General features: G+C 41.9%; 4 protein-coding genes across 9 annotated transcripts; all 4 read left to right on the top strand.

The window, feature by feature from the left end:
- The first annotated feature begins 15672 nt into the window (after positions 1-15672).
- On the top strand, positions 15673-22972 carry LOC121625035 (CD276 antigen-like). Of its 2 annotated transcripts, XM_041963054.1 has the most exons (6): positions 15678-15837; positions 18696-19019; positions 19332-19370; positions 20645-20941; positions 21604-21717; positions 21898-22972. In XM_041963054.1, the coding sequence occupies exons 1-5, from the start codon at positions 15768-15770 to the stop codon at positions 21702-21704; spliced, it is 831 nt and encodes a 276-aa protein (XP_041818988.1). In that variant the 5' UTR covers positions 15678-15767; the 3' UTR covers positions 21705-21717; positions 21898-22972. The 2 variants fall into 2 exon arrangements, with proteins under 2 accessions (XP_041818999.1, XP_041818988.1); XM_041963065.1 differs by lacking the exon at positions 19332-19370 and having other exon boundaries at positions 15673-15837.
- Positions 22973-24538: 1566 nt separating this feature from the next.
- On the top strand, positions 24539-46239 carry LOC121625008 (V-set domain-containing T-cell activation inhibitor 1-like). 4 transcript variants are annotated; one of them, XM_041963017.1, is made up of 10 exons: positions 24539-25322; positions 30547-30597; positions 31100-31411; positions 32098-32105; positions 33460-33487; positions 35123-35401; positions 40785-41063; positions 42307-42315; positions 42661-42774; positions 44175-46239. In XM_041963017.1, the coding sequence occupies exons 1-10, from the start codon at positions 25223-25225 to the stop codon at positions 44246-44248; spliced, it is 1254 nt and encodes a 417-aa protein (XP_041818951.1). In that variant the 5' UTR covers positions 24539-25222; the 3' UTR covers positions 44249-46239. The 4 variants fall into 4 exon arrangements, with proteins under 4 accessions (XP_041818951.1, XP_041818976.1, XP_041818959.1 ...); XM_041963042.1 differs by lacking the exon at positions 30547-30597; XM_041963025.1 differs by lacking the exon at positions 42307-42315.
- A 503-nt stretch (positions 46240-46742) lies between these two features.
- On the top strand, positions 46743-58551 carry LOC121612027 (V-set domain-containing T-cell activation inhibitor 1-like). The gene is made up of 3 exons (XM_041944776.1): positions 46743-46978; positions 56227-56533; positions 58533-58551. Exons 1-3 carry the CDS (start codon positions 46888-46890, stop codon positions 58549-58551), a joined length of 417 nt encoding a protein of 138 aa, XP_041800710.1. The 5' UTR covers positions 46743-46887.
- A 15569-nt stretch (positions 58552-74120) lies between these two features.
- LOC121618182 (programmed cell death 1 ligand 1-like) lies at positions 74121-100180 on the top strand. 2 transcript variants are annotated; one of them, XM_041953526.1, is made up of 8 exons: positions 74121-75781; positions 75965-76105; positions 84317-84646; positions 85955-85990; positions 94791-95069; positions 95253-95387; positions 96503-96838; positions 99334-100180. In XM_041953526.1, the coding sequence occupies exons 1-8, from the start codon at positions 75442-75444 to the stop codon at positions 99381-99383; spliced, it is 1647 nt and encodes a 548-aa protein (XP_041809460.1). In that variant the 5' UTR covers positions 74121-75441; the 3' UTR covers positions 99384-100180. The 2 variants fall into 2 exon arrangements, with proteins under 2 accessions (XP_041809460.1, XP_041809469.1); XM_041953535.1 differs by lacking the exons at positions 74121-75781; positions 75965-76105 and adding an exon at positions 82039-82408.
- Positions 100181-126454: the final 26274 nt, after the last annotated feature.

Raw genomic sequence — 126454 nt, 5'->3', positions numbered from 1 at the left:
GTTCATTTCACTCGAAGATATTTCACTTTTTCTTCCACATAAAGTGTAGCATGATTTCATTATACAGAAAATATTAAGTTCTCGTGATCTCACTGAAAGACCATAATGTACCGAAATAATAACGTACTCAATCATGAATTTATCGTGATCATGTGGCTTTAAAGATGTTTCTACTTTTGCTTAAACTGATCTGACTCAGCATTAATGGAACAATGCTAACATCAGCTAAAAGCTAACTGATGTAACAGTAGAAGTGGAGAAGAATCCCTGAGACTGTAACTCAGTAATGTGAGTTATAAAGCTTTGCTAATATTAGCCACCATAAGCTACCATAAGGCTGTAGCAGCAACACCTCTGAGTGTATCTAAGCAACAGTCCGTTTTATTGCTTATAAACTCAACTTTTCATGTAAAAGTAGGACATTGTGTTATTTCTTCTCCTAAAAGCGACATGGTGTGGTGCTCTCCTGCTCTGGTCTGGAGGAGGGGGAGGAGGCTGAATGGTGCTGGACAGCCGGGGAGGAGTTACAGGCAGGGTGGGCTCGGGTGAGGTGGGAGGGTGGAGGCCAGCGGAGGCGTGAGAGAGGCCTGCCAGGAGGTGCCTGTGTGGAGGGTAGGACCTCGTACCAGTTAGACTGTGGATCCAGCTGAGCCGGACTCGCCGCTCACTCTCTCTGTATTTAATACTGCAGGAAACTACTTTTCCTTCTACGTCATCATTAAGTGATTTCTCTGTGATGTAAAACTAAGGCAAGATTGATGTATTGATTTTCTAATATTGGTGATCTTTTATCATGGGAGTTTCATGAAAACAACAAACATCCAATGAGGTTTAACTCTCTTCTCCTCTAACCTCCAGCAGATAGAGGATTAGATTATTTCTGGCCAGTTGTGAGCAGCAGATAGAAGCTGTGAACACAACATCGATGTGTCATCACATCACAGCAGCGTGATTATTCATGCTTATGTCACCTGATGACCTCTTCTCGCTCTGGTTTTGGTCTCTACCGGCTCCTCTTGAGCTGTTAAATGCCCCCTCATGTTCACCAGCTGGTCTCTAACTCCGTCTTCTGCAAATCTGTCCCCTAAATTACATTTCATACAACAATTTCTGTTCATAATTACTTTGTGCTGACAAACGTTATCGCTGCCTGGATTGTGATCAGAGTGAGCGTTTCTCTGTGTGAACGAACCACCAGATTTGTGTTCCAGGCTGGAGTTGCAGCGAGGTGGTCGGGGTGGATGGAGGACGTACAAAGAGCAGGACTGTGACTCCAGAATCCAGACTGTGGTTTAAGGCAACAAAAGCACTTTGGTTAAGATGAGGGAAAAAATCTTGATTTCACTTAAATGTTAAATGTATTAAAACAGATGCAGATCTTTCTCTGACATTAGTTCTGTCAGGGCCTGAAGAGATAAAAAAAAAGCTGAATGATATCACAAGGATGACAAAATAAAATATGTTGTCGTTCATTACCAACAATTCCAGCAACATTTCCTTATTATTAATACAAAATGTCATTCGATCGGCTTTGTGTTTCCTCTGCATGAGCTTCCTGTTCTGTAAAAACGTGAGAGACTGGTGTGCTGTCTGCGGCTGAGCAGGCGGTGAACAGCAGCTTTTAACAGCTTTTCCTCTGAAAACAGCTGAAAATGAAACTATTAGAGCCGTGAGAGTGAACCGAAACTGTGAAGATGTGGAGAAACAATGAGCTGAAACTCACGTTGAGAGCTCTGTGAGGAGGAGCTGCAGATTCAGTGATCGTTATCAGGAGGTTCATCACCATCAGAGACGCCTTTCACAACATTATTATTTCAAAAATATCAATTACAGCCTCTTTACAGCTGCTCAGATCATTCTCTTTATTTTAACGGTAATCTGAGTGTCACTCTGCAGTTCATATCAGATGTTTTCACTTCTCTCAGCTCATTGTTTTGGTTTTCCAGCCAATAAAAATGCTTTTTTTCTCTATATTCATGTCATTTAATCATAGTGATTAGCTTCAGGGGTTTCCAGGTTGTTTGAGAGGATGTCTGTGATTTACTGTTAATTCCTGACAAGGAAAAAGTAAAAATCAACACACACGATACTGAAATGAACTCAGCGTGTGAATAACATTTGACGTTATGGGCTAGTTGTCGTAAAGCAGCCTTGTAAGTGATGAGTTTTGCATCACGTGAAGGCCTCTCCGGCGCAGATTACACCGAGGATTAGATGTCCGAGCTCGCTGAAGTACTGGGTAAACACGACTGAGTGTGAGTCGTTAAATCGACCCGTTGAAAGGGTTCTTTTACGTCTGGTCCTGGCTCTGGTGGAGAGTTCGAGGTGGTCTGTGGTGAGGTCTGGTCCAGGCAAAACCAGCCCTGTATTTGTGTTTGGCTTCAAATATTTAAACTAGCTGAGGTGGGTTTGGTTTATTAAACAGCATTAAAACATAAAACTACTGTAGTTAAACGAGAGATGAGAAACACTGACCACATCTTAATGCTGATTGATTTTAAGAGATTTAATGATTGTGACTGTAAATATGAAAGAGTCTTAATTGATATATGTGACTAGCTGAACTTGGCTGAACTCAGACTTTGGAAAAACAGTTGAAACAAGGTTAAAAACTAAACTCAAGCTTGTATTTTCATTAAACAGTACTTTGAATTTTACCCACAATACTCCATATGGACCATGGCTCCATATATTATATGTGCATATACATCAAATGAGCATTCTTCAGCTGTAAAACACATTAAAAAAGAGTTTCAAAATGATTATTCTCCGATATAAAGAAGGGATTTCTGTTTGTGCTTCAAACATCACTAAACTGAACTGACTTCTGTCTCTGTGTTCACTCAACAAATCGTTACCACCGTGGCTCCTCCTCCACGCTGCCGGGGGAGGTGTGAACTGTTGTGATTTGACTTGATTTCGTGATGCGGATCACCTGCTTCATCGGCCTCCGCTGCTCACATGAGTCTTCCTCAAAAGAACAGAAAGAACCCGAGTGTGATGTGATGTGTCTGAGATCAGAAGTGATGCAGTGTGGTGAACCCTGATCCCGAATCCACCTCTGAATCCGTCCTTTCCCACGACACACACACACACACACACACACACACACACACACACACACACACACACACATATGCTGGCTGTCTGTAGGGGATTTAGCTCACATGACCGCCCTGATGCGGCTCTATCTGACCAGACTAAAGGGCCAAGTAAATTTATGTGACCGAGCTAAAGGGCCAACAGATTGGCCGTCTCATCGGGTGTGTGTGTGTGTGTGTGTGTGTGTGTGTGTGTGTGTGTGTGCACGTGCACCTGGGTGTGAAAGTGTGTGAGATGATCAGCTGCTGCTCTTCGCTGATGTTTTGTTCTGTAACTCGCTGAGACGCTTGTTGGATTTCTGCGTTTCTGCAGGATCAAACGGACGAATGAGACCCTCGTGTTTGTTTCTTGGAGCTGAGCGTTTCAGCGCTGATACGTTTGACGGACTTTAAGTCAAATGATTTAAAATTTTCAGATATTTTTGTGCTTTTGCAACAAGATGTAAGTCTGGCTGAGTTGTAGTTAGTAAATCATGCGCTTTTTCCACCTCAAATATGTTTTAAAACACTATGTTTGGAGATGTTGGACAGTAAAGTTCCAGTAATGTGGTGAAAACTGTCGACAGTGAGTGCAGTTTGTGCACAGCAGCCAGAACATTGTCTCTTTATTGAGTCATTGCTGTTTTTCAAGGAGACTTCAGTTGGGGTGGAAGCAGAAATCTCAGTGACTGATATCTGAAAACCTCAGCAGATAAAACGAGGGTCATGTGGGACGATCTGTCTTTGGATTTTGAGTGAACTAAACCTTTAACTGACTGTTGGTTTGTGCAAAACCAGATCAAATCCGAAAACAAGACCAATTTCAGACAAAAATGACCGTTCAGGCAAGCAAATCTGGAGCCTGCTGTGATATTACTTCTATATCACATCATCTCATTACACAATAATGTATGGTCCAGTTGTGCTTGTTGATCTAAGCGCCTCCACCACAGCCCCCCGCCCCCCCGCTGTGATCGGACCAGCGTGGCCTTTCCACAGCAGCAGTCGAAGGGTCGAGGAAATATTTCTGATCACGCAACAGCAAACCCTCCAACAGCGAATGTCTCAATTAAAAAACGAGTTCAAAGACAGTATGAGAGGGTAGTTTAGGACAGAGTATAGGCCGGAGTGGAAGCATATATAATCCCACATGATTCACAGCTTACAGGTTCACTTCCCGGAGCTCTGAATGTCTTTGTCGTGTTTTTCTAACTGAGACGGTGAAACACAGAGAAAAAATTTTATGTCACAGTGAGTCCAGTTTCAAACATGAAGACAGATGTTAAAAACCTACTTATGCACAGAAACGAGTACGAGTGTCTGACGTGTGTTTTGATTTGCATACTGTTTGCATATGATTTGTAAATGAAGTATAGAGATCACAGATGCAGCCCAACAACAAAATGAAATGAACACCTGCAGTACTTGATGTAGAGCAGTTTAAACACAACTACCAGACTGATGACGGTGGATATTAAACAGGTTGCACTGAGGAAGCCTGCAGGGAGACGTTCTGTAGATGCATTAGTGTTTGCAGTGTTTCCCCTTCAGGCTCAGAGAATTAACGTATGATGATCTGCCAACACAGGTCCTGTCGATACATACACACCTACAGATACACATGTCTTTCAGTCTAGCTGGATATACTGCTGTAGTGTCCTGTAAGGGCGTCAGGAGTGACACCTTTATCTGTGCTGACTCTGGGAACACGAAGGAAATGAAAAGCAAGCGCTCGCGGCTGCAGACAGATGGCATTTCAGCTAATGAGAGCACAGTGACTGAAGTCCTGTGACGGACTGCCAGAGAGACTTTATCTGCACGGTGCTGCGTTCAACCTCTGAACTCTGCTGAAAGGTTACAGTCACAAAGAAGCCAAGTTATTTGCTTGAATGTTCTTATGTGTTTTTGAGAAATGTTTAAGTTAACAGGACTAAAACAGTTTTGAGGGATTTTTCACAGGGCTGTTGTATCAGACTGAAAACTTTTTTCTGTTTCTTTTTTTTAAATAACAGTCGTCACTGCAGAGACCTTTGACAAATCAACCAGTGCTGAAGTAGTGAACCCCATCAGCAGCAGTGCCAGGTGAGTGAAAAGGTCAAATTCATCCAGTGAGAGATTGAAAAGTCTCTCGTACGAATGAGTGAAAGAACAGAGAAGGGGGGGTCAAACTGGACCTTCTCATTTTTAGATGGAATTCTGTAAAGCTGCACCAGTCACTCTGCTTGGATGTGAAAAGGTTGGCTCCTACAGCCTACAGCCTATCAGCTGCCTCCACCCTTCTCTTCATGGAGCTCTTTGCCATCTTTCAGCTCTTTGTTTTGGTTTTACAGTCCACAGACGGCCTGTTGTGGTTCAGTTTCATCAGCAGCAGCAGCCAGAAAAAGATCCATCTGATGAATCCAGTGCTGATGAAACATAGTGGAACATTCAGTCAGTGTCGTTCAGTTTGTTGCTCCCTTAAAGTCGGTTTGAAATTAAGCCCTTTTTGATCACACCCCCGGTCATACTGTGCACCCATTTACTAACCAACCAGTTTCAACCGATAATACTGTGACATCCACCCGTCAATCATTCTTGAACTTTTAGCGGCACACAGCTAAGATTCAGCAACAGCTCAGTCTGTCGGTGCACGTTCAGGTGTTCACCACCATAAACGTGGTTCAAATCAAATTCCTCCCACTGTTATGTCCCGCCTCGTGTTTCACTCTGAAATATGTCACGAAACTGAAGCTAGAAATGCAGTTTCATCTGGAGCTCAAAGTTTCTGTGTGTAGACTTTTCTGCGATTATAAAACATTTTATATGATCATGATTGTTTTGTTAGTAGGAAAATCACAGTCACAGTGAAAGCTGGTGCAATGTGTGTTGTTTTGAAGCCTCCATTCTCTCCTCTTGGTTTTTAATCTGCAGGCCTGAGGTGCACTAACCGTGTTATTCTCGATGCTACCACCAGGGGGCACTAAAGTCCCATTTTCAAATTCTGCAGAAATGACTCTTGTAAAGGTTGTTTTGGTGTTGATTTAGACGACGTAAGTGCTCCATCACTCTCCATTCAAAAGTTTCATCAGAATAAGAGATAATGAACAATTTTGATAAACTGGTTAGTCGGGACTTTTTTATTATCCGTGTGTGGATCATTCACTGTGGTGCTCAATGCTTCTTTAACACATGTTGATGGCTGGCAAAGAGAAAAAGTAAAAGACTTTAGAAATGAAAAGCATGTTGACGTGTATGCCTGTAGATTAGGATCAGCTTTATTGACATGTTATCTGTTCATTAACGAGGAATCTTACTCCAGTTCCAAGAATCAGCTGATTTGGTAAGCAGTTTGCTGCCAGTGACCTGTAGCTGCACATCACACCTTTCGCACACTTTGCATATACGTAATGCAGGTCCCTGGTAGTAAAAAAAAAAAAAATACATATGTTAGAATCATGTGTAAATCACCTACGTGAGGATGGCAGGCTTGGTTAGTAATAAATCACACAGTTATTAGCTGTGGGGCTGCTACAAATCATTTTCTCTCCTTAATAACAGAGCATGAATTACACTCCACACTTAGGACAAGTGAATGTTTCTGGAGTCAGTTTCCTCAGTATTTGGTTGGTAAAATGGACCAAGAAGTCAGTATCCTAAAGATTTAGTGAATTCCTTTAAGCTTGGCAGGAAGAGTGAAGCAGGAGACTGAGGGTCAGCAGTTCCTCTGTCTTGCATATACATCTCTGGAGCTCCAGTTTGTTTTCTTTGGCTCTGCTGCCGCTCTCCCTGCAGATATGAGTAGAAACTGTGGGAGACCGAGCCGCCGACAATGCAGCAAGTGTCCCGACTGACAAACAGGACCAGAGGATGTTATATAACGCTCAGACTTGCATACCAAAGTGAATCACACGTGAGCAGAACTCATAGTGGCGACAGCCTTTGATTCCTTTGCTGGCAAAGCCGAAATGAACAGTTCATCTTTAAGACATTTACACAAATATAACTGAACTCAAATGAAAGACACACAAATTAATTATGTGAGCATAAATGAAAACTTTGTGTTATAGATGGATAGATAGATAAATAGCTTGTTGTAGCCTTTGTCCAACCTTTTCTATGACTTTCAGAAACCAAGAATCTGACATTTCATTCAGGCAGAGTGAAGCGGTAAATGAGACAGATGTGACAGTCTGTGTTTATTCTGAGGGGAACCTCTGGGTCACTCTTTCAGGACCCTTTGGTGTCCCTGTCCTCTGATCTCGTGTCAGTTCCAGGAGTGAGCAGTTTGTTTCAGCCTGTATTCTCAGTAATGTGGCGCCCTCTGCTGTCTTTACTGTGTAAAACCTTCAAAACCTGAAACACTGTGTGGACGCCCAGTTCACACACACGTCTGACACAGATCTCAGCTTTCCACTGCTGTTCACTCACTCACACATTTTTGTGTATCAGAAATGAAAGTGCCTCATAGTACACTTATTGGCCACTTTATTAGGTACACCTACACAATTAAATGAAGGATTTTTTTTTTGCAGATGGAGGTTATAGTTAAAGCCCATAACTGCTCCTGTCAGCTGACACCACAGCAGATGCTGATGCAGACTTCAGTCTCTGGAAGGTGGTCTGCCGTGCAGGTCTGGACAGCCAGTCCACCTCCACCTTCAGCAGCTGGTAGGGTGGCTGTCCTGCTGTAGAGAGCTTTGAGATCATTGAACATGTATTTGACCTTACCGAGGAAGAAGCCTTCAACAAATTCAAGTTTCTCTTTTCATCAAGGAACTTTTCAGAGAAGAGCTTCAGCAAAGTAACTGACCACATTTCCGGCCGCGACTGAAAAGGTGTGGTTTCTGTCGATGACGTACAGCTCAGGTGAGGTGGACGCCTGTGTTTTAACAGTAAAGGTGAAACTGCGCAGTGAACGTGGCTGAATTTTAGGTCCTATAATTATTTTTTTTCATTCACAGCTTTACTGTTCGTGTGGAGATAAAGAGTTCAGATGAAGCATTTTTCAATTCTGCACAAAAGTGCTCAAATTGCGAGTCATCGTAAATGTGCGTGCAGATGACGCTTTTATTCTGAAGGATTTGCGCCGGAAGTGCTGCAGTAGCTGCAGCTCGTGGAAGCTGGGAAATCGAAACTGTTGGAGTGACTGAAGCTTCACTGTCAGTGTGGTGATGAACTCAGGGGTCAACAACGATGGAGCATCTTGTCCTCGCGTTTCTCCTCACCTGGTCTGGAATGACGTCAGCTGGTGAAAACTGTAAGAACTCTGAAGACTGATGTCATTCTGTGTGTGAATGTGTTTAATGTGCAGGGCTGGAGAATCATGCAGGGCTCTGGAGGCAGGATGTTCATGGAGCTGCATCATAGTTAAGAGGGTTCATAACACCTGCAGCTGCCACATAAAGATCACAGTGTGGTATTATAGCATGTACAAATCAATAGTATTGACTGGACTGATGATAGAATCCTCCTTACCGTATGATAGATCTACCTGTCCTGTGCGGGACTTGTTGTTATATTGTTTATTTTATTCATTTTCGACTTGGACACTTTTTGGTTTGTTATTTTCAACTTTCAAACGCTCCCAGAAACTTTTCTCATCATTGAAGCTTCCTGACAGTCTGCCGGTTGTCTAACTGTGGACCTTTCAATCATTAATATAATATAATATTTGTGAATATTACTTCTTGTAACTTGTTGAATAAGCTAAAATAACACATTCTGTTTTCTGTTTTTTAAAATTAATTGAGCTATTTCACAAACTTTCCCTGTTGCCCTTCAAACTGCAGCAGTTCTGCAGGGGAGGCTTTTATTCTAATCAGACTGTTAAGTTTCATTTTTTTGTCAGCCCCGCCTCTCACTGTTTCAGCCAACATCTGTTTGTGTGGTTAAATTTGATCTGATTTAAACATCCCAACCAATAATCAGATGGTTAAACACCTGTAACAATACAGAACCCAACAGAAAAACATCCCGGTGTTACATCTGTGGAGCTGACGTGGTCCTTATGGAGCTCTTGTTAATAATATGTTCGCAGGTGCGGCTCCAAAACCACGTGTCACAAAATTTGATCAAACAGAGGACGGGGTGCTGCTGCAGTGTGACGTTCAAGGTGCTTCTCCGAGACTGGAAGTCGAGTGGTGGGACATCGCTGGAAACGTCCTTCCTGCTGAGGAGAAACATGTCAGAGAAACAGGAGGCAGCTACCACGTGACTCTCCAAATGTCAGTGACCCGGAGCGGATTCTACCGCTGTGTGGCCAAACAGAAAGACGGCGGCTGGCAGACTCATGCTCAGGAGTTTGTGATCATCAGAGGTGAGATTCCTGTTCATGTGTTGTTTTATTATTGACTGTTGTCTGTGTTTGTCTGTGACCAATCTGCTGTACATGATGTGCCGTCACACTCTGAGTCTCACATTCGCTTTTTTCAACGTTTTTCAGGCAACCACGTGCAGAAATGACACGATAAATACAGCACTGTGGGTAATTTCATAATAATTGGAATGACGGTTCTAGTAGTTGTGACTGCGGCCATCGCAGTTGCAGTTTTAGTTCGTAAGTGGATCAAAAGAACAAACAGAGGTAAGTTTAAATAATCAATAATTGTATTGGACACATTCAAAAGTGCAGACATCAACATAACAGACACTTTTTACATGTCTCAGACTTGTTGGTATTTAGATTTATACCAAATCCACTGAGACTACTTTTATATAAATGGCCTCTGGTTCTATAATAAATGAATAAATAAAATATAACTTTAGTTAAGTTGTGAACATTTTACTATAGTTGTTAATTATGTTCCTCCTCATGTGAGGCTGTTTCATCCGGCCCACGGGGCGATTCATAAACACAAAAAAACAAGATATAAACAATAATAATGATATTAGTAGATTAATACATTCTTCTGAGAGGTCCCTGAACGCAGCACTCGTGTGTCTCACTTTCCAAGGGAAGTGGACTAACATTTCTTCTTTTTTCCTGAGTAAAAGACCAGCCAGTGGGCTGAAGTTAGTTTGATGGGACAAGCTCATAGTAAAGGATGAAGCGATGAAGGCTGAGAGTCATCACAGCTTGAAATGAATTGAACTGGAAGAACAAATCACAAGTTAACGCTCTTCAGTGGAGTTCGGATGCTCAACAAGCAGCTTTCACCACCCCCGCCCCCAGGCATCACTGCACCATCCAGGCCAATCAGTCTGGACATAAATATATTTCCAACAGACCCAACACACAAATAATAATATATGAATATATGATTTTTTTCAATATTATTTGTTGTTTTTATCTGCTGGTCCAACTCCAGAGCCAAGGGAACATTTGGAGCTTTGCTAAGCGTTTGTTCACGCTTATGCCATGTGATCATGCAACAGCCAACCAGGAAACTTCTCCAAAACTTCTCCGACAAAGCAAAACTGAACAGTTTTTCAAAGGTCGTGTTTTTATTTTTTTTATGGAATTACAGGATATTGTATGTAAAACAAAAAGCGTCACATGGGTGATTATAGCCGCATCCGTCACTGCAGAGATGCAACACAGCACCAGCACTGTGGGGGGTGAGACTGTGGGACTAGTATAAACCTGCCATGAGTTCAGGATTTTGTTCGTGTTTGTGCCTTTTCTTGTATTTTCTGCAGCAGAGGGTGAATAAAAGAAAGATTTCACATATGAATTTGTTCTTAAATCCTAAATATTAAATGAATGTAATTTATTTTCTGTTTAAAAACACCTGAAGGCAACAAGATTGCAGCATCGTAGTCAGTTTAATTTTTTGATGGAAACAATCAATATTCAGGTTGTTAAAAGCCAGGCATGGAGATTTACAAAAATACAAGACTTCCCTGAACTCAACATTCGAGCTCTAATTCTTCCCTCTGACAGATAAGCTTCGACTTTTCATTTAAGATATCAGGCTGTAACCTTCTGAGACGAGCGTGCGTCTGATGGCTCGTCATGATGCTTTTAAAAGTTTTATATTCACATTTTATATTGGGTGCTATTAGAATTGTTTGCTCATCAGAATCATTCAATGAATAAATGGAGGTCAGTGTTATATGTATATAGTATCTGTACAGATTTTGCAGAGCACATGTGTGTTTGGCGCATCATGAACATGCAGACGGACAGTGGAGACGTTGATTATGTTGAGTTTTTAAAAGTCTGTGGATGTTTTGATGCTTTTTTCCCATGAAATGGGGTCAGCTGGACTCCTCTGTGATTGTTGTGCTGCTGTCTTGTGCAGAGGGGGAATCTTTTCTGTCCTCCAGGAGGAGGAGCAGGAGCATTTGATCCTGAACACATGTTTGTGGTTTTTATATAAAAGGCTTGAGACGAGTCGTCCTCAGGCCAGAAGACGAGCCTTCAGGGGTCTGCGCGGTCTTTTTGAGAATCACAGCGATATGTGACGTGAAGGATATTAAGTTCTACTGTAGGGTTGCTGAAAAAGGGAAAAAAAACATGTTTTGAACATAACCAGTTTGGGAGTTAGAAGGGCAGATAGCTTATCAGACATAGCAGACACGGATGTGGTATTAACAGATTTCCTGATTTGAAGGAAAACAGGAGTACAGATAGGAGTGAAACTGGCAACATGTGTAAAACGGGATGTGTGTGATAGAACAAAAATGTATTCTTAGAGCATTAGAAAGATGATCAATATATCAAAACAAGTCCTTATAAGGTGATGAGCAGCCAGAGCAGGGAAGGCACACCAAGGACGGTATAAAATGATTGTTTTTGCTTATTAGATTCAGATCTCTCTGAGCTTAGGCTGCACAGACATTTTCTGTAAGGAGTGATCTCCGCTTTTTGCAAACTGCGTATTAAAGGCTTCAACCAACTCGGGGAAGCAACAAAACTCTGCTTCAACAGACGGATATGGAAAAACATAGTCTGTGATTTTTGTGCCTGCTTTTCCACATGCTGCTCTGATTTTTTCTTTAAATATTCTGCTCCTCAGTCTTTTGGCATCCTACAGTCAACCCACAGAATTTGAAAAGTGAAAGTTATTCTGTCTAAATCCGTTGTTTCACTTATTTACAAGCCACAACAGTTTTAGAATAACCACTTCCTGTTGCTGCCTGTGGTTGTAGCATTATAAATGAGGCAGCAGTGTGTTTCAGGTTTATTTGTCCTTTGATTAGGATTAGCTTTCTGGAACATGTCTTTAAGACCCCAGTTTGAGGACTTGAGCTGCTGCTAATGCTGCTTCTTGTCCACCGGGGGGCGTTAGAAGTTAAAGAACGAGTTAGAAGCACAAACAAACGTTTTTCCTCTTAATCTGACCTCTGATCGTCGACCTTTCCTCTTAACTCAGGTGTTTGTTGTAGCTTTCATTTTCAAAACTTTTGTATGAACACCACAGATACAAGAAAAGAGTTTCTCGGTAACAGCAGAGAGTCTGCAGCACATCAGAGCGCCACCGTCTCAGGAGGAAGATGGAGACGACGCCCACGCACACGCACATACATATGCACACACACACACACGCACACACACACACACTTTGCCATTTAGCTTTGTTTTCCTGGCGGTTCCTGCGACATGGAGCTCACCTGACCTCAACCCCCCCCCCCCCCCCCCCCCCCCTTTTTTTTTTTTTAGATGAATGAGATAATTATATAAATGAGACTAAATCAGAAAACATAAAGACACAAATCACAGAGCTGAGATATTTTGGGAGTCTGAAAGCAGACAACATCAGTTTGCTACAAAAACTCTTGACAGATGATGTTCAGTGCAAATATTCTCAAAAGTAAAAAAGGATTTAATTGTGTTTTGTCCTCTGAAATATCATCATACAACATTAAACGACCAATGGAATTCTTCTGGTTCTTCATGCATTCATTCTCACTCATTTTTAAGGTTTAGTTTTTGGGCAAAGAAGAAAACACATGATACACAGAAAGAAATAGAAGCGATCTTTCCTCATAGTTTGGGAGGTGTCATAGCCGGAGGTGGTTGCTAACTTTGGGTTTCGTTTCATTATTACTGCGCATGAGGGTGTGGATGCGCCCCTACATCCTGTTGTGACAAGACTCACCAAACCTGCACCCGCGGTAACGCTTTTCCTCCAACGCAAACATAACTGTTGCAACACAGCATCGACTGCACGGGGACGTGGGAGTGCCCGCTACCTGAGTGTTCGTCGTTATTGTAGTCTGGTCTGTTGGACGTACAGCACCAGGTGCGTCCATCCTCTGTTGTCCTTCTCCCTGAATTTTAAAGTCCAGTTTAAAATAAGTGATTCATTTTAAAGATACATGGTTTGTGCTGCACAGATATAAAGATTTAACCGCGATAAATAAACTTGAGGTGAGGAAAGGTTGAGGTGTGTGGCTCATCAGCATTAAAAAGCACAGGTGCAGAAGGACGCACCTAATTGTGGGTTCAAGCCTGTGACCAGTCAGCCTCTCCAGCCACTAACAGTCTACTTCCTGTTTACTGAGCAGACAGTTTATAACTTCAGATGTGTGTGTGTGTGTGTGTGCGCGCGCGTGCGCGTGTGTGCATACGTATGTGCGTGTGCGTGGGCGTCGTCTCCATCTTCCTCCTGAGAGGGTGGCGCTCTGATGTGCTGCAGACTCTCTGCTGTTACCGAGAAACTCTTTTCTTATGAAACCTCACCGACGGCCGCGTCAAACTCTGAACTCGTATCTGTGGTGTGGCTCGTAGTGCTTGTGTGTATTTAGTAGTAATAAACCTTTTGTTCCAAAAGAAGCTGGTTATGTGAAATGTGTGCATGTCAAATATCATGGTCACCATCAACCTTCAGATTGAGACTAAATTAATGAATCGGCTTCATATTTTGCTGCAGTAGAAGTAAATCAGAGTTTAAAAAACTATTCCATCCTCTCTGTTAGTTTTCAGGTGTTATAGCCGACTCAGGCAGGTGGAGGTGCATCATGTGCAGTTTATTGATCACTGTGCAAAAAATGTGAAGATCAAATGTGTGTGTTTATTTTCCTCCTTCACACAAATATGTGTAGAGTTTTGTACTTGAGGTATATGATCAGATCAACCAAATATCAAATATATGCCAGATTAAGGGGTAAACTGATGTTTGGAGTGTATGTGAGGCCATGCAGGGCCACGTAGGGTCAGAGCAGGAAAAGATAAACCAGAGTTAGATCTACTTCACAGTGTTTGCATGAAGCCCCCTGCAGCAGAAGCCCCTGAGGAATCACTGGATCAGGTGTTGGTCGGGTTTTTTTCTTTCATTTATTGAGCTAAGTGGCCACATTTACTCTCTCTCTCTCTCCCACGCACGCTCATTTTTTCAAACAAGCAGTAATACCTGTTTGTGTGGCACTCACCTGGGTGAGGAGACATTGTTTGATATATGATAACAGTAATCATACCAACAAACCGTTTCCTGTGTTTGTTCTCATTACTGCTGGAGAGCAGCTGCATTAACACAATGTTTTTGGAGGGGGTTCTGACCACTTGGGGGAACGAGCTGAAAACACATCACTGACATGTCACCTGTTAAATTATGGCCAACATTTTAGCACACAGTCACAAACATTATCGTTCATCTGGAGATGTGTTTCAGGCAAGGAAGTGCAAATCATGATTGGAATCCGACCAGGTGGGTGAGACTTCCAGCAGCAGCCACATTATGTAGAGAGAGAAAAGCCTGTTCAGAATCAGCTTTATTGGCCAAGTATCAGTTCACATACAAGGAATCTGAGACTGGTTTTAAGTTACTCTCCATGTGCTCACACACCTCACTGATGGTTGCGTCAGACTGAACTCTTATCACTGATGAAGTGAAACCACCATTTGTGTTTTCGCCTCCTGAAGCCTGAAACCTGAAGCCCTCATGTCTGCTGTTAGTCAATAGAGTTAAACCACATATGAACAAACATGTTATTTATCATCAGGCCTGACGACATCAGTGCATGTTTAGAAGTAATCTGGGCGTTAAACACAGGAAACTGTTCTTATAATGACTTTATTATGTAGGAAACAGAAACATTTCTCAGAAGTAAATGTATTAATAACTAACTTCTTACAAACTCTCAGCTACAATAAAGGTAAAATATTATGGTTACCATAGCAACCTTCAGATTGAGACTCAGTTAATGAACAGGTTACATATTTTTGCCTTTCAAAGGCTGGTGCCCCGAGGTGAATTTAACTTAAATTCAGTTATTTAATATAAACTCTCTCTAACAGGCAGAAGTGAGAGTAAACCTGCTGCTTCCTCTGAGCAAAGAGCTGCTGCAGTTTGCTGCTGAATAACATCACCTGCTCTCTGTGGAAAGTTGAGCTCATTTGTCTGGTTCCTGGAGAAACTGCAGCTTTTGCTTGTGTTGCTAAAGCACAGGAGAAGCAGACATTTGTGCATTTACAGTGAAGGTAAAACTGTGCAGCGAACATATGGCTGAATTTCAGGGTCTGGAGATTTTTTTTTATCACACACAGCTTTATTGTTCGTGTAAAGATAAAGTGCTGTTCAGATGGAACATTTTAACACACAGTTTGAGCGGTTTTGTGTAAAATTCATGAGTCATTGTAAATATACGTGGCGGTGACGCTTTTATCCTGAAAGATTTGTACCGGAAGTGCTGCGCTGTCTGCAGCTCGTGGAGGCTGAGAAAACGAAAGTGTTTGTGATGAGCCAATCAGGCTGTGAGCGGTGAAGGAAGCGTCGTTTCTCGGGGATAAAAGTGAGGTGATGATCTGAGGTGACATCCGCAGCCATGGAGCTCCTGTCCGTCGCGTGCCTCTGTCTCCTCACCTGGTCTGGAGTGACGTCTGCTGATGAAAGAGGTAAGAACACTGCAGGCTGATGTCGCTGTAAATGGGTTTAGTTTGCGGGGGCTCTGGAAACAGGATGTGAATGGAGTGTAGTTTATTGGGTTGAAAACACCTGCAGCTGCCACGTAAAGATCAGCGCAGATCAATACATTGATTGAATTGATTGCAGCATCCCTCTGATCAGTTACAGCTGTATGATGGATGTGTTCAGTATGTTTAGCTCGAGGTGGTTTATAACTTCAGATGTGGCGTCATTGCACCTGCAGATGTGTGTGTGTGTGTGTGTGTGCGTGCGTGCGTGCGTGCGCGCGCGCGCGCGTGCGGGCGTCGTCTCCATCTTCCTCCTGGGAGGGTGGCGCTCTGATGTGCTGCAGACTCTCTGCTGTTTCCGAGAAACTCTTTTCTTATGAAACCTCACTGATGGTGCGTCAATCTGAACTCTCACCACTGATGAAGGGAAACATTTGCGTTTCCGCCTCCTGAAGCTGAAGCTGAAGCTGAAGTAGTGACCGCCATAAAACAGACATTTGAGACAGTTTTTCAGGATGTTTAGTCTCCACCCTGAGCTGTTTTCTTATGAAGTCAAGCACTGTGTGAACACTGACATGAACTCACAGCATGTTCAGATGATGAAGCGGTCTTCCTCTCTGTCTGCCTGCCTTCATGTCTGCTGTTAGTCAGTAGAGTTAAACCACATATGAACAAACATGTTATTTATCATCAGGTCTGACAACATCAGTACATATTTAGAAGTAATCAGGGTGTTAAACACAGGAAACTAATGTTCAGAAGTTAATGCATTAATAATGAACTTCTTATAAACTCTCAGCTACAATAAACTTTTAGTATCAGGACAACGTGTCCCGCCTGTATTTGATAATGTTTCTGCAGGTTGTTTGGGGTTGGGTGGATGAGGTGGGTGGAGCCGGGCTTTATGTTTGTGGACAGGTGTTGCAGTAGAAGTACATCAAAGTGTATCTCTGTGTGTGAAATCTTTTATCTGTTAGTTCTCCAGCTGGTTTTCACAGTGTGGTAATGGCAGTATGTGGCGTTCAGGTGTTACAGCTGACTCAGGCAGGTGGAGGATAGATAGATAGATAGATAGATTGATACTTTATTAATCTCCAAAGAGATTAATAGAGTTTTATATTAATTAATAATAAAAGTAAAATTAATACAAGAGTTTTATATTAATTTTGTATAATTTTTTCATATAAATATATTCTCTCTACTCTCTACTCATCTTATTTGCATCTCCCTTTATTTATCATTTTTTCAGCTCATTTTTTCAACCAAGCAGTAATACCTGTTTGTGTGGCACTCACCTGGGTGAGGAGACATTGTTTGATATATGATAACAGCTGTCATAACAGCTGCCCTCATTACTTCTGGCGAGATAAGATAAGACTTTATTAATCTCACAATGGAGAAATTCACTTATACAGAAGCTCTACAGTTCACACGAACAAACGGAACAATAAATTACAACTGTGCAAACCACAAAAAGAATTTCAAAAATGTAAAAAAAAAATAAAGAAAATAAGGTATCCTATGTACAGCAAGTTCAAGATGGCCAACATTTTTGCACACAGTCACAAACATTATCGTTCATCTGGAGATGTGTTTCAGGCCAGGAAGTGCAAATCACGACTGGAATCCGACCAGGTGGGTAAGACTTCCAGCTGCAGCCACATTATGTAGAGAGAGAAAAGCCTGTTCAGAATCAGCTTTATTGGCCAAGTATCAGTTCACATACAAGGAATCTGAGACTGGTTTTAAGTTGCTCTCAATGTGTTCACACACACACAGACTTTCATATTTACATTTTTACAGTTTTCACTGAGAAACCTTCAGTCCAGCTGTTCTGCCAGCACCACAGCTGCACTGGAGAGCTGAACAGAGAGCGATGCTGCTCTCAGTGTCCTCATCAGGCTGAACCATGTCACAAACACCATCACCACCACTGATCTGATCTGATCACTGTTAAATTTGACAAGAATTTTAAATTTAGTTTGAGTCTTAGTTTGTCCTGAAAATTGTGATAGAACTGAACGGTGTTTCCTCTGGCTTTAATAATTCAAATGTGAAGGAAGCACTCCTTCAGCTTCATATGTGTTTAGTCATCGAGGCTGAGACTGTTACTTCTTTCATGTCATATGCGAATGGACGCCTGAAGTGTGTTAGAAAAAGTGAAATACAATCATATTAGGTCATAACTATGGTAAACATATTACCTACTGCATGTCACCATTATCACTGTGTGTGTGTTGGCATGTTGACATTAGCACACTAAGCCTCACAGAGCTGTTAGCATTTTAGACTGAACAAGTCCTGATTTCTGCAATAATCTGAAAAACATCAGTTTCTACATATTTCTGTTGAAAAGACATGATTACTCTGCCATGTGTGGCCTTAATTGGATTTATTTGAAAGGTGTGCAGTGTACATATCAGCATAATGTCTAAATATCTGTCACAGCAGTGAAGCAGGACAGTTTAGAAATTATGTCTTTGTGTTCAGTCTATTAAATCCAGATCTAAGATGAATAAAACTAAAACTTCTCCTGGTGTTGAGCTGAACAGTTTCCACAGCTATGTAAATTTTGTAAAATTCAAACACAAGGCACAATAACTAACTGTTTAAACTAATCAACAACAAGCTTGAATAGACTTAAAATACGCCTGTACAAGCATGAGACCATATAACCTATAACCAGAAATAATATAACAGAGGAGAAATCTGACTGAACTGCTCAGACGCTGGTGTTTTTGAGTTGTCGTGGTGGCGTGTAGGTGTGTTATCTGACTTTCTTTCTAACCTGATGACTCTGTATGTGAACACACTGATCAGTAAATGTTTTTGTCTTTCAGGGCCAGTGGTCGTGACAGAAGGGAGTGATGCTGTTTTACAGTGTTCCCTCAGCACCAAGCAGAACATTGAGAAAGAGCTCTTTGACTGGAAGAAGGATTTTCAGAAGGAGGTCTTCCTGTATGATGCAGGAAAGCATTACAATAATGGACGTGAAGGTCAGGATGAGCAGTTCAAAGGTCGCGTCTCACATTTTCAAGATGAACTGAAGCACGGCAACGCCTCCATCATCATCAGAAATACGAAGGTGGCTGACAGTGGAAACTACACCTGTGATTTTCCACGTCTTCAGCCAAGGCAAACATTCCACATTGAGCTTGTTGTTGGTGAGTGTTTCCATTAAACACTTAAAGATGTCCTCTCATTTACTAATGCTACTGGTTTCAGAGTCCCAGATGGACTTTTGTCGTGTAGTCAGAGTACACATCTGGCCTCTCTGGCCTCGACCCCATAGAGCTTCAAACACATCTGCAGAGATCACCTCTGTATCAGACATGCTTCATATTTCCAACATATTGCCCATCAGTTTTTTTATTTTATTCAGTCAACAGGAAAATAGTTTTCATTTTTTTTCCACAGTGTTACATGTCTGCCAAGTTGATGTTTCACTCTAACATATGTCTTGTTTTGCCTTTTAGGTGGCATCTTAAAAGACAGAAGAAATGAAAGCATCCCAGGTGAGTCCTGAGTTTGATGACGTCACTCTCTACACTTCACGTGTATGTGTTTTGAGTTTGGCTCCACAGGTCTGATATCATTGAAACACACGTTAAATCTTTGTTTTTCAGTGTGTGGAACAGAGTCAGGCTGAAACTACACATCACTTCTTAAAACTGACATTTATCAGCATTTTCTAGGTCTGGCTGGTTTGTTATTCGTGGAGTATGATTAACACCGTGATTTTCCGCCTCTGAAACATGTATTTCACATTCACACAGAGGCTATTAACACAAAACATCACATTTTTAGGGTACATACTTGTAATTTCAGGAAAAAAGCATTACTAATCCGCCAATATTTTTTGTAGGTGTGGCTGTGGCAATATTAGGAATAGGGACAATAAAGTGTGAAGCTATATAGGAAACCAAAGGGAAGGTTAAGGTACTGTATATTACCCTAAATATGCTTATTGCACATTGTTGTGCTTAAGGGCTCCAAGATTACAAACATGTTTGTGAGCATCTGATTTCCTGACACTTGCTTCATTTACTGCTTCTGAAACAGTTGAGGATTTGGTCATTACAAGCAAAAGTTACTCAAAATCCAGCTTTACATTTTTACTGTTACAGTGAAAATGGATATGATGTTTGTCCACCTTGAAACTGTGCTGATTGCATAGATCTTCCGTGCTGTCGGGTTGAACCTTTTTGTAAATTCCTTCATCAGTGCATATATTATAATGTGATGAAACATGACTAACTGGTGGAGGCAAACAACCAGGAGGCGATAATTCTAGTTGATATTTATGGTGCCTCCTGTGGATCAGGCTCAAAATGCTTTGGAAAACCGTTTCCCAAACACAGCCTGAACATATGTACTCAGATTAATGATGATGGGACAAATCATTAACAGTTATGGCCATGTTTTCTGACCAATCCCGCTCATTTAGAAAACAAACGTGTATCTCAGTCCCACAATGCTGTATACCGTTTTGGTGTTGCTTTGGTCAAAATCCCAAAAATAGATGTCACTTAATGTTTTTCAGCTGATGCTATGTAGCGAAACATCCATCATAAATCTTTATGGTCCAAGCAGCTTGAACCCAAATGAAGGTTTAGATTAGATTAGACTTTATTGATTATTGATATTGAGAAATTCACTCTAACAGAATCTCTTCAGAACACACGGGGGGGGGGGGGGGGGGGGGGGGGGGGGGGGGGGGGGTATGTTTAAGGGTCCAAACATCTTCACTACTTTTGGTAAAATAACCTCTTCTTTCTGTTTTGTTCAGGTGCAGCTCAAAAACCGTATGTCACAACACTCAAAACAAAGGATGGAATGCTGCTGCAGTGTGAAGTTTATGGTGCTTTTCCAAAACCTACAGTAGAGTGGAAGGACAGTGCTGGAAACATCATTCCTGCTAATGAACTGCAGGTCTCAGAGAGAGAGAGGGGAGGCGGCTACGACATCATCCTCCAAGCTACTGTGACCAAGACAGACACCTTCCGCTGTGTTGTCACACAGCAGGACATAGACCACCAGATTTATGCTGAGACCTATGTGGCTCTCTCTCCTCTCTCCCGCGAAGGTGAGATTCTTCTTAGTGGTGCTTTAATGTTTTAATAATTTAAATTGACCGTGCTTTTCAAAAATGTTTACGTGTCTTCAGACTGAACACGATGCCAGTGGGGATGACGACATCTGCACAAGGTGAAAATTCAGGTTAAATTTCAAGATCAGTCACACAAGATCAGTTTAGTAACAGCACAAACTCAGTAATAGATTTATAAATGGCTGCTGCAGCCTGATCCTGAGGATCAGCAAGGGTGGTGTTTTTATATGTGTTTCATTCACTGCAGCAGAGTGATACCAAAGCAGAACTAAGAGAAAATCCAGCATCAGGTTTTGAGTCCCAGTGAAAATGGAGATGAAAACAGTGAAAGTGTCCATGATGTGATTTGTGAATGTGAGCAGGAATCATCTCCTCTGTCTGAGCCTGAAGCCAGGTGTCCACAAATGTCCACCACTTCTACATTTACTAACATTTAGCTTCTTTGTGTTGAATGAGGCTCTGTGCAGTTTACTAAAGCATGAAGGCTGATTCAACCAATCACAGGTGATGTTTGATAGAAGCATAAAGCACACAGGACACAAAGTGACAGCATGGTGTGATTATACACCTGTGATTTACAGTCAGGTGTGTGATTCTTTCTGCAAAGAGTTACATTAACTTCCTGTATTCTCTTTCAGGGTTCTCCACTGGATCGATTGTTGCTGCTGTTCTTGTTACATTTTTCCTCACTGTTATTGGTTGTCTAGTTCTGGTTCGTGTCAGGCATCGTATCAGATAAAATTCTGAGAAAGGTGAGTTTAAGTTATGTATCAGTGTAATCATTATTAGCAGACGACACAACATATACTTTATATATTTCCCATGTTCACAGTCTTGATAACTTTGTGTTCTCAGGCATTATGTTGGTATTTACAGTGCGGGGTCAAGAAGTTTGGATTTCCTTGAATATAACTTTTTTTTCCTTTCTGCAGGCTCACCGACTGAGAGCTCAGTCACTGAGGGCAGCTGCCTGATCCAGTCAGTGCTGTTGTCTGCATGTGAACAGTTACAGCAGCTCCCCTCTCTATAGCTGTGTTTCCACTGGCTTGATTTTAGAAGCATTTTCAGTTTGCACATTTAAAAACGGTTGTAGAAACACCAGAAATATGAAGAGAAACATGTCAGAATATCCCAAAACAGTTTTTGTCTTTGCTGAGGTGGAAAACATGATTTATTGATGAAAAGAAACTGCAACAAAGTGCAGAAACAGACTTTGATTGGACCTCTTTTAATTATGTTGTGTCATTGTTTCCTCTTCTTCTGCAGTGGTTTAATGGCATCTGACCAGAGAATCAGTGCCATCATCTCTTTATGAACAAACTTTGCATTTTCTTTTCCCATTTGATGGCTTTTACTTTCAAAACAAGGTCAACACGTCATTATGAATTAGTTTGTTTCAAACGTCAACGGAACAGAAGAGAGCAGGTGACCTTTATTACTGACAGATCTGATCATTAATTGATTGTTCTGTTAAATGAGATTTAACTGAATATGTGGGGTGTGATTGAGTTCCACTCTTGTGCAGCTTTAAGAGAAAAAAAACACACTTTTACTTTGTTACTAATGTTGTTGAGGACAATGACAACTTCTTGCACTCTTTTCTATTGTTTTTATTGTTTTTATTTTTATTTCTCATTATCTGCATATTATGATTCTTTTATGGTATGGATCTAACTTTTACTCTGTCCTCTGTGTAGATTCCTTTAAATTCAATTCAATTGAATTTTATTTATATAGCGCCAAATTACAACCGAAGTTGTCTCAGGAGACTTTACATATAGAGCAGGTACAGACCAAACTCTTTATCTACAGAAACCCAACAATTCCCTCATGAGCAAGCACTTGGCGACAGTGGCGAGGAAAAACTTCCTTTTAGGAGGCAGAAACCTCGAACAGAACCAGGATCTGGGTTGGTGGCCATCTGCTTTGACCGGTTGGGTGGGTGAGAGAGAGAGAGAGAGAGAGAGAGAGAGAGAGAGAGAGAGAGAGGGAGAGAGAGAGAGGAGACATTTAACTGCCCGCAGGACTGATGATGAGGACTGATGAGGTTATACTGTCCTATCTGGACAAATGAGATGGATCTTCACAGAAACACAAAAAAAAAAAAAATAGAAAAAAAGATGAATAATGAGATCTCAACATTGTATAATAGAACAAGTGGTTAAAATAGAAATAACACACAGAAGAATTGAAATGGACCAAGTGAAAAATTGACCTGATTAAATGAAACTTCTGATTAAATGAAGTTTATATAAGTGGTTAAAGCTGGTTGGACCAAAAAAGCTCAGTGACAAATCAAATAACTTGAAAGGATCAGGAGACCCTGACTGAGGATTTCAGTTTGTTCTGCAGCTCAACTCAGATTAAAACATTCATAATGTGTTTAGAAGCTTCACTTTTGAGTGACAAAACATTAACTAGATTTTAAATGGCAGCACTGACAGGCAGCTCGTGACGAATTAAAGAAACCGTTTGTTTCTCCTGTAATTAGCAAAAATCTGAGCACGAGCAGGTGGTCAGTTAATCACCGGGCTGGTGTTTGATCCCTCGCTCCTTCTGTCCTCATGAAGCCCACATTGTTCCCGACGGTCAGACCAGGACCTGCAGGGCAGCTGAAGGCCGTCAGTGTGTGAGAGTGAGTGTGTGAATGGATGAATGAGGAGCTGAAGTGCTGTAATAAAACTGTCCATTTACCAAAAATTATCACACTGCTGAGTTCTTAAAGGTCCAGTCTGAGCTGAAGCTGGACATTAAAACAACATGAGACTCCACTGAAGTGATCAGGATGTTCTGCTGTAAATCAATGTGAATGTTTTGAAGCTAAACTGAAATATAATGTGACTTCATTTTTTATTTTATATTTGCGTTATTGACATTATTTGAGACAAGCCTGTGTTGCTTCTTCTGATTTCTTAAGGTGCTCAGCCAGAGTCTGTCAGGTACAGTTACACACTGAACTAAACACTCACTGTCCAGTTTATTAGGTACAGTTAAAACTAATATAGCTGTCCTGCAGGAAGTCCTCCCTTCATGGAGGTAATCATGTTCAGTTTTGTACTGAGTTCAACTGTATTACATCATACATAGAAGTGTTTCTGTTATTTATCTTACCCATCATCCACAATGATCATTAAGTCAAATCAACACCTCTTAAACAGTTTAAACACAAGCTGAACTTCATAACCATGAAGGGAGGATTTACTGCAGGACTGTTGTATTAGATTGCTTTAGTTTGAGCTCAGTGTAGCTAATAAACTGGACACTGAGTGCATATTGTTGTTGACTGTGATATTTGGTTTGTGTGCTATCTTTAAGTTCATGTATGTTTATGTTGGTAACTGATGATGCATTTGAGGGGCATCGTGTTATTTCAGGCAGCGCTTCATTTTTTCTATCCAGATGTTTGAATAAAACACGAGCAATGTCAACGTGTGTTGACGTTGACTGTTTTTGATGTTAAGAAGAAACCTGTTGGGCAACAGTTAGTCTTTTAAAAAAAGACTTTTAGAGGACAAGAAATACTTTGAATGAAACAACGTATCAGATGGAAGAACAAATTAATTAAAATAAGGCCTCTAACACACAGAGTTTACCATCCAAACAGGTTCATGAATGGTAATTATAGCTGCATATTAATCACACCAATAGATTTTGTAATTCCTGACAGAATAAAGCTTTTACACTCTTCTTTTAATTAGAGAGAGAGATTTAACAGACATCCCTGGCTTGAGCAGGGGCGTTGTGGTCCATGGTTGACCTTTGACCTTTGAGTCTCTGGGCAGCCTCAGCTTTTATTTTCTTATTTGATCTCCACTACCCAGGATAATAAGGAGCCTTTTTAATCTGAATTAAATATATAAATGAATGAATGAATAAAAAGTGCATCATACCCACTGTTCCCTCTTATCACAGAAAAATGTCCACACACGAAATAGACTGTAATATTTCAGCCAGATAAACTTTATCAGACGTTCATTTTTGTTCTTCGGGCTTTTTCTTCCTCATAACTGTAGTCAAATGTTAAACACCAGTGTGAAGATACAGCTGAAGAGCAGTGGTATTTAGACTTGTGCTTTGTACACTTTTGTCCGATTTAAGCGAAAATATTAGTATAGCGTATACTTTTATTATGAAGGGTTGTGGCGGACGTGCTGCAACAGTTGCATCTTGCGGAAGCTGAGAAATCGAAAGTGTTCGCTTTGAGCGGCTCTCGGAGGCAGAAGTGGATGAGTGTTATGTTACAGTGATGCTGAAGTGATGTTCAGTGTTCAGGCGACAGAAACAACCATGAAGCTTCTTCCTGTCGTGTGTCTCTGTGTCCTCACGTGGTCTGAAACAGCGTCTGCTGATGAAAACGGTAAGAAAACTGCTGACTGATGTTTATACTGAACTGTTTTATATGTCTGAATAATATATGAACGTGCAGTCCGGAAACAGAATAACACGAAGTCAGTCAGAGGTAGATACCAGCTGCGCCTGTTAGCGTCAGCATTTAGCCACATTTTAAAATAAAGATCATTAAAACAGTAATATTGAGCATGTAGCCTGATATCAGATGGATATTAAAACACAGGTACTTTGCGTCTGAACATCATCCTGCTGAGTCATTCCTGTGTAACAGAACTGCGCAGTTCTCAGGCGTTAGCGGCTCTCTGGCGGCGGATGTTCGGGCGTCGCCTTCGCGCTGCGGACAGAAACGCGTCGCTGTTTCCGAGCAAAGCTTCGTCAAACCCGAAAGATGGTCGCGACACGTCACTGAACTTTGGACGCTGATAATTCTCCGGAAATCTGTTTTATATTACTGCCATGACTTATACTGCACTTACTGGTGCTGTACATATTCTACTGCACAGGTTCAAACACCTGCTTATGTACCTGGTTACTCACTTGTTTACACCTGTTAACATCTCACAATATGTATTTATTACAACCAGTCTATGAGCTGTATTTTCGTCACACTGTATATATTTATGTGCATACCTGATTACAGCCTTTTTTCATTACACATAGGGAAAAGGTCGAATACAAATAAAGTTTGTGATGATTATTGCTGCACAATAACATAACAGTTTATACATTTTACTATAACTACACAACTGTCTTCCAAAATATTAGACTTTATTCGACATTATATTTCTACACTTTAGCTGCTGAGCTATGTTATGTCTTAGATTATAATCATATTTTACTCACGTGACTTTTTCATGCTTATTTATATGAACATTGTTGGAGATGAGATCTTAGAATTTCAGCAGCAATGACTGCTTCACTGTAATTGTTGAGCATATGATAATAAAGAAGTTTAACTACTGAGAGTTCAGTTGATAGTTTTTATTGAGGAGGAATTATTTATTAATCCTGTCAGTATTAACAGCTGTAACTATTTAACCAATTAGAGGCACATGGAGGCTAACTCTCTACCATGTAGGGTACAATAGAGGGCACTTTTTTTCTTTTTTCTTTTTTGCAATGCAGGTGGACAGCAATATCCCTGCTATATAGTCCATGATGAAATCTGTGTGTTCACTATCTGAGTGTGGTGATCAGTTCCTCTTCCTTCTTCTTTGTGTGTTGAGTCGACAGACAGAGTCTGATTGACAACTGAGTCGGGGCTAAATGTTTTGTTATCACTTTGGAAAGGGTTAAATGTTATTATATTTAGGGTGATGTGCTGTTAAGTTTACGTTAAAAAAACAATAAAGATTAGATATGTAACAAAGTCAGATGTAAACAAGTGCAAATATGCAGTCTGGAGAGCAGAGTAAAGACTCAGCTGAGGACTGTGTTTGCTGTCATAAACATTAGTTGATATAACAAACTTCCATATGTCTGTCTTAACTTCATGACTGTGCATGTAAAGATACTGATTCATGCATGTTTTTATCTTCCAGTGGTCGTGAAAGAAGGGAGGGATGTTATTTTGCCCTGTTCCCCCAGCACCAACATTGTACGGGAGCTCTTTGACTGGAAGTTAATTTAAACACAAGATACTTGTGCTCAAAAAGAGGATTCATTCTCAGTGAAGAACCTTGGAGCTCTAATCTGCCTCTATACCTGCCAAAGAGCAGTGATTCCTAACACGTCTCTGGGGGTCATCAGGTGGAAACCTCCCTTCAACAGTGTTTCGCCTACTTAGTCCCACTACACCTCCAGGAGGTTAGGCAGTGAACTCCGGCGTCCCAGAGTCACCCCCCCTAGTGCCAGTTCACACTGCTCCTACACAATCCAAACAGCACCGCCACGTTCAACTGACCCAGAGATGCTCCAGGTAGTGGCCAGTACCGATGCTACCATTTAACTATAGCTAATGCTAATGCTAACCGCTAGGAAGAACAGAAGAAGACAATACAGTTCCGATGCTACCATTTAGCTAATGTTACGTGCTAACCGCTACCTGCTAAGAGGAACAGAAGAAGACAATAAAGCTAGATTCACCTATACTGTTAAAGTTAATTGCTAGCTACCAATACTAACTGCTAAGATACTATCATACTCTCACCGCTTTAGCTATTGTTAGCTGCTACAATGCTACCACAGGCCTAGATGCCACATGTAACTGCCGATTGCCACACTACCATCATCTACCCCTGCCTCTCACCAACTGCACCAAGAAAAAGCGGGGTGGGAATACAAACCCTGGTTCGGGTAGGGGATAGAAAATAAAGAGGTAGAGTCAAAAGATGAAAGTAGGGATTGGATACAGACCCTTGTTCGGGTAGGGGGTGGAAAATTTAGAGGGTGCTGAAGGTGGAGGCCTAAACCACCGACTAGATTTAACAGCCTCTTCTAACATTTCCTTCAAGAAGCAGCAAACCCTACCATTTCCTTCAAAAAGCAAACAAAGCAGGAAAACAAACCCTAACATTTCCTTCAAGAAGCAAACAAAACAGGAAAACAACCAAAAAGATCAAAAAACAAGCCAGCTCTGTATCTTACCACGCACACTCACCTGAACAGGCCGCATGGTCCCAAAGAGAGACTCTAGCTGGCCACACCCCCACCTTATCTAACCTTCCTCTTCCTGGTTCTCTTCCTATTGGCAGAGCGAGAAGATGGGGCGGGGAAAGCAGAGCAGAGGAGAGGTGTCTTGTTCAGACTATAACCTCTTCTCCTGCCGGGTTAGGCATGCATGTCCTCTGCCCCCCCCCCCCCTCCCTCACTGTCCCTATTTCACCCCCCAACTACTATTATTTCTCCTGATCCATATCCACTGACTAGACCTAGCAGCCTCATCTGACATCTCCCTCACTGTCTTTCTTAACTTTTGCCCATGCACTCCCAGCTCCCTCAACAGTGAAACAGCTGACCCTGCAACAAAACCTCTACACCCCACTTCAACCGGGCAGACCCTGGTCTTCCATCCCCTCTGCTCAGATTCTGTCTTTAAATCTGCATACTTAGTCTTCTTCCTTTCATAAGCTGCCTCCACTGAATTTTCCCAAGGGACTGTTAACTTAATAAAATACACAGTCTTTTTACTCATGGACCATAAGACAATGTCCGGCCTCAGATTACTATAAACTATTTCCTGGGGCACAACTAGCTTTCTTCCCAAGTCGACCTGCATTTGCCAATCATCAGCCCCTACCAGGCAGCCACCTACCTGCTTTCTCCCTGACTTAGCAGCTCTATTTTTCTCCCCCTCTCGAACAAACTGCACATCTAACCTCTCCTTTCTAGAACTTCCAGAATTCACCCGCTTCCTTCTCTCTTCAATGCCTGCGGCTAAGCTTCTCAGCACCTGATTATGCCGCCATGTATACCGGCCTTGTGATAAGCTAATTCTACAACCTGACAAAATGTGCTTTAAACTTGCTGTACCTGAGCAGAGTGGGCACGATTGATCGCCCTGTACCCAGAGACTTAGGTTCTGCGGGGTTGGCAACACATCGTATGTCGCCCCTATCAGAAATTTAATACGGCCTTCCTCCATATTCCACAGGTCCCTCCAACTAAGTTTCCTCTTCTCAACACCTTCCCAATTCAACCATTGTCCCTGTTTGGCTTGACCAAATGCTTTTGCCCCTCTTAACAACTCCTCCTGCCTACGCACCTGTTCCACTACAAGCTTTCTTTTCTCCTTTAGACCTGCTTTATTCCACACTGGTTTGCCTGGGCCAAGCCCCAAGCCTCCCCGGCCAAATTGAACATTTCCTACTATTTCTGCATGCCTAAGAGCTGCCTCTGCCTCCTGCACTGCTGCCCTTGGGTTCCATTTCCTCCCCCCAGAAGGATTCGGAACCACATTGCTAACTAAAATGTCCTTACTCCCAGATAATAAAAGTTCTGTCCTAACCTTAGTGCATTTAAACTCCTCTGTTAGACTGGATACTGGCAGCTGAAGCATTCCTTTCCCATACAAAGCTACATCGCTTAAGCACCTGGGAGCACCCAACCATTTTCTAATATAAGAGCTAACTAGCCTTTCCATTCTCTCTGCTACAGATAATGGGACTTCATATACTGACATTGGCCACATTAACCTAGGATACAAGCCAAACTGCAAGCACCACAACCTCAGTTTTCCTGGGAGCCCTGATTTATCTATTCTCTCCAGCCCTTCTGCAACATCCTTTCTAAATTGCATAACCTGTTCAGCATCATTCAGGTCCACATTGTACCACCGTCCTAGACTCTTAACTGATTTCTCCCTAATTGTTGGGATTTCCTCACCATCTATAGCAAACTTTCTATCACTTACTTTCCCTCTGTATATTGAAATACTCCTTGACTTACTAGGCTTAATCTTCATACTAGCCCACTTGAGATTCTGATTGACTTTATCTAACAACCTCCTTGTACATGGCACTGTTGAAGTTAGCAGTGTATATCATCCATATAAGCCCTAATTGGTGGAAGACGCATTCCATTCTGCCGTCTCTCTCCACCTACGACCCACTTGGAAGCCCTAATAATTACCTCCATAGCCATTGTGAAAGCTAGCGGGGACACTGTACATCCTGCCATAATACCAACCTCCAATCTTTGCCAGCCTGTTGTGAGCTCTGCGATACTTGCACACAGTCTGATGTCTTGGAAATATGCTTTCACCAAGTTAACAACTATCTCCGGCACTTTAAAGTAGTCAAAGGAACTCCAAATAAGGTTATGTGGCACTGACCCAAACGCATTAGCCAGATCTAAAAATACAACATTCAAGTCTCTTTTCTCCCTCTTAGCTGTCTGAATCTGATGCCAAATCATGCTAGTATGCTCTAAGCATCCCGCAAATCCTGGTATCCCTGCTTTTTGCACTGTCGTATCTATCATACCATTCCTTTCTAAGTATTTAGCCAGCCTCTGTGCTACGATACTGAAGAAAAACATTTCTTCATTTAGGAGAGAAATCATCCGAAACTGGCTAAGGTCCGATGACTCCTTCTCCTTAGGGATGAAGACACCTCCTGCCCTGCGCCATGCTCTTGGAATACTTTGTTTCTCCCAAACTATTCTCAGGTATCTCCATAGTGTCCTCAAGATGCCAGGTGCACTCTTATAGACACGGTAGGGGACTCCATTAGGCCCTGGGGCCGAAGAAGCCTTTGCACGCCTAACCACCTCCACCACTTCTCTCCACCTAGGTGGGCTCACATCCATCTCCTGCTCCACTTCCCCTAACGGTGGCATGTCAGGTGGAAGACCTATGTTCCTATTCTCCTTTGAATCTGAATACGTCGACTTCAAATACTGTTCAATCTCTGATTTCGTTGCCTTAAGTTGCCCTCCTTTTTCTTGATTAAACAAGCCTTTCACAAAATTAAACTGGTTCCTAAAAAATGCTGACCTTGCACGTTCCTTCTTCTTTCTCTTCTCCCTAAGGTGTTCTGCCCTTCTGAGTACTGCTAACCTGCTTCTCAGTTCCTCCTGCAACACCTTAATTCCCTCCCTTTCTTCTTCTGTCGCCTTCCTCCACTGCTTTCTTAACTGCCTCCTTTCCTTTACTAACTTCTCTAGTTAGTAAAGGAAAATGTAAACAAGTGCAAATATGCAGTCTGGAGAGCAGAGTAAAGACTCAGCTGAGGACTGTGTTTGCTGTCATAAACATTAGTTGATATAACAAACTTCCATATGTCTGTCTTAACTTCATGACTGTGCATGTAAAGATACTGATTCATGCATGTTTTTATCTTCCAGTGGTCGTGAAAGAAGGGAGGGATGTTATTTTGCCCTGTTCCCCCAGCACCAACATTGTACGAGAGCTCTTTGACTGGAAGAAGGATGGTCAGAAGGAGGTCTTCATGTATGATGCAGGACTTCATTACAATAACGGACGTGCAGGTCAGGATGAGCAGTTCAAAGGTCGCGTCTCACATTTTCAAGGTGAACTGAAGCACGGCAACGCCTCCATCATCATCAGAAATACGAAGGTGACTGACAGTGGAAACTACACCTGTGATTTTCCACGTCTTCAGCCAAGGCAAACATTCCACATTAGGCTTGTTGTTGGTGAGTGTTTCCATTAAACAGTTAAAGATGTCCTCTCATTTACTGATGCTACTGGTTTCAGAGTCTCAGATGGACTTTTGTCATGTAGTCAGAATACAGATCTGGCCACTGGCCCATGGAGCTACAAACATATCTGCAGAGATCACCTCTGTATCACACATGCAGTGTATTGTCCATTATATCACTGTCCACACTGAAATTTCAGCAGTTTCACTTCTCCAACATTGGAATTGTTACCAAATGCCCACCTCATGCAGAGTTTGACCAGATGAGGATTTGAATCTCTCTCTCAAACCTCCTGAGTACAACAGTGTGAATTCCTTCAAGAAGAAACTGCATGAAAGTGTTTGCCGTTGTCCCCATCTGAACAATTATTGAGTCTCAGTCCTCTGAATGACTTCAGGCTTTCAACTCAGCCTGAATACATGTTGCATCAGCAACACTTTTGCATTCAGACAGAAACATTGTATGACTAATAGTTTTTTCCGCATGGGTGAACCCATCGACACAAACCAGGCGTGTCTGTGAATGTGTGGGTAGCTGCTGAAAGAACATTTCTGAAATTAGTTTTAGATGGGAAAAAAATAATTAAATAAACAGGGAAACACATTTCTTTTTTTTCCACAGTTTTACATATCTTCCAGGTTGATGTGTCACTCTAACATATGTTTTGTTTTACCTTTTAGGTGGCATCTTAATCTCTTGGGGCTCATTTTCACAATGTCCATTTCTGTCTCTTAACATCTGCCTATTTTAAACTGTATAATACCACCAACATGAAACACAGATGCATGTCCATTGCATCACTGTAAAGCAAACACTCTGAGGTTTCATTAGGTGTGTTGATGTCACTTAAATCTCTGAAAGAGTTGAATTGGAAAATTATTTAACAGGAAAAAACAGAAGCTTTCTTGTTTATTTCATTCCACTTCATTTCTTAAACACAGTATGTCAGTCATAATAATAGCTATCAGGCTGAAATTCACAGGATCTTTCCCTCAACTTGTCTGTAATGTCTGTACCTAATTTCAAGTTATCAGGCTGAAGTGGTTCTGTGATATTTCAGAAAGTGCAGTACAGATTATCTCCAGCAGGTGTCTACAGAGAACTCTAAAACTTCTCCAAAGTTACCAAATTATGATAATAAATACCTTTGTGACACTGAAAAGAAAGTCCTTCAGTTTAAACATTTACCATAGACATGTGTTTTTATATGGGAATAAAGATGTACATATTTACTGTCATTAAATCATGCTTCTAAAATTATTTAACCCTAACCCCATTAAATCATGTGTCTGTCCCAGTCCGACAGAGTCCGACAGCATGAACTTCCATATATGGTTAGGCAGGTAATTGGCTACGAACTCAGAGTGTTTTTCGGTGCTGACTTATCATTGGTTGAAAGGAGCTGTCAATCAGACACACATGGCACTCGCACATAGATGCCCTCCTATTATTATCTGATGGAGTTAAAAGTCTGGCAGGTTCGTCACGTTAGATCGTAGAAAGATGCCGATTGGTTTATTTGGTTCCTGGGCGTTTACTGATTTCAGAGATACTGAATATCATTGGTCAAAAGTTTTGTCAATACTTTAACATTAACCGAAATAACGTTGTTTTCTAAGTTTGACGAGCGACGTTAAAAATAAACGACAGACTCAGTCGAGTTTTATTTAGGTGATTTTTACTTCCGCTTGAATTTATACGAGCTGGATTTAATCTGTGGACTCTTCTCAGTAAAATGAGCCTCTGTTGGTTTGTAAATGTCTGTTTTTCGACCTATAAATACATTTTAACTGCGGTCAGACAGGGTAGCTAGTTAAGCTGCTAACTGTCTACTGCCGTAAAGTCAGACGCTACTGTTGTCATGTCGTAAATCCTTAATTTAGATTCTTAAATCCGTTGGAATAATGAACGTCTAAGCTGTCAGACGAGCTACAATATGTGTTTATTTACGTCTACAATCAACATTAAAATGCGCTGTTTATGTTTTTGTTAAGTTTTTCATGTAATTCTCGGGTCGCGTGCAACCTCCGCGCTTTAAAACATTAAAAGACAGAAGAAATGAAATCCAAGGTGAGTCCTGAATTTGATGACGTCACTCTCTACACCTCACATGTATGTGTTTTGAGTTTAGCTTCACAGGTCTGATATCAGTCAGAAACAAGTTAAATCTTTGTTCTTCTCTGTGAGGAGCAGATTGAACTCATTCTACCATGTGCAAAGTGCCAAAATGCTGAAATCACCTCTTAAATCTGGAGACTTTGACCTGTATTTTTCAAGTCTGTCTGGTGTGCAACCTATACACTATATTTATATGTATGATTATTCTGATTTTCTGTATTTGAAGGAAACTGCATTGCATTTGCACAATTATAGGAGCAATAAACATAAAACATGACTATTGCAGAACACCTGCAACTAACAATTATTTTCATTATTGTTTAATCTACAACATTTTCCACAACAGTAATGCAGATTATTTTGATGCTTTCGACATGGTAATGTGTTTTCCAGGATACTTTATGTGACACAAAGTTTGTTTCATACACTGTCATTTATTCATATTTTAACATGTGTCATTAAACCTAGATTTACTACATTTTCTGCAGAAAGTATATCTTAGTTTTACTTCTTTTCAATCACAATCCATTTATTTACTTTTTTAATTTCTCTTTCAACTAAAATGGCACATACAATATCTAATCTACAAATGTGTGTGTGTGTGTGTGTGTGTGTATGTAAGATAAAAAAAGAACTAGCAACCAGACTACTGAAAGGTGCAGCTAAAGAGGATTGATTTTAGCTTGGTGTAGGAGTGTAGGTCAAATTCAAATTATGAAGCACGAATAAACCTGTAGTTGGACAGAAAACCGAAATGATTATGTTCTTTCTTCTTTCTTAGAAAATAAAAACACACTCCAGTGAAATCTTTTATCAATTTCTGGCTACAAAAGAAGAATTACGACAAATCTGATGATTCGGGCAGCGTGATTGAATATTTCTCACTGACATAATTAAGTCCTTCAAATACAATGGTTGAAGATACATAAGACCCTATGTGTCATATTATCGGTTGAATTTGCTTGAAATGTAATAGGAAGTATTGTCTACACCTCAACAGCAGGTTTCACATGATTTCATTTCATTTTTAACATTGTTTCTGTTATTGATCAGAAATAGTGTATGCAGAAGTGATAAGTTACCAAATGATCACTACAGCAAGAATAAAAAGGAGATGTAGAAAAGGAACAAATATACAATAAAAAAGGACACAAAGTAAAAACTATATAAATGTACATTATATACAAAAAAAATTAATAGATTATATTGCCTTGAGAAGAATGGCTCAGTTTCATAATGGAAAATTCTGAACAGCACATGAGTTAGATATGAATAATGAAATAGTGTTTTTGTACTGTTGCATGGTATAAAATATAAAATATATAACAGTAAAACATATAGAAGTAGTAAAGAGGATGTGTAATATTGCACAAGATAATTGCACACACATATTAGCAAATGTTAACATAGATAACGAAATGCAGCTGTGATCAAGTTTTTAGTTTAACATTGTTTTTATCAAACATGGCTGAATTTAAGGAAGTAAGTAAGTAAGACTTATTTTTTCTATTTCTCTCTGTTTCCATCACACAGTTGTATAATGCTGTAATTGTCTTCTATAACCTCTTGTTTCTGTTTTGTTCACAGTTGCAGCTCCAAAACCATCTGTCACAACTCTTCATGAAACAAAGGACTGGTCACTGCTGCAGTGTGAAGTTCATGGTGCTTCTCCAAAACCTAAAGTAGAGTGGCAGGACAGTGCTGGAAACGTCCTTCATGCTGAGGAGCCGCAGGTCTCAGAGAGAGGAGGTCACTTCTACATAACCCTCAACACCACCGTGACCAAGACCGACCGCTTCCGCTGTGTAGTCACTCAGCAGGAAATCAACCACAAGACTTATACTGAGACCTATGTGCACATCAATGGTGAGATCCTTCCCAGTCATATTTTCATATTCAGATAATTTCTGTTGTTTATGTGTTTTTCAGTTTAGGATTTTAATGTGTGTTCAGACTGAACACAAAGCCAATAGGAATGAAAGCATCTGCACAAGTTGAAAATGTTTCAGACTGAGTGAAAAATTCACACTTATACGGAGACTCTGAGACTTAACATTAACATTAATCTACACAGATAAGAGGAAGAATGAGAGAGTCTGCAGGGAAATAACAAAAAGAAAGAAATGAACTTTATAGTGAATTGAATGAAATAAAGCTTATTTAATTGAGAGATGATAGATTTATAAATGGCTGCTGCAGCCTGATCCTGAGGATCAGCATGAAAACACCACATGAGGGTGGTGTTTCTACACTTCATTCACTGCAGCAGAGTGATACCAAAGCAGAACGAAGTGAAAATCCAGTATCAGGTGTTGAGGTCCAGTGAAAATGGAGATGAAATCAGTGAAAGTGTCCATGATGTGATTTCTAAATCTGAGCAGGAAACATCTCCTCTGTCTGAGCCTGAAAGCAGGAGTTCACAAATGTTCACCACTTCTACATTTACTAACAATAGTTTGTGGTTGTGGTTAAGGCAGATGGCCGTCCACCCAGATCCTGGTTCTGTTCAAGGTTTCTGCCTCCTAAAAGGAAGTCTTTCCTCGCCACTGTCGCCAAGTGCTTGCTCATGAGGGAATTGTTGGGTCTCTCTCTGTGGATAAAGAGTTTAGTCTGTACCTGCTCTCTATGGGAAGCGTCCTTAGACAACTTCAGTTGTGATTTGGCGCTATATAAATAAAATTGTATTGAACTGAATTATTAAATGAGACTCTGTGCAGCATGTAGACTGGTTCAACCAATTCAAGATTCAAGAGTCTTTATTGTCATTGAACATGTCAATGAAATTTTCATTGCAACCCCCATGTTTCGAACAGATAGTAAGAAAGATAAGAAGACTAGAAAGAATAAAATTAAGATAACTGCAATAAAATAAAATAAACCAACATGCAATAAAAATATTCGTAAAGCAATTAAAAATATAACAGAGTGAAAATATACTAAGGCAATAAAATATACTAAACAATAAACAATAAAATATGGAAGTGAAATGTGCAAACAGAATAAAATATACAAGCAGAATAAAATATACACAGTGAAATGTACCGACAGAATAAAATATACCAGTGGACAATAAAATATACCAATGAAAATGGAATGTGCCAATATAGTAAAAAAGAATATAACTTAGTTAAGTGTATGTGTGTACCTAAAAGTTGAGTACACAGAAGGTGCAGGTGGAGGTGGAGGTGGAGGTGTAAAGTGCGGTGTGCAGTGGTTTACAGTTCTCACAGTCTCTCACTGCAGTGAGGGGCTGCTGGGGGTGATAGCTCTAACAGCTCTGGGGAAGAAGCTGTCACTCAGTCTACCTGATGGTAGCGGTACAAACAGTCTGTGGCCCGGATGGCTGGGGTCCGTGGCGATGGATCTCGCCCTCTTCCTGACCCGGCCTTCATATATAGAGTCTAGGTCAGGAAGGGGGCAGCCCACGATGCCCTGTGCAGTTTTAACCACCCGTGCCAGTTGTTTCCTCTCCTGTGCCGTGCAGCTGCCATACCACACTGTCACACTGAGGCAGAGGATGCTTTCAATTGTGGCCCTGTAGAAGTTGACGAGCAGCCGAGAGGAGAGTCCAGCCCGTTTCAGTTTCCTGAGGAAGAAGAGCCTTTGTTGTGCCTTCTTCACCAGGCGGGAGGTGTTCATGGACCAGGAGAGGTCAGATGTGATGTGGAGGCCCAGGAACCTGATGTTGTCCACACGCTCCACCACTTCTTCGTCCATGAGGAGGGGGGCGTGATCCGTCTTCCTGGACCTCCTGAAGTCTACAATGACCTCCTTGGTCTTCCCTGTGTTCAGCACCAGGTTGTTGGCTGAACACCACTGGGTGAGCTGGTGTATCTCCTCTCTGTAGTGGGTCTCGTTGTTATCTGAGATGAGACCCACTACTGTAGTGTCGTCCGCTAACTTCACGACTGTGTTGGTGGGGTGGATGGCAGCACAGTCGTGAGTAAACATGGTGAAGAGGGCCGGGCTGAGCACACAACCCTGTGGCGTGCCCGTGCTGAGGACCAGAGGGGATGATGTGATGTTCCCTATTCTCACCACCTGAGGCCTGTTGGTGAGAAAGTCTCTGATCCAGTGGCACAGAGACGCAGGCAGACCCACTGCGTGTAGCTTCAGCGCCAGCTTGTCTGGGATGACGGTGTTAAAAGCTGAGCTAAAGTCTACAAATAGCATCCTGACGTAGGTGTTGGGCTGCTGCAGGTGGGTCAGGGCTGTGTGCAGGGTGATGGAGACAGCATCCTCTGTGGACCGATTCCCTCTGTAAGCAAACTGAAGGCTGTCTAGGTCCGAGGGGATGAAGTCTCTGATGTACCTGAGAATAATCCGCTCAAAGCACTTCATGATTACCGGGGTCAGTGCAACAGGCCGGTAGTCATTCATTTACTCTCTCTCTCTCCCACGCACGCTCATTTTTTCAAACAAGCTCATTACTGCTGGAGAGCAGCTGCATTAACACAATGTTTTTGGAGGGGGTTCTGACCACTTGGGGGAACGAGCTGAAAACACATCACTGACATGTCACCTGTTAAATTATGGCCAACATTTTAGCACACAGTCACAAACATTATCGTTCATCTGGAGATGTGTTTCAGGCAAGGAAGTGCAAATCATGATCGGAATCCGACCAGGTGGGTAAGACTTCCAGCAGCAGCCACATTATGTAGAGAGAGAAAAGCCTGTTCAGAATCAGCTTTATTGGCCAAGTATCAGTTCACTTACAAGGAATCTGAGACTGGTTTTAAGTTGCTCTCCATGTGCTCACACACCTCACTGATGGTTGCGTCAGACTGAACTCTTATCACTGATGAAGTGAAACCACCATTTGTGTTTTCGCCTCCTGAAGCCTGAAACCTGAAGCCCTCATGTCTGCTGTTAGTCAATAGAGTTAAACCACATATGAACAAACATGTTATTTATCATCAGGCCTGACGACATCAGTGCATGTTTAGAAGTAATCTGGGCGTTAAACACAGGAAACTGTTCTTATAATGACTTTATTATGTAGGAAACAGAAACATTTCTCAGAAGTGAATGTATTAACTAGAAAATTCCCTCTGGGAAATTTTGAAAGGGACACGGGGTGTGTTCGAGCCGACAAAATTATCTACGTTTTAAAGTTTGAATGAAGTCTCTAGGAGAAACTATGGCGAAGCAGCGGACAATTGAAAAAGGCTGCAATTTGAGGAAATTTCCCCATTCATTTCTTATGGGAAATTTATCGCAGTTGTTTGCGTCTTACGTTGGCCTTCGATGGTCATAGCTCGAAAACCGTAAGAGATATCAAAATGTGCCGAGGGTCATTTTGAGCCGACAAAATTATCTACGTTTTAAAGTTTGAATGAAGTCTCTAGGAGAAACTATGGCGAAGCAGCGGACAATTGAAAAAGGCTGCAATGTGAGAAAACGGCAGATATCAGAGGTAGTCAGTCCCTGATTAATGAATTGCTCTCAGCTGTGTTTCTGTGGCTTTCTCCTTGTCTGTCTCTGTTGATCACCTCAGCTGTCTGTGTCTGCTTCTCTCCTCTGCTTCATGTCTCTGTTAACATGAATTAATGAACTGAATCAATAAACATGAATGGAGCTAATGCTAACGGAGCTAACAGAGCTAACACTAACGGAGCTAACAGCTAACCGCGCTAATAGAGCTAACGGCGCTAACGCTAACAGAGCTAACTGTGCTAACAGAGCTAACAGAGCTAACGGCGTTAACAAGGGGGCGGGGGGATGGGGTTTTCATTATGCATTTGTCTGTGTGTGTGTGTTTATGTATCTGTCATTGTGTGTGACTGCGTATGTGTGTGTCTTCGTCTGTTTGTGTGTGTGTGTCTGCTTGAACTACACAAGCAGCCCAACCAGCTCCAACATGGAGATGTGTATAGTATATATGTGTCTGAATGTGTGTGTGTGTGTGTGTGTGTGCGTGTGTGCCTGTGTAACTTCTGCCCCACCTGCTGATAATTACCTCTCTACCTCTCCCACTTTTTACCTGTTCCTGTTCAGTTTTGACGTGCTGTTTTTAATCACTTTTAGCTGTTGGGTAGCCCTTTTTGTGTGTGTGTTTGTGTGACTACTGTCTCAACCTTTTTGCGAAACTTCAATCTTCAATCAACATTAAAATACGCTGTTTATGTTTTTATTAAGTTTTACATGTAAATCTCGGGTCGCGTGCAACCTCCGCGCTTTAAAACGTTAAAAGACAGAAGTGATGAAAACATCCCAGGTGAGAACTGAGTTTGATGACGCCACTCTCTACACCTCACGTGTATGTTTTGACTTGGCTCCATAGGTCTGATATCAGTCAGAAACACTTGAAATCTTTGTCCTTCACTATGATGAACAGATTGAGAACATTCTTCTATGTGCAAAGTGCCAAAATGCTGAAATCACCTCTTCAATCTGATGACTTTTACCTGTATTTTTTGGGTGTGTCTTGTGTGTAACCATCACACTATACTTTTATGTGTGTCTGATTATTGTGATTTTCTGTCTCTGAAGCAAACTGCATTGCATCTGCACAAATACAGGTACAATGATCACAAAAAATGACAATGTTGCGGTAGAGCTGCAACTAACAATTATTTTTTTTATTGTTTAATCTGTAGATCATTTTCACAGTTAATCCTGTAATCTATAAAATGTCAGAAACATCGTAAAAAACATACAGTTTTACAGGCCCCAAAGTGAAGTTTTCAAATTGCTTCTTTTGTACAACAAACAGTCCAAAACTCAAAGACTTTTCTTTGACTGACATAAATGACAAAGAAAAGCAGCAAGTATGAGAGCTTTACCAAACATCATTACATCAGCCCCCAGACTTAATCTTCTGGTTCTGATGTTATAAAGTGTTTTATAGGGTTTAATACTTGTAATTTTGGGAAAAAAAGACATTCATGATCCAGTCCAATCTGGCAAAAATTTTGTGGGTCTCTCAGCAGAATTTACTTGTAACGTAAGAAAATATTGTCTGCACCTGAAACAGCAGGTTTCACATTCACATTTTTAACACTATGTGTTTGTGTTATGGATCAGAAATAGTATATGCAGTATTGATAAGTTACCAGATTGTTATTATCACACAAGCCTGAGATGTGTAATTAAGACTTTGTGCTTTCCTCTGTTTTGTCCATTTGTTCTTCCACTTGAATATACTGATTTACAAGCAGAAATGTGATTAAGTAAAACATCCTAATATTACATTTCTAATGCTGTAGTTGTCTTCTATAACCTCTTGTTTCTGTTTTGTTCACAGGTGCAGCTCCAAAACCATCTGTCACAATACTTGATGAAACAAAAGACTGGTCACTGCTGCAGTGTGAAGTTCATGGTGCTTCTCCAAAACCTAAAGTAGAGTGGCAGGACAGTGCTGGGAACGTCCTTCATGCTGAGGAGCCGCAGGTCTCAGAGAGAGGAGGTCACTTCTACATAACCCTCAACACCACCGTGACCAAGACCGGCCGCTTCCGCTGTGTAGCCACACAGCAGGAAATCAACCACAAGATTTATACTGAGATTTATGTGCACATCAATGGTGAGATTTTTCCCAGTCATATTTTCATATTCAGATGATTTAAATAGTTTATGTGTCATTCATTTTCTTTTTTTAAGGATATTGTTATGGGCGTTTGCACTTTTATTGGACAGTATGACATTGAAGAGACAAACAGGAAATGTGGGGAGAGGGATGGGGAGACCCACTTCCCAGGTCACTGAACAAATACACTCTGGCACATTTTGACATTCTAATGACAGGACAGTGTAAATTCAAAGTGGTAACCTATATTATTTATACAAAACTAACATAACTCATCCTCCATAATGCAAGATCACATAGATCATATAGGCTTGATATTCAGTCTATTTTCCTCACTAGCTGGCATGATATTAAGGCCTGATCACACGTGTCTCACAGCACATTTCTTTAATCCAGCTTCTTTATCTCATTTCTTCAAAGAACAATAATTTCATCACTTCCGCAAAATGCAACTTTCTTTTCATTTAACTTTTTTGTGACCTGTAACTTATTGTTAGGATACATATTATTATATTATTATTATCCTTTGTATGAGCCCGTGTGAGATGTTTGTATGTGACATCGAGACATTTACAGTTCTTGTGCATCCACTAAGTCAAACAGTATTGCTGTTTTCCTGCAAGATTTCCCTCCTAGAAATAATTCCCAACCAGATGTTCTTATTGCTTTGTGTCGTTTAAAGGTGACGTCTGCAGTTTTCTTGCTAACAAACAAAAAATATATTTACATTCAGTGTTACTCACTAAAACAGTCTGTCCTTGAGGACTAACGAACACGTCAAATGCATTTCTCATGATATATTTTCCAAGTACTTTCAATCCTGCGTTGTTTCCATCCATGTTCACCAGGTAGCATCTTCATCTTTACTGCCTTTCCTGTAGCGTTGCTGTGTATCTTTGTGTGTTACTGCCACCTGCAGATCAGTGACTTCAAGTCAGGAGCACACATTTCTTTTTACCAAAAACTATGCTGTTAATACAGTTAATTATTTATTTTCTTACGTTCGTATCACAGTCAGTCATTGTTGGTGAACCTGACAGTGAATGTTCATAACACTAATTCATTAAAATGCTGTAGAATTGCCCTTAAAATCGTACTTAATTTTTGATTTCAGACTGTTTCGAATGTTTTCTCTTTGACTGTGCTTTTCATGGCTGTACCTGTGCATATCACAGAAGCTCAGTATGAAACATAATAACACTTATTTTTTGGTTTTCTTTATTTGATGACTCACCTCAAGATGAAAACAGTAAGTTTCCTTTTTTGATGCTCACAAAAAACTAAATTGATTTTTCATGTTGCTGATTGACTGAAATAATTAAATGACTGGATGATAAACAAATTAATTTGATCCTCCCACATTCTCGTTCTCATAAAGAAAATTGAAAGTCTTGATCAAACCCCTTTTTTGCTGCATTAAGTTTGGCAGCTTGTGTTCAGTAGTGTGATTTATTTAGACAACCAGCTGTGTTTTGCCTTCTGATGGGGTTTTAATCTTTAAACAGTCTGATGTTCTCATTGTGTAGGTTAAGACCAATGTTGTGGACGATTGCAGTCAAATTCTGACAGTAACATAACTTCTAATGTGTTTCAGATCAAACTTCCACAAAAGTGATTATTGGAGTTTCTGTTGGAGTTCTTTGTGGAATTGTTGTTGGAGTTGTTGTAGGTTTCCATCTAGCTCGGTCTAGAAATTGCTGTAATAAAGGTAAGTTTAAATAAAGCTTTGTGTTAACATATCACACTGTGAGGACAGTAACATAACAGATATTGGAACTATCTTGTGTCCAGATGCTTGACAGCTCTCTGTAGCTTGTTTATGTCCACATTAGATTGTAAAAAACTTAAAATATCTGAAAACAGTTTCTTCACTTAACATTGGTATCAGTAGAAGCAAATTGCAAACATCACTCTAAGTTTCACTGAAGAACATTATCATGACACAGTTTGATGAAATGGCTCTTTATAAATTTTAGAATACATTTCAGTAGTGTGATTAGTAAAGCACCTCTCTGGAAGGAGTTGCATTCTGGACTGCTTGTAAACTATTCAAGGATGTCCTGCTGAGGAAAGCAAAGAGGGACTTATTGTAGTCTGGACATGATGAAAAGAAAGAATTAATGATCGTCTTCATCTTAGTTTGAGAAACAATGAGCCAAAGTTTTGTTCCTCAGCTAGAAAAAACAGGAATGGGTCAAATGCCTCACATGCTGGTCTGAGGTCAGATCCTGGCTGTTACTGACACCTAATGCAGTTTTTGACCAAACGTATGTACAGTAGTTCAGCCAGTCGCTCTCCCAGGCTCGAGTCCAGATGTGTGAACGGCCCATAACAGTCCGAGCTGGAGGTCGTGTTTTATCAGTCCTGTCAGCAACTGTTGTCGTACTAAAACTCTTTCAACGTCTGTATCTCTGCAACAACAACTTCCTCGTGTAAAACAGCCGTGATGTCAGAACACACCTGTCCAGTCAGAGCAGAGGATGTAAATAACATGTTCAATGCAGCATACACACACACACACACACACACACACACACACACACTATATATATATCTCTATGTGTGAACACAGACAAACACATCTTTGACATTTCTGTACTACAGTGTTTTATTAATTATCAGTCATTGTTCATTAAATGTCACACGGAAACAGTTTAGCTTATTTGATGAAGTTGATGTTCTGACATGATTCATGGAATTTTTGGGTTGTAATTCATGGTCAGATGCACTAATTATAAGTCATTTAGAATAAAAGCATGATCTTAAAGAAATGTAATCTAATATTATCAGCTGACATATCTGCACAAATACAGATCTGTCTGTCTGTGGTTAATTGATATTCATTGATAATATCAACCTACTGGATCATTGGGATCTATCATTGAGGATTATGAGTCTGACACAAACCAGCAGTGGATTCACCAGCTAACTGAAACTGATTTCAGTGACTCTGCAGTCTGAGCTGTATTTCCAAACCCATTTGAAACAAAGAACGATAAATATCAACACACAAAAAGTCTTTGAGAGTCACACACAGATAAAATCTGTAAAAGAGAAACTTTGAATGAACTGAACAGGATCAAGACAATTTTCATTTGTGTCCTGCAGGTTCAACACAAGACAAACGTGACCAAACTGCAGGAAAGGAGTCAGAGCCACTGGACAGTTCACCTGCACCGTGAGGGTATCTGCAGAGTGTGTGTGTGTGTGTGTGTGTGTGTGTGTGGGTGTGTGTGTGTGTGTGTGTGTGTGTGTGTGTGTGCGCACACCATTGTTTTTTTAGTGAGGACCAATTTGAGTTTTAGACCAAGAATATTTGTGAACCGTGAGGACATGTTGGCCTCAGCATCTTAAACGTCTGAGAGTTAAGACCTGGTTGTAGGTTTAATGTTCGAACTGAACTAGTTTTATGAGGCAGGTAGACGTGATCAGAGAAAGATAAGTTTACATTTCAGGGGTCAGGGTGTCAGATGGGTGTGTAGTGGATTAATAACAATGCTTAAATGTATCCAAACAGAGCACCGAAAGTTGAGTCTGAAGTCTGACATTAAGCATTTCTACACGTCTGACTTCACCAAACTGCAGCTGTCATGTGGAATAATTTAAAAAAAGTTGCCATGAAATGTTGAAAAATGTCCTGAACATAGTCCTGACTGTGACTGTGTGTGACAGGAGTTGTTGAGGACTTTTATTTTTTGATTTATTGATAATCTTCACAGGGACAATGCACCTTAATGAACGATACTGTAAATGTGCCAGAACTGAACAAAAGCCTGTTTTGGAGTCTATAGACAGATGTTGCCTAGCAACCGTGAGATTATACATGAAATATCTCATCAAATGAAATGAGAAATGTAAAACCATAAATTTATTTAAAAAAATAAAATCACAGTCTCTACTTTTCATGGTGGTAAGATGATAATATCACAGCAGCTTTGTGGGATCACACTGGTCTTAATTGAACCAGCTGACACACCATCACACTGATCCTGGTGTGTGTGTGCACGTGTGCGTGTGCATGTGTGCGTGTGTGCGTGTGTCTGGGTTGTATACACACAGACTGAAAGTCCTATAAGTAAGTTAGATGTTTAAGACTGATAAATAATGAGAGAGCAGAGCAGGACAACGAAACGAGTAATAACAAAAGAAAGTTACGACAGAAATAAAAGGGCCAAGTTAAAGTGAGCTTTAAGAAGTGCTTTAAAAGAGCATCAGGATTTATATTTTTAGGGATTTGGACTAAAAAGACCAGACGCTCTGGAAAACCAGGTGCTGTAATCAACCAGGAGACCCCGGACTGATGAGTCCACGTCTGGAGTTTGACCATGACTAAAACATGATAAACCAAATCCTAAATTCTTAAACTGACAGGCAGCTAGTGATGAATGGAAGTTTGTGTTCTCCTAGAATTAGTTAAATCCAAGCAGCCGCATTTTGATAATCTGGAAGCTGACTGACTGTCTTCTGTCTGAAGGATGAGACAAAATGAGATAAAATCAGTTCAGTCTTCTTCAGAATCTGTTTTTTTTAAACAGCTAAGTTTAATTTATGATCCTCAGCTGAAGGAAGCAGGTTTGCACCAACGGAGTTACTTAACAGAAAATGTATTTAAATACATGAGAGCAGGTTGTCAGTTCAGCACAGGGTTGCTGGTTTGATCCCCGGCTCCTCTGGCCACGTGTTGAAGTGTCCTTGAGCAAGAAGCTGAACCACAGACTGTTCCTGATGGTCAGAGCAGCTCATCAGTGTGTGTGAGTGAGTGTGTGAATGGATGAATGATGGACAACAGTGCTGTATAAATTCTGTCAATTTAGCAAATATTATCATTCTGCTAACTGAGCTATCTGGGCATTAAAAACAAGATGTGACCGAGCTGATTCTGCTGTTATCCTGTAAGTGAATGAATATTTTGAAGCTGCAGTAAATCTAATGTGACTTGATTTTTTCATTTCGATATTGATATTTGGGAAAAGCATGTTGCTTCATTTCAGTTCTTGCGGTGCTGATCCAGAGTCTGTCAGGTAGTCATATACTGAACTGTGTACTGTTGCTGACTGTGAAATGTATGTGAATGTTGTTTACTGATGATGCTCTTGTCGGGTGTCGTGTAACTTCAGGCAGCGCTTAATTATTTTTATCCAAACGTTTGAATTAAAGATGAGAAGTTCCAAACTGTTTGACTCTCTCTGTTTATTTCCCTCTTGTTTTACAGAATATATATTTTGTTTCAATAAACTGATTATAGGACATTTTTTACCTCCAGACGATGCAGGTCATGAAAGGATCCCTGGCTTTTGTTCTCATTGGCTTTTGAATGTTTCAATTAGGACTGTTGTTTATCGGTTTTTGTGAAATGATACTGAATCTGTTGACCGTGTGTTTTTTTAAAACTGCAAATACTGTTTATTCACGATTTGGGAAAGACTCCTAAAAAATGTCTTTATATGTTACAAACTGTAGATTTTACCAAAAAAAAAAACACAGTTGAAATTCAAATGTTCACCCTCTTTTCTAACATTCAAATGAATTTACGTTTGATTCTTTGATTTTCACTGCAAGTTGTTACAGGGTGCAGTTTTAGTTAGTTTCGCTTTCTTCAGAAAGGAAGTTCCCTCTCCGAAGTTACAGTTATTAGTGTTAAATACTCACTTCTTTAAGCATACGATTATATGCGGGTGTTTAACAGATATCCGCTACCACGTTATTTGGGACGTTTAAATATCTGAGTTAGCGTTAATCACCGTGAGGTTGTCGTCTCGTCGTCAGCTAACAGCAGCTTAGCATCGGGAGCTAACAGAGTCCGTCATCGTTACTTCAGGACATGTCGAGGAAAAAGTTCACACATCAGGAGCTTCTGGTTCTTCATCTCTGTGTCCTGATTCTGTCCGGAACAATAACTGCATATGAAGACGGTAAGAAAGTTAATGTCCACTTCGTAAGCTAACGTTAGCTCACTAATGACGCATTCACACTCATAACAGGAAGTTGAGTTATCCTTAGCTAATTAGCTTCTAAAGTTTGGATAAAGACGATCAGCACAGAATAAGCTTATAAAATTAATTCACCTGACCACCTCAGGTGGTGTTTATGGACACCGTAATGCGGCTGTTGTTTCCGGGCTGTGGAGACAGGTAGCTCACCTTGTTTTCAGGTTCTTTACCAGCTTCCCTGGTTGTGTTATCTACAGGCGGTCTGTAAAATGTCCATCAATCATCGTTTTTATTAGCCGAATTTCATATTATTTATGAGTGACGAGTTTCCGTCTTCACGATCGTTTATCCTGAATTGATTAACATTTTGTAAACATGACAAAATCAATCTTTATTGATCCCATGCAAATTGAGTTGTTACATACAGCAAGAATAAAAGGGATAAAAGAATAACAACAACTTAAAATGATACAAAATAAAATTGAACTATATTTGTACATTTATATACAAAAAGAGTAGAAGAATTTTACTGCCTGGAGAGGGATGGAAACGATACGGACGCTGCAAACAGCCGCAGCCGTGCGTCATGTCAGCTTCCCGGTCACTGCTGGTGCGACACAGTCTGTGTTTCTTTGCTCTATTTCTGATTGAATAATGACTAAAAACTGACGACTTCATGTCCGTTTACGAGTATCGATATGCAAACGTGTATTACACATACACACATACTTTACTACTGCAAAGACTGATGCTCTGTACTCTGTCTTATAGTTTTACTACATTGATTTAATGCTTTTGTGCAAAGTGTTTACCAAGACTTCAGATGCAGTGATTAGTTTCATTATCGATGAATCTGCCAATTGTTATTTTTTATTCATAGTTTAGTGTATGACATGATATAAAACAGTTAAAAAAGGCATTCACAATATGTCAGAGCCCAACGTGATGACATTAGTGTGCTTGTTTTATCTAACCAACAATACAAAACCTTAAGATATTCAGTTTACTCTCATGTATGACAAAGAAAAGCAGCAAATTCTCACATTTGAAAAGCTGAATTTTTGCGTGAAAAATTACTGAAAGGATTAATTGTTGCTATTTGTCAAAGTAGTTACAGATTAATTTTCTTTGGGTCAGTTAATTGACTGATTGTTGCAGGTCTACAGATCAAAACCTCAAACGCCTTTTCTTAACTCTTAGTAAACTGCTGGTTCTCTCCACACAACCATCACAAAGAGAACCTGGTTTGCGCCTCTTGCTGGCTTGCTGAGAGGCTTCTGTTCTCAGTGTTCTCAGTGTTCTCAGTGTTGTCTGTGTTGTCTGTGTTGTCTGTGTTCTCAGTGTTCTCAGTGTTGTCTGTTTTCACTGTGAGCATAAAGTTTTGAATCTGTGCATATTCTTAGTCAGTGTAGTGACTTTACCTGTAGTCACTGAGGTATGCAATTAGGTGGCTTGAGTCTGACGCGTGCGGCTTTAAATTAAACACAGTGTCTCTGTTCGTTGTCATGATGATCCATTTATTGTCATACTTTGCTATAAACCATACTTATATAACCGGAACAAAAGGAAAACCCTCGTCTGCTTGACACGGCGTTTTAGCACGGTCGAAAACTGTTCTGCTTCCTTCTCCCCCCTACACACCTGCCTTCATTCATTAATTAACAGGTGTATATGCGGTCCCTCCCTATGGAGGACAACCCACACAATCATACCGACTCTCACAATAATCAAAACAAAGAAAATCATATTTTGGCTCCAACACACCGGCCCCTAATTGAGAATGCAGGAGGCATGAACAATTCAACATAAATTACATTCATAATGGAGCCAATAATTTCATGTATACAGTCATATGGATTAAACTGTTTTGGTTGCAGCTTCCTGAAGCAAGCAAAGTTTGGTTACTGGCCTATCCAGTATGCTAGTTTTAGTTTTTACTCGCGCAGAACGCACCAATCCTTTCCTATCTGGATAGGTTTCCAGGACTCTTCCAAGCAGCCAAGAACCACGTGGCGCTGTAGAGTCTGCAATAAGCACAATGTCTCCTGGGACAAGACTCCGTCTCTTCTTGCTCCATCTTTGCCGCTCCTGTAGCAAAGGTAAGTATTCTCTTAACCAGCGTTTCCAAAAAAGGTCAGAGATGTACTGAACTTGTCTCCACCTCCTTTTGAGGTAAAGGTCAGACTTCTCGAACAAGCCAGGTGGTAGGATTGGTTTTCCTTTCATGGTGAGAATATGATTGGGAGTGAGAGCTTCCAGATCGTTGGGATCTTCTGACAGTTTTGTTATGGGGCGGTCATTCAGGATGGCTTCAACTTCACACAGTACGGTATGAAACCCCTCATCATTCAAGGTTTGTTGGTGTAAGACTGAGGTAAGTATACGTCTAACCATCCTTATGATTCGCTCCCATACACCTCCGTGGTGAGAGGCTGCTGGTGGGTTGAAGCTCCACTTTATTCCTTCCTCCAGGAATGCTGACTGTATTTTGCTTATCTAAAGCAGCAAGAGCTACCCTCAACTCTCTTTCGGCACCAACAAAATTGGTTCCATTATCGGACCGTAGATGAGAGATTGGTCCCCGTCGACAAACAAACCTGCGCAGAGCATTTATACAGGAGTCAGTATCCAATGAGTAGGCAACCTCCAGATGGACTGCTCTACATGCCATTCAGGTAAAAATGACTCCATACCGTTTTTCAATGGATCGGCCTCTTTTGATCTCAATTGGACCGAAATAATCCACTCCAACGTTAGTAAATGGAGGAAGATCTGGGACAATGCGCTCTACAGGCAAGTCTGAAATCTTCTGCTCACCTAACTTCCCTCTATGGCGTCTGCAGAAGACACAGTCAGACAGGATTTTACGTGTTGCTGCATTGGCACTAGTGATCCAATACTTTCTCCGCAACCTTGAGAGAACATGGTTTCTCCCACCATGGCCCACCTGTTCATGGATGTGCTTGAGTAGCAAATTGGATACATGGAGGTCTTTTGCCAGGATAACAGGATGTTTGGATTCCGCAGACATTGCTGCTCTATTCAACCTCCCTCCTACTCAAATTAAGCCATCCTCTAGGATGGGGTCCAGCTTGTAGATGGAACTCTCCTTCTTCACTTCACCCTTTCTAGAGGACAGCACAGAAAGTTCTTCGTGGAACCTTTCTTGCTGTGTGAAGCGAATGATTGCCATTTCTGCTCTTGACAGGTCGTCTGGAGTCAAACTCTGCTTTTTAAATTTCACATTAATGCGTTGCATGTCCCGTTCCACTTTACCTGTATCTTTATGACCCAACTGTTTTCGTTGTTGACTCATTTCCAATAGAGTCTTCCTTATTTTCAGGATCCAAGCAACTGACCTCTTCAACCGCTTCCAGTCGGAGAAGTATATGATAAGTTGATGTGTGGGATTTGGTGTATTTACAATTACTGCATTGGTGGTGAGCTCCCTTTTGACCTCAGGGTCATTAGCAGTAATGCTGTACTCCAAGCTACAAGATGGCCATTGCTCCTCTGGGTTCAACAGAAACTCAGGGCCCTCAATCCATGTTCTGTTGGTTAGCAAGTCATCCACTTTGACCCCTCTTGAGGCTTTGTCCGCATGATTCTGGGTGGTATGAACATACCACCCTTTAAGATATGTCACCGTGCCATAGCCTTTTTCACTAGCATCAGAGAAGTGGTGTAACTGCCCACACATGGATATCCCAAAGTCTGCCGGCTTAAGACATCTTTCCACCTTGAATGCCACCACTCTTTCCAGGTCTCTTAGCCACTTTGTCCACTGCTGTTGTAGGGTTGGGTGGATCGGATCATCCCATCCGTAGCTCCTCCTACACAGATCTTGCAGTATGAGCTTGGTGGGAAGTGTGAGTGGTGCAAGAAATCCCAAAGGATCATAGATTGAGCTGACCACAGATAAAATGCCACGTCGAGTAAGAGGCCGTTCTTTGAGTGACAACTGAAAATGAAATGTGTCTGTCTCAACACACCAGTGAAGTCCAAGGGCTCTCTCTACTGGCAATTGGTCTCTGTCCAGATTTAGTTCCTGAAGATTCTTTGCCTTGTCTTCTTCTGGAATAGATAACAGCACTTTACGGTTCAGAAGTTCCTCTTGACTGTGTCAACTACATCAGTAGGGAAGCTGTTTTGGTTGTCTTCTGCTGTCTTTCGGAGGGCATAACAAGCACAGCTAGGAGAAGACACTGCTCCGAACAGATGCACAGTCATCCTATATTCTACCAGTTCTTGGGATGCATCGCCCTCAGGCCACCACAAGAACCGAAGGAAGTCACGATCTTTCTGTGCCACATTGACTTGATGGAACATTGCTTGAACATCAGTCATCAGGGCCACAGGTTCTTGTCTGAAACGAGTAAGGACTCCTAACAAAGAGCTGGTGAGGTAAGGGCCTTGTAGAAGCTCCTTATTGAGAGACTTCCCTTTATACTCTGCTCCACAATCAAAAACAACACGCAGAGTTCCTTTTTTTGGGATGGTACACTCCATGGTGTGGAATGTACCACACCTTCCCATCAAACTTTTCCAGCTCTTGTTCAGGTACACGTTCAGCATAACCCTTACTGATTACATCATTGAGAAAGTTGGTGTATTCTTGGTGGAACTTCTCATCTCTTGCAAACCTCCTTTTCAATCCAAGAATACGTTGCCTAGCAACACATTGATTGTTTGGCAGAGAGATGTCTTTATGTTTAAAGGGAAGTTCCAAGGTGTAATGACCATTTTGGATCTTGCATGAGTTCTTCATGATTTCTAGGAACTTCATGTCATCCCTCGACATTTCCTCTTTGTCTTCTGATGACCGTTCATTAAAGTCATGTTGGTACTGATTGATCAGCAACTGCTCCACGTTTGTAATGGAGATTCTATTCACAAGAGCAACAGGGTGGCTACTTTTACACTGTTCCTCTCCGTGTCCTGAAAGGGGACCATTAATAACCCATCCCAATAGGGTCTTAATGGCATGTGGCCCATTGCCACGACTGTTAATTACCTCCCATGGGTCGAGCAATTTAGAAGCGTTGGTTCCAATCAACAACTCTACTTCAGCTTGAATGTGAGGAATTACAACCCCTTTCAAATATGGCCACTTGGCCAACTCCTCTTTTTTTAGAATGTTATTAGTGCTCACTGGCATCCTCTTCTGGGTGTAAACTATTGGCAGGTCATAAAACTACTTTCCAGTGAGGCTTGAGATTTCCAGGTCCATAAGCATGTAACTAGATACCGATGTTTTTGCTCCCATGGTTAACAGGCTGATTTGAGCTTTCCTTCCAATAAGGTTCAGTTTTCGCATGAGATTTTCTGAACAAAAGGTGTCGGTACTGCCTTGATCCAGCAAAGCATAAGTTTGGATGATTTTGCTTCCTTTGCTTGATTTCACCTGCACAGGCAAGATGGACAAAATCCCATCACTATTACCGGCCCCTGTTTGTCCACATGTTCTTGAAGAGACTAGTGCATTGCTTACTGATGGTTTATTTTGTTGGTTGGTATCTGTGCTGCTGACTTTCTCCTTTTGATGAATGTGCAGAACACTGGGATGGTTTTGGTTGCACTTATTGCAAGTCAAGTGCTTCTTGCAATCTTTGCTAAGGTGTCCAAAGTGCAGGCAGCCAAAACAGATTCCTTTTGTCCTTATAAAAGCAATCTTGTCCCGGTGTGCTTTGTTTTCAAACTGTGGACATTGGTCCAATGTGTGATTTTTTTAAACAGCATTCACAAGAGTCAGGAGTGTGAGCAGATGCCTTGTTTTGCTTAGACCTTCCCAGATCTTCCACTATTGGTGTTTCAATGGTGGTAACAGTTGCAAAACTGTCTCCTTTGAATTTGGGTTTGCTTTGTGGGTAGGACCTTAATTTGTTCACAGATTTACTTCCTGTATTTGCTGGTGTGGTTTGAATGTCTCCAAAGACAGGATCAGAAATTATTTTAACCTGACGCTCAATGAATGTGACAATGTCTGTAAATTGTGGTCTACGGTTGTAACTTTCAATTTCACAAACAGAGGCTCTCCATTTTTCTCTTAGCTTATATGGAAGCTTTGAGATCAATACTTTCATGTTTGCAGGCATATTTAGCTCTCCCTATGTATTGTACATGTTCCATGGCGTTGCAACATTCACGTAAAAACAGAGCATAAGCTTGAAGAGATTTTAAATCCTCCGTCTTCACTAGTGGCCAGCTGAGCACCTTTTCCATGTAGGCTGCAGTGATTTTGTATTCATCGCCAAAATGTTGTTCCAACAGATTCTTTGCCATCTCATAACCTCTGTCCGGTGGCATGTGTTGACAGCTACGTACCAAGTCTCTGGGCTGACCTCTAGTGTATTTATCGAGGTAGTACAAATAATCACCTCTGTTGCTTGTGTTACGCTCTACACAGTGTGCAAAGGCTCGGACAAAAGTTCTATACTGGAGAGGATCCCCATCAAAATATGGAATCTCTCTCGGTGGCAGCAGATGAGAAGTTTGTTGCTCCACTAGCAATGCTGTTATTTCATTTTGTCTTTGCAATAAGTTAATTACAGCTGATGTTTCTTCATTGGTTTGAGGAAAAATGTTGGTTGGATTGGTTGACTGTTCAGGGCGGTCCACTGGAAGTTTGCTCAAGGGTTTTCTGTATTCTTGTTTCAATTTATTGTCCTGTTCTGTATCCCAATATACATGCTGTTGGTATTGTTGTTCTTGCCGAAGTGGTTGCTGAATCTGGGGTTGTTGAATGGGGGGTTGTTGTGTATACGGTTGCCATGGTGATGATTGCTGATGAAAAAATGGTTGTTGTGCTACAGGTGGTTGCGATAGTGATGGCTGGTGATCCTTGGTATGAGGATTGAGTGTGCCGGAAGGTTCCTTTGGTCTTGTTCCTGTTCTATAGTATGACTCCATTCCATCTGAGTGTGTGGTTGATGGAGCTTGGTAACTGGGGGGTTTTAGTACTGCTACCTTAGCCTCAGCAGCAGCCAGCTGTGTGTCAAGTTCCAGTATTTCCTTTTTCTTTCTCAGCATTTCTTCCTGCTCCTCCAGCACATGCCTCTCCTTTAAGGCTGCAGCACGTACAGCAAGTGCAGCTCTCTCTGCCTCCGCCTGTAGGTGAGCTGATGAGGTTGAGGATCTGCCAGATGTGCTGGATGACGATTTTGAATTACTTTTCCCAGTCCCTTTTTTACTGCCCACATTAGAAACACTGTCATGGGGACTGATTTCATATTCCATGTCCTCCTCATTCACAGTTTCCACAGGTTCAGAGTCCATTGCACATTTCATCCATTTTTCCATGTCATCAATAAATTTATCAATAGTGAGCATTTTTGCTTGAAACCATATTCTGTGTTTCTCCTTTTCCTCTGGAGGTAACAATGGTAGCAGAGATTCATGTGCCTCTTTAGCTTCCTTGCACACATGTAAGTTACCTGCTTTGTTTAGTTTGGATGCTCTAACCTTTTGTAGTGTGGCCAACTTTTCCATTAAGGCTTTTGGGGTTAGTTTGACTGTGCGTTTTTTGACAACTTGTGATTCCTTTTCACCGTAATTTGTTGTTTGCGTGGACTGTGTTTCAGCTGTGGCTTCAACCAACAACACTTGATCATTTGTTTCACTCTGTACATTTTCAGACTCCATGATCACACAATACCCTTAAATGAAATATAATAGACACCATTCATTGAATCAGTTACACCAGCCTTTTTTTTGTTTGTTTCAAATTTGAACCACAAATACCTTCACCACAATATAACACACACCTCAGTTCACAAAATAGAACACATCACAATTATTTCAGTTCGAGTTCAGTTCGTTACCAATGAATTGGATTTGTCTCTTTTCCTTTTATTTCAGGCAAATGGCCCTGTGTACACACAATTGTTTGTAGTTGATTATGGCCATGTATTGTGTTGGCAGCGCAACATACCTGTTGTCCATACGCTGTATGTGCCGACTGTCCGTGTCCAAAAAAACGCTTACCGATGCGTGCGGGCGCTTATCTGAAGCACACAAGCAGCGTAGTCCTCACATACCGCTGCACAACGAAGCTCCGAATAGCTCCGGTCCAGCGCCGTCCTCAGCGATCAGCCGCCTCTCCGTAGCGTGACAAATCCCACGTTGTCCTCAGCGATAGCAGTTGATCAATCGGACAATAAATCCAGCGTTCGTTTTCTCAACAATAAGCGAGTTTTCGACTTTTTGTATTGACTTTACCTGTAGTCACTGAGGTATGCAGTTAGGTGGCTTGAGTCTGATGCGTGCGGCTTTAAATTAAACACAGTGTCTCTGTTCGTTGTCATGATGATCCATTTATTGTCATACTTTGCTATAAACCATACTTATATAACCAGAACAAAAGAAAAACCCTCGTCTGCTTGACACGGCGTTTTAGCACGGTCGAAAACTGTTCTGCTTCCTTCTCCCCCCTACACACCTGCCTTCATTCATTAATTAACAGGTATATATGCGGTCCCTCCCTATGGAGGACAACCCACACAATCATACCGACTCTCACAATAATCAAAACAAAGAAAATCATATTTTGGCTCCAACAGTCAGTATGAAGCCAGATGGAAAGGAACTCTCCAGGTTGTTCAGCTGGTGTTTGAAGGGACAACAGTTGTCCAGCGTATAATATATTATATATTATATATAACTGGAATATGTCATTTAAACTTTTCACCAACAGTGGTTGTTGTTACCAGCAGGTGCACCAGGTGGCGCCATGTATTCAGTCCACACTTCACAAACAAAGCAGAATTGAACCTGTCTACTGCACCAGCCTGTAGAACATTTGCATTTCCCTGCACTGTGATCAGTCTTTTTATATAATGACTGATGGTTGGTGCCTTGATGTTTTCAGTGCAGCGTCCCACAGATATGTCGGCTCATTATGTCGTTTTTTCATCACCCGCTGTGGTCGGGCGTTGTTTTAGATTTGCCCATCCACACACACAACATATTGAGCCTTCAGTCTAAATGTGAGTTGTCAAAAAGTAAACCAAACAAAGTGGGCTGTGTCATGTGACTCATCAGGTATTTAATAAACATGTAAGATAAAATATAATTAAATTATGGCAGCATGAAAATATCCATAACCTGTCAACTAACTGAATCTGAAAGTTGTGTTTCAGAGGAATTTCGGTGTAAATGTGTTCCCTGATATTCTGCTTTAACCTGATTTTCTTTTATTAAAATTAAGGATTCTGATGTGCTTCATCTTTCAGGGTCAGGTGTCAAAGAAGTGTTTGTGACAGAAGGGAGCGATGTCCTTTTACCCTGTTCCCCCAGCACCAAGCAGAACATTGAACAAGAGCTCTTTGACTGGAGGAAAGATGGTCAGAAGAACATCTTCGTGTATGATGCAGGACTTCATTACAATAACGGGCGAGCAGGTCAGGATGAGCAGTTCAAAGGTCGCGTCTCACATTTTAGCGATGAACTGAAGCACGGCAACGCCTCCATCATCATCAGAAATACGATGATGGCTGACAGTGGAGACTACACCTGTGATTTTCCACTTCTTCAGCCAAGGCAAACATTCCACATTAGGCTTGTTGTTGGTGAGTGCTTTCATTAAATGTTTAATCTTCATATTTTGTGTTTCAGCTGTGGTTATGGGTCAAGTTTAACTACAGCTGTTCTTCTTTGTCCATTTAGTCTGTCTGTCTGTTTAAACCACTGACAACAAGTAAAACTGTGACAGCAGGACTCAAATTACATATCAGCAGTTTAATGTGTAAACTGAGAATCACACGTCTCCATCATACTGGATATAATGAATTATTTCATTTTACGTTAAACATCAACAATATCTGAACGTAGGCCAGCAGCAATAGCAACAATCTGACTTCTTTATGTGTATTCTACTGGTGATAAGTACACAAGGGGTTATTGGATGTTTATTGTCATTTTATTTCACAGACCTGAACTGTATTTAAAGTAAGAATGGAGCAAGACTTTACAGGATATGAGGCTGTTAATATTCAGTATTTTTCAGACTGTGATCAAAGTCTGATCGAGCTTCTTCCTCTGAGTCATAGAGCTCCATTAAAACACATCAGTGAGCCTCACTGTTGCTCTGGCTGACATGTTGACATGACAAAGCCTCCAAACATTGAACCAAAACAACCAGTCAACAAGGAGCACCAGCACTGATGTTGAGACAGTGATGGGTTAGAATTAGATTAATGCTTCAGTGGACTAAGACACATTTTTTTTGGAGGGCCGTCCTTCTTGTTGTTTGGCCAGCTGTTCCTCTCTCTGCCTCCGCGTCCTCCTTTCAACGAGCTCCTCGTCCGTGTACTCTGCCTCGAAACGGTGAGGACGTCCATCGTAAACAAAGTCATCGTCCACCACCTCAGAGTCGGAAAAATATTCATCCATTTTGTGAAAAATAACAGTCGCGAACTACAGCTAAACTAGCTGACCGCCGCGGAGTTAGCCGTGTTGTGGCCGGCTGCTCGCAGCGCGCGGCGCTCGAAAATGACGTCATCCACGTCAGAAGTAGTTGTCTAGAGACACTGGATGTTGATAACATGCCACCACGGGCTCAGAGGGGAATAGCACCAGCATATCTTAACAAAACATTGGAATATGAACGAGTTTCTGCAGATTATGCGTTTATAGAGGCTACGCACGGGTGCCCTGATAACTCGCATTATACGGATATACGTGCCGCTCCTCTCGGGCTAATTTCTTCAAAATGACTCCAAATGCCACCAAAGTTGTCTGGGTGTCTAAATGGTCGTATTTAATGCTACAAATAAAGTCCAGGTTGTAAAAAACGAAAATTATCCTTTAACATGATGTATTAGGACTGTTGCTGAAGCCATTCAGGAGAAGAGTAAAACTTGTTTTCCATGGAGAAAAGCCTTCAGAGACGTTCTTTGCTCTTCTTTCACTGAAGAAATGTTCTGATATAACTGCTGCTATATATATATTAGACATACATTCCTGTGGTACCCAGACATTAACTGTTTATACCTGTAGCAGAAGTTTTCAGAGTGTGACAGCTTGAACCCCCTCAGACCAAACCCCCCACCCCCCTTAGCTGCTGTTGTTTCTACCCGACTCGTCTGCTGGCTTCATGTTTACTGAACATGATCTTCTCATCTAATTCTCTGCAAGGACGCAAACTAGCAAACAGGAAATTAGTAAGTGGTTTGCTGCCTAATAAGTTTTGCCTGCTGAGCTCAGGCAGACACATAATTCAATTGATTTAGTGAATCGATGATGGTCTAAACATTTATTTTAGCTGAAACCTTCAACATATTTCCCAAATTGTCAAACTATTTTTAATGTTGATGTTGCTTTGTTGTGCCCACTTCACTGTAAGTGGAGGAAGAACTCATTACCAGGCTAACAGCAAATGACAAATTCATACTATCACCCATTCACTGCGCACAAATTCATGTTCTTATTTGTTTTCCCTTAACTTGCCTTGAAGGACCGAACAGGTGAAATCCCAGGTGAGTGATGATGTCACTGATCTCTGTATCTGTGACGTGTGCTGCTACTTTTTATGCCTCAGTATTATTCAGAAGGTTTGATAGAGTAACTTCATGTTGACCTTTATGGTTCAAACAGTGCAGCAGACAGAGCAGGAGGTGTAGGAAACAAAAGAGCTGCATAACTAAAGATGAAGCAAAAACCCAAACGATCCAGAACACAAAGAAATTCACTGAACCATGATGAAACACAGAAAAGAAGAAAAGCCTCACATTGCTGGAGCAGCTGGAGCCAGTGAATGTTTGGCCTTTTTATGATAAACGGCAAAATATTAATCATGCAAATAGTTTTCAGTTCATTTTCAATCGATCAATTTCTCAATTATTCAGTGCATCATTTCTGCTTTACTTTAGTGCAGAAGAGAATGATGCATTTAGTACATTTAAAACAAAAACCATGTCGAGATATGTTTTATTGCATCATGAGTCCAGACTCTGCAGGTGTCAGGTGTATGTGTGCCGCTGTCATGATCGTGGTCTGAATATCAGAAATACTGTTTCCAGTGAGGAAGAGTTACTAAATACCTGGAAGAAGGTGAAAATGTATGAAATGTCATGTCCTGTCACACTCCCTGAAGTTTTTCTCCCTCTTATGCACATTGTACTGAATATTTACAAAGAGGAGAGGGATGAAAGTGACATTTCTCCTGCAGAGACTTGTTTTGAAGCTGTTCTTAACTCTGTTCGCAGGTGCAGCTGCAGAGCCTTTGATCACCATAGATGATGACGCTTTCCTCAGCCGAAGCTGCAGTGGAAACACAGTGATGGAAGCGTCCTTCCTGCTGACGAACCACAGGTCTCAGAAAGAAAAAACCGCTATGACGTCACCCTCTGGACTACTGTGACCCAGACCACAACCAACCGCTTCCACTGTGTAGCCTCACAGGAGGAGATCGGACACGTGATACATGCTGAGGTGGCTGTGTCAGGTGAGCTTCTCTCTCGTGGTGTTTTAATCTGCAAATAATTCAGATGTTCATATGGTGTCACTTCAGTTTTCATAGATTTTCGGAGCATTGCTGCCTTTTTTTGTGAAGGTAATAACCAGTGTTCTGTACATGATGTTCAGTCACACTCAGAATGTCACACCAGTGTTTTGTGATGTGTTTCAGAGAAACTGTCTCAGGACAAACACAGCAGACTGCTTGTCATAGGATTGGTCGCTGGTTTCTTTCTTGGAATTTTAGCTGTTGTTGGAGTTCAACTTTGGCTTCTAGCTGCAAAACGCAGAAAAACACTGTGTTATAAAGGTAAGTTTGTACAGTGGACTGTATCCACATATCCATGATGTGCATCTACAGAACAGGCACTTTGTAACCATCTCATGTCAAGAATGTCTCATCTTCTCAGATATAAGATGTATTATGTTATATTCATAAAAAAAATCCACTGTGAGTTAATTGATTAATAAATCCTCTGGTTCTCATTCTGATTGTTTAAACATAAACATAGCAAGTTGTAAAAACATTACAGCTGACCATTAAATCAATAGTTCAACGTTTTTCTTCCCCAAAATGTCAAATTATTGCCTTTAAACAGAGCTGTGAGTATCAGTCACTTCCTGTTTCCCCTTTTCTCAGTGGACACATTCTGTCTGTCTGCTGATACACGTCATTAGCAACAAACAGCAAATAGAAAATGTGACCACATACCTCTGAAGCCAGTTTATCAGTGAAGTAATGTTTGCTGATCTCTGAAACTGGTTTTGTAGAGCCAGACTGGCAGCTGTGTTTTGGCATCGTTCTTTAAATGAGAAAACACTTGAAGACGTCGCTGTAGTGTTCTGACTTTAAACATCACCTCGGAGACTAAACTCAGCCCCTTACGAAATCTTCACAAAGAGCAGAACATGATTTATGTTTGTCTGATTCTAGTTCTGTTCAGGGTCAGTCGTGGTGGAAGCTGAAGCTGTCACATGTTGTTAAATGTGTAACAGTGATGTCACAGGTTCAAGACGTGTTTCGACCTCAGTGTAACGTTGACCATCGAGACTCATCTGTAAAACAAGATGAATTCATGAGTCGCCTAAAACCATTCAGACCGACTTTTCACTCTTACTGTGGAAAGATGATACAAACATGAAAATCTTTTTCGTTGGACCACCAAATTAATTTCTGTATCATATAAAAGCTGACTTTATGTATTGTAAACTTTTGTCTTGTTTTCTGCAGGGTCTCGTCTCTTGAGGTTTGAAAAAGGAAAAACTTCTCTTCCAGAGATAAAGATATACACTCAAGATGAAGAATTGACCGCCAAGTTAACACCACTTTCACAGAGTATCCACAAAGATTTAGCACAGAGATCATTTTGATTGCAGGGCTTCTGTATGGTTGAAGTGCCACTGTTTTTTGTATTTTAACTTGCTCTGTCATCCTGTTTCATCGTCTCTTTATGTTTCTCATTTGTTTTCAATCTCTCACTGTTGTCCATGAAAACTCAAACCTGAACTGTCCTCTGGTCTGTTGTTAAGAACGTTTTAGCCTTTTAATGAATCAGATGAAGCTACAACTGAACAAAACAGGTAAACTATGTGATAAAGAATGAGATAACAAAACTTAAAAAGGGAGGTGATTAAGAGATCATGTTGATTGGATCAAATCCAAATGTTTACTTCCAAAAGCTCAGAGACTCAAAAAGCAGAGATGCCCTGAATAATCAGGTGACCTCTCAGACCAGCAGAAACCTGGTTCTCAGGCTTCCATTAAAATCTCTTTTGTATATACATCCAGTCTCCAATCCTAAAACATTGGGACACAAATGTAAAAAACAGAATGCAGTAGTATGCAAATCACTTTGGACCTACTTTCTACTGAAAACAGCACAAAGACAATATCTTTAATGTTCAACCTCATCAGCTTCATTGATTTTTATAAATATCTGCTTATTCTGAATCTGATGCAGCAACATGTTTCAAACAAGTTTTTGTAACACAGTGAAGTAATGCCAAACAGTGCTGATTCTTCATCTTTTCAATGCTGGTAAAGACAACCAGTGGATACTATATTTTAGACAGAGCTTAAACACAGCTACAGGTTCAGGTGTTAATGAATGTTGGCTTGCTTTGTTATAGCAATCGTTGCCTTTTGATGTGTTTATATTAAATGAGCTGTTTGTATCTGTGGATGTCATTTTGTGTTTTTATGCATTTTACACATCATCATGTCTGCATTAAGGCTTTTGAGTCACCGGGGGACCCTGGTGGCTGCAGGGTTAAAGGCGCACGGACACAAACTGAAGCGTTCTCACGCTAATTATGACAAAATTTCACACAAATGTCTTGCTTGGATAAAATGATGAGGTGATGACATTTTATATCCATCAGGTCAAAGGTCAGCTTCACTGTGACATCATAATGTGCAGAAACTCTGTCTGTTATTCAGCAGATTAACTCAGGAACAGAAGGCAGATTGTGACCATGTTTCACATGTCCTCAGATACTGAATCAGTGACTCTAATCTCCACCTTGAAACTGTGCTGATTGTAAAAATCTGTGTTGCAGGTTCAATGTGTGTGAAGTTTTACAGTTTGTAGCTTCTTTGCAGCAGCATCCATATTCAAAGCATTGTCTGCTGTCCACTGTCTTGTCACGTTCATTAGAATTGTAAGTAGATGGCAAGTAGATTATCCCAACATGAGGGGAAGCCTGCAAAATTATTTTGGTTCTAAAATAAAATTAGTAAGGTCTCCAGGTTATAAAGTTGAAGCTGGAGAGACAGTGTAAATTATTGAGATTGCATTTTAAACAGGTTTTTATGGTGTGAAAACCAAGATTACAAAGAATTAAGTTTGCAGCCAGAGACGCTTCCTGTCTCCACAGCACAACTCCTCTCACACCTGCTGGAGCTCCAGCAAAAGTCATTTTGATTATGCCGCCATCTCCTGGTGCAGCTGACTATCACAACACCTTAGAAACAAACTCGAAAAGGCTCCAAATCAATGGATAAGGCTTTTATTAGAAGTCCCTCCATGTACACATCTGGATTCTGCACATTTTAAGCACAGTGGAACAATCTGCCCACTGATCTGTAACTGGGTTACACTGAAAATCAAAGAGCTGGAGGCAGCAGTAGATTGCTGTTACACACTGTTGGACAGCAGGTGGCGGTAAAGTGATTCACGAGCCGCCAGTAAACGGAGAGAAGAAGAATTTACAGATGACGTCAGAGCGGGAGTCGAGTTCCGAATTTGAAAATGAGGACACGAGAGGATTTGAAAATATGAAGAGAAGGACGAGGGAGAGAAGTTCAGACGATTCCAGTCAATCAGTGAGCAAAGTTTATCTGCTGAGGATGATACAGCGACACAAACGGACGGAAGATCGCAGATGTTCGTAAAATGTAAGACTGGCAAGATTCCGAAGGACGGAGACGGAGGAGAGTAAGTTACTGTGTGTTTGACTTTTGAAGTACAATTACCAGAGAGAGCGTATTTTTACTATGTGTGCTACAGAAAGAGGCCCTATGAGAGACAGACAGACAGACAGATAGATACTTTATTCATCTCCAAGGAGAAATTTGCAGTTCCAGCAGCTCAAAAGGTGGACACACAAGGGCATGCAAAAAAGAACAAGAACTACTTTCAAGTAATGAACAACTTACAGTAGAGATCAACTCACTTGTAAGAACAACTTTCAAGTAGGAGGTAAAAATACAATACAAAATAACAATATAAGAGAAAATAGTGAAGTACAAATAAAGAACTAGGCTATCCAGGATAAACGTCTTAACATCTGGCTATACAGGATAAACATCTGTAATACGGGATAGACATTTGAGCAGTTAAATATGTGCATAGTTGTGCTGTTGTGCAAAATAACAGTGTGCAATAGTCGGTTTTATCCACACTTGGGTCCAGCATGTAGATGTGTGTGTTTTTAAGTCCAGCATTTTGATGTGTGTGTGATAAAGTGCGTGTGTCCATGGTGTGTGGTGTAAGTGTGTATTGGGTTCGGAGTTGTTATGTTGATTATTGTTTTTGTCGCCCTCCCCGTGAGGTGTTGAATAGCTGTACAGCGTGGGGGAGGAATGATTTTTTCATTCTGTCAGTAGAGCAGGACAATGACAGCAGTCTGTCACTGAAGCTGCTCCTCTGCCTGGAGATGGCGCTGTGCAGTGGATGATCAGGATTGTCTATTATGGACAGGAGCTTGTTCAGTGACCGTCGCTCTGCCACAGATGTTAGACTGTCCAGCTCTGTGCCAACGACGGAGCCTGCCTTCCTCACTAGTTTGTCCAGGTGTGCTGCGTCCTTTTTCTTTTTTCTTTAAGCTGCTCCCCCAGCACACTACTGCTGCTCGATACCACTGCTCGACTGGTAGAAAATCTGCAGCAGCTTTTTGCAGATGTTGAAGGACACCAGCCTTCTGAGGAAGGCTGGCGTTCTGAGCAAGTTCATTTAGTCTTTTTTTCTGCCCCTTGAGAGCTGGGAGTTAAGTTTCAGAGAGGTAGGTTTTTTAATTGTTTTTAGTTTCATCGGCCTCTCCTCGCTTGTTCTGCGTGTTATCTGAGTGAAATAATGTGTTTCATGGTTTGTAGGTTCCTCTTCACTGACAGCTCTGAAGTCTGTCTCGTTGAACAGGACAGAAGACACAGCGAGGCTGATAAAGTTCAGGTCAGACAATGACCACCTGTTCACCTGGAAGAGGCGTCCAGCCAAGAATGAAGCCATTAATTCTCATGTGCATTAATAAAAGTGCTTCATCAGTGCTTCTCTGAAAACTTACCTCCCAGCTCTCAAGGGGCAAAAAAAGAACTAAATGAACTTCCTCAGAACGTGACTTTGGAATAAGCACCAAACAACAGACGGACTCCTCCTCCAGGTGTGCCACAAACATTTCAGCGTCGGGCTGAGTTACCTGAGTGACTTAAGACATTGTGATGGATGTGGACAAAAACTTCCTAAACACGATGCCTGCTTATGCCTGTAACTGCATGGACGACCAAATCAAGGTAACAGACAGCCTCATTGATGAGGAAGATGAACTGATCTGGAGGGATGCCAGAACAGCAGAGTTCCTCAAAGAAAGAAGAATAAAGATCATGGAGGACCTGACACAAGAAACCAGGGAATCCAGGAATCAGCTGTGGCCGCAGGTAGAGAAGGCGAGGAAAGAGGGGAAGAAAGCCGGCTTCAGAGGAGCGCACGCCTCCATCGATGGTATCAGAGTCACAGCCAAGGACATGTAACATGTCTTCTTCTTTAGTATTCGTCTCTTTTTTCTCTCCTCAATAATACTACAGCCGTTGGCAGGTAGTGCATCCTGATCTTTGAGACTATTTTATTGAGACTACCCACAACTTTGTTTTTTTTGCAACGTTTATTGTCTAGTTTCTTCTCTCTGAGAGATATGAGATAGTGAGGTATATGATCAGATCAATCAAATATATGTCAGATTAAGCATGATCAGGGGTAAACTGATGTTTAAAGTGTTGAGCACTCTTAGAGAGAGAGAAGAAAGATATGGGTGGAGTAAGACAAACCGTCATGCTACACATTGTGTTGTCTGCTTGTTCAGGGCAGAGTCTTCTGATCTGACCCTGAAGCTCTCTCGGATGGCCGCCATCTGATCTGATGCTGCTTGTTAATAAAGGTCTCTTCAACTCAAGCTTGTATCAGCGGAGTCCTTCCTACATCATCATCACACCACTGCTCGTCAAGAGCAACAGTTCTCCTCAAATCCTGAGAGAGGATTTAAAGTGGTTTTGCTTTTTCATTCTTAGTTATTTTGTCATCAGTGTCCTCTCTGTTAATGCCAGGGGTATTAGACATCATTTAAAGAGAAAGTGTTTATTTTTATATTTTCAGAATAAATGTGCAGATTTTTACTTTATCCAAGAAACTCATTCTTCAGAAACAGATGTGGCATTTTGGAGGAGTCAGTGGGGGGGTGATATGTGGTTTTCTTTTGGTAGCAACAGGTCAGCAGGGGTCGCTATATTACAGGGGAAATTTAAAGGGAACATTATCCATCACTTCTCTGATACTAATGGTAGATGGATAATCCTTCTTGTAGGTGTCGACCGTTCTCAGTTTATTCTTATGAACATATAAGCCTCCAACAGTAAACTAAATAATGCAGTTATTTTTTCAACAATAGAAAACAAAATTAACCAGTTGTAGCCAGAGTATTATGGGGAGGAGACTGTGATACAGTGATGGATGAAAGTCTGGACAGATGGCCTCCTAAGGACAGAGTAACGAATGAACTGGGGAATATATGCAGCAGGATGGGTCTTATTGATTTCTGGAGGCTCAGAAATCCAAACCAAAAAATATTAACTTGGAGTAATGAGGACAGATCTCAACAATCTCGTCTAGATTTCTGGCTGATCTCCTCAGACATAGAGGATCCGGTTGAGTCCGTGCTAATAGAACCTACAGTTCTGACAGATCATCGGGCCGTCACAATTAAGGTCAACATGGCAGCAATGAGATACAACTCTAATCAAATTAATAACCAGGTATGTGAAGATGAAAAATATATTTCCCAGTATGTAGCTGATTTCTACCAGGAATTATATGCAGCTGATATTGAAAATGAACGTGACGTTGATTTATTTCTTCAAGACATTAAAAATATTGATGACGGCTTCAGGACTATGTGCGACCTGAGGGTGAACTTAACAGAGGTACAAACATGCATCGGCTCCCTAAAAGATAACTAATCTCCTGGTAATGACGGGCTAATGTGTGAGCTTTATAAAGACTTTAGTGAGTTATTGGCCCCGTTTTAAGTTGCTGTTTTTGAAGAAGCCATATAAAAACAGAACAGAACCAACGCTTCGTCAAGGACTGATTAAACTGATCACTAAACCAAAAAAAGATAAACTGAGTATTGAGAATTGGAGACCAATTAACCTATTGAATAATGATGCAAAGATATTTGCCATGGTATTAAAAAGAAAAAGGTTAAAGTCTGGACTGGATGAGATTATCGACGAAGAAATATATGTAATAATGTAAGATTAGTATTAGATATGATTGATTACAATGAATATATGTTTGATGATAGTTTTATTTGTTGATTTTTGCAAAGCATTTGACACAATAAGTCACTAATTTATGTTCATGTTTTGTTTTTGGAAGTTATTTTATGAAGGCCGTTGAAACGCTGTATCGTGGTTGTAACAGCTCTGTTCAGTCGGCCCACAGGACGACTCCTAGATTTGATATCTGCAGGGGAATAAGCCAAGGATGCCCCTTGAGTCCTTTTTTGTTCCTCCTTGTTACTCAAATTGTGCAGATCAAAAAGGGTTCATTTCAAGCTATAACAGCCTCAGAGAGAATTTAAATTAGTCCAACTGGCCGATGATACCACAGTTTTTTTTTCTAATAGGTCAGAGGTGATCAAAGCTGTTAACTGCACTGAGGAGTTCTCTGTTGTGTCAGGTTTAAATATGAATCTGAACAAATCCATGTTATTACCACTAAAGGAATGTGATCAGTCTGAAGTGAAGGGTATCCCTGTGAAGAATACAGTTACATACTTAGATGTTGTCATTGATAAAAATGAAAAACTTGGCAGTAACTTAAACTTTGACCCTGTAGTGGAGCAAATAACGAAGAAGTTCAATATGTGGCTGATGAGAGATCTCTCACTGAATGGTAGAGTTTACTCTCTAAAGCAGAGGGGATATCTCGAGCTGTATATGTGTCCTTATCACTGCAATGCCTGCTGCAATATACAAAAAATCAGAAAAACCTTTATTCAGTTTTCTCTGGAAGAACGTATCTCATTATTTGAGGAAAGATATTCTATGTAACATAAGAAGGGATGGCGGTGTTGAGGTGAGGTGCACACTTTCATACTTTCAAAGTAAAACTAATTTCATCCAAGAAAAAGACAATATATGGAACACTTTCCCTGAACATATCTTTAACTCAGTTGGGGGTCTAAAACTCCTGTTAAAATATGATTATAAAATTGATAAATTGCCTGTTAAACTGGCAAATTGTCACAAACAAGCACTGCTGGCCTGGGAAAAGGTATACAAGCATAACTTCTCGCCAACTACGTCCTACATCTGGAATAACAAGAATATTCAATATGAAGATAAATCATTGTACTGTAAATATTGGGTTGAGAATGGTATTGTATTAGTCAAACAGCTTGTGAATTCTGAGGGACAGTTACTGAGGTACGGTGAATTTCCAATAAATTCAAGTTTCCGATTACCCCAAAGGAATATGCGGTGGTCTTTGATGCCATACCGAGGAGTGTGCTGCAGCTGATCAGAGGACCAACCACTGAGGCCTCCATGGCAGATCCACTGAGCGGGGGTCTGTTTCTCACTGTTAATGACATTACTGAGAATAAATGTTGGAACAAATTTATCAGGAGCCTCATGCTGACTGTAACTGAGCCCTCAGCAACATTCTTCTGGACCTCACTGTATGGGGATACTGACTGGAGGAAAATTTGTCAAGTTGGGGATAAATTCTGCTTGAACAATAAAGTTAAGGAGGTCTCCTATAAGATAATGCATAAAATATATCCAGTGAAGAAAAGCTCACAGAGATTTAAGATTGATATTTTGTATTCTTGTGTTTTCTGTGGAGCTGAGGAAGAAACAGTTTGCCATGTGTTTTATCGCTGTGTGTACACTAGAATATTTTGGAGAGATGTTCAAAATTACATCAACAGGAAAACTGAACAAGCAATCCACATAAAAGAAAAAGACATTTTTATCTGTTTCGAATAATAAATGAGAGGGAAAGAGACTTCATCTTTTCTGTACAACTACTTCTCCTTCTAGGAAAATTTCTCATTCACAAGAAGAAATGGACTGACTCCAAACTCAGCTTTGATCATTTTCTACAGGAGCTGAAGCTTTATTGCACGACTATCAATGGCCTGCAGAGCAAGAAAGCTCGGAAAACTGACTCTGTTTTGGACAAGAACTACAAAGACTGATGATTATTATCATTATCCAGCACCCTGGGTATCTTCTACTTTCTCTTTATATAGCTGCTACAAAAGGCCGCTGAGAGGCTGAGGGGCTCTGACCTGTGACACGGAGCATACGAAAAATACACATTGAGATCCAGATACACTTTCCAACTTTGTATTTATTTCAACCAATGATGATAAACAAAATGAGTCTTGACGGTCAACAATGACCATGTCAGTGAACAGGTGAATATATGAATGAAAGCCACACCCCTCACCATCACCGGAAACGACCAGAATCACAAGAATGTGCGCAACCAAAACAAAAAATAAATCTAATACAATCTAATACTCACTTTGGCTCCTACACTTTGGTTTGTGAAACTTTGTTTTGACTCTGTGCTCTGTTTTCAGATCCCCTGGCGGAAACAGTGCTGTGCTGGACTGTAAATGTTAATTATTAAAAAAAAAATGGACAAGAAAAGTATGGACAGAAGCCAGGACATTAGTCACACCTAAACGAGAGAAAGAAATGGGACGTACCCTCTGTCTGCCTCACCCATCCAGCACCTGGGTGATTGACAGGTCCTGACTGAAAGTTAACCAATGGGATGTGTCGATGGGCTGTGCCGAATGGCCAGTCAGCCACACAACTGGTCGGCCAAAATAAAATACCTGTTGACAGTTCCCCACGAGACACCGGTCCACCGGGATTGACTTTAGACGTTTTTGATCTCACAATTGAGAATAGTGCTCGGTTTGTCAGATGGACAGTCCACTCCTGGTTATTAGCGTTAAATACTCACTTCTTTAAGCTCACGATTATATCGCCTTGTGCGGGTGTTTAACAGATATCCGCTACCAGGTTATTTGGGACGTTTAAATATCTGAGTTAGCGTTAATCACCGTGAGATGTCGTCTCGTCGTCAGCTAACAGCAGCTTAGCATCGGGAGCTAACAGAGTCCGTCATCGTTACTTCAGGACATGTCGAGGAAAAAGTTCACACATCAGGAGCTTCTGGTTCTTCATCTCTGTGTCCTGATTCTGTCCGGAACAATAACTGCATATGAAGACGGTAAGAAAGTTAATGTCCACTTCGTAAGCTAACGTTAGCTCACTAATGACGAATTCACACTCATAACAGGAAGTTGAGTTATCTTTAGCTAATTAGCTTCTAAAGTTTGGATAAAGACGACCAGCACAGAATAATCTTATAAAATTAGTCCACCTGCAGTCCTCCTGGCTCAGGTCATGTGTATGATCATGATCATCAATGATTCACTGATCATTTGGACTAACTTCATTCAGCCCGCAGGCCGCTGACTTTTGACCGATGACAGGTGAGTTAACGCAGAGCTGCTGTCTGAGCCAGAGATGGGAGGGAGGGAGAAAAAGTTGAGCTCTGGCGGGTGTTGGCATGAATGAGGTGGATTATTTGTTCTTATCAGTCGGTGAACTGTTCAGTAACGCGGAGTTTGCGGGGTTAAAGTCGGCTTTGTCACTTTTGAGGATGCTGACGGAGAAAAACCTTCAGAGCACCTTTTCTGAGACTCTGACATGAACACAAATAGCCATCACAACTCAGAGTCAGAGAGGTGTTTCAGTCCGCTCCAGAGGATTAAAGCGTTTCTCTGAAGTACGATGGGGCAGGACAGATTGAATGCACTTGCCATGCACCCACCACATTTCACCACCAGCTGCCACTGATGAGTGATGAGTGTCCGTCTTTCCGATCGTTTATCCTGAATTGATGAACATTTTGTAAAAAATAAGATAAAATAAAACTTGGATGGAAACGATACGGACACTGCAAACAGCCGCAGCCGTGCGTCATGTCAGCTTCCCGGTCACTGCTGGTGCGACACAGTCTGTGTTTCTTTGCTCTATTTCTGATTGAATAATGACTAAAAACTGACGACTTCATGTCCGTTTACAAGTATCGATATGCAAACGTGTATTACACATACACACATACTTTACTCCTGCACAGACTGATGCTCAGTACTCTGTCTTATAGTTTTACTACATTGATTTAATGCTTTTGTGCAAAGTGTTCAGACTTCAGATGCAGTGATTAGTTTCATTATCGATGAATCTGCCAATTGTTATTTTTATTCATCGTTTAGTATATGAAATAGTATTTTTTTTTTTAAAAAGGCATCCACAATACTTCAGAGCCCAACGTGATGACATTAGTGTGCTTGTTTTATCAAACCAACAATACAAAACCTTAAGATATTCAGTTTACTCTCATGTATGACAAAGAATAGAGTCTACAGATCAAATCCTCAAAAACCTTTTCTTAACTCTTAGTAAACTGCTGGTTCTCTCCACACAACCATCACAAAGAGAACCTGGTTTGTGCCTCTTGCTGGCTTGTACAGACTGAGATGTCAGCTGAGAGGCTTCTGTTCTCAGTGTTCTCAGTGTTGTCTGTGTTCTCAGTGTTCTCAGTGATCTCAGTGTTGTCTGTTGTTCACTGTGAGCATAAAGTTTTGAATCTGTGAATATTCTTAGCCAGTATGAAGTCAGATGTAAAGGAACTCTCCAGGTTGGTCAGCTGGTGTTTGAAGGGACGACAGTTGTCCAGAGTAGAATATATAATATATTATATATAACTGGAATATGTCATTTTAACTTTTCACCAACACTGGTTGTTGTTACCAGCAGGTGCACCAGGTGGCGCCATGTATTCAGTCCACGCTTCACAAACAAAGCAGAATTGAACTTGTCTTCTGCACCAGCCTGGAGAACATTTGCATTTCCCTGCACTGTGATCAGTCTTTTTATATAATGACTGATGGTTGGTGCCTTGATGTTTTCAGTGCAGCGTCCCACAGATATGTCGGCTCATTATGTCGTTTTTTCATCACCCGCTGTGGTGGGGCGTTGTTTTAGATTTGCCCATCCAGCTCACATTAACATGCTACCGTCTGTCTGCTCGTACAATCCGTGTTCAGCTTTGGTGGATAGACTGACAGGATTTAATGATGGGAAGGGGCTCTGTGAGGTTTTCGGTGAGGCTGGTGTTTGGTGCACCTGTTCAGCCATGAAACTGAAGGATTACTGCACAGTGAAGCCCGACCTACTGTCTGTGCACTTTGTTTTCCCTCTGCTAAATTTTGACATTGAAAACTGAATAAAATGCAAATGATTTCATTTTTAGATGCTGTGATTTTGTTGGTTGTATGAAGAGTTTTGAAAACACCGTTTGGAGCATGTTTGTTTGCTGATTTGCAAATAGTTTGTGTCACCTGTTCTCTAAACTGGGCTTTTGTTTCTAACAATGCATCAAAGCAGTGGAGAAAAACTATGATCTGAATACTGTAATGGCAATTTAAATTTTTCTGTGAGACACACAACCTCTCACAGTCTCACCAAGTTGTTAAACCCTTTTAAGGTCCTTTGCATCTCAACTACATGAGATACACGACTTCCCTTCTGTCTCTTCATCAATACTCAAATCACTTGAGACTTCCTACTTCCCTTTTGCTCCTTCGGCAATATCAAAATCCTATTGTATTTAAAACTGTAATGTCTAGACGGTTTTAACACGCACCTCAGGGGGTCGGTACCGATACCTGCAAGAGACAAAGGTACGAATACACACCTCTGGGTAAGGGGCTGACTCTGCAGCAAACACACCCCAGGGGTGGGTTTCCCCACAAGTATAAAATGTCCATTTTTCCCCATGCTCGGGGTCTTTCTTCATCCTGGCCGCTCATGTTGATTGACCTTTTCTTTGCAAAGGAAATAAAAACTTGTCGGCCGGCAGAAGTCTCTATTTCATTCTTCACCAGCAGAAGCAGCAACAGAAAATTTCCTCATTTCTGCAGTGATTTATTATTATGTTGAATAATTTGTAAGATTCAAACACACAACATATTGATCCTTCAGTCTAAATGTGAGTTGTCAAAAACTGATCCAAACAAAGTGGGCTGTGTCATGTGACTCATCAGGTATTCTATATACACGTAAGATAAAATATAATTAAATGATGGCAGCATGAAAATATCCATAAATAACCTGTCAACTAACTGAAGCTGAAAGTGGTGTTTCAGAGGAATTTCAGTGTAAATGTGTTACCTGATATTCTGCTTTAACCTGATTTTCTTCTATTAAAATTAAGGATTCTGATGTGCTTCATCTTTCAGGGTCAGATGTCGTGTTCGTGACAGAAGGGAGCGATGTCGTTTTACTCTGTTCCCCCAGCACCAAGCAGAACATTGAACAAGAGCTCTTTGACTGGAGGAAAGATGGTCAGAAGAACATCTTCCTGTATGATGCAGGACTTCATTACAATAACGGGCGAGCAGGTCAGGATGAGCAGTTCAAAGGTCGCGTCTCACATTTTAACGATGAACTAAAGCACGGCAACGCCTCCATCATCATCAGAAATACGACGGTGGCTGACAGTGGAGACTACACCTGTGATTTTCCACGTCTTCAGCCAAGTCAAACATTCCACATTAGGCTTGTTGTTGGTGTTTTCATTGAATGTTTAATCTTCATATTTTGTGTTTCAGCTGTCGTTATGGGTCAAGTTTAACTACAGCTGTTCTTCTTTGTCCATTTAGTCTTCTGTTTAAACCACTGACAACAAGTAAAACTGTGACAGCAGGACTCAAATTACATATCAGCAGTTTGATGTGTAAACTGAGAATCACACGTCTCCATCATACTGGATATAATGAATTATTTCATTTTACGTTAAACATCAACAATATCTGAACGTAGGCCAGCAGCAATAGCAACAATCTGACTTCTTTATGTGTATTCTACTAGTGATAAGTACACAAGGGGTTATTGTATGTTTATTGTCATTTTATTTCACAAACCTGAACTGTATTTAAATTAAGAATGGAGCAAGATTTTACAGGATATGAGGCTGTTAATATTCAGTATTTTTCAGACTGTGATCAAAGTCTGATCGAGCTTCTTCCTCTGAGTCATAGAGCTCCATTAAAACACATCAGTGAGCCTCACTGTTGCTCTGGCTGACATGTTGACATGACAAAGCCTCCAAACATTGAACCAAAACAACCAGTCAACAAGGAGCACCAGCACTGATGTTGAGACAGTGATGGGTTAGAATTAGATTAATGCTTCAGTGGACTAAGACACATTTTTTTTGGAGGGCCGTCCTTCTTGTTGTTTGGCCAGCTGTTCCTCTCTCTGCCTCCGCGTCCTCCTTTCAACGAGCTCCTCGTCCGTGTACTCTTGCTCAAAACGGTGAGGACGTCCATCGTAAACAAAGTCATCGTCCACCACCTCAGAGTCGGAAAAATATTCATCCATTTTGTGAAAAATAACAGTCACGAACTACAGCTAAACTAGCTGACCGCCGCGGAGTTAGCCGTGTTGTGGCTGGTTGCTCGCAGCGCGCGGCGCTCGAAAATGACGTCATCCACGTCAGAAGTAGTTGTCTAGAGACACTGGATGTTGATAACATGCCACCACGGGCTCAGAGGGGAATAGCACCAGCATATCTTAACAAAATATTGGAATATGAACGAGTTTCGCCGCAGATTATGCGTTTATAGAGGCTACGCACGGGTGCCCTGATAACTCGCATTATACGGATATACGCGCCGCTCCTCTGGGGCTAATTTCTTCAAAACGACTCCAAATGCCACCAAAGTTGTCGGGGTGTCTAAATGGTCGTATTTAATGCTACAAATAAAGTCCAGGTTGTAAAAAACAAAAATTATCCTTTAACATGATGTATTAGGACTGTTGCTGAAGCCATTCAGGAGAAGAGTAAAACTTGTTTTCCATGGAGAAAAGCCTTCAGAGCCGTTCTTTGCTCTTCTTTCACTGAAGAAATGTTCTGATATAACTGCTGCTATATATATATTAGACATACATTCCTGTGGTACCCAGACATTAACTGTTTATACCTGTAGCAGAAGTTTTCAGAGTGTGACAGCTTGAACCCCCTCAGACCAAACCCCCCACCCCCCTTAGCTGCTGTTGTTTCTACCTGACTCGTCTGCTGGCTTCATGTTTACTCGTCATGATCTTCTCATCTAATTCTCTGCAAGGACGCAAACTAGCAAACAGGAAATTAGTAAGTGGTTTGCTGCCTAATAAGTTTTGCCTGCTGAGCTCAGGCAGACACATAATTCAATTGATTTAGTGAATCGATGATGGTCTAAACATTTATTTTAGCTGAAACCTTCAACATATTTCCCAAATTGTCAAACTATTTTTAATGTTGATGTTGCTTTGTTGTGCCCACTTCACTGTAAGTGGAGGAAGAACTCATTACCAGGCTAACAGCAAATGACAAGTTCATACTATCACCCATTCACTGTGCACAAATTCATGTTCTTATTTGTTTTCCCTTAACTTGCCTTGAAGGACCGAACATGTGAAATCCCAGGTGAGTGATGATGTCACTGATCTCTGTATCTGTGACGTGTGCTGCTACTTTTTATGCCTCAGTATTATTCAGAAGGTTTGATAGAGTAACTTCATGTTGACCTTTATGGTTCAAACAGTGCAGCAGACAGAGCAGGAGGTGTAGGAAACAAAAGAGCTGCATAACTAAAGATGAACCAAAAACCCAAACGATCCAGAACACAAAGAAATTCACTGAACCATGATGAAACACAGAAAAGAAGAAAAGCCTCACATTGCTGGAGCAGCTGGAGCCAGTGAATGTTTGGCATTTTTATGATAAACGGCAAAATATTAATCATGCAAATAGTTTTCAATCGATCAATTTCTCAATTATTCAGTGTATCATTTCTGCTTTACTTTAGTGCAGAAGAGAATGATGCATTTAGTACATTTAAAACAAAAACCATGTCGAGATATGTTTTACTGCATCATGAGTCCAGACTCTGCAGGTGTCAGGTGTATGTGTGCCGCTGTCATGATCGTGGTCTGAATATCAGAAATACTGTTTCCAGTGAGGAAGAGTTACTAAATACCTGGAAGAAGGTGAAAATGTATGAAATGTCATGTCCTATCACACTCCCGGAAGTTTTTCTCCCTCTTATGCACATTGTACTGAATATTTACAAAGAGGAGAGGGATGAAAGTGACATTTCTCCTGCTGAGACTTGTTTTGAAGCTGTTCTTAACTCTGTTCGCAGGTGCAGCTGCAGAGCCTTTGATCACCATAGTTGATACCACAAAGCTCGGGGTGCGGCTGAAGTGTGACGTTCGAGGTTCTTCTCCACAGCCGAAGCTGCAGTGGAAACACAGTGATGGAAGCGTCCTTCCTGCTGAAGAACCACAGGTCTCAGAAAGAGAAAACCGCTTCAACGTCACCCTCTGGACTACTGTGACCAAGACCACAACCAACCGCTTCCACTGTGTAGCCTCACAGGAGGAGATCGGACACGTGATACATGCTGAGGTGGCTGTGTCAGGTGAGCTTCTCTCTCGTGGTGTTTTAATCTGCAAATAATTCAGATGTTCATATGGTGTCACTTCAGTTTTCATAGATTTTAGGAGCATTGCTTCCTTTTTTTGTGAAGGTAATAACCAGTGTTCTGTACATGATGTTCAGTCACACTCAGAATGTCACACCAGTGTTTTGTGATGTGTTTCAGAGAAACTGTTTCAGGACAAACACAGCAGTCTGCTTGTCATAGGATTGGTCGCTGGTTTCTTTCTTGGAATTGTAGCTGTTTTTGTAGTTCTTAGTTCTATTTTTCGAGCTGCAAAACACAGAAAAATACTGTGTTACAAAGGTAAGTTTGTACAGTGGACTGTATCCACATATCCATGATGTGCATCTACAGAACAGGCACTTTGTAACCATCTCATGTCAAGAATGTCTCATCTTCTCAGATAAAAGATGTATTATGTTACATTCATATAAAAATCCACTGTGAGTTAATTGATTAATAAATCCTCTGGTTCTCATTCTGAATGTTTAAACATAAACATAGCAAGTTGTAAAAACATTACAACTGACCATTTATTCAATAGTTCAACATTTGGCTGCTGGCTTCATGAATGCACTAAGGTTAGGACAGAACTTTTATTATCTGAGAGTAAGGACATGTTAGTTAGCAATGTGGTTCCGAATCCTTCTGGGGGGAGGAAATGGAACCCAAGGGCAGCAGTGCAGGAGGCAGAGGCAGCTCTTAGGCATGCAGAAATAGTAGGAAATGTTCAATTTGGCGGGGGAGGCTTGGGGCTTGGCCCAGGCAAACCTGTGTGGAACAAAGCAGGTCTAAAGGAGAAAAGAAAGCTTGTAGTGGAACAGGTGCGTAGGCAGGAGGAGTTGTTAAGGGGGGCAAAAGCAGTTGGTCAAGCCAAACAGGGACAATGGGTGAATTGGGAAGGTGTTGAGAAGAGGAAACTTAGTTGGAGAGACCTGTGGAATATGGAGCAAGGCCGTATTAAATTTCTGATAGGGGTGACATACGATGTGTTGCCAACTTAAGTCTCTGGGTACAGGGCGATCAATCGTGCCCACTCTGCTCAGGAACAGCAAGCTTAAAGCACATTTTGTCAGGTTGTAGAATTAGCTTATCACAAGGCCGGTATACATGGCGGCATAATCAGGTGCTGAGAAGCTTAGCCGCAGGCATTGAAGAGAGAAGGAAGCAGGTGAATTCTGGAAGTTCTAGAAAGGAGAGGTTAGATGTGCAGTTTGTTCGAGAGGGGGAGAAAAATAGAGCTGCTAAGTCAGGGAGAAGGCAGGTAGGTGGCTGCCTGGTAGGGGCTGATGATTGGCAAATGCAGGTCGACTTGGGAGGAAAGCTAGTTGTGCCCCAGGAAATAGTTTATAGTAATCTGAGGCCGGACATTGTCTTATGGTCCATGAGTAAAAAGACTGTGTATTTTATTGAGTTAACAGTCCCTTGGGAAAATTCAGTGGAGGCAGCTTATGACAGGAAGAAGACTAAGTATGCAGATTTAAAGAGAGAATCTGAGCAGAGGGGATGGAAGACCAGGGTTTGTCCGGTTGAAGTGGGGTGTAGAGGTTTTGTTTCAGGGTCAGCTGTTTCACTGCGAGGACATGCCTAATCCGGCAGGAGAAGAGGATACAGTCCGAACAAGACACCTCTCCTCTGCTCTGCTTTCCCCACCCAATGTTCTTGCTCTCCCAATAGGAAGAGATCCAGGAAGACGAAGTGTAGATCAGGTGGTGGTGGGGGGGGGGTTTGGAAGTGAGTCGTTTGTCAGACTCAGCCACCTGTGCTCATCCTGCAACCGAAAGTTGTACTTCTGTCTGCATCCATCAGAGGGCGCCTTCCACTTAAATTTGCTAGCTGGCTACAAGTGGGATGCGTTTGTGACAGGTAATAGCATTACTATTGTAGGCTTTGTAGGTCCTGCCCCTCTATTAAAAGACTTACTTTTGAAAAATTCTTGCTAAACTTTTCAGAAAACCCGGAAGTCTTGTATTTCTGACCGTCATTTTTGTGTCTTAAGTTGCTAGCATATGTGTGAGGGGGAAAATGCTAACATTTAAAATGCTGTGAGCTAACATACCATTTTGCTCTTTCTATGTTTTTGTTTTAATGCAATGCTTTAGAATGGCTTATATTTAACTGCATGTGGTGTCAAAAGCTCAGGAAAGGTACAATCATTAAAAGCTAGGCTATATGTATGCTGTTTGTTTGTTTGTTTTTTTATCTTTTACAAGTGTAATATTTGAAATCTCCACTTAGCCTGGCAGGCTGTATCCATATCTTTGGTTGTTTTCCTGTTTTGTTTGCTGCTGAATGTTAGAAGAGGCTGTTAAATCTAGTCTGTGGTTTAGGCCTCCACCTTCAGCACCCTCTAAATTTTCTACCCCCTACCCGAACAAGGGTCTGTATCCAATCCCTACTTTCATCTTTGACTACCTCTTCACTTTCTACCCCCTACCCGAACCAGGGTTTGTATTCCCACCCCGCTTTTATTGGTGCAGTTGGTGAAAGGCAGGGGTAGATGATGGTAGTGTGGCAATCGGCAGTTACATTTGGCATCTAGGCCTGTGGTAGCATTGTAGATTCAAGATTCAATTCAAGATTCAAGAGTCTTTATTGTCATTGAACATGTCAATGAAATTTTCATTGCAACCCCCATGTTAGGAACTGATAGTAAGAAAGATAAGAAGATTAGAAAGAATAAAATTAAGATAACTACAATAAAATTAAATAAACATGCAGTAAAAATATTTGTAAAAGCAATTAAAAATATAACAGAATGAAAATATACTAAGGCAATAAAATATACTAAACAGGTGGAGGTGGAAGGTGCAGGTGGAGGTGGAGGTGTAAAGTGCGGTGTGCAGTGTTCACAGTTCTCACAGTCTCTCACTGCAGTGAGGGGCTGCTGGGGGTGATAGCTCTCACAGCTCTGGGGAAGAAGCTGTCCCTCAGTCTGTTAGTGGGGGTGCGGATGTTCCTGTACCGCTTTCCTGATGGAAGCGGTACAAACAGTCTGTGGCCCGGATGGCTGGGGTCCGTGGCGATGGATCTCGCCCTCTTCCTGACCTGGCCTTCATATATAGAGTCTAGGTCAGGGAGGGGGCAGCCCACGATGCCCTGTGCAGTTTTAACCACCCGTGCCAGTTGTTTCCTCTCCTGTGCCGTGCAGCTGCCATACCACACTGTCACACTGAGGCAGAGGATGCTTTCAATTGTGGCCCTGTAGAAATTGACGAGCAGCCGAGAGGAGAGTCCAGCCTGTTTCAGTTTCCTGAGGAAGAAGAGCCTTTGTTGTGCCTTCTTCACCAGGCGGGAGGTGTTCATGGACCAGGAGAGTTCAGATGTGATGTGGAGGCCCAGGAACCTGATGTTGTCCACACGCTCCACCACTTCTCCGTCCATGAGGAGGGGGGCGTGATCCGTCTTCCTGGACCTCCTGAAGTCCACAATGACCTCCTTGGTTTTCCCTGTGTTCAGCACCAGGTTGTTGGCTGAACACCACTGGGTGAGCTGGTGTATCTCCTCTCTGTAGTGGGTCTCGTTGTTATCTGAGATGAGACCCACTACTGTAGTGTCGTCCGCAAACTTCACGACTGTGTTGGTGGGGTGGATGGCAGCACAGTCGTGAGTAAACATGGTGAAGAGGGCCGGGCTGAGCACACAACCCTGTGGCGTGCCCGTGCTGAGGACCAGAGGGGATGATGTGATGTTCCCTATTCTCACCACCTGAGGCCTGTTGGTGAGAAAGTCTCTGATCCAGTGGCACAGAGATGCAGGCAGACCCACTGCGTGTAGCTTCAGCGCCAGCTTGTCTGGGATGACGGTGTTAAAAGCTGAGCTAAAGTCTACAAATAGCATCCTGATGTAGGTGTTGGGCTGCTGCAGGTGGGTCAGGGCTGTGTGCAGGGTGATGGAGACAGCATCCTCTGTGGACCGATTCCCTCTGTAGGCGAACTGAAGGCTGTCTAGGTCCGAGGGGCTTTTTCGAGCACAAGTATCTTGTGTTTAAATTAACTAACTCAGTTGGGGGTCTAAAACTCCTGTTGAAGTGTGATTATAAGATTGACAAATTGCCTGTTAAACTGGCAAATTTTCATAAACAAGCACTGCTGGCGAGGGAAAAGGTATACAAGCATAACTTCTCACCAACTACATTCTAAATCTGGAATAACAAGAATATTCAATATGAAGATAAATCATTGTACTGTAAATATTGGGTTGAGAATGGTATTGTATTAGTCAAACAGCTTGTGAATGCTGAGGGACAGTTACTGAGGTACGGTGAATTTCTCGATAAATTCAAGTTTCCGATTACCCCAAAGGAATATGCGGTGGTCTTTGATGCCATACCGAGGAGTGTGCTGCAGCTGATCAGAGGACCAACCACTGAGGCCTCCATGGCAGATCCACTGAGCGGGGGTCTGTTTCTCACTGTTAATGACATTACTGAGAATAAATGTTGGAACAAATTTATCAGGAGCCTCATGCTGACTGTAACTGAGCCCTCAGCAACATTCTTCTGGACCTCACTGTATGGGGATACTGACTGGAGGAAAATTTGTCAAGTTGGGGATAAATTCTGCTTGAACAATAAAGTTAAGGAGGTCTCCTATAAGATAATGCATAAAATATATCCAGTGAAGAAAAGCTCACAGAGATTTAAGATTGATATTGAGTATTCTTGTGGTTTCTGCGGAGCTGAGGAAGAAACAGTTTGCCATCTGTTTTATCGCTGTATGTACACTAGAATATTTTGGAGAGATGTTCAAAATTACATCAACAGGAAAACTGAACAAGCAATCCACATAAAAGAAAAAGACATATATACATAAATAGACATAATAGACTGTTGTTGCATAACGTTACTGTCTTGGTGCATGTCGGTGCAGATAGTGTCGCTGTTAACTGCTGTCCCGGTCTGTCTAGATTCAGATACAATCGCAAAAAGCAACGAATAATTATAATCCTCTTTTTAGCGTGCAATTTCAGTCAAGTTGAATTTAGACTTTATACTGGTTTTCCTCAAAGAACAACGCATAATCATGTTTTATCACACCATCCTACTCACAGTGACGTTGTAATGTCAGAGCATGTTCTCTCGCAGTTCTTCTTATTATCATTGTTGTGCTTGTAGAGGCCAGCTCTGTGTGGCAGCTGTAGCCGTGGTAATTTATTGTTGTTATTATTGTATTGTCACGTTGGGGTAGGCGGGTCACGTGGTGGTGGTACGTCAGCATCAGAGGTGGTATAGTCAGCTGTTCACCTGGTGTTGGGTTTTTGAACTGAGAGGGGGTCAACGGGAAGTGCCACTTTTTGCTGACCGCTTGATTTTGTTGTTGATGGAATTCCTGCCTTTCTGATGTAAGTGCTGTTTTAATCACCAATGCACGAAGCAGTGCTTTTGGAGCAAGTTATTGTTTGAACACAAACATCAGTCAGCGCGTCGGGCAACGTATGTTTTTTTTTTTTTTCTCCCTAATTGAGCCTCTCGGCGGCTAAGTGGATCAGGATAGTCGCCTATAGTAGTATGTCATTATTTTCAGTATCTCCATGCTAACTGAGGATTATTATTAAAAATCGTACTAAAACGCCCCACGTGGTAACTTATTTTAACCATCAGTTTGTGGTTTGGATATTTTTGATAAATATTGAAGACAAAAGTCAAACGTCTCTGAATAATAGATTTCAAAACATCACCCTGTCACTCCAAATGAATGCACACATCTTCACACACATACACACACATTTCTATTAGGCCGTGGTGATTACTTTTACTCTATTTTATAGATATCTCAATTAAATTAGCAAAATGTGTGATAACATGGGCACATGCATTTATATTAGATATTAGTTCTTTCTTCATTTTGTACAAATACGTTTCTTTTATAAAATTAGATTTTTTTCCAAGTTCTTTCACACTGTGACCCAGTAACAGGTGTGATCACACGGCCTACAGAGGGAACATCTCTTTATTTTGTATATTAGTACTTAGACTTGTATATTTAAGTATTTGAATTATGAAATTATATATTTTTGAATCAGTGTTGTGTGACCCAAAGTCTCCAAACCAATACTTCAGTGTGTGATTACAAGTGCCAAACACAGCACACCTCTCCTTTTGTTTTTTGGTCAAAGAAATTAAATAAAGGAAGTACTATCATAAATACACGTTATATTCCCTTATTTCAGGTTCCAGCTGTTGTGTGCGGCTCACAGGGGGAAGTTGCGTCTGTTGCACCAGCAGTTTGCGGAACTTCAACATAAAACTGCCGTGTTACAGGATGCAGTTTTAGTTAGTTCTTCAGAAAGGAAGTTCCCTCTCCGAAGTTACAGTTATTAGCGTTAAATATTCACTTCTTTAAACATACGATTATATCGCCTTGTGCGGGTGTTTAACAGATATCCGCTACCACGTTATTTGGGAGGTTTAAATATCTGAGTTAGCGTTAATCACCGTGAGATGTCGTCTCGTCGTCAGCTAACAGCAGCTTAGCATCGGGAGCTAACGGAGTCCGTCATCGTCACTTCAGGACATGTCGAGGAAAAAGTTCACACATCAGGAGCTTCTGGTTCTTCATCTCTGGATCCTGATTCTGTCCGGAACAATAACTGCATATGAAGACGGTAATAAAGTTAATGTCCACTTCGTAAGCTAACGTTAGCTCACTCATGACGCATTCACACTCGTAACAGGAAGTTGAGTTATCTTTAGCTAATTAGCTTGGATAAAGATGACCAGCGACACCGTAATGCGGCTGTTGTTTCCGGGCTGTGGAGACAGGTAGCTCACCTTGTTTTCTGGTTCTTTACCAGCTTCCCTGGTTGTGTTATTATCTACAGGCGGTCTGTAAAATGTCCATCAATCATCGTTTTTGTAGGTCCTTACTGCCCTTACTGAAGCTTGAGCTTGACGCTCGTCAGACTCCCTCGTATCCAAAACACTTCAAAAATAAATCCACGAGTCCACTTCTTGATTTTAACTGTTTACTTGCAAACTTAAAGCAACATTACAAAACGTTGAAAACATACACAAATATAACTTTCCACACCGTTAAGAAATTCTGTGCAGAGAGAGAGCGAGGTCAAAAAACTATATCGCTCCAGCCTCCTTTCTGTTCCTGCTGACCCCGGACCTGACCCCGTTCCCATGGCAACCATGTTAACTGATGGGTTTTCTAAATATCACAGTAAGAGTCCTATCTTACTCATACACTATAAATGAAATGTACATATGTAATAATATTTAAATCTTTCTCAATCATGAAATTATTTATCATTATTAGTTATCTTATGAATTTGCATATTAAAAAAAAAAATATTCTTACTAAATAAACTGCATTTAGGCTCCTACAGTTTTTATTAACTGAATTTCTAATTATTTATGAGTAACGAGTTTCCATCTTCACGATCGTTTATCCTGAATTGATTAACATTTTCCGAATCAGAATCAGTAGCGTTTACTGTCATTACAAAAGTGCAACGAAATTCCATTCGGTTACAACCCGTCCCAGAGGACACAAAGGCACAAGAGACAGTACAAATAATTGAAGACAGGGACAACAATATAAATGACACAAAATAAAGTTGAACTATATTTGTACATTATATACAAAAAGAGTATAAGAATTTTACTGCCTGGAGAGAGATGGAAACTGCTGCAAACAGCCACAGCCGTGTGCAACGGGTGTGCCTGGATGCAAATCTGTTACTTTAGTATGATCTACGTTGTGCTCTTTGATGGTGTTGACTGACGGAAGGACCCAGACCACAAACAGCTACTGGTGGCTTTTTAACGAACATGGCATGGTGGTGGTGGCATCTGTACAAATCAACAGAAATACTCTGTGACATGCAGTCTCTTCCTCATTCACAGGTCATCACTCCCCTGTCAGCAGATAAAAACACAGGGAAACCCTGTAGCACTTGGAAGCATGTGTCAACAATAAAACTTTAAAAAGTGCATTTACAAAGTTTATACTCAAATGACACAGCTGCTGCATGTTCACAGTCTTAAAACTAACATTTATATGTGCATACTACTACGTTTTTATTAACTACAGAGCAAAATAAATGTTCAGTCATAACCAGGAAAATAATACGTACCCCCTCTCAGTGAGCAGAGCACAGACAGAGTAGCTGCACTGACGACAAAAACGTTCAACTTCTTAAAGTGTCAGTACAGGTATGAACACCTCAATATGAACAGGTTACAAAAAGCACCATAAATGTGCTCAAAACAAATGTTATTCAGTATATATCAGGATTTGGTGAAGTACCAACATAAAAATAAAGATGTAATTTTAACCTGGTTACACGTGCGTCATGTGACTCATCAGGTATTTTATATACATGTAAGATTAAAATATAATTAAATTCTGGCAGCATGAAAATATCCATAAATAACCTGTCAACTAACTGAATCTGAAAGTTGTGTTTCAGAGGAATTTCAGTGTAAATGTGTTACCTGATATTCTGCTTTAACCTGATTTTCTTCTGTTAAAATTAAGGATTCTGATGTGCTTCATCTTTCAGGGTCAGCTGTCAAAAAAGTGGTCGTGACAGAAGGGAGCGATGTCCTTTTAGACTGTTCCCTCAGCACCAAGCAGAACATTGTACGAGAGCTCTTTGTCTGGAGGAAAGATGATCAGAAGGAGGTCTTCATGTGTGATGCAGGACTTCATGACAATAACGGGCGAGCAGGTCAGGATGAGCAGTTCAAAGGTCGCGTCTCACATTTTAGCGATGAACTGAAGCACGGCAACGCCTCCATCATCATCAGAAATACGACAATGGCTGACAGTGGAGTCTACACCTGTGATTTTCCACGTCTTCAGCGTACATTCCACATTAGGCTTGTTGTTGGTGAGTGCTTCATTGAATGTTTAATCTTCATATTTTGTGTTTCAGCTGTCGTTATGGGTCAAGTTTAACTACAGCTGTTCTTCTTTGTCCATTTAGTCTTCTGTTTAAACCACTGACAACAAGTAAAACTGTGACAGCAGGACTCAAATTACATATCAGCAGTTTAATGTGTAAACTGAGAATCACACGTCTCCATCATACTGGATATAATGAATTATTTCATTTTACGTTAAACATCAACAATATCTGAACGTAGGCCAGCAGCAATAGCAACAATCTGACTTCTTTATGTGTATTCTACTGGTGATAAGTACACAAGAGGTTATTGTATGTTTATTGTCATTTTATTCCACAGACCTGAACTGTATTTAAAGTAAGAATGGAGCAAGATTTTACAGGATATGAGGCTGTTAATATTCAGTATTTTTCAGACTGTGATCAAAGTCTGATCGAGCTTCTTCCTCTGAGTCATAGAGCTCCATTAAAACACATCAGTGAGCCTCACTGTTGCTCTGGCTGACATGTTGACATGACAAAGCCTCCAAACATTGAACCAAAACAACCAGTCAACAAGGAGCACCAGCACTGATGTTGAGACAGTGATGGGTTAGAATTAGATTAATGCTTCAGTGGACTAAGACACATTTTTTGGAGGGCCGTCCTTCTTAACATAATGTAACGTGATGTAATAGGACTGTTGCTGAAGCCATTCAGGAGAAGAGTAAAACTTGTTTTCCATGGAGAAAAGCCTTCAGAGACGTTCTTTGCTCTTCTTTCACTGAAGAAATGTTCTGATAGAACTGCTGCTATATATATATTAGACATACATTCCTGTGGTACCCAGACATTAACTGTTTATACCTGTAGCAGGAGTTTTCAGACTCTGACAGCTTGAACCCCCTCAGACCAAACCCCCCACCCCCCTGAGCTGCTGTTGTTTCTACCCGACTCGTCTGCTGGCTTCATGTTTACTGAACATGATCTTCTCATCTAATTCTCTGCAAGGACGCAAACTAGCAAACAGGAAATTAGTAAGTGGTTTGCTGCCTAATAAGTTTTGCCTGCTGAGCTCAGGCAGACACATAATTCAATTGATTTAGTGAATCGATGATGGTCTAAACATTTATTTTAGCTGAAACCTTAAACATATTTCCCAAATTCCAAACTATTTTTAATGTTGATGTTGCTTTGTTGTGCCCACTTCACTGTAAGTGGAGGAAGAACTCATTACCAGGCTAACAGCAAATGACAAGTTCATACTATCACCCATTCACTGTGCACAAATTCATGTTCTTATTTGTTTTTCAGCATTTCTCTTGAAAGACCGAACATGTGAAAACCCAGGTGAGTGATGATGTCACTGATCTCTGTATCTGTGACGTGTGCTGCTACTTTTTATGCCTCAGTATCATTCAGAAGGTTTGATAGAGTAACTTCATGTTGACCTTTATGGTTCAAACAGTGCAGCAGACAGAGCAGGAGGTGTAGGAAACAAAAGAGCTGCATAACTAAAGATGAACCAAAAACCCAAACGATCCAGAACACAAAGAAATTCACTGAACCATGATGAAACACAGAAAAGAAGAAAAGCCTCACATTGCTGGAGCAGCTGGAGCCAGTGAATGTTTGGCTTTTTTTTTTTTTTCATTCAAATTTTTATTTCGAACAAAATCATAACAAATCTTACAGCACATCATGTAAACAGTTTTTTCCTGTTTTTACATTTCCTCAATCCCAGGTAACAGAAAATTCAGCTCTAACCTTATGACCATGTAAAGTCAGATGTAACTGTAACTACATGTTTCCTCCAGGATGTCCAGCAATTATTAAACCTCTCTTGTTCTAACCGTAGAGCAAAAGTAAGCTTTTCCATGACAAAAATGCTATGAATTACTGCTATCCAATCCTTAATCGTGGGTGCATCTGTTAGCATCCATTTTCTTGTGAGGGCTTTCTTACTGGCAATCAACAAGATACTGAACATATATTTATTTGGGAAACCCAGAACATTGTCTGGTCTCAAACCTAGATATAATGTTACAAAATTAAAAGGAATTTGCACTTTAAGCACCTTTTCCATATTATTTTTAATTTCTGTCCAGTAGTTCAAAAGCAACGGGCAATGCCAAAAGACATGATAGTGATTTGCTTTTTCTTCCCCACAAGACCTCCAACATGCAGTGTAGGAGCCAAATATGTGTGTTATCTGTTATGAGGTTTCTGTGTGTCATTCACTGATGTGAACATGGGGTGTCGCTGTAATGCCAGCCTATTTGGAATTACCTATAAAGGTAGGAGGAAGTATGTTGACGTCAGGTGTTCAACCCGGAAGGGGCAAACGGTTTTTGACCGCTGTGGCACGGAGGGATTACTGCGAAGCTGTATGTTTGGTCTTTGATATCTGTCACGATCGGTGCATAAGAAAGCAATAAAGTATTGTCATGTTGCAACAAGCGCTGCCGGTGGATTATTGAAGAAGCAACACAATCGCGGTATCTCAAAGCGAAGCGCGTCGACCAGGTCACACCGGGGGAAGACATCTCAGGAGTTAGCATTGGGCTAACCCCTTCATGCAGTATTTTTATTTAAGAATGTATTTTGTGCCGGGGTTTTAAAAAATCTGACAAAATTTTTCCAGCCAAATTCCCTCCAGAATAAGGCTGAGGTACTCTTCCATTGTTGTTCATTCAGTTTTTCCCATATTTCCAAATGTAATAAAAAGTTACCTTCCTTTTCCCATTTTTCCTTTATATAGATTGTACTCTGCCCATACAGCTCCCCTATTCCATTATATAATTTAGAAATGATTTTTGCCCCTGGATCTGACTTATACGCCATTAGAAAGATCTTCAGAATGCCTGAATTAGTTTTGTCTAAATCTTCCTTCTTTATCATTTTTTGAGAATAATTTCTAAGTTGTAAAAACCGATAGAAGTCCTGATTTGATAGGCCGTAGTTCTCTTTCAAATCCTGAAAGCTCCTAAACTGTCCGTTATTATAGAAATCAATATGTTTTACCAGCCCATTTTCTGACCATCTTTTAAATGTGTCCATTTTATTAGGTAAGAAGTTTGATTCATACGATATCCATGATAATAATTGAAATGGTTCTTTAGTTTGATGTTCTTTGGTCATCTGAAACCAAATTTTTAATGATGTTTTTATCCAAGGGTTACATTCTTTTACCTGTTTGTCTAATGAGCTGTCTCCTATTATAGCTTGTAATGGAATATCACTGGATATTTGGCATTCTATCTCTTTCCATTTTGCAGTGTAAGATGGGTTACATATATCCACCAAAGGTTTTATCTGCGCAGCTCTATAATAGTTTCTCAAATTTGGGAGGGAAAGTCCACCTTTGTCCTTTGATAACTGAAGAGTCTTAAATCTTATTCGAGGTTTCCCTCCCTGCCATAAGAATCTTGAAACTATTTTGTCTAATTCTTGGAATTGTCTGGCTGGGACTTCTGTTGGTAAGGTCTGAAATAGGTATAAAAGCCTTGGTAATATATTAATTTTGATGGCCTCTACTTTTTGTGCTATGGTTAAATATGGTAACAGACTCCATCTAGATATATCTGATTTAATTTTTGAAATTAAAGGGTCATAATTCAAAGACAAAATTTTATCAGTGTTCAGAGTGCCATTTTATCTTAAATGTCTCTCGAATAGTCTGATTTGGCGTGTAGTTAAAGGTTAAAACCTGAGACTTATGGGTATTTAGCCTATAACCTGATAATGAACCGTAGTCTGATAAAGTTTTAATTAAATTAGGGAGGGATGAATTAGGGTGTCCTACATATACTAAAATGTCGTCCGCGAATAAGGCAATTTTTTGTTCTACTTGGCCCAGCTTAATTCCATTTATGTTTTCATTTTGTCTTATCCATTGACTTAATGGTTCTATAAAAACTGCAAATAGAAGTGGAGACATAGGACATCCCTGTCTGCAACCCCGTTCCAATTTGAAAGATTTTGATAATGTACCATTAATTCTTATCCTTGCTGTAGGTTTATTATCAATTCAATTATTTTAACAAAGTTTTCATGAAAATTGTATCTATGTAAGACCTTGTATAAAAAAGACCAGTCTACAGAGTCAAAGGCCTTTTCAGCATCTAATCCTAGTACTACAGCCTCTATATTGTTTTGTTTTATATGATTAATTACGTGTAATGTCCGTCTAATATTGTCTCTTGTCTGTCTCTGTCTAATAAAGCCTGTCTGATCCAGGTTAATAATATCTGGGAGAATAGTTTCTAATCTCTTGGAAATGATTGAAGTAAAAAGTTTGTAGTCCTGGTTTAATACACTTATTGGCCTATAATTGGAACAATCAAGCCTATCCTTACCTTCTTTTGGAATCACCGCAATAACTGCTTCACGCCATGATGGGGGAGTTTCACCTCCTCCAAGAATCGAATTGAAAGTTCTTAGTAATAATGGTGACAGTGACTCTCTAAAAGATTTGTAATATTCTGCAGTATATCCATCTGAACCAGGTGACTTATTTGTTTTTAGTCTAGTAATAGCTTTCTCCAGTTCTTCAGTTGTTATTTGTCTTAATAAATTAGAGTTCTGATCATCTGAGATTACAGGAAGATTAAGGGAGGTAAGGAGATTATCAGGAGTGGTGTTTCCCTCACTGACTGTTCTAACTTATTTAATTTTTCCTGTCGAAGTTTCTTTTGGAGTGCCAATCTGGCTATAATTTTGCCCCTGATCACAGCTTTACTAGCATCCCAAAGTATGGACGGGGAAACTTAACTTATAATATTAAAGGTGTCCTTAATCCAATTAAAAGGAGCAAAATTTTAAACAAAATGAGAAAAGACAAGGCGGAAATAGTGTACTTACAAGGAACCCAGAACTACTCTGACTGATGCAATTTGACCTTCCATACAGTCCAAAAATTCTGCGTCACCTTTGTGAACACCCCTCCCCATCTGCTACTCAAACATACATGAAACAGAACAAATAACAACGTAACAAAGTCGAAATTTAATCATAAAAAATAGAACTTCTCGGTGTGAGGTCATCTTAGCGACCCAAAAGGAGCCGAGGTGAAATGACGGCTCGGAGGGAATATCTCCGCTCAGTCCAGGTTGTGGAGAGCCCTCTGCTGTAGCTCCGTGATGCATACAGCCGTACAAATAAGCTCCAGCAGTGACCCTTGACTATTGTCTTTTATCATGTCTCAGGGGAAATATCTACATGCAGACGTTTCACTGAGTATAGCTTCTTATCCTCTTACACACAATATCTGTGTCTACATGAGTTTTACATGAGTTTTGGCGCTGGTTATGGCGACATGCAGCAGCAGTGTGTGAGGTGTCCGTCTGGTTGGCTGTGTTTTAAGTGTGTCTTAGTGTCTTTATTTACTCTTTTTACTAACTCTTTTAACCACTTGTGGAAGACGATGGCGGCAGGGAACCAACCCAGTTTTGGGGGCATTCTCTTCATTTTAACAATTTTATTCCACTTTTTACTTGGAGTATGTGAGTGTGGTAAACCTCACCAGTATAGCCGCGACTTCTTACTTCTGCTCCGTGACTCCGGGGTGGGCATTGTGGATCCCTCGACAGCGGTTCCTCCGGAGATCAACCGGTTGAATCCCTTCACGAAGAACCGGAGCTGGTCGAACGGGACGAGGCGGGCGAGGAAAAGGGGGAAACGCGGCGGACTGCGGCAGAGGCTCAAGCGGCAGGGCCACCGTCGGATACCGCTACCCACCGTCATCCTGGCTAATGTCCAGTCGCTCCGGAATAAAGTGGATGAGCTTCAGGGTAACGTCAAGTACCTGGCAGAGTACAGGGAGGCATGTATCCTGGCCCTCACGGAGACCTGGCTCAAGGAGCAAGATCCACAGTCGGAGTTGGAGATCGATGGATTTGGAGTTCCCTTCCGCCTTGACAGAGACCCCGCAGTGACCGGCAAGTCACTCGGCGGGGGTGTGTGTCTCTACGTCAATAAAAACTGGTGTGATACGGTGATTGTCAGGGAGACACTGTGCACCAAAGACATTGAACTTCTGTCCGTGTCCCTGCGACCGTTTTATCTCCCCAGGGAATTCCCACAGTTATTTATTACTGTGGTTTATGTTCACCCGAAGGCTAATGCTGATGTAGCTACTCAGGCTATGCTAAAAACAGTGCAGCGGCTGCAGGGGTTAACGCCGGATGCACCGCACTTTATCTTGGGTGATTTTAATCACTGCAAACCGTCAAAGTCCTTGGGTAACTTCTACCAATATGTGACGTGTCCCACTCGACACGCGAAGTGTCTGGACCTTTGCTTTGGATCCGTGAAGGGAGCATATAAGTCCTTCAGCAGAGCTCCACTCGGCATGTCCGATCACAACACGGTTTATTTAGTTCCGTCCTACAAACCCGTCCTGAAGAGGAACAAGCCGGAGAGAAGATTGGTTCCTGTTTGGTCAGAGGACTCAATCCACTGCCTCCAGGACTGCTTCCACAACACGGATTGGGATTTGTTCACAAATGTTTGCGAGGATATTAACGAACTAACTGATGTTGTCTCATCATATGTTTCTTTTTGTGAGGCCTCCATCATTCCGCAAAAAGAAATTTTCCTCTACCCCAATAACAAACCATGGGTGACAAAAAGTGTCAAAACTTTGATCAATCAGAGGAACATTTGTTTCGCTCAGGGTGACACTACTAGATATAGGGACTTCCAAAAACAGCTTAAGAAGGAGCTTAAACTTGCTAAATGCCAATATAAGGACAAGGTTGAGAGGATGCTAAGGGCAGGTAGCTCTCGGCCCGCATGGGAGGGGGTCAAATCAATGATGGGGATGCAATTAAAGAAGAGCCATGTCTCTCTTACTAGGAAGCCTGATCTGGTGCTCTCGAATGAACTCAACAATTTTTACAACCGTTTTAACAACTGTAATTTTAATGAGGAACTGTCGGTTTTTAAAAATGTTGTCTCCTCTCAGAATATTGTTGTCGACAGGGGCAAAGTGTGTAAACTTTTCCGGGGAGTCAAGGAAAGGAAAAGCCCTGGCCCGGATGGCATTGGAGGGCGTGTTCTTAAGAACTGTGCTGACCAGCTGTCAGACATATTTACTTTTATTTTTTCAATGTCCCTCCAGCTTCATAAGGTCCCCTCACTTTGGAAAGACTCCATTATTGTCCCAGTTCCCAAATCTGCATCCCCCAAATCACTAAATGATTTTAGACCCGTGGCATTAACTTCCCTAGTCATGAAATCTTTTGAGAAGATTGTCAAGGAAGCACTTCTGACCTGTGTTCAAGATAACCTGGACCCACTGCAGTTCGCTTATAGGTCAGGCAGAGGTGTTGAGGATGCATTAGCCACCCTTTTAAATCTTGTCTTGACTCATCTTGAGGGAGCCAAGACTTTTGCTCGTCTTTTATTTATTGACTTTTCATCAGCTTTTAACTGCATACAGCCACACATTTTAGCAGAGAGACTGAGGGACTTCCACAGCATCGATCCTGGTCTAATAGCCTGGCTAATGGACTTTTTAACAGAAAGACCACAACGTGTGAGGGTAAATGGTGTTTTTTCAGACACTCTCGTCTCCTCCACTGGATCACCTCAGGGCTGCGTCCTTTCACCATTACTGTTTGTTTTGTACACGAACGAGTGCCGTAGCCAACATGTGGGGCGTCACATCTTGAAATTCGCAGATGACTCAGTAATCGTGTCCTTACTGAGCAGTGACGACCCTGACCATGGCCCTGTAGTGAAGGAATTCACAGACTGGTGTTCCTCATCTTTTATGTGTATTAATGTGTCAAAGACTAAGGAAATGCTGATAGACTTCCGCAAACATCTGTCAGCCACTCCTCCTCTTGTCATCAAGGATCAAACCATTGAGCTGGTCCATAATTACAAATACCTTGGTACTAACATTGATGACAAGCTGTCTTTTGATCTCCATGTTGATGCTGTTTGCAGGAAGGCACATCAACGTATGTACTTCCTGAGGAAATTGCGGAGTTTTAATGTTGACTGCACTTTTATGAGAATGTTTTATTCTTGTTTTATTGAGTCTGTTCTGACATTTTCTTTTATTTGCTGGCACGGCTTACTTTCCCTCAAGAACAAAAACAGACTGCAGGGAATAGTGAGAGTGTGCAGCAAAATTGCAGGCATTCACCTCAATGATCTCGCTGACATGCACAAGCTCAGGACCCTGAATAAGGCCCGCTCGATTCTCACTGACGAGTGTCACCCTTTGGTTGGTGAGTTTGTGCTGCTCCCGTCAGGCCGCAGGTTCATCCTGCCAAGATGCAGGACCAACAGACTTAAATACTCTTTTGTCCCTGCTGCCATAGGTCTTCTGAACAAGTGACTGACTAATGTACTGTCCCATCTATTATTTTCTCTGTGCAATATGTTGTTGTTTTTTTTTTGTGATTGTTGCCTGTTTTTGTTACTGCTGGCTGTAGAGCAATTTGCCCCACGGGGACAATAAAGACTCCTTGAACCTTGAACCTTGAACCTTGAACAAATAAAATCAAAACAGATTTTACCTCGGAGTGATGAAACTTCAGCTTACAAGCCGTGCAGGAGAGCCTTTAATAATAGTTAGTCTTTCTTAAAAGCCTCCAGTTTCTTTTTAAATCTCAACTGGGGAGTTTCTGCCGGATTTTCTCCTCTTTTCGGAGGCTGGGGTGAGGACCACATCAGAGATTTAAGCCGGTCGACCAGGTCGGAGGGGGGTTGTACAGCTACCGGGAGCCCTCGTCTCGCCATGTCTTTGGTGGCCTCGGCTGCTGAGTCGTATACACATGTCTCCTCCTCGTAAAATACCCTCAGTCTGGCCGGGAACGGGGTCTGGAAGCGTAGTTTGCTTTCTCTCAGTATCTTCTTCGCCTCAGAGTACTCCCGACGCTTCTTGAGAACAGCGGGGGCATAATCATGGTCTAATATCACCTTTCTATCCCGGTATGTGAATCCCTTCTTCTGCCAGGCCAACTTTACAACTTCTTCTTTAGTTGTGTAGCTGGAGAATTTGACAACAATGGATCTCGGGGGAGACTCTGGTGGGGGTTTAGGGCCCATAGACCGATGAGCCCTCTCAATGTTAAGGCTGGTGGTGGAGGAAATACCCAGCTTCTCTTTAAGTAGGTTTTCCACAAAACTTGCCATCGAGGGAGAATTATCCTCCGACCCCTCAGTTACACCATGTAATCTCACATTGTCCCGTCGAGAGCGCCCCTCTTGGTCAGTGAGCCTGGTCTCGAGTTTCTCCTGTAGTTTTAGCATCTCCAACACAGCTTCCTCCAACACTTGCACTTTTTCTTCCGTTTCTGTAATACGATTTTCAGCCTCGTCTATTCTCTTGTTAGCAGTTTTAATGTCGTCTTTAATTTCACGGAGAGACTCCCCGTTCTCCCGGCGAAACTCTCTCAACTCCCGGAGAATTGTTTGTAGGTCTGTCATGTTGTTAGCTTCTTGTAGCAATAGCTCCGCAGGTTCGTAATGGCTGCCATTATCCAACTCCTCTGCAGACTTCTCTGTAGTTGAAGGAGGCTGTTTTTTAACACGCACAGATGTATTCCTTCTTCCCCTTGTCATAACATCAACGCCTTAATCACATCTTACTTTATGCTAGTTTGACTCTCAAAAATACGGCGTCTTAAAAAGCAGGGTCAGGGAGCTTCGAAGTTAAGATGCGCTCCTCATTGCTGCCAAACCAGAAGTCGAATGTTTGGCATTTTTATGATAAACGGCAAAATATTAATCATGCCAATGGTCTTCAGTCAATTCAGTTTCTCAATTATTCAGTGTATCACTTCTGCATTACTTTAGTGCAGAAGAGAATGATGCATTTACTAAATTTAAAACAAAGAAATGTTGATATGTTTTATTGCATCATGAGTCCAGACTCTGCAGGTGTCAGGTGTATGTGTGCCGCTGTCATGATCGTGGTCTGAATATCAGAAATATTGTTTCCAGTGAGGAAGAGTTACTAAAGAAGGTGGAAGAAGGTGAAAATGTTTGAAATGTCATGTCCTGTCACACTCCCTGAAGGTTTTCACCCTCTTGTGCACATTGTACTGAATATTTACAAAGAGGAGAGGGATGAAAGTGACATTTCTCCTGCTGAGACTTGTTTTGAAGCTGTTCTTAACTCTGTTCGCAGGTGCAGCTGCAGAGCCTTTGATCACCATAGTTGATATCACAAAGCTCGGGGTGCGGGTGAAGTGTGACGTTCGAGGTGCTTCTCCACAGCCGAAGCTGCAGTGGAAACACAGTGATGGAAGCGTCCTTCCTGCTGAAGAACCACAGGTCTCAGAAAGAGAAAACCGCTATAACGTCACCCTCTGGACTACTGTGACCAAGACCACAACCAACCGCTTCCACTGTGTAGCCTCACAGGAGGAGATCGGACACGTGATACATGCTGAGGTGGCTTTGTCAGGTGAGCTTCTCTCTCGTGGTGTTTTAATCTGCAAATAATTCAGATGTTCATATGGTGTCACTTCAGTTTTCATAGATTTTAGGAGCATTGCTGCCTTTTTTTGTAAAGGTAATAACCAGTGTTCTGTACATGATGTTCAGTCACACTCAGAATGTCACACCAGTGTTTTGTGATGTGTTTCAGAGAAACTGTTTGAGGCCACACACAGCAGACTGCCTGTCACAGGATGGGTCGCTGTTCTCTTGGTGGTTTTAGCTGCTGTTGTAGTTCTTCTTTTGCTTCGAGCTGCAAAACACAGAAAAATACTGTGTTATAAAGGTAAGTTTGTACAGTGGACTGTATCCACATATCCATGATGTGCATCTACAGAACAGGCACTTTGTAACCATCTCATGTCAAGAATGTCTCATCTTCTCAGATATAAGATGTATTATGTTACATTCATAAAAAAATCTAAACAAAAAAAAAAAAAAGTTGTAAAAACATTACAGCTGACCATTAAATCAATGGTTCAACGCTTTTCTTCCCCAAAATGTCAAATTATTGCCTTTAAACAGAGCTGTGAGTATCAGTCACTTCCTGTTTCCCCTTTTCTCAGTGGACACATTCTGTCTGTCTGCTGATACACGTCATTAGCAACAAACAGCAAAATAGAAAATGTGACCACATACCTCTGAATCCAGTTTATCAGTGAAGTAATGTTTGCTGATCTCTGAAACTGGTTTTGTAAAGCCAGGCTGGCAGCTGTGTTTTGGCATCGTTCTTTAAATGAGAAAACACTTGAAGACGTCGCTGTAGTGTTCTGACTTTAAACATCACCTCAGAGACTAAACTCAGCCCCTTATGAAAACTTCACAAAGAGCAGAACATGATTTATGTTTTTCTGATTCTAGTTCTGTTCAGGGTCAGTCGTGGTGGAAGCTGAAGCTGTCACATGTTGTTAAATGTGTAACAGTGATGTCACAGGTTCAAGACGTGTGTTCGGTGGTGCAGCGTCTCTGCTGCTGCTGGATGTGAAAATGAGCAGCTATACTACAAACTGTGGCCTCAATGATGACCATCACGATGACACGACTGTGACCAAACATTGTAATCTGAATACTTCCTCATTTCTGCAGTGATGTATTATTATATCGAATAATTTGTAAGATTCAAACACACAACATATTGAGCCTTCAGTCTAAATGTGAGTTGTCAAAAACTGAACCAAACAAAGTGGGCTGTGTCATGTGACTCATCAGGTATTTTATATACACGTAAGATAAAATATAATTAAATGATGGCAGCATGAAAATATCCATAAATAACCTGTCAACTAACTGAATCTGAAAGTGTTTCAGAGGAATTTCAGTGTAAATGTGTTACCTGATATTCTGCTTTAACCTGATTTTCTTTTATTAAAATTAAGGATTCTGATGTGCTTCATCTTTCAGGGCCCGCTGTCAAAAAAGTGGTCGTGCCAGAAGGGAGTGATGTCATTTTACCCTGTTCCCTCAACACCAAGCAGAACATTGAACAAGAGCTCTTTGTCTGGAGGAAAGATGGTCAGAAGAACGTCTTCCTGTATGATGCAGGCATTCTTTACAATAACGGGCGAGCAGGTCAGGATGAGCAGTTCAAAGGTCGCGTCTCACATTTTAGCGATGAACTGAAGCACGGCAACGCCTCCATCATCATCAGAAATACGATGGTGGCTGACAGTGGAGACTACACCTGTGATTTTCCACTTCTTCAGCCAAGGCAAACATTCCACATTAGGCTTGTTGTTGGTGAGTGCTTTCATTGAATGTTTAATCTTCATATTTTGTGTTTCAGCTGTCGTTATGGGTCAAGTTTAACTACAGCTGTTCTTCTTTGTCCATTTAGTCTTCTGTTTAAACCACTGACAACAAGTAAAACTGTGACAGCAGGACTCAAATTACATATCAGCAGTTTAATGTGTAAACTGAGAATCACATGTCTCCATCATACTGGATATAATGAATTATTTCATTTTACGTTAAACATCAATATCTGAACGTAGGCCAGCAGCAATAGCAACAATCTGACTTCTTTATGTGTATTCTACTGGTGATAAGTACACAAGGGGTTATTGTATGTTTATTGTCATTTTATTCCACAGACCTGAACTGTATTTAAAGTAAGAATGGAGCAAGATTTTACAGGATATGAGGCTGTTAATATTCAGTATTTTTCAGACTGTGATCAAAGTCTGATCGAGCTTCTTCCTCTGAGTCATAGAGCTCCATTAAAACACATCAGTGAGCCTCACTGTTGCTCTGGCTGACATGTTGACATGACAAAGCCTCCAAACATTGAACCAAAACAACCAGTCAACAAGGAGCACCAGCACTGATGTTGAGACAGTGATGGGTTAGAATTAGATTAATGCTTCAGTGGACTAAGACACAATTTTTGGAGGGCCGTCCTTCTTAACATAATGTAACGTGATGTAATAGGACTGTTGCTGAAGCCATTCAGGAGAAGAGTAAAACTTGTTTTCCATGGAGAAAAGCCTTCAGAGACGTTCTTTGCTCTTCTTTCACTGAAGAAATGTTCTGATAGAACTGCTGCTATATATATATTAGACATACATTCCTGTGGTACCCAGACATGAACTGTTTATACCTGTAGCAGGAGTTTTCAGAGTCTGACAGCTTGAACCCCCTCAGACCAAACATCCCACCCCCCTTAGCTGCTGTCATTGCTGCCTAATAAGTTTTGCCTGCTGAGCTCAGGCAGACACATAATTCAGTTGATTTAGTGAATCGATGATGGTCTAAACATTTATTTTAGCTGAAACCTTAAACATTTTTCCCAAATTGTCAAACTGTTTTTTAATGTTGATGTTGCTTTGTTGTGCCCACTTCACTGTAAGTGGAGGAAGAACTCATTACCAGGCTAACAGGAAATGACAAGTTCATACTATCACCCATTCACTGTGCACAAATTCATGTTCTTATTTGTTTTTCAGAACTTTTCTCAATTATTCAGTGTATCATTTCTGCATTTCACACTTTACACAAATTGCACATGGTGGATAAAGTGACTACAGCATTAATGCTGTTGCAGAGAAATAAATATGTATTTTTCACAGTAGAATACTATCATGTACTGATCTGTAGAGTACTCAATGAGAGTGTAAAAAGCAATATGACCAGATAATAGGTGTGTGATGAATCACATCAGTCTGAATATGGACTCAGTGCTAAATTAAGCAACTCTGGAGTTGAACAGTCTGACAGCTGCTGGTATGAAGGACCTGTGGCAGCGTTCCTTTTTACAGGGTGGATGCAACAGTCTGTTACTGAAGGAGCTGCTGAGGGCCCCCACTTTGTCATGCAGGGGGTGGGAGGGGTTGTCCATGATCGATGTCAGCTTGGCTAACATCCTCCTCTCACCTCCATCCTCAGTGGTGTCCAGAGGACAGTCCAGGACAGAGCCAGCTCTCCTGACCAGTCTGTTCAGTCTCTTTCTGTCCCTCTCAGAGCTTCCACAGCCCCAGCAGACCACTGCGTAAAAGACTGCAGATGCAACCACAGAGTCATAAAAAGTCCTCAGTAATGTCCCAGTCCACAGTCCACAAAGTTAGTGATGACTTCCCCTTATTCCAAATCGTTCCCCTGTGATACACATCCAATGATGGCTGTATCGTCAGAGAGATTCTGGAGGTGGCAGCTGGTTGTGTTGTGTCTGAAGTCTGATGTGTAGAGGGTGAAGAGGAAAGGAAAGAGTACAGTACCCTGTGGAGCCCCGGTGCTGCAAACCACCACGTCCGATACACAGTCATGAAGCCTCACATACTGTGGTCTGTTGGTGAGGTAGTCGATGGTCCACGCAATGCAACCTCAAACTAAACAACCAAAAGCAATAATCCTTGCCAAGAAAGCAGTTTCAACTATAAGAAAAACAGCATCTGACAGCATCTACTTTGTAGATGCATCAGCTCACAGTCTTACCGTACATCATTGAACTCGTATTGTTGTATTATAGCGCGGTGGCTCTCGCTTCCTGATTACACGGACCATCAAACCTTTGACACTGCGGGCCGTCTTTTAAATGCCCCGGGCAGGAAATCAGTTCCCAACGTGACGTCAGCTGGTGTCTTTTTACTATCACTTAATCTGCTCATTTATTATTTATTTACACACTTAGAAACATTTTCTCACTGCTGAAACCTTTATTTCCTCTCAAATAGAAAACTCTATAAGCCCTTCAGTTTGACCAGACATTATGTAATATATATTTGTCTTTTTTTCTGCAGAGTCTCGTCTTGAAGACATCTATCCCGACATGTTTCCAGACATGGTTTGAAGGAAAGACAAACTTTTGTTACAGAGATAAAAAAGACGTCCACTCCTGATGAAGATGTTTGTTTGTTTGTTTGTGTGTGTGTGCGTGCGTGCGTGCGTGCGTGTGTGCGCAAGATCTTTGTGAAACTTGAATGTCCAGTTGCTGTTAAGACTTTGTGACTTTTTTAATGAATCAGATGAAGCTACAACTGAACAAAACAGGTAAACTATGTGATAAAGAATGAGATAACAAAACTTAAAAAGGGAGGTGATTAAGAGATCATGTTGATTGCATCAGATCCAAATGTTTACTTCCAAAAGCTCAGAGACTCAAAAAGCTGAGATGCCCTGAATAATCAGGTGACCTCTCAGACCAGCAGAAACCTGGTTCTCAGGCTTCCATTAAAATCTCTTTTGTATATACATCCAGTCTCCAATCCTAAAACATTGGGACACAAATGTAAAAAACAGAATGCAGTAGTATGCAAATCACTTTGGACCTACTTTCTACTGAAAACAGCACAAAGACAATATATTTAATGTTCGACCTCATCAGCTTAATTGATTTTTATAAATATCTGCCTATTCTGAATCTGATGCAGCAACATGTTTCAAACAAGTTTTTGTAACACAGTGAAGTAATGCCAAACAGTGCTGATTCTTCATCTTTTCAGTGCTGGTAAAGACAACCAGTGGATATCATATTTTAGACAGAGCTTAAACACAGCTACAGGTTCAGGTGTTAATGAATGTTGGCTTGCTTTGTTATAAGCAATTGTTGCCTTTTGATGTGTTTATATATTAAATGAGCTGTTTGTATCTGTGGATGTCATTTTGTGTTTTTATGCATTTTACACATCATCATGTCTGCATTAAGGCTTTTGAGTCACCGGGGGACCCTGGTGGCTGCAGGGTTAAAGGTGCCACGGACACAAACTGAAGCGTTCTCACACTAATTATGACAAAGTTTCACACATATGTCTTGCTTGGATAAAATGATGAGGCGATGACATTTTATATCCATCAGGTCAAAGGTCAGCTTCACTGTGACATCATAATGTGCAGAAACTCTCTGTTATTCAGCAGAATAACTCAGGAACAGAAGGCAGATTGTGACCATGTTTCACATGTCCTCAGATACTGAATCAGTGACTCTAATCTCCACCTTGAAACTGTGCTGATTGTAAAAATCTTCTGTGTTGAGGGTTCAGCATTTGTAAAATGTTCATGTTTTACAGTTTGTAGCTTCTTTGCAGCAGCATCCATATTTGAAGCATTGTCTGCTGTCCACTGTCTTGTCACGTTCATTAGAATTGTAAGTAGATGGAAAGTAGATTATCCCAACATGAGGGGAAGCCTGCAAAATTATTTAGGCTCTTAGATAAAATTAGTAAAGTTTCCAGGTTTTAGAGTTTAAGTTGGTGTAAATTATTGAGGCTATGTTTTAAACAGGTTTTTTTATGGTGTGAAAATGTGGGTTTAAACACCCTCACCAAGATAACAAAGAATTAAGTTTGCAGCCAGAGAAGCTTCCTGTCTCCACAGCACAACTCCTCTCACACCTGCTGGAGCTCCAGCAAAAGTCATTTTGATTATGCCGCCATCTCCTGGTGCAGCAGACTATCACAACACCTTAGAAACAAACTCGAAAAGGCTCAGAATAGATGGATAAGGCTTTTATTAGAAGTCCCTCCATGTACACATCTGGATTCTGCACATTTTAAGCACAGTGGAACAATCTGCCCACTAATCTGTAACTGGGTTACACTGAAAATCAAGGAGCTGGAGGCAGCAGTAGATTTTGATATTGCTGTTACACACTGTTGAACAGCAGGTGGCGGTAAAGTGATTCACGAGCCGCCAGTAAACGGAGAGAAGAATAAGTTACAGATGACGTCAGAGCGGGAGTCGAGTTACGAATTTGAAAATGAGGACACTAGTGATGGGATTTATGGCTCTTTGAGGGGATCCGGATCTTGCCGATCCGTTCCTTTCAAAGAGCCATTCAAAAGAATGGCTCTTTTGGCTCTTTTTAAATATTTAGTCATTTTTAAGAATCCAGCTTGGTGGCATCTAAGGCTTACATGTTAGGCTACCTTCAGTACAATGTGAGTGTGTGTATGTGTAAAGCTATGCTGACTTATGTTATTCATACAATACCTACTCACAAATAAACATTAAAAGCAATGAATTTCTGTGCAAAACAGCTTTTACTATGAATACTTCCACACAAGAACATTGTTATCACACAAGAACATTTCGATAGAAAACAAAAGACATTTCAAATACTAGACAAATAGAAAAGTGTATCCAAAATGCTGCTCCTTCTCCTCTGACTCACTTTTAGGCGTGTGTGTCTTCTTCCTTCGAACAACCTGCTACTATTCACGTTGGCACTGAGACAGAGAGACACTCACACGTGTGGTTGTTTTTTAACCGTGATTGCTGCATGGACAAGGCATGGCTCCGCTTCTACCCAATGACAGAGGCACGCAGTTTTTTTTTTTCCCACTGGAGTACTCATGTGAAGAATGCGTGCACAACAGTAGCACTCATGCGCGTGCGCCCCTCCCCCTGTCTCTAGCGGAGGAACAAGGAGCATAGACCCTATGCATTGACCGAAGGAGGAGTTAATTTGTCTGCGTCTGCTTAAAACACGCATCGGGAAAAAAAGAACGGCTCCCCCCAGCTGCGACTCGGCTCCCATCGTTCATGTTTAGGAGCCGTTCAAAAGAATCGGTTTGTTCGCGAACGTCACATCTCTAGAGGACACGAGAGGATTTGAAAATATGAAGAGAAGGACGGTGGAGAGAAGTTCAGACGATTCCAGACAATCAGTGAGCAAAGTTTATCTGCTGAGGATGATACAGCGACACAAATGGACGGAAGATCCCCCCCTTTATTTAACACAAGGTGGTTACACAGAGTGTCAACTGAGAGTGAACATAAAAAACAAACACAAAATGCAAAAATCAACTTATTCAAATACCAGTGTAAACACAAGAACACAAGGAGTCATGTAAAGGCAGTATAATAAAATAATAATAATATAATAATAAAACAAGGAGTCATGTAAAGGCAGTATATTTCCTGAGTGCCTCAAGTCCTCCACCATCATTCCAGTACCGAAGAAGACATCCATCACCTGCCTGAATGACTACCGGCCTGTTGCTCTGACCCCAGTAATCATGAAGTGCTTTGAGCGGATTATTCTCAGGTACATCAGAGACTTCATCCCCTCGGACCTAGACAGCCTTCAGTTTGCTTACAGAGGGAATCGGTCCACAGAGGATGCTGTCTCCATCACCCTGCACACAGCCCTGACCCACCTGCAGCAGCCCAACACCTACGTCAGGATGCTATTTGTAGACTTTAGCTCAGCTTTTAACACCGTCATCCCAGACAAGCTGGCGCTGAAGCTACACGCAGTGGGTCTGCCTGCGTCTCTGTGCAACTGGATCAGAGACTTTCTCACCAACAGGCCTCAGGTGGTGAGAATAGGGAACATCACATCATCCCCTCTGGTCCTCAGCACAGGCACGCCACAGGGTTGTGTGCTCAGCCCGGCCCTCTTCACCCTGTTTACTCACGACTGTGCTGCCATGCACCCCACCAACACAGTCGTGAAGTTTGCGGACGACACTACAGTAGTGGGTCTCATCTCAGATAACAACGAGACCCACTACAGAGAGGAGATACGCCAGCTCACCCAGTGGTGTTCAGCCAACAACCTGGTGCTGAACACAGGGAAAACCAAGGAGGTCATTGTGGACTTCAGGAGGTCCAGGAAGACGGATCACGCCCCCCTCCTCATGGACGAAGAAGTGGTGGAGTGTGTGGACAACATCAACATCTGACCTCTCCTGGTCCATGAACACCTCCCGCCTGGTGAAGAAGGCACAACAAAGGCTCTTCTTCCTCAGGAAACTGAAACAAGCTGGACTCTCCTCTCGGTTGCTCGTCAATTTCTACAGGGCCACAATTGAAAGCATCCTCTGCCTTAGTGTGACAGTGTGGTATGGCAGCTGCACGGCACAGGAGAGAAAACAACTGGCACGGGTGGTTAAAACTGCACAGGGCATCGTGGGCTGCCCCCTCCCTGACCTAGACTCTATATATGAAGGCCGGGTCAGGAAGAGGGCGAGATCCATCGCCACGGACCCCAGCCATCCGGGCCACAGACTGTTTGTACCGCTACCATCAGGAAAGCGGTACAGGAACATCCGCACCCCCACTAACAGACTGAGGGACAGCTTCTTCCCCAGAGCTGTTAGAGCTATCACCCCCAGCAGCCCCTCACTGCAGTGAGAGACTGTGAGAACTGTGAACACTGCACAGCGCACTTTACACCTACACCTCCATCTCCACCTCCACCTCCACCTGCACCTTCTGTGTACTTAACTTTTAGGTACACACATATACTTAATTAATTATATACATTTTAGTATATTGGCACATTTCATTTTCATTGGCATATTTTATTGTCCACTGCTATATTTTATTCTGTCGGTACATTTCACTGTGTATATTTTATTCTGCTTGTATATTTTATTCTGTTTGCACATTTCACTTCCATATTTTATTGTTTATTGTTTAGTATATTTTATTGCCTTAGTATATTTTCATTCTGTTATATTTTTAATTGCTTTACAAATATTTTTATTGCATGCTGGTTTATTTTATTTTATTGTAGTTATCTTAATTTTATTCTTTCTAGTCTTCTTATTTTTCTTACCATCTGTTCCTAACATGGGGGTTGCAATGAAAATTTCATTGACATGCGCAATGACAATAAAGACTCTTGAATCTTGAATCTTGAATCTATAAACATAGGTGGGGTGACAAATCATATTCAGTTGCGACGAAAGAGGGTGAACTTAAGTAATCTAAACACATTCTATATTAAATAGTATTAAATTAGAACAGGTGTGGCAGGATAGAGACCTGTGGGTGAGCCTGCCTAATTGGCAACATTACAGCCAACCACTAGAGGCGCACCGTTCTATAAAAGGGGTTGATCCCTCCCGGGCCAGTTCTCTCTCACTGCTCCTGACGGTGACGTCATTTCCGGGACGGACCTTTGCGCGTGGACAGAGCGGCTGTCTTGGGGCTTCCAGAGACTCCTGTGTGTGTGTGTGTCACCTAGATGGCCTGCTGCGGTGAACGCCAGTAGCTGCGCGATTCTCTCCCTCTTTCTTTGGTGTTGTGAGGGAGCTGGGAAGCATCCCCCTCACTAAGAGTGAAACATGCACATTGACAAATACAGACTGACACAGCAAGTTTATTTGTTTAGTTTGTTGTAAAAGACACTAGTTAACTGCTCTCTCTCTCTGTTTTGGGTTAAGTGTGGGCAGGTCACAGTGTCACTGGGGTGGGAGGAGATTGGCTATAAAAGCCAGGTGAGCAATGGTGCAGTGTGTGAGAAAGGGGGGGGATAGGTTGAAGCTCTTGCTCTGCTCTGCTGCTGCAATCTGCTGCGATTACCTGCACCTTGGTGACTCTTTTGCCCTGCTGTTTTTTGTGAGCTGTGTGTTTTATGTGTGTGAAAATAAGTAAAAATCTAGAGCTCTGGAAAAAACTTATTGCTGGTCGGCTGCTCTCATTATTCCATCCTGCTGTGCCCTTTGATTCTGCCTGGTTCATCCAGTTTGTAGAGGTTGAGCACATCCAAACCTTACATTTGGTGTCAGAAGTGGGATGAGACGTGGCCAGATTGAAGGAGCAAAGCATTGAGAGCCAACAGTATGGGGCCTAAAGCTCAAACCAAAGTTTCATGGACAGAGGTGGTTGAAGACAGCCCGGAAGAGGGTGCTGCAGGGGGGGTGCCCTTGGTTGTACACCCTGAGGAGGGCCCTTTGGGCCCTGCTGACATGGATTCAGTTACTGGCATGTTGCAGCAATGTCTTCACTTCCAGCGTGATCTAAGTGAAAGGTGGGAAAGAGAAGTGGTCAAACAAGAAAAAAAGGTGGCGCCAAATTCAGATTCGAGTGAATAACCTAAGAGCTAAGCACCCCCATCAGGCAGCGGATGTATCGCATCCCACAGAAGTTGATGCCAGTGTTGGAAGAGGAGGTGGCTCTCGTGTTACAGCTGGGTGTCATTGAGCAGTCCACCAGTGAATGGAGTAATCCTATTGTCTTGGTTGCAAAGGTTACTGGCAGGTGCTACTATCTGATGCTTCTAAGCCTTTAACTGCTTTTAGAACACCTCAAGGACTCTGGCAGTTTACCAAGATGCCATTTGGTCTCCACGGGGCTCCTGCGACCTTCCAGAGGTTGATGAATCAAGTGTTGTCAGGTATGGACACCTTTGCAGCAGCTTACCTGGATGATATTGTGATATACAGTACCTCTTGGCAGGAACATCTAAGACATCTGTCAAAGGTTCTGAGGAAGATTAAGGAAGCAGGCCTGACCATCAACCCGAGGAAGTGTGTGGTGGCTAAGCAGGAGACACAGTATCTCGGCTACGTCCTCGGATGTGGTGTTATCAAGCCAGTGCAGGACAAGGTGGAGGCAATCCGAGCGAGGGAGAGGCCAACGACCCGGAAACAGGTCAAGTCATTTCTGGGCCTGGTAGGCTGGTACCAGCGTTTCATTCCAGGCTTCTCTGCGCGAGCAGCAGCCTTAACTGACCTCACCAGCACAGCGAAAACCAAGGTGGTATGGGGTGAGGAGCAGGAAAAGGCCTTCCAGGACCTCAAAGAGGCCCTATGTCAGGAGCCTGTGCTGCAGAGCCCAAACTTTGATTTAGAATTTACAGTACAGACAGATGCGTCCCACCGAGGGATAGGCGGAGTCCTACTACAAGGAGAGGGAGAAGAGAGGAAACCAGTGGCGTACATCAGCAGGAAGTTGTTGGTCGCTGGTTCCTGTCCCTTCAACCGTACCGGTTTTCCATCCACTACCGGCCAGGGAAGCAGAACACGGTGGCTGACTTTCTGTCTCGCAACGTGGTTGGCGAGCGAGGGGAGGAGAAGTGTGAGGGAGCTGGGAAGCATCCCCCTCACTAAGAGTGAAACATGCACATTGACAAATACAGACTGACACAGCAAGTTTATTTGTTTTGTTTGTTGTAAAAGACACTAGTTAACTGCTCTCTCTCTCTCTCTCTCTGAGATCCACTTTAGGGGCGTGCTTCATGGAGTGCACACATGAAGATGCGGCCGCAGCATACCAGCAGTTGCCATTTACCTAATTAGGTTAAGCAGGGGGATCAGAGAGGAGAGAGGGGAGGGGTTGTAGGGGGATTTTTGTTGAGTTTAGTCGTTGTTTAGTGTTTCTTTAGAGTATTAGGTGGTTTTGTTAACTTTGTCAGGCTGTAGTTATTTGTATTATGTAGAATAAGTGTCAGTGTGTTAAATTATACATCTATATATGCATGTGTTTTGGGTTAAGTGTGGGCAGGTCACAGTGTCACTGGGGTGGGAGGAGATTGGCTATAAAAGCCAGGTGAGCAATGGTGCAGTGTGTGAGAAAGGGGGGATAGGTTGAAGCGCTTGCTCTGCTCTGCTGCTGCAATCTGCTGCGATTACCTGCACCTTGGTGACTCTTTTGCCCTGCTGTTTTTTGTGAGCTGTGTGTTTTATGTGTGTGAAAATAAGTAAAAATCTAGAGCTCTGGAAAAAACTTATTGCTGGTCGGCTGCTCTCATTATTCCATCCTGCTGTGCCCTTTGATTCTGCCTGGTTCATCCAGTTTGTAGAGGTTGAGCACATCCAAACCTTACAGGTGTGTCGTATACAGCCAACCCTGCTAACGATCCCAGCCGCCCAAGACTGTATGAGCGTCGTTTGCCGAACCATGCGCGAGTGACGTCGGCATAAGCCGATCGTGTGCGCCGGGTTTAAAGGGACACATCGCCACAGCTACAGGGGGCTACTGCTGCTTTGTCTCCGTACAGCAGTTTGTCTTCGTACCGCTGCTTTGTCTTCACTCTCTTTGTCTTACCGCTTTGTCTCCACTCTTTGTCTCTGTACTGCTGCTTTGTCGTACCGCAGCTTTGACCACTGCTTTGTTTGCAGCTCTGTTTTCCTTATTTTATGTGTTGTTTTTGGTGCAATGCTTTGTTTTGCTTTTCATGCTTTTGCTTTGCACCAATGTTTGAATTGGCATTTAATGCACCTATTTTAATGAAGTAACTGAATAGTGGGGTTAGATCCTCTCCACATTTGTTTCTTTCATTTTTGTTTTCATTACTTTATTCAGTTTCTCTGTGTGCTTAATTATTTAATTTCTTTGGTTTTGATATTTTGGTTGGGCAAAGGGCCATTCTTCCAGTATTTGTCTTTATTTCTTTCATTTGTGGTTGGTAGTTTGTATTGTTTAGTTGCTGATTTGTATGTCAGTTTTGGATATTTCTGTTCATTGAATTTTGTTGTGACCCCACTAATTTCTTTTTGTTTTCCTCTTTAGTTGCTGAGGTCCGGTGGTGGTGGTGGTATCCTGGTGGCGGGGTCCCCCCCTTCTCGTGTGCTGTGCTTCCCTGGGTTCTGGGTCTCCTCACTGAGTGCGTGCTGTGTGTGACTGTCATGTGTGCCTGTGTGTTTATATTTTTGGTTGGGGATTCTCCGCATCAGTCAGTAGCCCACGCACCCCGGTAAGCCTCAGCTTTAAATTAGTTCCCCCTGTTGATTTGTCCTCGTGTGAGTGGTGTTTTTAAGTGTCTTAAATTAATTTGTCAAAATAAAGAACATGTATGTTTGATTGGAACGTGTCTACCGTTTTGAGTAAAACGAACTGCGTGCCTTAAAGGTGAGCTTTGTTGAAACTTACTTCCTGGGGTGAAAATCTGACCAGAAACTCTTATACTTCTACTTCACCCCAATCCCGTGTCACCCTCACTCGCCACACAGGTATTAAGTATTTTAATAAATGAATTTGAAATTTTTATGGCTTTGTTGTTTGAAGAAGTCATTATTGTGTTTAAGTATTGTTTTAGTTCATTTTCAAAGTGTTTTCCATTTGGCTTTTTCTTTGTCCATTTTGTTTTGTGAATATGAAATTTGTCCAGCATGATGATCATCTGTAACAGGAGGGAAAGGTCGTGATGTATGGAGGGGTTTTCAATGTGAAAGAGGATGTGGCTTTCCTGGAGGCTGATCCTGTGACCGGTTTTGTTATGTATTAGGTTTTGTATATAAGTCCAGAGGTTCTTACTGTAATAGCACTGACAAAAGAGGTGGATGATGGTTTCTGGCTCTGTATGCAGATGTCGCAGTTGTAATCTGTGTCCAGTTTAAATCTCAAGGGTTTTTTTGCCGGGTATACATTATGGCAGATTTTGTATGATATTTCTTTGACTTTGTTGTGAATGAGCAGCTTCTCTCCAACCAGCCACACCCCTCTCCAGTGTATTTCCCCATAAAGTGAGTTCAAGTAAGAGTTGGCTGCTGGTTGATTTGAGGGTTGAATGAGGTTCCTGATCAATTTATTTGAGCAGATTTTAGTTGTTATATCTGTTATGGATGAATAGTTTGGTGTCATTTTTCTGTGTAAGAGGATGGAACTGGGAACCTTTCAGAAGCTGCAGAGTTTCCGTTGGTTAGTAATTGTAGTGTATTCTGTTTGTGAGATTGTCAGATGGTATTTGTTAATAAATTGGTTGTGTGATAAGACTTTCCCTTGTTCATCAAATAACTGATTAACCCACACTATCCCCTGATCAAACCATGATTTGTAAAATATTGTTTTGTTTCTGTGCTGTATGTGTTGTTTGTTCCAGATGTAGCAGCTGGTTTGCGAGAAACCATGTTTGTAGACCAGCCCCCAGGAAAGCAACACCTGTTTATGGAAGTTTGACATCTTAATAGGTATTTTGTTACTTCTAAAGTTACACTTGAGTAAAAAATGAATTCCTCCTAATTTATTGAATATGTGATTTGGAATTGCATTCCATGTATTAATCTTATCTCTGACAAGACAACATAACCAGTTGATTTTGAAGACATTGTTCATGGTTTCAAAGCTTAAGGCTTCCAACCCTCCGTTTCCCCTCTGGTTACAGAGAATCTCTCTTTTTAGATAATGGGCTTTGTTTCTCCATATAAAGTTAAAAAACACTTTATCCAGTTCTTTGCATATGTTTACAGGTAAATCCATCAACAAAGACATGTATACTTTGATATTCCTTCAGCTTTAGCTAACAGAACTCTACCATAAATAGACAAATCTCGCATTAACCACATATTGAACCTTTTTTTTTACTTGACTGATGATGGAGCTGAAGTTCAGATCAGATCGGTTGGACTGGTTGTTTATTGTTATCCCAAGGTAAGTAACTGTGTTCTTGACAGGAATATCTCAGACTTTTGGCAGGCTACATGTTTTAAGTGGCAGCAATACAGATTTTCCTAGATTCATTGTTAATCCAGATACATCAGAATTCTCTGATACAATTTATTACTTCTGTTTGCGTCTTAATGAAGATGGCAGTGTCATCTGCCAGTTGTAATATTTTAAATTCTCGGTCAAAAGCACATATACCGTGAAAATTTGTCATCTTGACTTGTGTAGCCAACATCTGTGCAAAGAGGAGAAAACGGGTACGGGCTTAGAGGACAGCCCTGTTTTATTCCTCTGTCAATATTGAATCTAGGAGAGGTTCCATATTGTAGTTTTACTGAGCTGTTGCATCCCTTGTATAATGTTCCAATGATATTGATAAATCGATCTCCAAATCCAAAGGTTATTAAAGGAGTGCAGTCTAATACTGGCTACTGAGGGGGTTTGAACCCGAGTTAGACCTGGCTGACGCGCTCTTTACCTATTGTACCTCCTGTAAACCATTCCGTCATGTAGAGTTAAAAAATGTCCATATACCGGTTCCTCTTATTGCAAAAAAGTACTTTATTAATTCTACAGTGAAAAATACAGCGGCTTGATACACCCGAGTCAAAAACACACATTCAAATTTCGTGGCACAGCGGTCAAAAACCTGTTTGTCTTTATTTGGTTTGGGTATTAATTTTATAAGTCCTTGCTGCATAGAAGGTGGGAGTTTGCCTTTGGTGATTCCTTCCTCAAAAACACATGCGAGAAACGGGGTGAGGGCATCCTTAAAGCTTTTATAGAATTTGCCAGTAATGCTGTCGTTTCCTGGAGATTTATTATCTTTTAGTGAATGGATAGCTTTAAGTATTTCATAATTAATGATTTTTTGGTCGCACAGATCCTCAATTTTGTTATCAATTTTTTTAGTGTTGTGATTTATATTTTCACAGTACATATCCATTTGATTTTCGTCGAGAGTTTGGAGTACAGTTTTTCATAAAAGTTTGCCACGTAGAGATTATTGATTGATCTTCACAAATTGTACCATTAAGTTTGCTCACAGAAGACATTTCAGCATTTCTTTTTTCAAGGTTGAAGAAATACTTAGAGCACTTCTCGCCTTGCTCTAGCCATTTTCTTCTGGGTCTAATGAAAGCACCTTTAGCCTTTTCTTCATAGATGTTTAAGATGGCGGCGCGTGCAGACGCAGCGGCTCGTAGCTCCCGTGTTTACGTTTTTGTTGGTTGTTTTTACTCGTTTCCACTTTTACTACTCTTTTGGAAGCTCTGACACAGTACAGCAGGTCTGAACTGTGGAACTTTGGAGTACAGTTCGGACTTCACACACGCCCTAAACTGGACTTTATTCCACCGGAGCTGCTACGGACCCCAGAGCCCACCACCATCCCCCCACTGCTGCCAAGGAGACGGAGGAGGCACCGTAAACAAAAGCGTGGCAAGAGAGCCGGCGTGCGTGCTAGGCTACAAGCTAACCCTCACAGACCGGCTCTCCCCAGTCTCTTCCTCACCAACGCCAGGTCTCTCACCAACAAAATCGACTAGGTCCGTCTAAGGATAGTCTCTCGCCGGATGGACAGCTGTGTTTCCGTTGTCACAGAGACCTGGCTGGACGACAACATCCCGGAAGCAGCGGTGGAGATAGCGGGGCCCTCTCTGTTCCGGGTGGACAGGACTGCAGCTTCAGGTAAGAGCAGAGGCGGAGGCTTGGCGCTGTATGTACACAGTGCCTGGTGTACAGCCACATGCACCGTCAGCACGTTCTGCTCTCCTGATTTGGAATACCTGGTGGTGAAATGCCAACCGTTCAAGCTGTTTATTGAACTGAAGGTGGTGTTTCCTACCAGAGACAGTAACATTTTGGATCAAGTTTACTGCAACATCCCTGTTGCTTACAAGGCAGCAGCTCCACACCTGGGCATGTCAGACCACATCTCCGTGAAACTCATTCCTGCCTACAAGCCTCTGGTCTGCAGAACAAAGCCGACCACCAGGACAGTACAGATATGGACTGAGGAGGCCTCCTCTGCACTTCAGGACTGCTTTGAGCTGACAGACTGGACTGTGTTCAGAGAAGAGGCAGACCTTGAGGAGTACACATCATCTGTATTGTCCTATGTTCAGTTCTGCACTGATGCTGTCCTCCCAGTCAAGACCATCACAGTGTTTCCCAACCAGAAACCATGGCTGGACAGCACAGTGCGGTCCCTGCTGAAAGCCCGGGATACTGCCTACAGATCTGGAGACAGGCTGGCTTATAGCAGGGCTCGAGCAGAGCTGAAGAAGGGAATCAAGCAGGCCAAGCTCCGGTACAAAGACAAAATTGAAGATCACTTCAAGAACAACAACCCCCAGAACATGTGGAGAGGCATCAGAACCATAACAGACTACAAGCCTAACACTCAGCTTGCCAGCCACGACCCCACCCTGCCTGACACCTTAAACAGCTTCTTTGCCTGCTTCGACACATCAGGCAGCAGAGAAGTCACACACCTACCCCGGCTGGAGGAGCAGCACCAGCCCCTCGTCCTGCAGCAGCACCAGGTGACATCCACAATGAGGAGGATCAACACCCGCAGAGCTGCAGGACCGGATAAGGTGTCAGGCAAGACTTTGAGGACATGCGCTGACCAGCTTGCAGGAGTGTTCCTGGACATTTTCAACCTGTCCCTGCAGCTGTCTGCGGTTCCTGAGTGACTCAAGTCCTCCACCATCATTCCGGTACTGAAGAAGACATCCATCACCTGCCTGAATGACTACCGGCCTGTTGCTCTGACCCCGGTAATCATGAAGTGCTTTGAGTGAATTATTCTCAGGTACATCAGAGGCGTCCACAGAGGATGCTGTCTCCATCACCCTGCACACAGCCCTGACCCACCTGCAGCAGCCCAACACCTACGTCAGGATGCTATTTGTAGACTTTAGCTCAGCTTTTAACACCGTCATCCCAGACAAGCTGGCGCTGAAGCTACACACAGTGGGTCTGCCTGCGTCTCTGTGCCACTGGATCAGAGACTTTCTCACCAACAGGCCTCAGGTGGTGAGAATAGGGAACATCACATCATCCCCTCTGGTCCTCAGCACAGGCACGCCACAGGGTTGTGTGCTCAGCCCGGCCCTCTTCACCCTGTTTACTCACGACTGTGCTGCCATACACCCCCCCGACACAGTCGTGAAGTTTGCGGACGACACTACAGTAGTGGGTCTCATCTCAGATAACAACGAGACCCACTACAGAGAGGAGATACGCCAGCTCACCCAGTGGTGTTCAGCCAACAACCTGGTGCTGAACACAGGGAAGACCAAGGAGGTCATTGTGGATTTTCAGGAGGTCCAGGAAGACGGATCACGCCCCCCTTCTAATGGACCTTCCTGACCTAGACTCTATATATGAAGGCCGGGTCAGGAAGAGGGCGAGATCCATCGCCACGGACCCCAGCCATCCGGGCCACAGACTGTTTGTACCGCTGCCATCAGGAAAGCGGTACAGGAACATCCACACCACCACTAACAGACTGAGGGACAGCTTCTTCCCCAGAGCTGTTAGAGCTATCACCCCCAGCAGCCCCTCACTGCAGTGAGAGACTGTGAGGACTGTGAACCACTGCACACTGCACTTTACACCTACACCTCCACCTCCACCTGCACCTGCACCTTCTGTGTACTCAACTTTTAAGTACACACACATAATTAATTATATACATTTTAGTATATTGGCACATTTCATTTTCATTGGTATATTTTATTCTGTCGGTACATCTCACTGTGTATATTTTATTCTGTTGGCACATTTCACTTCCATATTTTATTGTTTAGTATGTTTTATTGCCTTAGTATATTTTCATTCTGGTATATTGCACGTTGGTTTATTTTATTGTAGTAATCTTAATTTTATTCTTTCTAATCTTCTTATCTTTCTTACTATCTGTTCCTAACATGGGGGTTGCAATGAAAATTTCATTGACATGCTCAATGACAATAAAGACTCTTGAATCTTGAATAGATTACAGTGGTATGAAAAAGTATCTCTCTGATACTGCATAAAATCACCATCAAATGTGATCTGATCTTTGTCAAAATCACACAGATGAAAAAACAGTGTCTGCTTTAACTAAAACCAGCCAAACATTTATAGGTTTTCATATTTTAATGAGGATAGCATGCAAACAATGATTCACCCAGCCGGTGTGCGACATCCACCGTCAGCTCCAGCTGCTCCTTGATTCCCGGGGAGATCTGTCCAAACAGGTCGGTGATGATCTTCCTGGTGTCCTCATCGGTTGTCTCGGGGATCCTGGCCACCCATAGGTTCCAGCGCCTCCTGTACGCCTCCAGCTCGTCGCATTTCTCCCGCAGCTCCGCTTTCTCCTTTTGAAGTGCAGTGACTGTCATCTCCAAGGTTTGAACTTCTGTTGTAACTTCTTCCAGCTGCTTCTCCATACCGCCCAGTGTGTCTTTGACCTCTTTCACAGTGTTTTCTACAGATTGTGTGCGTTTAAGTGTTTCCATCTGTAACTGTTCAATTCTTTCAACTGCAGCGAGAATGCGGGCGTTAGAGATCTGTTGGTCATTGTCCTCCACACTGGCTAAAGTTTTGGATTTTTTAAATGGTCTGTTAGGTTGACTGGCAGTGCCTGAGGCATCTGTGGTGGAAATTTTCTTGAGCTCCTCGTCCATTTTTTACAATTGTTTGTCTATGGCCTTTCTAATGTAAGAGTGTATATCCTGAATATTGCTCATATTTGTCCAGAAGCAGCAAGTCCTGTTCAAAAGAGGCTTGTGACGCCAAAGTGCAGCGTTCAGGCTCACCCACACAGGTGCGTTCGCTCCAAAAGCACTGCTTCGTGCATTTATTGGTGATTAAAGAGCACTTACATCAGAAAGGCAGGAAGTCCATCCCAGCTTGGGATAAATAAAGTCTATCTATCTACCTATCTATCTATAACAAAATCAAGCGGTCAGCAAAAGTAGCCCTTCCCATTGACCCCCTCTCAGTTCAAAAACCCAACACCAGGTGAACAGCTGACTATACCACCTCTGATGCTGACGTACCACCACCACGTGACCCGCCTACCCCAACGTGACAATACAATAATAACAACAATAAATTGCCACGGCTACAGCTGCCACACAGAGCTGGCCTCTACAAGCACAATAATGATAATAAGAAGAACTGCGAGAGAACATGCTCTGACATTACAACGTTACTGTGAGTAGGATGGTGTGATAAAACATGATTATGCGTTGTTCTTTGAGGAAAACCAGTATTAAGTCTAAATGCAACTTGACTGAAATTGCACGCTAAAAAGAGGATTATAATTATTCGTTGCTCTTTGCGATTGTATCTGAATCTAGACAGACCGGGACAGCAGTTAACAGCGACACTATCTGCACCGACATGCACCAAGACAGTAACGTTATGCAACGACAGTCTGTTATGTCTATATACTGCGACAACTCACACACAAGGAGAACATGTGCGAGTGGAGTGACACACATTAGGAAGCATTCCAGAGACTGAAGAACAAAATAGCTAATGCTCCAGTTCTGAAGTACTATAACCAGGAAGATGAACTGACGCTACAGTGTGATGCATCAGAAACAGGACTGGGAGCTGCACTGACACAGCGAGGTAAACCTGTAGCATTTGGAAGCAGGGCACTTACACCCACAGAGAGGGGATATGCCCAAATTGAAAAAGAATGTTTAGCCATAGTGTTTGGAATGGAAAGGTTTCATCAATACACCTATGGTAGACCAGTGACAGTCCAGAGCGACCATAAGCCGCTGGAGAATATTCACAGAAACCCACTGCTTAGTGCACCAAAGAGACTGCAGAGGATGCTACTCAGGCTGCAGAAGTACGACATCAATCATCTATGTACCAGGCCAAGATATGCTGCTGGCAGATACACCGAGTAGAGCATACTTAACTGAGAGCACGAAGGGCGACACAGAGACAGAGTTAGAGACTGTAAACATGATCAACTACTTACCCATCTCGACTGAGAGACTGAGCTCCATTTGATCAGCTACAAAAGAGGACACAAAGTTGCAGAGATTAATACAAATGATTCTGACAGGGTGGCCACAAAACAAAAATGACATTCCAACAGACATCCAGCACTACCACACATTCCTAGATGAACTAAGTTTCCAGGATGGCGTTGTGTTCAGAGGAGAGAGAGCAGTGATACCTGAGGTACTCAGAGTTGAACTCACCTACCGTATCCACTCTTCACACCTTAGAGTAGAAGGGTGTCTCAGGCGGGCGAGGGAATGTGTATACTGGCAAGGGATGAATGAGCAAGTAAAGACTTTCATCTCTAAATGTGACATATGCAGGTCAGTAGTGTAGGAGCCAAATGTGGTATTGTGAGATTGTTTATTTGACCACGGGGTGGCGCTATGGGTATTTAAGGGGACATTTCCTGTCATCGACAGAAAGGGTTTGACCCGGAAGGGCAAACAGGTTTTTGACCGCTGTCTTTGCCGCTGTGCCACGAAATTTGAATGTGTGTTTTTGACTCGGGTAAATTAAGCCGCTGTATTTTTCACTGTAGAATTAATAAAGTACTTTTTGCAATAAGAGGAACCAGTATATGGACATTTTTTAACTTTACACAACGACAGAAGGGTTCACAGGAGGCACAACAGGTAAAGAGCGCGTCAGCCAAGTCTAACTCGGGTTCAAACCCCCTCAGTAGCCAGTATTAGACTGCGCTCCTTTAATATTAGTCAAAATCAGTTGGACTTTCATTTTTGAGTATGTGATGGAGCTTTGCTGCGTTTGGAATGTAATGGAGGCGACTCGAGAGGAGGAAGCCGGTATTGCTGTGTGGATTTGAACGTGGACTGTGCTGTGAGTCCCTGCTTCGGCGGACGAGTGGGCAGCCCTCTATGGCTGTAAAAGGAGCTACTCTGCTGGACCGGACATCGGCTGTGGAGCATTATTGGAGTGTTGTTGGAGCATCGGATCACCGCACGCACAGCGCCCGACGCACAGAGGTATGCTGATGTAGCAGAGAGAACCTGAGTTAGAGGCCAGAGACTGCAGCCTCTCCAAAAAGTAGGTCAGCTCCTCCCCTTTCCCAACCCCTTTTAAATTGGCAGCCTATTTAAGACACCTGTAGCATGAAGGCTGCCCTTTCTTTGTCTGTGCCTGGTGGCTGCCACATGGTCGTGTCTCTGAGGTGGGTAGTGTGGCCTGGAGGTCATTTTAGACTTTTCTTATGACTTTAATTTTAACAGGGGCATTGTGAGCATGTGTTGTGTTTGTGTTTGGTAGTTTGCTGTCTGTGTACTGATGACAGGGTCGTCGTGGTGTGCATTAAAAGGGAACAATGTTTACCTTCCACAAACCCCACAAAATGTTAACACTGTGTGCCTCTTTTGTAGTGGTGACTTGTTCCAGACTGAGGACATCAGGGTAACTGTAGTACCTGCTCAGACACAGTCAGCTGCTGTTTTGTTCTGTATTTGTTTTGTTTGTTTCAATTGTCTTGTTTTCATTTGTTTCTTGTTTTGTTTTGTTTTATTCGTCTGTTTTGTTTTAACTGTTTCTTTGGTAACATTCGCTTTCTTCTCCCTTACAGTGCAGTGGTTGCTGGCTGGCGGTGGTGGCTAGGCACTCGGGGTGGTTCCCGGCACCTTTCTGTTGTAGTGATCAGGGCACTGGGACACGATAGTTTGCACCCGTTTGCTGTGAGTTCACAAGTGGTGAGTAAGTGCACTCCTGGGACACGTCCTTCGGTAGTTTGCCTCCCCCTTGCTGGCTTCCACTCACTTCCCCTTCCCTTTTTTTGATAGTTTTAATAATTCACTTTGGAAGTGTTTTAAGTGAAAACAGTTACTGTAATTGTAATAAATTTCCAATGAATGTATTTCTCAGGCTCAACTGTGGGTTTCAAACAATGAAGGTAATGCAGATGTTGAAAGTGATGATGGTGTCAATCCAAATGACAGCATATCCAATATTATGAGGAAACAATCAAGTGGTAAAAGTACACGATCAAGTATTACTTCCGCTGCAAGAAGAGCTGAAGCAGATAGGGCTGCACTTGTTGCCCGTGCTGCAGCTTTAAAGGAAAGGCGTGCTTTAGAGGAGCAGGAGCAACAACTGAGGAGGAAAAGAGAGCAACTTGACTTGGAAGCTGAAATTGCTGCAACAAACGCAAAATTATCTGTATTACATGCTTCAGGTACCAGAAGTTCTTCTCCAGGCAACGGCCTGGGCGCATGCGCACGCAGCGACCGGCAGTGGAAAAGTTTGGCGTCTCTGTTCGAGTCTTTTATGTTTGCTTTTAATGTCCTGAATGTGTTTATGTTAACCCAGTGGGTGCCTTTGTGAGTGAGAGGACTTGCCTAACGCAAATCTGACATGGATCTCCTTTATTTTACCCTGTTGGGGCTTATCGTACTATCTGTTAGTGAGCGATGCCAGCGGGGCTGTCATCCCAGAGAGTACGCGACATGTATACTCTCGTGACATGTTGCTGCAAATGAACTGTGCAAGCACTCGAATGGCGGATGTCATATCACGGTTGCCAGCGTTTATACGGCGGGACCAGGATTACCCTACAAGCGGCGTGAGGAAGAGAAGGAAGCGAGGGAAACGAGGAGGTGTCAAACTGCGCCTAAGGAGGCAGCAGCTCAGCAGGACTCCTCTGCCCTCGGTTATCATGGCAAATGTCCAGTCCCTTAGGAATAAAGGGGATGAGCTTCAGGGGAACGTTCGTTTCCAAAAGGATTTTAAGGACTGCTGCATCCTGGCGTTCACAGAAACATGGCTCAGTGAGAAAGACCAGGACTCTGATCTCTTCCTGGATGGCTTCGGAACCCCGTACCGACTCGACCGCGATGCTGAGGTGACGGGGAAAGCACAAGGAGGCGGGGTATGTGTATACGTGAATAACCGATATTGCAGCTCTGTCACTATCAGAGAGCAGATATGTGCACCAGACGTTGAACTCCTGTCTGTGTCGCTGCACCCGTTTTATTTACCCCGCGAGTTTCCTCAGATATTCATAACGACTGTTTACATTCACCCCAAGGCAAACGCTGCCTCTGCCTCCCGCACCATACATGACGTCATACAGAAACTGCAGACTATGTCTCCAGAGGCTCCAAACTTTATACTGGGTGATTTTAATCATGTCTCTCTAGAAAAGACCCTAACAAACTTTTATCAGTACGTCTCCTGTCCAACCAGACGTGGTAAGACACTGGATCTGTGTTATGGGTCTATTAAGGATGCTTTTAAATCTCTCCCTCTCCCCCCTCTGGGAGGGGGGAGAGGGATCACAACTGCGTGCATCTTCTCCCCACTTATAAGACTGTTCTAAAGAGGGAGAAAGTCCAAACCAAGACTGTGAAAATATGGACAAATGATGCTGTGTGTTCCCTGCAGGGGTGCTTTGATTGTACAGACTGGGGAATGCTTGAGGATTCATGTAAGGACTTAGACGAACTGACGGATGTTGTATGTTCATATACAGCTTTCTGCAGAGATATGCTCATACCCAGTAAGAGTGTGAAAATATACCCTAACAATAAGCCATGGGTAAACAAATCTGTTAAGTCCTACATAAAGAAAAAGAGACAAGCATTTCAACAAGGAGGATCATCAGACCTACAGACAGCCACCAAAGAGCTGAAAGTAGAATTCTTAAAGGCAAAGCAAAGCTATAAAATCACACTGGAGAACAAAATGGCTTCAAACAACCTCGGCTCAGCCTGGTCCAGTATGAAAATGATCACTGGCCTCCAGAATACCAGAAGTAGCAGCACCAGTGTCACGTTAAATGGCTTCAGCTCAGATACCGATTTTGCCAATGCTCTTAATGGCTTTTATAATCGTTTTAACAGGTCTGATTTTAGCAAAGAAATACAGACACTAAGCGTTGAATTGTGTGACAACCAGCATTTCTCTGTAACACAGGAGGATGTTGAAAAAGCCTTTTATGGCACAAAGATGAACAAAAGTCATGGACCAGACAACGTCTGTGGACGGTTACTGAAAACCTGTGCAAAAGAACTAAGTCCTGTTTTCCACAGAATTTTTAACAGATCCTTGGAAAAGCAGCATGTCCCCAGGATCTGGAAGGATGCTGTTGTTGTCCCAGTCCCCAAATCCAGTCGCCCCACGACACTGAACGATTTTAGGCCGGTGGCTCTGACTTCAATAATTATGAAAGTCTTTGAAAAACTAGTTCGTCTAGAAATTCTCAAAAACACAGAGAATGCAATCGATCAATTGCAGTTCGCCTACAGGCCGAAAAGGGGAGTAGAGGATGCCACACTCACTCTCCTTAACTTGCTTTTTAAACACCTCGAAGGGAGTGGGTGTCACGCACGTCTTTTATTCATTGACTTCTCCTCTGCTTTTTACACAATTCAACCGCACATTTTAACACAGAGACTTTTAGAGCATTTTAACTTGAGCAATAACCTTGTGGGCTGGATTTTAGATTTTTTTAACGAACAGGACACAGAGGGTCAGAGTTAATGGCTTTTTATCTGACAAGGTGTGCTCCTCCACTGGCTCACCACAAGGGTGCGTGCTCTCACCCTTGTTATTTATACTGTACACTAATATGTGTCAGAGCACTTTTAAGAACCGTTTCATTTTAAAATACGCAGATGATTCGGTTATTGTTAGCCTGCTCCAAGGAACAGAAAACAGTCACGGCCCTGTCGTTGACAACTTTGTCAAGTGGTGTGAGGACTCAAACCTACAGGTCAATGAAGCCAAAACAAAAGACATGGCCATTGATTTTAGGAAAAATGCCATAACACCTGAACTCACCACAATCAAGGGACAAGCCATTGAGCAAGTGCAATCTTATAAGTATCTCGGGACTATCATCGACTCCGATTTGAATTTTAAATTAAACTGTGAGCAGGAAGGGACACCAGCGTTTATTCTGTCTGCGGAAGCTGTCCCGCTTCCACATTGATCGGACCATGATGACACTTTTTTATCGTGCTTTTATTGAGTCGGTTTTAACTTTTTCACTTGTGTCATGGTTTGGAAACCTGCCCTTAAAAGAAAGGAACTCACTGAACCAGATTATTAAATGGTCTGGCCGGCTCATTGGGGAGTCACAGCTGTGCCTACAGTCGCTGTATACTAGGCAGGTACAGCGACTGGCCAGCTCCATCTCAACTGATGACTCCCATCCCCTGGCAAGTGAGTTCCAGCTGCTACCGTCAAAAAGGAGATTCATAGTCCCGAGAGTTAGGACCACTCGCTACAGGAACAGCTTTGTTCCTGCTGCGGTTTCTCTTTTAAATAGGAGGTCTGTCCTATTTTAATGTGGTCTTAACTTGCTTATTTATTTATTTACTTATTTATTTATCATTGTTTTACTGTCCCTTGGATCATGCTCTTATGTTTTCTTAGCATGCTCTTAACAGGTCTTATATTGGCATTTTTAGTGATATTTAATGATTTTATTTATTTTATGTATTTATTTTAGTCTTTTAACCATGATCAGTGAGCTGCTGGGAGTACCTGTCAACGTCTGCTGCCACTCTGTCTTCTGTATGTGTCCTGTGTTTCTGAATGTTGTGTACAATGTTTGAGATGCCCTCTCCAGACTGCAAAACAAATCTACCTACGGGTATCAATAAAGTTACCTTGACCTTGACCTTGACCAGCATCCTCAAATGCCATGAATTCCTATTTGGAAAAAGAAAAATGGAATCTGTGAAAACTTTAAACCCGGCAGCAAAAGAATATCAGCCTTGGAAATCAATGGAAATGGATGATTGCAAACGAGCAATGCCACAAAACAAATGAGTGTGAGACCAAAGGAATGTATCCAGTGGACTCAACCTGCCTCTAATCACCAACCCATTCACAACCTCAGGGAACAACAGGAAAGAAAATTTAAAACATCTCAGAAGTTGCAAGGCCAATCAACAACTGTGGAATCAACACATGAGGAAAGACAATCAGTAAATCACAATCAATTCAATCATGCTCAAAACAATTCAAATCAGTCTGAAAGCATACTTACCATCATGCAGAGGCAAAATGACATAACTGCTGCTCTGGTGCAGCAACAACATTCCAGTTCTCTACCGCCATGAGACATCCCAATATTTGATGGTGACCCTCTCCAATACATAGCATTTATCAAAGCTTTTGAGCAAGGAGTGGAACAGAAGGCATCCAAGGCAGACTGTACTATTTGGAACAATTCACAAGAGGACAGCCTCGGGAATTGGTGCGTAGCTGTCAGCATATGGCTCCTGAGCGTGGATATGTCATTGGAAGAGGTCTTCTACTGGAGCATTTTGGAAACCAATACAAAATCGCTAATGCGTATATGCAGAAGGCGTTGGCATGGCAACCAATAAAATCTGAGGATGTCAAAACACTGCGATCATACTCCTTATTTCTTTGTGGCTGCTGCAACATAATGGAGGAGCTTCAGTACATTCAGGAATTGGACATGCCTGTAAACATCAGAGCCATTGTGTCAAAATTACCATTTAAAATGAGGGAGCAATGGAGGACCACTGCTCATGAAATAATGGAAAAGACCAACGAACAAGCTCGCTTCTGGGATCTTGTTACATTTGTGGAACGACGTGTCAGTATCCTCTCTGACCCTCTTTTTGGTGATATACAGGATCCAGCAACAGGCGTGGTTGGCGCAAAAACTTTCACTAGGTTCAAATCGCAACCAAAGAACGTAATGAAAGGAAATATTGTGGCCACCACAGTAACATCCATGGATAAGCCTGAAAGACCTAAGGAGTTGACTTCACCGCAGCAGGATGCAGTAAAAGTAAATAAAGCTGAATGCCTTTGCTGCAATCATTATCATTCATTGAAAGAGTGCAAACGGAAAAGAGGCACAAAGAAAAAATTGCGTTTCTGAAAGAAAAGGGAGTTTGCTTTGCATGTTTAAACTTAGATCACATGAGCCGTGATTGTGAAAGACGCTTGACATGCAAGGTTTGTGGTCAAACTCACCCCACGGTACTTCACATTAAAAGGCAACCACCAGCAACAGAACCGTTAGCCAGAGAGCCATCCATAAGCCAACCGTCTTCACCCCAAATATGTGGACATACAGGGGCCGGTCTGGACCCGTATGGACCGGTGTGTCCTATCCATCCTTCCTGTAAGTGTGAAAGCAGCAAAGGACAGTGACATTATCCAAACCTATGCCTTCCTAGACCCAGGGAGCTCAGCCACATTCTGCTCAGAACATCTGATGCAGAAGTTGAAAATCACTGGGAAAAGAACTAACTTCCTGTTGAGCACCATGGGACAAGAGGCAGTTGTTCCAGCCTACTCCTTAACTGGTTTGGAGGTTGCTGAATTGGACTGCAACAACTTCTATTCTCTTCCAGAGGTTTTGACACAGAAGAAAATGCCAGTCACTGCTGACAGCATGGTGACACCAGATGAACTGTCTAAATGGCCATACTTGGCAACTATTCAAATCCCACGCATAAATGCAGGTGTTGACCTGTTGATTGGAACAAATGCTCCTAAGATATTGGAACCTTGGGAGGTCATCAATAGTCATGGGAATGGCCCATATGCTATTAGGACGGTGCTGGGATGGGTTGTTAATGGACCACTGAATGGAAGCAGTGGTGTGGTGGAAACAGACTTTTCTGTTGCTTTGGTTAATAGAATCTCTGTGTGCAGACTAGAAGAAATGTTGGCTGACCAATATAATCATGACTTTAATGAAACTGCTGTGAAGGAGAATGAAATGTCCAGAGAAGACATAAGGTTTCTGAAAATTGTAGAAAATTCAGCAGTACTTCAGGACGGGAAGTATTGTATGAAATTGCCCTTTAAGAGCAAGAAAGTCTGTCTGCCCAACAATTTCATGGTGGCAAAGCAAAGGGCCCAGGGCCTGAGGAAAAGGCTCCTTAATAACAAGTGTCTGCACCAGGAGTATGCAGCATATATGGGTGAGCTCATAAGGAGGAACTATGCAGAGCAAGTACCTGTGCATCAGCTTCATTGTGAGAAAGGGAAGGTGTGGTACATCCCTCACCACGGGGTTCATCATCCAAGAAAAGGATCACTCCGTGTGGTGTTTGACTGTGCCGACACATTTCAAGGGGTATCTCTGAACAGTGAACTTCTTCAGGGTCCGAACTTCACCAACTTGCTGCTTGGAGTTCTCACTCGCTTCAGAGATGAAGCAGTGGCATTCATCTTTATGCTCGGCAAAGCCAGGGTAACACCACTAAAAGCTGTAAGCATTTCCCGATTGGAGTTAACAGCTGCTGTTCTTGCCGCCAAAGTGGACTCTCTGCTAAGGGCAGAGCTAAGTTTTCATCTGGAGGAGTCGATATTTTGGACTGACAGCACTTCAGCAATAAAGTACCTTTAAAATGAGGACAGACGTTTCCATACATTCGTGGTGAATAGGGTCTCAACCATCAGAGAAGCATTTGAACCCTCGCAGTGGAGACACATCAGTTCCAAAGATAATCCGGCTGATGATGCGTCAAGAGGAATGAGGGTTTCCGACTTTCTACAGAACCCCAGGTGGCTCAAAGGCCCTACATTTTTGTGGAAACATGAGAAGAATTGGCCTAAAACTGTGGTAGACATCTGCGTTGACTCAACTGACCTGGAGGTCAGAAATGAGGCTGCAGTAAATGCCAATGTTTGTGATCTGTCTAGTCCTACTTACCAGTTAATTGCCTACTTTTCGGACTGGAAGAGGCTTAAGACCGCAGTTGCTTGGATTCTTAGGTTTAAGGACATGTTGTTGGAGCAAAACCTACCGAGAAAGCAGCTGAAAGCCCTTGCAGCTCACCATTCAGATGACAGTGCTCAAGATCGTCTGAAAAACAAAGGGTCAAAGAAACATCTGGGAGCTGTGCTTTGAGCCTGGATGAGCTACTGAGAGCCGAGGTCGACATCATTCGCTACTGTCAGCAACAGAGATTCAGTGAAGAGATTGCTGCTTTGTCGTCTGGAAAGGCAACTGTAAGTGAAGAGCTCCATATTTAAGCTGGATCCAGTGCTTGAGGGTGGATTGTTGAGAGTTGGAGGAAGATTAAGCCGAGGATCAATGCCAGAGGAAGCAAAACATCCACTCATTCTCTCCAAGGATCAGCATGTTTCCATGCTTATTCTAAAGTATGTACACCAGAATCTGGGACATGGTGGAAGAGCTCACACGCTGTCCAAAGTAAGGAGGAGATTCTGGATCACCAATGCACATGCAGCTGTTAGGAAGATCATTGCTGAATGTGGCTTTTGTAAACACTACAATAGCAGAGCAGTAGAACAGAAGATGGCGGATCTGCCAACAGAAAGAATCCTTCCTGATCTACCACCTTTTACCAACACAGGGGTAGACTACTTTGGTCCAGTCGAGGTGAAAAAAGGAAGATCAACCTGTAAGAGGTATGGAGTTATATTCACCTGTATGGCAAGCAGGGCTATACATCTGGAAGTAGCAGTGTCACTCGATACAGATGCATGCATCAATGCCTTGCGGCGTTTTATAAGCAGACGAGGACAAGTGGCACATCTAAGATCTGATAACGGTTCCAACTTCATTGGGGCAGAACGAGAACTGAAGGAAAGCCTGGAGGCTTTGAATCAGGAGAAAGTTCAAGGTTCTCGCTCAGGCTGGAATTCGTTGGAGCTTCAATCCCCCAGCTGGTTCTCATCACGGGGATGTGTGGGAAAGGTTGATCCGCCTGGTGAGAAGGGTCCTGAGCTCTGTCTTATGTCAACAGAGGCTGGACGATGATGGACTTCAGACAGTGTTCTGTCAAGTGGAGGCCATTTTAAATGATCGTCCAATCACAAGACTCTCTGATGATCCTAACGACCTGGAGCCATTAATGCCAAACCATCTTGTTCTCTTGAAAGGCAAACCAGCTTTACCACCTGGAGTATTTGCTCCACATGATCAGTACATGCGAAGAAGATGGAGACAGGTGCAATATCTCACTGACCTTTTCTGGAAAAGATGGATAAGAGAGTATATGCCCTTGCTTCAAGAGAGGCAAAAGTGGAATCAGAAGAGGAGGAGTCTGATGGCTGGAGATATTGTTGTCATCATGGACTCTTCAGCTCCTCGTGGTTCTTGGCCACTTGGCAGGGTTCTGGAAGTTTTTCCAGACAAACAAGGTCTTGTGTGTTCTGTCAAATTGCAGACTAGAAGCAGAATTATTAAAAGGCCTGTAACAAAACTGTGTTTGGTTCATGAAATGTAAACATTTGAATTTGAAGCATTTTTGGCTCCTTTATTTGTTTTGCCTGATATGAATTGTTATGTCTGTACACCATAAACAATTAGGGGCCGGTGTGTAGGAGCCAAATGTGGTATTGTGAGATTGTTTATTTGACCACGGGGTGGCGCTATGGGTATTTAAGTGGACATTTCCTGTCATTGACAGAAAGGGTTTGACCCAGAAGGGCAAACAGGTTTTTGACCGCTGTCTTTGCCGCTGTGCCACGAAATTTGAATGTGTGTTTTTGACTCAGGTAAATCAAGCCGCTGTATTTTCACTGTAGAATTAATAAAGTACTTTTTGCAATAAGAGGAACCGGTATATGGACATTTTTTAACTCTACACAACGACGGAATGGTTTACAGGAGGCACAACAGGTAAAGAGCGTGTCAGCCAAGTCTAACTCGGGTTCAAACCCCCTCAGTAGCCAGTATTAGACTGCGCTCCTTTAATAAGTAGACCCAAAACAACGAAGAGAGACACTGCACCCCCATGATATGGCATACAGACCCACTGGGCCAAAGTGGGAACAGATTTGTTTTCATTTCAGAACAGGGACTAC

The sequence above is a fragment of the Chelmon rostratus genome, chromosome 2 (genome assembly GCF_017976325.1).
Source record: "Chelmon rostratus isolate fCheRos1 chromosome 2, fCheRos1.pri, whole genome shotgun sequence".
Classification (NCBI taxonomy): Eukaryota; Metazoa; Chordata; class Actinopteri; order Chaetodontiformes; family Chaetodontidae; genus Chelmon; species Chelmon rostratus.
Note: the sequence above shows the minus strand (reverse complement) of the source record. Positions and strands in the feature narration are given on the sequence as shown.

Excerpts from the sequence above, each read along its gene's own strand:
- LOC121625035 (XM_041963054.1), top strand. The coding sequence starts at position 15,768 with ATGGAGCTCCTGTCCGTCGCGTGCCTCTGTCTCCTCACCTGGTCTGGA. Across the intron at positions 15,838-18,695 it reads GACGTCTGCTGATGAAAGAG|GGCCAGTGGTCGTGACAGAA; the intron begins GTAAGAACACTG and ends TTTGTCTTTCAG. Across the intron at positions 20,942-21,603 it reads CTCTCCTCTCTCCCGCGAAG|GGTTCTCCACTGGATCGATT; the intron begins GTGAGATTCTTC and ends ATTCTCTTTCAG.
- LOC121625008 (XM_041963017.1), top strand. The coding sequence starts at position 25,223 with ATGTTCAGTGTTCAGGCGACAGAAACAACCATGAAGCTTCTTCCTGTC. Across the intron at positions 35,402-40,784 it reads GACCTATGTGCACATCAATG|GTGCAGCTCCAAAACCATCT; the intron begins GTGAGATCCTTC and ends TTTTGTTCACAG. Across the intron at positions 42,775-44,174 it reads TAGAAATTGCTGTAATAAAG|GTTCAACACAAGACAAACGT; the intron begins GTAAGTTTAAAT and ends TGTGTCCTGCAG.
- LOC121612027 (XM_041944776.1), top strand. The coding sequence starts at position 46,888 with ATGTCGAGGAAAAAGTTCACACATCAGGAGCTTCTGGTTCTTCATCTC. Across the intron at positions 46,979-56,226 it reads AATAACTGCATATGAAGACG|GGTCAGGTGTCAAAGAAGTG; the intron begins GTAAGAAAGTTA and ends TTCATCTTTCAG.
- LOC121618182 (XM_041953526.1), top strand. The coding sequence starts at position 75,442 with ATGAAAGTGACATTTCTCCTGCTGAGACTTGTTTTGAAGCTGTTCTTA. Across the intron at positions 75,782-75,964 it reads TGCTGAGGTGGCTGTGTCAG|AGAAACTGTTTCAGGACAAA; the intron begins GTGAGCTTCTCT and ends GATGTGTTTCAG. Across the intron at positions 76,106-84,316 it reads AAAAATACTGTGTTACAAAG|GGTCAGCTGTCAAAAAAGTG; the intron begins GTAAGTTTGTAC and ends TTCATCTTTCAG.